The sequence below is a fragment of the Dermochelys coriacea genome, chromosome 2 (assembly GCF_009764565.3).
Source record: "Dermochelys coriacea isolate rDerCor1 chromosome 2, rDerCor1.pri.v4, whole genome shotgun sequence".
Taxonomy (NCBI): domain Eukaryota; kingdom Metazoa; phylum Chordata; order Testudines; family Dermochelyidae; genus Dermochelys; species Dermochelys coriacea.
Window position 1 is genome coordinate 97,633,839 of NC_050069.1, and position 121,896 is coordinate 97,755,734.

General features: G+C 39.6%; 1 protein-coding gene and 1 long non-coding RNA gene across 9 annotated transcripts; one reads left to right on the forward strand and one right to left on the reverse strand.

The window, feature by feature from the left end:
• Positions 1 to 48,595: 48,595 nt before the first annotated feature.
• Positions 48,596 to 109,208, reverse strand: TMX3 (thioredoxin related transmembrane protein 3). 8 transcript variants are annotated; one of them, XM_038390477.2, is made up of 16 exons: positions 108,824 to 109,208; positions 107,341 to 107,395; positions 102,800 to 102,839; positions 100,745 to 100,868; positions 94,746 to 94,791; positions 93,375 to 93,455; positions 89,874 to 89,973; positions 87,123 to 87,200; positions 84,428 to 84,494; positions 70,785 to 70,883; positions 68,186 to 68,243; positions 66,961 to 67,014; positions 65,354 to 65,410; positions 60,228 to 60,357; positions 58,938 to 59,006; positions 48,596 to 55,969 (listed from the first exon to the last, which is right to left on the reverse strand). In XM_038390477.2, the coding sequence occupies exons 1-16, from the start codon at positions 108,864 to 108,866 to the stop codon at positions 55,703 to 55,705; spliced, it is 1,368 nt and encodes a 455-aa protein (XP_038246405.1). In that variant the 5' UTR covers positions 108,867 to 109,208; the 3' UTR covers positions 48,596 to 55,702. The 8 variants fall into 8 exon arrangements, with proteins under 8 accessions (XP_038246405.1, XP_043364098.1, XP_038246409.1 ...); XM_043508163.1 differs by lacking the exon at positions 108,824 to 109,208 and adding an exon at positions 108,452 to 108,724; XM_038390479.2 differs by lacking the exons at positions 48,596 to 55,969; positions 58,938 to 59,006; positions 60,228 to 60,357; ... (2 more) ...; positions 68,186 to 68,243; positions 70,785 to 70,883 and adding exons at positions 76,943 to 77,071; positions 78,401 to 78,591 and having other exon boundaries at positions 108,824 to 108,962.
• On the forward strand, positions 73,071 to 77,646 carry LOC122458736. The gene is made up of 2 exons (XR_006278939.1): positions 73,071 to 73,222; positions 73,612 to 77,646. It is a non-coding gene; the product is annotated as an uncharacterized LOC122458736 (long non-coding RNA).
• Positions 109,209 to 121,896: the final 12,688 nt, after the last annotated feature.

Here is a 121,896-nt window from a genome sequence, read left to right on the forward strand (position 1 = left end):
CTGCCCACTGTCGGAGACAGTGGGATAGATGGATCATTGGTCTGATCCAGTATGGCTGTTCTTATGTTCTTGCATCCCTCCAAAAAATAGCATTTAGACTAGACTAGGATTTTAACAAAGCTGAAATATAAATAAGGAAATAAATGGAGATTAAAAAAGAGAGGATTATTCACCTAAAAATCCCTTCCTGGTTTAAAATTGGCTGACATCTCTCCTATGAGATGGGGTCAATCGTTATTAAATTCAAAATCAAATTCTCTGTTGGTAAAATGAAAAATAAAGAGAGTTCTGTTGCTTCAGAATTTTTCAGCGCTGCAACCACGCACAGTGATCTAGGAATAGCCTTGCGTGTGTGAGTGTGAGAAAGAGTTTCTTAGACCAATGGGTGTCCCTTGTGTATGTGGAGCAACTAAGGGATGTGCTTTACCTTAATATCAAGAGGAGGCTTGTTAATCACAATATCTCTGTTCACCATCAGGATTTCACCACCACATTCTGGTTCTGAGACAACTACCACTCTCATAATGTTGTAGTCAGAGAGGTGAGACCCATATTGGTTAAATGGTATGTGTAGTGGGATTGTTTTCACTGCAAAGTAAAATTATTGTAATCACTAATCTGTTTCTCTCAGCTGATATCTCCTGCCATTTCCATCCTGTAATTTGACTGGCACTAAACCGTACAGGTTATACAGTAGTTTGCTAAATGTCATGATATCCCATTGTCTTTGAGTGCGGACATGACATCTGCTAGTTCAAGGAGATGCATTACTATCTTTAGCACTGTGGCCAGTTTCAAGGATCTTTAAGTATATCATTGCATTCACCAAGAAGTTCCTCCTTAATTAAAACTTCAAAGCAAAAGATTTCATTGTTCTGTGTTTCCTAATCCTCAGTGATATCCCAATCTCGAGAATTTAAATTTAGTAAAAATGAATCCAAACACTAAGGAAGTGATGGCTTGATATTCATATGGTATATGGAGAGAGCTTGTTGTTTCTGTAAAGAAAAAATGTTATTAATCACAAGCTAAGTGTTTGTGATGTGACATCCCTCCTGTCTTCTTTATTCTGTGGCTTATCTGGTAGTAATGCTTGGAATTTTCAAGGCCTGGGATCCCATTTCACTTGAGAGATATCATAATCTCCTCTAGTCAAAGATATATACAGCTTTCCTCAAACCTTTGGCTGATATCACAGCTTTCAGAGAACTGTAGCTACATTAGTGTATTTAACATAAAACTGTTCCTTAGTTAAAACCCAGACCAGAAGATTTAATGGTAATGAACTTCTGTATGCTCACCAATATCCCTAACCTTTGGAATTTAGGCCTTGGTAAAATGAATCCAAATACCATGCAGGGCCTACGACCCACCTAGAAGCATACAAGTCACGCAGTGAATTTGCTGATTTTGGGAGGATCAATCCAAAAGCAATCCAACTGTCAATATAAAATGATGGAGAGCTCCATTAATTTAATCTCCTAGGGCTGTTAAAAGGCCTTGACTAATCCTGATCACAAGTATTAACCTATCTCCTGAGGATAGTGCTGACTTTGGACCAACAAGAGTGAATTAGATAGCTCCAATGTTTCTTACCTTCCCTTGGATCCAGAATGACATTCATATTGTCCTTCCAGAACTGATTCAATGGACATCCATTGCATGTCATCACCTGAGCACACAAGTTGAAATTCAGGTTCTTGGGCTCCTTATGTAAGTTTTCAAGCACCCATTGCAGACAGACATCTTGGCCATATACAGGACAATTAGCCATCTTAAGCTTCATAGCAATATCAGCATCACTCAGGAATGGGCTTTGGAGAGATGCTACCTCCCTGTCTATATCTGAATTGGGAGCATTACAGTATCCAGAATGAATTTTTCTATAAGCTCTGTAAAATGCTTCTTTGTCTTTCAGAGAACCTGTTGAAGAAAATATGGGACATTTAACCTGTTGGAGATGCAAGAGATCATAACTCCTTCAGTCCCAAAAGTGATTAAATTCCTTCTTCTTCTCTCCTCTCCTTAGAGCTAACCTGGTACAGTCAAGTGTAGAACCAGAACGTAAAGAAAATGCACCTCCTCTCCTGTTCAAGGAGAAAGGAATGCTGAAATGAAATCACTTGGAAAACATGCTTAGCTGCAGTTTGTTACCTTATTTTATATCTGTAGAGTAAATAAATAATAAAACAGGCATTTAGCATAAGTCTCGGAATCAGCTGTACAAGGACCCCAATGTGTACAATAGACCACATTACATATATCTGTCTAAACACTAGAGATATCCATATAAAGACACTCTCGTAAATGTCCAGCTTCTTAACCATGCTCCAGTTGTCCCTCAGGCATAGTTAGTCAGGGGTTTCATTTTTACAGTTAGTTCCAACCCATTTCACACTCCTGTAAGCATTGTGCTGTATAATCCCTTAACTAATTTTGGATGGTGAATGTATCCCAGTAGCAACTTACACTGACAAAAAACATTAATATGAGATACACTAGATATGTGAGGTGGCTAATTGATAAGTATGTGTCTTGACATCGCTGGTACACTAGGTGAGAATGAAGAGGTTGACTCCTGCTTGAAGAATGATTTAGAGCCTTTCAGAGGTCCTAGAAACCCCATCCTGATCTCTATTATCCCACTAAGGAACAGGCAGGGCCAGAATATAAATGAAAATAGTGGGAGTGAATGACTTGAAGCACAATCTTTAAAAAAATCAATTATATTTAGAAGCCTTTGGAATAATGTTTCTTTCCAAAAACTAGATCAGTCTGGAGAAGTTTTACTTTAAAACAGGGAACTTTCACAATGAACAGAATGTGTTTATTTAAATTTCTTATGATCAGCATTTCAAATTCCTGTGAATCCAGGTAATGACTTTGGTCCATACCTAGTTCATACTTGTAAGCTCTGGTGATATCCTCACGTAGATCACTACCAATACACTTGGTGCTGATGTGTTGCCCACAAGGCCAAATGTCATAGTATAGTTTTGTCTTTGAGACAGAGCCTTGGGAAAGCCAGCCAACACAGCCTGCATTCAGCCGAGAGAACATATGATGGCCATCATAGTCCAAGTCCAGATTTCCATCTTTGATGCTTCTGACCGAAGTAGGACCACAGCATATTGAACCTAATATAGATCAAGTCAACCATATTACTACATTATGTAACATAGCATGCTACTATACAACCTGAAGAATAGGACAGTAATGACTTCTACAGAACCACAGGGTTCATTTACCTCTACCAGTCTCCAGAGGTGTTGGATCCAGACACTGCCAATCACCACAGCATTGATTTAGATCTCTGCGGGCCATCCAAGATTCATTCCAGCAGCGGTAGCTCCTGTAGGATGTAAAAGTTCAGAGACTTTGTAAAGAACTCTCAGAGGCCAGTCTTTGGTATAAGTCAAAATTCTGGACCAATCAGAGTAGGAACAGGGGTAGGGTAGGAATATGAAAGCTAGCATTGGTGTGTGATAGTGATCTAGCTGGGTGCATGCTGTATTGGGGCCATACACTACAGCCATAGTGCTCTACACCAGTGATAAGGAGCCTCAAGAAGCCAGCTATCAAAGAAAAGATTATCAACTAAGTGATCATGATGGAAGATGATGGCCCTGATCCCTGATGGATTTGTGTTTCATGATGCAGTCAGTATTTTGGAGCCATTCCAAGATAGATGGCCTCATTTGCAGGTAGTATTAAGTACTTATGAGTTTGGTGAATGTTTTATGAGCATCTGATTCTTATGTAGATTCAGCAGTCAAGCAAGTACTACTAGTGTATAATTATATCTTGTAATATGTCATCACAAAACTGAATTATTGCAACAGTCTTGCAACACCAAAGCAATGGCCCATGATCAGGCTTATGTGAGTTCTTGTACATCAGTAATAGCATTCACTCATTGTTGATTTCGCACTTACCAAAGGCTGTCTTTGCCACGCAGGGTTTTGCCAGTACAGTCAAAAAGTTCATTGACAACAAGGGGGTTCTCAGCAGGTTGAGGAGAATAGAAGTTTGTCACAACACGGCTTGGGATTCCCAAACACCTCATCACTGTAAAGGAAAAAGTGCTCCAGAGTCCAGAACTCTTACTCAAAAGTCCCTATAAAGAATGCTTCCCTGGAATAAGTTAGCCAATTCCTTTCCTTCCTATTTTTCAAGTAATTTCTCCTATAATTGACAAATACCATGTAAATAATTTGAGCTAAAATCTCCAACAAAAAATACTGAGTGCACATAACACTAATGGTGCAAGGGGGACTTCTCTAGGGGACTTCATTTTGGTGTTGGGAAAGTAGCAAAGGGGGACCTAGAAGTAGGAAATAGGATGTTAGGCTTTCTTCCTGGATCCTTTAGGAAGATCAACAATAATAGTGTCTGACTAACAAAACATCAAGAGTCCTCCATAACGTTAATTGCAAACGAAGCATAGATTCAATTGCATTATGTTACAAAACATCCCCACCAACCAACTTAAAAACTGATTTACCTCAGTAAGTAATCACTTATAACAGTGGTTCTCAAACTAGGGCCACCACTTGTTCAGGGAAAGCCGCTGGTGGGCTAGGCTGGTTTGTTTACCTGCCGCGTCCACTGGTTCGGCTGATTGTGGCTCCCACTGGCTGCGGTTCACCGCTCCAGGCCAATGGGGGCTGCAGGAAGGGCGGCTAGCACATCCCTTGGCCCGTGCCGCTTCCCATAGCCCCCATTGGCCTGGAGCGGCGAACTGTGGCCAGTGGGAGCCAGGATCGGCCGAACCTGCAGATGCCACAGGTAAACAAACAGGCCTGGCCTGCCAGGGGCTTTCCCTGAACAAGCGGGGACCCTAGTTTGGGAACCACTGGGCTAGCTCACTAAAATATCCTCTCTTTTCATAGGAAAGGATAGTAGTTTGCAGCTCATTGCTTTGGCTCCCAGATTTTAGGAAGAGATACAATCAAGCATTTTATTGCAATTGTCACTGCTTGTTCTTCTGATTCATCATCCAAGCTCGTGCTAGAAGAATATACTACCACATACAGTACACTGTACTTATTCTGCCTTTTATCACTGGTGGAAATGCTCAGCAAACACTGAAGCATATAGTACTGACTGGAGTCAGAAGGGTGAGTACTGTTTTTCTTCCTGCTCTGATCACTGCTGAGACAAAGCTGGATCTCACCCTAGTCAACCTCTTTACAGTGAATTTATTTTGGTAACAAAAAATAGATCCACTTTTTTTTTCTGGTGACATGCAGATCATGTCAGCTGCTTGCTATAGGTTTGTATTCCTTGACAGGTGTGGATATATCATTCCCCACCAACTTTGGGGGAGGGCTAGCATACCTGTGCACATTACTGATGCAAGAGACGCAGAGTCTCCATATCTGACCGGCCGGCATTGGCCTTTATACCACTGCTGAAGGATGGGAATGCTTCCATTCCATGACAGTGGTTTAGCCCCCTGAAGGTAATCATTGTTTTGTGGGAGCTTCATGATGCTATTACTGCTATGGCCACAGATCTGGAAAACAGACAGCAATAAATATAAATACCTGATCACTTCTCTACATCCTAAGACTTTTCCAAGATACAAATTCTGTACTGAGCTATTGAAACTGTGGAAATTCTGATTTACATGGTTAGTCAAATTCCTCCCAGTTTAGCTCCATATGTGGTATATGTGTGTTTCACTCTTCTACAACATAGCTCACTGCTGCTGATGCATTCAGAGGTCATATGTGATTAACCATTCACTTACCATGTGGTTTACCACCATGCTGACATGCACAGGATCATTGCGCCAACTACTTTCTCGGTCAGAGTCATGATGGTAATTTGCACCCATATCCAGGAGTTTCAGGCAGATATCCAAAATGCCATCTTCAAACTATGTGCACAAGGAAAGACGGCTATTACAGACACTATGGAATGCTGGCTTTGATATGTTTCCTTTTGTTTTCCTTGTATGGCTGAGATCTCTTTATGCCTATGACCAGACCCCTTTTTCTAAAGGCCAGTGCCCATGACTTTGCATTGTATCTCATATCTACTGGCAGAAAGGACAGAATTCCTTTTAGAACACGCCAGGGTAACTCCTTGCTTGGCCAATGGAATCATTTCCACCTTTCATTCAGAGGCTTAATACAAGGTACCTCACCCTTTCTTCCAGGGAAGTCTCTACAGCCTTCCCAACCCCCTGTAGGGCCAAAGTGAAGTTAATTCACCTTTTTTCCCCAGAGATGAGTGTCTATTCTGTAGTCCTCACTAGGGCTGGTGAGAAGTGGTTTTCCCCTCCTGTGAAAACTTTTGAGATTTCAAAATGTTTCTGTTCTGTCGCAGGTTTAAACTGAGACCCTTCAAAATTTCCTTTTGAATTTGTTTTGTGAAAATCAGAGAGAGAGAGCCACCCACCCAGAGTAGCCAGATGGTTAGGGAATCGCACCTGGGATGTGAAAGGTTCAAATCCTTGATTCGAATGGTGCAAAGCAGTGACTAACTTGGATCTCCTAATGCATCCGATGAAGTGAGCTGTAGCTCATGAAAGCTTATGCTCAAATAAATTTGTTAGTCTCTAAGGTGCCACAAGTACTCCTTTTCTTTTTGCGAATACAGACTAACACGGCTGCTACTCTGAGACCTTGGAGTAATTTTCTCTCCCTGACCCAATGAATATTGATATAAAGTGAAACAGGTCAAATAGGAGAGATTGACTGTTTGACTATATAGCCCAGTGGTTAGGGCACTCCCTGTGATGTGGGAGACACAGGTTCTGAATCAGGCAGAGCCTGGGTTTCCTCGGTGAATGCCTGGCCCCTCACCACTGGGCTATCAGGTCTCTCTGCTCTAGTGATCTTATAGTGGATTTATTTTTTAACTGTATGTTAAAGTATTGAGACTGGAGCATGGTCGGGATTGGCACAAGAAAAACTCATACAATTCTGTAATATGCCAGATATTTATGTAAATCTTAGCTTGCATCAGTGTTACAGAAAGGCAAGATCAGTCTGGCTACGCTCTGCCAACATCATCTTTTGAATCATTGTTGGGTTCTACAAGTTCTGAACAAGTCTCACAGTGTGATATTTACCTGTCCAAAGTGCCACGGTCTAGAAGTAATGTGCTTGTGAACTCCCTGGTACAGCATTCCTTGTTCATTCAGGACATATTCTTTTCTGTGGGCCTCATTGTACATATACACAGGCTCATCTGGAAAAGAAGCAGAGACAGAACTATCAGTCTAATTTCTCTACCACTCACTTTCTCTTTCCCTTCTCCCTTTCTTTACAAATCTGCTTTTTTTCCTGTCTAACTTAAACTTGAGCAACATTTTTAAGTGTTAAGTCATCTCCTTGGAAACATTACTGGTGTTTTGGATAAATTGTTTAATAACTTACTGTATATTTAGAAGCTTGATTTTTGTCAAATTATTTTTCCCTTAACAGGTCTCACCCAACTTTATATATGTACAGCCTGAATTTCAGAGGTCCTGAGAACCTCAGACTTCCACTGACATTGTGGCTACTGAGCACATCTGAAATTCAAACAGTGTGTGTTTAAATTTGGCACCTAAAAACCTAGGCACCCAAAATTATAGACTGTTTTTTAATACTTGGCACTTACTTACTAATTTAAGGTCATACAGGGTAAGTCTACACAGCCTGGATGTGACTGGCCCGTGTCAGCTGACTTGGGCTCATGGGACTCGGGCTCATGGGGCTCAGGCTGTGGGGTTAAAAATTGCTGTGTTGTCATTTGGGCTCAGGTTGGACCGCAGGATCTAGGACCCTTCCCTCATCGGGGGGTCCCAGAGCTTGGGATCCAGTCTTGGGAGCCTGAAGTCTATACAGCAATTTTACAGCCCTGCATGGCCAAGCCTCAGGAGCCTGAGTCAACTGGCACGGGCTAGCCAGGGGTGTTTAACTGTTGTGTAGATGTATCCACAGAGTCAGTAGTAACATTCAGGAACCTACCGACTCCTGTCCTGTGCTCTATCCACTGGATAATAGTGCCTCCAGCTTAGGCTAATTTACTTCACAGTGGTATCATGATGCGCTTTAATATTCTGATGGAAATTGCTGTAGAAGTAGTGGGGGGGACATTAAAAACTAATAGCATTAAGTGACCAAATGAAAAAATGAGCTCCAAATGTGTCTGGATTTTGGAATCTTCAGAATCTAGATTGGGATATCCCAGCACTTGCAGGAGAGAAAATGAACGTGCAAAATCTGAACCTGAATTGCGCATCTCAAGTCCATCTCTTCTGAGAATATTTTTTTACTATCTGACCCAAACACCCTCTCCCTTGAGCCAACTGCTCCTTATAATTTTGTTAATTTCAAACTCCTTCTATAAGCAAAATAATAAATATCTCCAGCATTTCTCTAACCACAGATTTCCTATGGGTTTCTTACCAGCACACCAAGGATTAAAGAGGATGTAAAAGTCTCCTAGGCACCGGCCATATGTGCGATCACAAGATGTGACATGTATGTTGAGAATGTGGCGGCCAATACAGGCATTGGTTGGTGGAAACAGGGTGATGTTCATGCACCTTTTTTGATGAGGTTTGTAGCAAGCGCTCCAGCAGCTGTGATCTATACATTTGCCTAGAGAGAAGTTGCACTTTGTCCCATTTGACTCACAGGGTCTGATGCCTTTTCAGGAAAGGAAAAATACAAGTCTGAATAAAAATAGTCAAATCATATTCAACAGACACATACTTTGTCGAAATGCCATTTGCAATGTAAAGCTTCTAAGATATAAGGTCTCTAATTTATGTGCATAATGCACAGCACGGTTGGGAGGAGATTAAAACTCCATATGAAATACAAGGAGGCTTGGAGAAGATGTCTATCAGCACAGGTGGTGAATGGAGAAAGATTATTTATCAGGAGAGGACTCGGGGAAGACCACACATCTTCATGCAGCTTGGAAGTGATTACCTGTCTCCACAGTGAAGGAGATGGTGTCCCTGGCGTCATCCCATTCCCGGTTTTGGAAATTCACATAAAAGTTGAAGGCCTGGCCTCTCCTTACTATCTGTTTGTCAGTACCGAAGAAATGAGTGTTATGGTTTTTGCAGTTGTAAGGACAGTTCAGGTCGACATCTCCCATTGCAATAGCTGCAGGAAAAGAGAGGAATGAACCCAATGAGAAAAAATATATCATTGAGGACACATTATTTAACAGCTGTTGCCAAGGTTTCCTGCAACAGATGACAGACAAATAGGGAGCATAGAAATTAATCAAAGCAATATATTTTCATTCTGAAGAGCTAGTTAAAGAACAAGAAATATTTGAAGTCTTCAAAGGGTTGAGGAACTGGTCAGTAGAAGCAGATAGGGCATATGCCCATATGAAGTTAATTCCCTTTGCAGGCTACACAGAGCCTACCCCTGCTCCTAAAAGCATTACATGTTGAACTAAGAAAATGGCAGAACTGAACTCTATGGAAAGTCTTACAGTCTTACAGCTATTATCAACCCTAAGCATCTCTCAGTAAGAAAAGACTAGAGCTTCCTAGGGGTTGTAGATGAATCTGTAACTCATGGTGAGCAGAATCAAAGTCAACTTCATGTATCACCTGGAGGAGACTGACAACCTACACACAACCAGCAGATCTACACCACGTTGAGGCATAAGCCCAATTTAATTGGGGAGAAGGAAACCAGGGGAATCCAGATGCCATTTAAGCTGCCTCGCCAAAACCTTCTAAGTGAACTCCGTAAAAGTAGGTTATTCTAAACAGGGTAATAATTGGAGTTAATCAGCATAGCCAGATAGTATTTTTTGAGTAATCATCTAACAATTGCTTCTTTAAAGGAAGCTAGTATCTTGCTGTCAGCTAAGAGAGCCACTGATAATCAACTCTAATACCTCCCATTGGTTTTCTCCAGTCAATGGGACTTTAGCTCTAAATCACTGGGAACACAAAACATTATAAAATAAACTATATGTAAAGCGGAAAGTAAAAATAATTAATTTGCCTTTCATTACTCTCAGAAATGGCCATCACACCATCTCCTCATCATATTTCTCATCATTCTCTAGGTTTAAAAATAACTTTTGATATCTATAGGGTCTGAGCTGTTTTTTGTTGTTGTTTTTAAAGGGGGGGAAACTGAGTTCAAATGTAAAGTAATTATCACAGAAAATATTATCTTCTTATGACAAAATGATCTCTTGTCTTGAATTTCCACAGTAGGACGCATACATTTTGTCCACGTTTATGGCAGATTCATTAGTCTGCTCGCCTTGTCTGCCACCTCTGCTTTCAGATGTTAGTCACATGATAGCAAAGCTCCAAAGCACTCACCTTCCATTTTCCGTGCACACAGACCAGTTTCTTAAGTCCAAGTCCAATTACTCCTTAGCAAGTTTGATGCTATACCCCAATATCTGGTTGAGTTAATCTGTGACTGTAAACCTCATCTCCTGTCAGTAGTATTTATACTCAGAACTACAGTATGCTTATGCATATTGCATCAACAAAATGCCAATTAACTAGAACATGTTTAGGGTGAGGCCTCACCCACACATTCACAGATGCTCATAAACATCTCAGAGTAATTTTCACTTCAAGCATTACCAGAGTGAGTCCTGCTGAAGGCAGGGAGGAATTTTGGTTCTTTGCCAATAGCATAGATGTCTCCAGTGGCCCAGGTCTCTGGGATACTTCAGTGCAATGATGAATCTGAAAACCTCCTGAGCATAGAAAAGCATGTGGTGATATAAGTCACACAAGTTGAGAACACTTTGTGCCCACCTTTACTTATAACAAAGAATTTACTGGACAGAAATTGGAGTGAATCAGCATAGCCAGATAACATCAAGAATTTCCTGTGGAATGTAGTCACATGGAACAGCCTATTATGTGGCATTACTTGCCAGAGTGAAGGCTCAGAGTGCAATATACTCAAGTGGAAACTTTCTTATCATAAACCATAAATAACTGCTTTTGGAAATAAGAGTAAGTTTCTACCTGAAAACTACACTGTTCCTTCAAAGATGTCTCTCTGTGTGTGTGTGTATTTAAATTATGCATGTATAATTTAAAGAACTCAACCCTTCACTATTCAAATACAGAGAGCAAAAATTGAGAATATGTTAATATTAGGGCTTCACTTTGATATAGCTATATTTGAACTCAATACAATATTTAGATTTTCACAAAGCTCCAGAAGCGGTCTGGAGAATTATGGTTAGTACATATATTCAGCATCAGATTCACATATGTGACACTTAACACTTACATATATTTGTGATAAAATACATATATTCAACACTGAATATATATACATCTGAGCTGCTAGTGCCAAAGCTCCACCCTCCAAACCAGATATACTAGGGCTTTTGTCACATAGCAATAGGTGGAAGGTAAGGAAGTTAGGTGAGCACAAATTTGATCGCTCTCGTCAGATATTTTGCAATTGATACACAGACTTGTATTTGTTTGCATACTATACTCGTCAAATATCTTCAAACACTTAATAGATTCACTATTAAGGAAGCTGGTTTGTGAATGTTTCACAAATCTCCCACTTGCCCACCTGTGATATGATGCATTTAATATTTATGCAGTGTGACTCAACTAGGTCTAACAGATATTCTAGTGCCACTATTTAAAATAAAATGATTCCATATATCACTTTTTTTTGTAAAAGCTTATCTTAACAGAATAGTCATAATAAACCACATCAGTCTTGCAGTAGTCACATTACCTTTCTAACTAAATAATTTGCTAACTAAACATTTTGATTTTTTTTTTCCTCTTTGGACTATATCCTTAATTACATTTAAATTGTCAGTTACATGCTGATTTTTTTTTTTTACAAAATATGTTTAGTAATCATTTGCTGAGAACAAAAAAAAACCAACCTAAGATTCTTATAAAAAATGTTAATGAGACAAAAACAAAATCTGGTGTAAGCTACGGTAATCATCCACTGACACCCGTTTACACCCGTTTTTAATTGACTTTAAAGCATTATGTTTTTAATTTCTCAGAAAAGGAAAGAAGAAAGCCAATGAAGATTAGCACTGCCTAATCTAGGCAGGTTCTGTAGGCAATTCAACACCATCTCATGGTCAATGATATAAATGGCCGATGACTCATTTAATGCAAATTCAACATGCAATCCTAAATTTTGAACATAGTTTGGACCTTGTTGGATATATCAATATACTTTCTGTGCTATAACAGGATCTGGAAACAGACTGATAGCAGCTAAAAAAAAAAGCCCTCATATATACATTTAGCCCACCAGAATCTATTATAGAGCCTTCAGAAAAGAGGGATGCAATCATTGTTTCAACAAAGGCCTTATCACTGTTTGTCCTCCCACAGAGAGCGACAATTGTCATCTAACTTTGCTACAGTAATTCCCCACTAGCTCTCAACAATGCAAAGATCTTAGCCTCAGGTCCCCAGCAAATCTGTAGAAACTTAGTAAGGCCAAATCCAAGGCCCATTGAAATCAGTGGAAAGACACCAATTGACTTCAATGGGAATTGAATCAGATTTAATAATTTTATTAAGATGATGTTAAAATAAAAAGAAAATGGTTACTAAGGGTATGTCTATACTGCACAGAAAAACCCACAACATCAAGTCTCAGAGCCTAGTCAACTGACTCAGGCTCATAGGGGTTGGGCTGTGAGGCTAAAAATTAGCAGTGTAGCTGTTCACTGAAGAGACTGAAGAAAACTCGGCTAATCCTGCTCTGACACCCTTCTGTGTCAAACTGATCTAAATCTGATCAATCTTATCAGTGAACAACAAGTTCAGAACAAAGAGAAATACTCTGAGGAATATTGCTCCTGTTGTTGGCAATACTGAATGGAAGCAGCTTGTATTTAGCAGGCTGCTCAGTGCTCTTAACAGCTCTGCTAGTCCAGTTTTCATAGATTTTATGACAGACCAAAAGAAAGATTTCTTTATCTGCACCACAACTATGATTTAACACCAGTGTGTTTCAACAAGAACAGAGAAATTGAAAATTTCACAGGTGGAAGTGGATGTTATTTGTGGAGTAATATTTGTTGTTCACAAGCATTTGGATGGCTACTGGGTATCTGAATCCCAAATTTCAGAGTATTCGCAAAAAGGAAAAGGAGTACTTGTGGCACCTTAGAGACTAACAAATTTATTAGAGCATAAGCTTTTGTGAGCTACAGTTCACTTCATCGGATGCATCCGATGAAGTGAATTGTAGCTCACGAAAGTTTATGCTTTAATGAATCCCAAATGTTTCATTAATTGTAGCCTGAATGATCAGTCATCTGAAGACTCAGATGGATTTTGCAATGTAAGCTGTTTTGTATTTATTATTTGTCATTCTTCTGTTAAAATACTTGTAGTCATTCGACCAGAGGGCAGAAATAATATCATGTGAATTAGTTGGCCATTCAAACACCACAAAAAAGTGGCAATTAGTAAAGCGTCCAACTGTACAATTCACAGACAATCCAGAGGCTAATATCCCAGGTGGCTGACAAGCCATTTTTTTCTCTGCAAAAAAAAAAAAAATTCAGTGAAAAATCTGTTTGTAGTATTTTTTCTACTTTTGGAAATGAAACTAAATTGAAAATTTTAATCTCAATTTGATTTGAATATTTTTTTCATTTCAATTCAACTTTTTATTAGTTTTGAAAATCAAATAATTTTTGAAAAATTCAATTTTTTGTTTTTTTCCCCTTCCTCTTTTTGCAATAGAACAAAAAAAATTTACATTTCACCCTCAAACTTTCTCCTCTCTTTTTTTCATTTCCTTTGTACTATTCTATGATAGCTTGGGAAGTCTGTAATTATTTTTTTCTTTTGCTACTCCGTAACCATTCCAAATTTTGAGAACTTTGAAAAGTTAAAAGAAAAAAACCCACAAAAATTGAAAACAAAATACAAACAATCTAGGTATCCTTCATTAAGTTGAATTCAGCAGCAAAAAGGAACAATGAAAAGAGGAAGAGAGAAAAACAACAAAAATCTGAAATCTGAAATTTTGAATGTATAAAAAATTGGTTTTCAAAACACACACCAGAACTAAAATTCCCATTGTTTTGAAATTTCCTTTAAAAATAATAATAAAAATGCTTTATGATCTATGTTTTCCCACATAAGGTTTTGTTTCTGATGAAGTCCCATTTTTTGGTAGGAAAATATCTTTACCAAAAAATATTTCAATCACCTCTAGCTATATGCGGGTTCAGATAAATGATTCATTTAGTACTTAAAAATTATTAATTAAAAATGATGTAGTCACCAATTTAATTTAAAACCATTCAGTGAACAGGGGAAAAGAGGGCTACATTTACAATGGATGGCCAGACCAATGTAGGAACATTAAAATTGACTATTCATGCCATACTCAGATTCAAAGTAGCATGATTGATCAGGGCCTTCTACCAGCAAATCTGGAATTGGTGAGATTCTCCAGCAATTAAATGATAGCCAGACTCTTGTAAATAGATGGAAATATTCTGATCTGCAGAATCTGATCTGTTTTTTGTCACCACAGGATTAATAACTGAAGAGAACTATACAAAAATAGTACAGCTGTGTGCCGTCCTAAAGAACAGACTAATTAAAGTCCCCACAATACCTCTACTCACTTTCCTAAAAGATCTCAATAAATGAAAGCTTGTGACAAACAGAGGAAAATAAATAAGCACCAGGAAATGGCTGGACTGCTCAGGCTCGAAGAGTGTTTGTTATAACTGAAGAACGACAGTGAATTATCAGTCTGATCCTGTCAGGTGCAGAGCATCTCCAGCATGGATGTGAGTCACTGACTTCTGTTGGAACTGAGAGCACTGGAATCTATGTCCCAAAATAGTGAAAAGGCTTTATGGCTCGCCATTATTGCTATTAAAAATATTGTTGCCTAGGCAAAAAGACACATTCAGCCTACCTTTGCCCGTTAAAAGATATTTGTATAACAATTATTTTTGGCAAGTCCCAGGACTTTGATAATGTGGCATTTTAGACTGACCAATACAAACTGAGCCTTGGGTAAGTAAAGTGGTGTGCCTGCTAGAGTCCAGAAAACTTTCATAGCTCTCAATTGCCCATTACAACTGTAAGACGGGGTGAGAATTGAAGAATATTACAGTGCAATCACAGCAAGAATACCTGTGGAGTGCATTTAGGCAATTCCATAGTATCTCTAATGTATTCAGGAACAATAGAAAAGTCAGAGTAATCAAGAATTCAATGAAAGCCTTTCAAGAGAAAGAATACAAAATGACAGCTCAATGCGGGATATTAAAGGAGGCATTAGACTATACCTGGGTTGTGATTTTAATGTGTTTCATTGAAAGTGTCATCTAGTGGCTTGTTTCAGTAATTGCAACTGTTTGCACTTTGCCTGGCATTCTAGAAGCTGCAAGTTGTGTTGAGAGGTGCAGCATGGCTGTGACTTGGCCACAAAACATTTCACTTCCTTTAACACAACTACATAAATTCCATATCAAGAGGCTATATTGGAAGAAGTCATCAGCTGGCATCCCCCTCCACTCCCAATAGCCCAGTAGGATTCATGTGTAGCCATTAAAGGTTATAGAGCAAATATGAAAAGCTGTAGGGAAATCTAAGATTAGTGCAAATCTGCAGCAATTTACTTGATCTGAAACTCCATATATGCTGGGATGAGTATTCAGTGTTGTACATTCAGCTTTCCCTAATTACAGTAGTGAGTCATTGTGGACTGACTTACTTGAAAAACTGCTGCAGAATACACCCCAAAGTTTCTAATTAAAAAAATAATTTGCATTGACAGCCTCTTTCATCTGAGGAGCTGAAAGCACCATTACATTGGGAGTGGGCAAGTAATATTAAATCCAATTTACAGATAAATCAATGCAAAGAAACAGGTGTGCTCAAATAAGGGCTTAAACATTAAACAAAAATCAAATATATGTACTAAATAAGGGTGTGGGTAGATGGCTCTTACAGCCGTCTGAGTGAAAGCCTGTTTTTCCAGAAGCTGGAGAGAAACAGTAGAAAACTTGGAATAGGATCATTCTGTGAGGCTCCTCTTATGTTCTTTCTTTGGAGGCCCTTTCCTCCCTGTACCAAGGCTGTTAGACTCAGGGTGCCATGTTAATTTCTCTTGTTCCTGGCCACTCTTTAAAATCTCTACCTCTTGGCAATATGTGTCTTTAAGTGTCATAGAGAAAAAGGATTTAGACATGTTCTGGGACTCAACTGCCTTAGCACCTGATGCACTGGAGAGGCACAGTCTGATTTTTAACAAGTCTGTTTCCCATAGGCACCGACTCCACGCGTGCTCCAGACCTGGAGCATCCACACAAAAAAAATAGCAGGTGTTTAGCACCCACCAGCAGCCAAGTTCCCTCCCTCCCCTTGTGCCTCTCACCCACCAGCAGCCCCGCTGATCAACTCCTCGCCCTCCCTCCCAGCAGCTCCCGGAGTGGAGGACGGGACGTGCTCGGGGGAGGGGGCGGAAAGAGCCGGTGAAGAGACAGGACAGGAGTGGGGCAGGAGCAAGAAGAGGAGGGGCGGAGTGGAGACTTGGGGAAAGGGATGGAGTGGGGGTGGGGCAGCGGGGTGAAGCACCCCCTAGTAGAGAGGAAGTTGGCACTATACTGTGTTCTAGCATTTCATTTTTTTTTTTCAAATTATTTCTGGTTTATGAGCTAAGTTTCCATGTTTGCTACATTTTATTATATAAAATATATCATGACACCTCCTAAAAAAGACTTTATAAAAGCTGCTTAATACTTATTATCTCTACAGTAACCAGATGGGTGACAGTAAAGGGGTTCAGGTGCCTAAGTAGGCCTATTAACTCCATAGGCTGCACCTGGAGGAAGAGCCAGGTTCAGCTGTGCAGGAATAGGTGGGGCCTATAAAGCCAGGAAGCTGGCAACAGACAGGGACTGCTTGGGAAAGGGCAGTCACTCCCTGGGAAGAGGATTCGGAGCTCGTACACCCAAAGTAAGGAGGAGCCAGAAGCGTAGGAAGCAGGCCAGGGAAGGAACAGTGAGGGCTTGGAGAGGAAAGCCCAGAACTGCTAGGTGTAGGGTTCCCTGGACCGGAACCCAGAGTGGAGGGTGGGCCGGGGTTCCCCTACCAGCCACTGCAGGAGTGGCACTTGAGGCAGTGAAAGGGAAGACTGGCTAGAATTGCTGAAGAAAAGACTGTGAAATATGCTGGAAGGGGGAAAATGCTGAGTGACGTAACCAGAAAGCTGAGTCATGAAGAGGATGCTGCAGTTCCTGGGTTGAGAGAGGAGCTGCAGACCTGAGACAGTGTATGACTATGGGAAGGGGCATTAGCCTCGAGAGATAATCCCCAGAGTGACCAGGAGGAGGCGCCAGACAAGCGATGAATGGTGCACCAATAAGACAGAAAGAACACTACCTGTGTTTAACTCTAAGTAGAGTTTTTATTTGATATAAATAGCATATAGTTCAGTTCCATATATACAGTACAACTCAGTTTTGCCAAAAGGTTTCGGTTTAGCAATGGGATTTAAATTAGCCAGGAGAGGTTATTTCTGATTCATCATTGATTTTAGACAGAAGGCTTATAGATCACTGGGATGACAATCTATCCTGCTGACCAATATTGTCTCACTGTTTCCTTGTACTCCCTGTTTGTCTGTATCCATCTATTGTCTCTTGTCTTAGACTTGGATTGTCAGCTCTTTGGGGTAGGGACTGTCTTTTTTTTTTGTTCTGTGTTTGTACAGCATTTAACAGAATAGGGTCTGGTCCATGTCTGGGGCTCCAATATTATGGGCTAAACTGCAAAATCCTACTCATGCTGAGCAGTACCCTACTCCACAAGTTCTCCCATTGAAGTCCAGTGGGACTGCTTGTCATATAAGGTACTATTCAGTCTGAGTAAAGGTATTGCAACATGTTTAAATTTCAGTCCTACTTGAAAAGTGATTCTAAAAATGGCATCATGGGCAAAATGGCATCTAACTAGCATACCTCCTGTTAGCACTACAGAGGCAGCATGGTGTAATGCAAACTTTATTTGTCATTAAATAAGCAGGAAAGAATCTACCTTTACACAAAGAGCACATCTTTCATGTGTGTGGGTTCCAATTTTTTTCCAGATGCTTTTCTGACTAGAGCTACATTTTAAGACCACATAAAAGTGCAATGAGTACAGTTTTTTGTTTTCACTCTGTATAAAAGTTTGGGTGCTTTGTTTTTTTTTTAAAGAAACATTGTTAAATAAATTTATGTATAATCTTGGTTTTCTCTAAAAAAGTTATTTTAAATTGCATAACCTACTAATATTGTCTTTATTCAGGTTTTAGCTTGATCCTACTTTTGGATCAATTTAATTTTAAAACTGATTGTGCTGTGATCTTTCCAAAGCATGGCAGTTACACACCAGAATGTCTTGTAGACTTATAGAGGAATCATTGGAGTTCATTAGTGACCAAAGGGCAAAGCATCAAAAAGAGAGCTGCAAAGACTGTGAACCCAACAGCCCTGTGCACTACTTTGAAATTTTTCTAGCTTCTTTGGAGGAAAAAACCAAGACAACTTAGCTGCAATTTTTTCTCACCAGTGGTGATATTTGTATTAGAGCCACATTCCCTCACCATCTGCTCTTCCTTTATTGAGCTAGGCAATCATTGTGGTCTTCATATTGAATTATCACAGTATTTCTTAAGGTGAGGACTAGGGAGGTCAGACAACAACGTACACGAGTGGTGGCCAAGAGGCTACAACATTGATGCTCAAAGCAAGGTTTGGGAGCAACAAGTAACTCTTTAATAGGGCTCCTGCAGCTCTTTGTAGCACATATTAAAACAGTGTGATTTAATTACCACCAATCAGGATGCTTTTATTATGTTGTTAAGCAATTGTAGAATACTTGGTCAGTTATTTTGCTGTGAGAATAGCGTATACAAATAGTAAATGAAATAATGAATTCACATTACTGTGGCTCTTTTGGGTTATGGTAATCACTAATTTGGCTCCTGAACCACTGAGGTCTGCATATCACTGGACTATAACTTTATTTCAATAAAGGAAACACGACTTTGCACAAGTAGAATCATCCCCAAACTTCTCGCTGTCCATCCCAGACCACCTCCTTTCCATATTCAAATATTAGTCTATACAAACTGGCCACAGGCATAAATAAAACCACCTGCAACTTATTAATATTCAGTGGTAGTGGAACAGCAGAAGCAGCCATCCTGGCTGCCCTGTTGCCTACAGCTGTTTGAATGCAGCAAGGCCTTAGAAAACAAGCAACACAAGCATGAGTTACTTTATCTTTAATGCCCTGTTACCACAAGGGTGCCTGACTAGAGCTGTTGTCAGTGGCATTTTATTTGGAACACATACCCACAGTCTCTGATATACACTCACATTCAGGCACATGCCAGTGTGCTTAACTTTATGTGGGATTACTGGGACTACTCACATGTGTAAAGTTAATTATATGACATGGTGGGTTTATATATAGTCTCTAGTTACATCAAATACCCACACTGGCAAAATTCCAAGATCAAGTTTATAGTAGGACTTTTATGCAAAGAACATGCAAGAATCATGCCTAGTTAAGGACAACATTATATATTCCATGCTGGATCTCTGAATCACTCTTGTGTGATCGCTGTAGGATTATGGTAAACACATGATGATGTAAGTATTTTCTAGAGCTGATTGGAACATTTTATATTGAAACAACATTAATACAAAAAGGATGAAAAATTGAACACGTGTGTGAAAACCTTTTCCTCTTTTCCAGCTAGCTCTGTTATTTTCTCTTGCAGGTAATATTTGATCAGTGTATGAGATTTAACCTTTCAAACAGGGTTTCTTTTTAATCCAAATATTTTTTTCATGCAACAAAACACTTGAGTTTTTGCAGTCAACAGCCAGTATACCACATACACACCAGGGGCATGTTAAGACACAGAGCTACACATCAGACCTCACCACATGCATAGTGATGAGGCTGCACAGACGCCTGTGGAACGTATTGTTGCTTGTTTATAAAACTGACTAGAGACATTTCATTACTGTGACTGGCTGCTTCCCAAGCTGACAGGGTAAAGAGAGTTTTAATTTAAAGGAAGAATACCCCAAAGCAAAGCACTGAGAATCTGTGTTTACAAGTCATTTTTAGCTCTGCTATATTTCATTTCATACAAAATCTTATCATCAGGAAACATTACACAAGACTAAACTTACAACATGACAAGGCATGGATACAAGTTTTAGCAACACCTTAGAGTCACAATCAATTCCAAGTACAATAAACCGGTTAATAAAAGTGAGTTAACACAGAATATTTTGCCCCAGGAAAGTATATGATGTTTGAAATGCAAGAAATATGTAATTGTAGAGGAATTCCTATTTAGCAGGGCTGTCACCAGGGCAGGGCAAGAGGGGCAGCTGCCCAGGTGCAAAGCAGCTTGGTCGGGCCGGCCCTGCATGATGGAGATCGGGGAAGAAGCACCACCTTCACCCCTGACTCACCTCAGCCCGTCACCCAGCCTATCTGAGTTGGTGGGACACAACCAAAAAATCCAGAGAGGAGTGGGAGAGTCACGTAAACCCAGGGTGCCAGACCACGTTGCCTCTGGGTGGAAAAATGATGAAAAAATGATAGGGGGTGCAAATATGCTTGCTCACCCGGGGTGCTAAATGCCTAGTTATGGCTCTGTTATTTAGTTAAAGTAATAGAGACCACATGATAAACATAGGAAGAAGGCACTCTATCTTTAGAGTTATGCTTACGAAATATTGTGATTTAGAGATGCTCCCTTGTAATCCTAGAATATCAGGGTTGGAAGGAATCTTAGGAGGTCATCTAGTCCAACCCACTGCTCAAAGCAGGACCAATCCCCAACTAAATCATCCAATGGAACAGTATTATGACTGTGGGAATTTGGAGATGTGCCCTGGAGGTGGGGGTTGGGAACACTGCTTGGGTGTGCAGCAGCTCACTACAGAAGATCTCTAATTTGTTTTATTACAGTTTTATTCCTCTCTCATTCACTGGTTTGTTATTTAATGAAGCCCAAGATTGTTACACTATTGAGCACCTCAAAGGCATATCTAATTATCATTTGCTATTCGTTGTAATGGACAAATTAACCTTGCAAAACAGGTTTTCGATGAAATTCCATTGCTTTCATAGTAGTATTAGTGGAGTTTGCCACTTACTGAAGTAAAGCAATCTGGGACAACATTTTTAATATGACCTGCCAAGGAAAATATAAATCTCAAAATTGGTTGACCATCATGACAATATGTTTGAACCAATTTCTTTTTCTCCCCTGTGCCCAAAGTGATGATATAAATTGTGTTGTGTATGTTCTAATTAGATGGATACACACATATAGTTAATCTATTCTGACACTGATTGTATACATTTCTTTGTCCAATGTCTATTTATATGGGGGCGGGGGGATTGCTACAGAGAATGTTTTCCAATAAGTTTTCTTTGATGTCTGTTTACAATGATTTCTTTTTCTTTTCTTTTCTTTTTAATTCAAAGATCCTATGAGAAATAAGTCAATCACATCCACAAATTTTTGCCTTTACCTCCTGACCAAAATGTGGTAATCTTTCTACAATTCCAAACCCACATGCATAAAACCAAAGTTCCCTATATTATATTTATTACACAGCTGCAAAATAGAGTTATGCATCATGGTTTTTAGTTTTGCAGCCATTTATAAGCGCTACTGAAAATTAAATTAAATAATATGCTCTGGTGTTATAGTATTTATTCACACAAATTTAACCTGCTCATATATCAATCACTGATTAACCTCTGAATAATCTGTATTTAATTCTGCATTCCACCATTTTAATGACCTTTGAAAATATCCCTCATGACCACCAAGCAAAAAACGATATAAATTAGAAATGTTTAAATTTTGTTGGCATATTAATCATTTCACTTTCCAAAACACTCAGCTGAAGCTCTTTCAGTTCAGGTCTAAAAATGCATTCAGATATTCTCAAACTAATGAGAGTCAGTAAAATATGACTAGCTGGAATATGACAGAAAAAATATATGCCCTTACCTAATTATTTACCTTTTCTTTTTGGTCCCACAGTTTATACATGGAATACTTAAAAAGCTAAGCAATCTAGTTTATACCAGGACATGAAGCCTTCAGCCATTAAGAAAACCAATTAGTACAGAACACTGCTGTGCATTGCCACAGCAACACAGGCTACCACGAGCACATCAAACCTGTCATCTTCTCTCTATGTTGGCTTCCCATAGAATGTTAAGTCAAATTCAAGGGCTCAGTCCTTATCTTCAAAACACCCAGGGCTGAAGCCACAGAGCATCTAAGAGACCATCTAAAGCTCTGGGATGAGGTCGTGGTTGGCAACTATGCTCCTCAGGCACAATGGAACTGCATAGAATAACGGTAAAGCTCATCTGTGCAGCCAAAGAACTTTTTCAGTGGCCGGTTTGAGCATCGCCAACCTTACCGACTTTCGCTCCAAGTATATTTGTTGATCTGCCTTCTTTAACATAACGTGTATATTTAAAATCAAAGCAAACAAACAAAAAACCCTAACAAAACACTGGGAAGAGGAGGAGAGAACAGACAACATATAGAGACGTTAGTAACATTAGTAACTTTAGTACTGGAAGGTGCTCAGTGACAAGCATGTACATTAAAGTAGCTATATCAAATATATATAAGGAAGATCTATTTTGATTTATTTCTACATTACACTGATGTGAAATGAGATCAATATCATGTAAATGAAACTACAACCCTAATATGGCCCTAAACTATTTTGTTTCTAGTTCTCATTTATATTAAGGCCCCCTTTACAGTACTTTGGCTTTAAAACTGACAAATATACTTCCAGAGTAATATGGCCTTAGTGTAAACAAGAACCAGGTCACTTGTATTTAGAAAAAGGGATTGCCAAACCCAAAGGGGCTGCCAGAACCAGTCAAAAGTACCTTTTATATCAAAAAGTGCAGAAATACATTTTTTCAACTGATTGCAAAAAAAAATGCTTCCTCCAGGCAATGGCTTGGATCTTCTAGTGACTGGTGTGTCCAGCTTCTTTGTTCTTCAGATACTGACTTCAAAATACAGTGGCACTAATTTTGAATAGTAATGACAGCACTGCAGTGCTCCATCAAAGCATTGGTTTCAATCATTAGTGCAAAAAATGAAATAATAAGCCTTCTCTATGGAAACAGGCATCATAAACAGAAAAGTTAACAAATGCAAAAATGAAAAATTACTGCAGAGATTGTCATGGTATGTGGCTACCTTTTTACCAGTTCACAGAAAAAAATCATAACCAGACCATATAGTCAGACCACAGAAGTATATAACCTTTATATGTTATAAGCATGACACTTCTATATAAAAGATAAGCACTGAAGCATGATGTATGAATGGCATTCAACTACCTGAACAAATCAGATTTTTGGCTATCTTGATGTGTGACCTTCCTTTTTTGTATTGAATCTTTAGCTCAAACCCATCCTATGATGGATGTATTGTACTGAATCCTGTGAAAAGGAAATATAAAGCTACCGTTAGAAAAAGGGGCAAAATATCACAAGTGAAACATTCCTTTTAATAATGTACATGTCAATTATAATTGAAAGATTTAGTCCCAGATACCATTTTAGTAGAAAAAAACTGAGTAATGACTGAGTTTACAGAAGTCTCAAATCATCAAATGAAAATCATTTGACAGTTCACATAAGAACAACCATACTGGGTCGGCCCAAAAGTCCATCCAGCCCAATATCCTGTCTACCGACAGTGGCCAATGCCAGGTGCCCCAGAGGGAGTGAACATAACAGGTAATGATCAAGTGATCTCTCTCCTGCCATCTATCTCCACCCTCTGACAAACAGAGCCTAGGGACACCATTCCTTACCCATCCTGGCTAATAGCCATTAATGGACTTAACCTCCATGAATTTATCTAGTTCTCTTTTAAACCCTGTTATAGTCCTAGCCTTCACAACCTCCTCAGGCAAGGAGTTCCACAGGTTGACTGCACACTGAGTGAAGAAGAACTTATTTGTTTTAAACCTGCTGCCCATTAATTTCATTTGTTGGCCCCTAGTTCTTATATTATGGGAACAAGTAAATAACTTTTCCTTATTCACTTTCTCCACACCACTCATGATCTAATATACCTCTATCATATCCCCCCCTTAGTCTCCTCTTTTCCAAGCTGAAAAGTCCTAGCCTCTTTAATCTATCCTCATATGGGATCCATTCCAAACCCCTAATCATTTTAGTTGCCCTTTTCTGAACCTTTTCTAATGCCAGTATATCTTTTTTGAGATGAGGGGACCACATCTGTACGCAGTATTCAAGATGTGGCGTACCATGGATTTATACAAGGGCAATAAGAAATTCTCTGTCTTATTCTCTATCCCTTTTTTAATGATTCCTAACATCCCATTTACTTTTTTGACTGCCGCTGCACACTGCGTGGACATCTTCAGAGAACTATCCACAATGACTCCAAGGTCTTTCTCCCGATTAGCTGTAGCTAAATTAGCCCCCATCATATTGTATGTATAATTGGGGTTATTTTTTCCAATGTGCATTATTTTACATTTATCCACATTAAAATTCATTTGCCATTTTGTTGCCCAATCACTTAGTTTTGTTAGATCTTTTTGAAGTTCTTCACAGTCTGCTTTGGTCTTAACTATCTTGAGCATTTTAGTATCATCTGCAAACTTTGCCTCCTCACTGTTTACCCCTTTCTCCAGATCATTTATGAATAAATTGAATAGGATTGGTCCTTGGGGAACACCACTAGTTACCCCTCCATTCTGAAAATTTACCATTTATTCCTACCCTTTGTTCCCTGTCTTTCAACCAGTTCTCAATCCATGAAAGGATCTTCCCTCTTATCCCATGACAACTTAATTTACGTAAGAGCCTTTGGTGTGGGACCTTGTCAAAGGCTTTCTGGAAATCTAAGTACACTATGTCCACTGGATTCCCCCATAGTCCACACGTCCCCCGCAAAGAATTCTAATAGAGTAGTAAGACATGATTTCCCTTTACAGAAGCCATGTTGACTTTTGCGCAAGAATTTATGTTCTTCGATGTGTCTGACAATTTTATTTTTTCCTATTGTTTCAACTAATTTGCCCGATACTGACGTTAGACATCGTAATTGCCAGGATCACCTCTAGAGCCCTTTTTAAATATTGGCGTTACATTAGCTATCTTCCAGTCACTGGGTACAGAAGCAGATTTAAAGGACATGTTACAAACCATAGTTAATAGTTCCACAACTTCTCATTTGAGTTCTTTCAGAACTCTTGGGTGAATGTCATCTGGTCCCAATGACTTGTTACTGTTAAGTTTCTCAATTAATTCCAAAACCTCCTCTAGTGTTAGTTCAATCTGTGACAATTCCTCAGATTTGTCACCTACAAAAGATGGCTCAGGTTTGGAAATCTCCCTAACATCCTCAGCCATGAAGACTGAAGCAAAGAATTCATTTAGTTTCTCCACAATGACATTTGCCTAGTATTGGAATTTAAGACAAATATGTATTGACATTAAAGATGCACATTCCCCACTCTGCTATGCTGTGCAAATGGGAGATGCCATATGAATTATTTCATGTAGCTCATTACTTGGAAGTGTATCATCCTTTGTACTCTGTGATTGCCCCTCTGTGCAGCCAGTGACCCAACAACCAAAGCCAATATGGCCAGGAAGATGAGGACAATCACACTACACAACCTGCCAAAGATCTGCAGGGTTTGGCTCAGGATTTCCTGCAGAATCTTGGGAATCTTTTTGGTCATATTTCTTTCCTGAGCACCTAGTTTAGCAAGCACACACAAATAGCTGCAGAGTTTTTGAATGACATTAGAACCATGCATGCATGTTTTTGTACAAGTGGAAATGTGCCCCCAACCTATTTAGAAGCCAAGATTATAGGATATCTAGTTATGTCACTCCATTAAACTTTTTTTCTTAGTTTATTGAGTACTCCTGGAGAATTCTGGATTGACAGTCCTGAAGACCAACATTCTGTGTGTGTCCATACAATAGGCACACCACTGATAACAAGAATGCAAGCTTCCTCACAATGGCTCCATTCAAGAAAAACACTTAAGCACATGCTGAAATTCAAGCATTAGTAGTCCCCACTGACTTCAGTGGGACTACTCACCTGCTTAGAGTTAAAAAAATACTTAAGATCTTTCCTGTATTATGCCCTATGTTAATTTATAGAGCCCTGAACGGATACAAAATTTATATCCGTAGTATATCCATGGAGCTGGACAGCTACCGGGAACCACAGTGGAAAGAGCAGCTGCCCACTAGGCAGCCACTCCCAGGAGTGAGTGTCCCATGCTGGCAGCTCTTATGGCACACTGTATCACCCCCAGCCCCACCTACTGCACTAGTGTAACCAGGGACAGCTGCCAGTGAGCCTTGTGCCTGCCCTAGTGGTTGGGGAGAGGGGTGGTACAGTCATGGTGGAGGAGCTGCCAGTGCGGGGCGCTGGCTCCTAGGAGCGGCAGCCCGCTGGGCTGCTGCTTTCACTGCTGCGGTTCCCAGTAGAGCCCTGCAGCTCTGCAGATGCCAGTTCACATCTGCGGATATAAATTTTGTATCCACATAGGGCTCTATTAATTTAATGTTCTTAATCTCTGAGTTAACACTGTGAAAGTAGAAAAAGTTATTCAGTTTTCAGGTCCATTCAACCTTAGGACATTCTGCTGAGGCTGCCACCAAAGTACCAGTTGCAGTGGTGAGGTTTTGCTCTGGACACGTATGAACTTGACTGAACAGCAAACTCATTGCAGAAGAGAAAACATGCACAACATCAATAGAGATGGGCCAAAAGAGGAAACTTCTCTGAATCTCCTGAAAAGTAATGGTTCATATAAAATGTAACATGGATTTAAAGCCCAGATAGTTTTGAAAAACAAAGCCTCCTTGGTACTTCAGTAAACTGCAATAATATAATACTAGGCTTGGCTGAATTTGGACTGACAAATCAATGAAGAAAGTCTAAATATTTCCCTTTGCCAATCTCCCCAAACAACATTAATGAAAAGAGAAGAGGTTACCAAACATTGATTATCCTCAACGTTAAGACTTTGGTCTCTAAACTTTTGCCATCCATAAGAAATAAGGGAATGTAACTAAATTATCTGAGCCAATTCACTATTTTAAAGCCTAATTCATTATTTGCATACTTGTGGTATGATAATACTGTTCTGGATTTCTTAAAGGTAATCAAGGAGGATAGCTGTTCTGAGACTAGGTTCAAAAATGTGTTACACATTGCTCAGTTCTAATGAGAAACATGAATTCACAGCAAATAGGGCTTAATTCTCTTCTGACTCCAGTGTTACACCAGTGTAACTCTGACTTCATTGGAGTTGCACATGGTATGAACCAATGTACCTGAAAGGAGAACCAGGCCCATAATTTACCCAACCAGTGTAACCTCTTTTGGGGCTCTTGTAATAGTTGATATAAGATTGCTTTTCCCTCAAATCTGTTATGCAAAATTATTTTAATTTTTAAAACAATTTACAGCTCAATAATTTTCAAATATTATAAATTGAAATGGTTCGATGCTATTGGTCAGAGAAGTCATATGGTATTGTTACTGTTTGCTTCTTGAACGATCACAAGCATTTCTGTGAAATTTGTTTTCTGTGAATATTTCCCATAGAACATGCTGGCTAGAATATTTGCAGAAAGTGATCACAAAGGGAGCATGGTGTAGGGGCAAGGTTGCAGAAGATTGGCAAGGAGCTAAGTGGTGGACTGAGTACATGACTGGATGTAAGCGGAGGATGCAGGCAGTTTCAATGAACTTTGTCCGACAGACCCTGCCAAAAGATACTGTAGCCTAGCTCAGCATATTTTTGCCTGTAAACAAGTCAGTTTATATAACAAGCATAAATTATACACGTAAGAATGTAACCAGCTGTTGACCCTATGTAACCGAGATAAGCGCGGAGAATATAACACCGCAGAGCACTCCCACCTGGTGGAGTCCTGCCTGGTCAGCTGTCCCAAACAACCAGAGTCCCCTGCAGCCCCCCCACCACGCGCATCCTAGGGGCTCCCCAAGCAGGTTGGAGTGTAAGTCCTTCCTTCCTTAAAGCGTAGTTTACTATTCTTAGGCCTGAGTATCATCCTTTCATTGGTATCTTCTTGCTGCCCTTGCGGGCACACATGGCTAAAGTACATTCATTAAAAACAATTCAAGCACTATCTGCCCAGCTTTAGTGTTTAGTATGAAATTTTAGAATATTCTATTTGGTGAGAACTCAGGGCTGGCCTTACCATGAGGCAAACTGAGGCGGCTGCCTCAGGTGCCAGACTGTCGGGGGGCGCCACTAGGACACAGAGTGTAGAAAATTGTGTCTGCTGCTGGTGCATATGTATTCTCTCTGTGCATCTAGAGCAGAGATGGTGGAGTGCTGTGCTGGAGGAAGGAGGGCACAAGAGACATAACAGGGAGGCACGAGAAAAGATGAGAGAGAATAACAGAAAGCAGCAGGAGCTGCAGGAAGAGAGAGGAGGAGGAGGAGCCTCTTATGTACCTTTCTAGCACCCCCAGGAGCCTGGACTGATTAACACAAGCTTCTGAGGGAGCTTCCTGTTTCCTGCTGCTTCCCTGAACCCACTTGAGGAAAACAGGCAGTCAACTGAAGTAGTAAGAGCCAGTTACGCCCTTAAGATGCTGATATCTTCCCTCACTCAGGCCCTGTTACCAGCCTGCTTATTTGTCCCCTTCAATTGAATGTTGAAAGCCACTATAGCTGGCACAGGACAGCAGTCATGAGTGAAAGAAGAAAATGCCCCTCTGGGGCAGCATTCAGAAAAAGAAAGCAAGCAAAGGAAGCTTTTCTATCTAAGCAGGAAGGAGCTCTCCTGAGATACATAGACACAAATGTTCACAGTGAGCCTTTCTGGCCCCAGTGAGGATGTGAGTGGTGAGGAGATGCCTGATCTTCCAGTTAGTCAGAAGTGACCTAACAACTACTTCAGCATCCATATCTTCATCACAAATGGATTAACCATGCACATTCCTGAAGAAAAGTGTACATCAGAGAAGAGTGTGGTGGAGGCACAAGAAATAGTTGCTGCTGAGTTTAGTTCCTTAAGTCTAGATGATCCAGGATTGTGGACCCACTTGAGCAGCAGCCTGAGGGACTTCCTTTAACTGCAGGGGCCACAGCAAGTGAAAAAACTTCATATTCCCCAAAGACAATGAAAATAGAAGTTTCCATCCAACACATTACTGGTGTGAAATCCCCAATGGTGACAAAGTGGAGAGGCCATGGCTTAGATACTCAAAAACCCAGAATGCTGCATACTGTTTTTGTTGCAAACTCTTCCAGTCTAATGTTCCAGCCACTTTGGGTTCTATAAGAACAAAGGACTGGAAAAATCTGGCTAGAAATCCGGCATGCCATGAGAAGGCTGCAAATCACCAGAGAGCATTCCCTAGGTGGAAAGAGCTTGAGATGAGACTAATGTTAAAGGCCACCATAGATGATCAGCATCAAGAGAAGATTGCATCAGAGTTTCTTTACTGGCAAAATGTTCTGAAAAGGCTCATTGCCATTGTGAGAATACTTGCTGCCCAAAACCTAGCACTGCATGGCACTTCAGATCAGCTGTATGTGCCAACCAATGGAAACTTCCTTAAAATTGTGGAGCTGATGGCTGAGTTTGATGCTGTACTCCAGGAGCATCTAAGAAGAGTCACCACCCACGAAATGTACACACACCACTACCTTGGAAAAACAATTCAAAATGAGATCATACAGTTACTGGCAACAAAAGTCAAACAGAAGATTATGGCAGATCTGAAGTCAACAAGATATTACTCTGTTGTTCTGGACTGCATACCTGACATCAGCCATATGGAACAAATGACTTTAATGGTGCATTTTGTAACAACAACAGAACCTAGTGAAAATGTCCCTGCAACGGTGACTGTCAGAGAGCATTTTCTACAATTTATTGGCATTGATGATGCTGGATGATGGAGCTGGTATGACAAATGTGCTTCTTAAAAACCTGGAAGATAAAGGAATTGTGATTGCTGACATGAGAGGTCAGGGCTACGATAATGGTGCCAACATGAGAGGAAAGAACAGAGGAGTTCAGATACGGATCCGAGAGTTAAACCCTCAAGCTTTTTTTGTCCCATGCAGTTCTCATTCATTGAACTTGGTGGTCAGTGACGCAGCATCAGCTTCTAGTGAGTTCTAGGCTGAATTTTGTAATGTAATTCAAAGCATCTATGTATTTTTCTCTGCACCAACTCATCAATGCCAAATTTTGAAGCAACATCTGGGAACATCCTCTCTGACACTGAAACCATTGAGTGCCACACGATGGGAAAGTTGAGTGGAGGCAATAAAGCCTATCAAACACCAAATTGGAAAGATAGATGATGCCATAGTTGCCATTGTGGAGGATAATGCTATGAGATAAACTGTTCATGGGAGAACAGTGGCAGAGGGAAATAGAATTACCAGAAACGTACATAACTTCAAATTTCTGTGTGGCTTAGTGTTGTGGCATGACATACTGTTTGAAATAAATGTTGTAAGCAAGAGTCTCTAAGGTGTTGACCTTGAAATATCTGGAGCAATGGAACAACAGGACAAAGCAAAGTCATATCTACAGTCTTACCGGTCAAATGAAGGATTTCAAAACGTTCTGAAGAGTGCACAGAAGTTGGCAGAGGAACTTCACACTGAAGCTATTTTCCCACCTATTCAAGAATACAAGAGTCACCGAAGAAGATGACATTTTGATTACAAGGCATGGGATAATCCCATAAAAGACCCCAAACAACAATTCAAAGTTGAATTCTTTAACCAGGTGCTAGATTGTGCAATACTGTCAGTTGAAGAACGTTTTATGCAGCTCAAGGAACACAGCAGTATATTTGGGATGTTGTATGATATTCCAAAACTCCTCACTATACCTGAAGAAGACCTACACCAGCAATGCAGGGCATTAGAGACAGTGTTGACACATGACGACATGCGTGATATTGATGCGACTGATTTAGGTGATGAACTGAAAGCCCTTTCAAGATACATTTCAGCAGGATCAACTCCAAAGGCTGTCCTGGAATATATATGCACAAATAAGATGACCACCCTCTTTCCAAATGCTTTTGTTGTTCTGCGCATATTTCTAACCCTTCCTGTAACAGTTGCCAGTGGAGAAGGCAACTTCTCCAAGCTGAAGTTAGTAAAAACACATCTACGCTCCACAGTGACACAGGAGAGGCTGGTCAGCCTTGCAACCATCTCAGTAGAGCATAAGCTGGCCCAGACTATGGATCTTCAGGAAGCAGTTCAAATCGTTGCAACCAAGAAGGCACGGAAAGCACCACTTTGGTTATTCAAACAGATAAAAATGCCAGTGTTTACTATGCAGACAAGAAAAGTTACATTTGCTGTTCAGGCGTTTGAAAGTTAAGCGTTGCTTAAAAATTTTGAACAAGGCATTTTAAGTTGTTAGTTCTCCTTTATTGGAGTAGGTAGCAGAGCAGTACCATGAGAGGAGTAGAAAAGGAAGAAGGCAGAATTGAGACCTTTCAAAGTTTTGGCCTAAGTGAAGGGACATGGGGGCATCGTTTGAGCTCCCCGCCTCAGGTGCCAAAATGTTGTGGGCCGACCCTGTGAGAACTTATCAACCAAATTTAAAAGTTAATTATGAGAGGGAAGGATTTTGTTGCCAAGAAAACAAATCCACAGCCTATTGCACTATGATTCTGGTAAAAGCAGATGCCAGGATTTGCCAAGTCGGTCAACTGAGCAACAACAAGTTCATAGCTGGAAACCAAACCAGCTCACCTATATGTTTATATTGCTCTGGATAGGTGGTGAATTTGTAGGAATGTTTTTAGACTCTATAAAAATGCTTGTAAATTGCTGCATGCATTAATCTTACTTGTAATGTCTATATCCCATGCTGTAAGTTTTGCTTTATAATTGTAAAAATGCCTGCTCTGAACTTGTGAACATAGGCACCAAAAGTTGTTTCCCTGTCTATCCAGAAGAACTAGCAAGACAAAATGGGCCATTATGGGATATCACAACACAAAGGCTGGTTTAATGGGCCTCTTACACCCTTGAAAGTGCTACATGTAAGAAATCACATCCCATCAGCTTGAATTTGGGAAGAGGAAAATAAGGATACTTAACATGAAGATATTTCATCTCTTTGCTGTTTGGACTCTTACAAAGGCTGGAGCTAAGAAACAAAAAGCAGAGGTCCCAAGGGTCAACCTGGGTAAGCCTTAAAAAGACAGATTTCTACATCCCTGTCACTTTTTGGAGCCATAGACTGAACTCATTTGTATACATATGTTGCCTGTTTTAACTTGTAAATAACTTTTATTTTTTCTAGTTAATAAATCCTTAATTAGTGCATTATATGATTGGTTACCAGTGTTGTCTTTGGTGTGACATCTAAGGCACAAATTGATCTGGGATAAGAGACTGATCTCTTGGGGCTAGGAGAAACCTGAATATTTTGTGATTTTTGGTGCAAGTGTACACTTATCACTAAGTCCAGCTCGCCTGGGTGGCAAGATAGACTGGAGTGCCCAAGGGGACTGTCTGTGATTCCATGGTCAGATTGTTACAGCGATCCAGGAGTTCACATTTGTTACTGGGTTGGTGAAACTTAATTATAGAACATACCACCAATTTGGGGTGTCTGCCCTGCTTCTAGAGTAGCAGCCGTGTTAGTCTGTATTCGCAAAAAGAAAAGGAGTACTTGTGGCACCTTAGAGACTAACAAATTTATTTGAGCATAAGCTTTCATAAACTGTAGCTCATGAAAGCTTATGCTCAAATAAATTTGCCACAAGTACTCCTTTTCTTTTTGCCCTGCTTTTGACAGTCTGCTTCGAGGTTGGAGCTCATGGTCGTGAACCACTCCAGATAGCAATACAGTCAGTATATTCAGTTTTTGATTATTCTAAAAAAAAAATTCATGTTCCTTCTCCAGGGGCTCATTTCTAAATAAGTAATTCTGTTATACAACCCCTCTAGACAAGGCTATTAAGACAGGCTAACACTAACACTAGAGGGTCCTTACTCCAAATTTTGAATGGTTCAGAGACTTCAGAATTTAATGTCATTGTCATCTGTAGACTGGAACAAAAGGGTTAAACTCCATAGATAGCCTCACCCAGGAACTTTCCAGGAAGATTTTAGTTCCCATTTTAACATGCACACAGTTGCTTCCCAATACGTTTTTATTTTCTTGTGGCTCTATAGAGTATTACATTTTCAATAAAATAAAATCAGACTCCACTGTATTAGGAGTATTGTATGAGGAGAAAAAAAACCCAAAACAGACCACCTGTGGTATTGTAATTATATTTCCCAGTCAGTAAAATGAATTTACATTTTCCCCTATCCTATCCCCCATCTCAGGAACTGAGTTTCAGACCTGTCAAAAATCTATTTGCTTGTTTTGTTGGAGAAAGAGGTCAAATTAAACTATTTGGAATGAATCTTAAAGAATGATGCAAACTATGGACAATAATTTTAACTTGTATTTTCTCTTTATTTACCATCTGTCGAGGTTACTATTTTTATCTCTTATCAGACAACTTAAAGAAAGGGTAGATGCAAACCTTTTAAATTAATATTAATAGCTTTTCAGTTTCATACATTCATGCATTGAAGACAATATTAAGGAAGCATACTTAGCATAGAAGTTTAATAGCAAAACTTATGTTTTATTCATGTGATCTAGACATTAAATTTCCCATTATTAACTACAAGAAATGATTTTAACTTTTAGCCCTGGTGTCTCATCAGGCTTCTCAATCACAGAAACAGTTCAGTAGGTTCTATATTTACACACTTTACATTTAAAGAACTCGGCGCTGCCTGTGAAGCTGATGAGCAGCATCTATAAAATTAGCTGTAGATTGATTACTATCACTAAGGGCTTGTTCCTGCAAGCTGCTGAGCAATAATGGAAAGGTGCTGAACAGCCTCAATTAACACTGATACTGAAGTTGTGGCAGCTCAGCATCTCCTAGGAGAATTGAGCATTTAGCAGGAGTGAGCCCAAGGAGAAATAAAGTTACCTGAGATTTCTGTGTTGATTATAGCTCACTTTTATGCTGCAAACCTTTATAATAGAGGCTTTATAACAGAGGTTATTTTGATCTGAACATGGCTCTTGCTGAATTGAAACCTATTGTAGAGAGGTGGCTCAGTGGGTTATTACATTGACTTTTCATTTCTGGAGACCAGAGTCCAAATATTCAAATTCACCATAATCAGGAAAATCTGTACTGCAGAAGTCCAGGACTAGGAGAGCAAGTTTGGGTTTTTTTCCACCATCAAAACAGAGATTCATTGTCAGAGCTCCATGATGAAGCATTCACAGTATCTATGACATTTCATCAGCAAATATGATATTAATAGATTATCTCCATCCACTGGTATTCACTACACAAAATCCCCTCCGGAACTGGTACTCTGGCAGGTAGTCTCAGTGCAAATGCCAAGGCTTGTATAATCATGAGGACTGAACTACCTTCTCACTTCTAAAAAATGTCCCTCTATGCTGGGGTTGAATCACATTAACCTGGGCAGCTGGGGAAGCTTGCAAAGGTATCAACTTTCCCGTTCCATGAATAAGAGAGGATTTCAGCACTGCCACAATTGGAAAGTCGTCAATCTAGTGGCATTCACAAGCAGGCACCTCACAGAAAAAATTAAGCAATAAAGCTGCTTTAGAATGTGTTATAGTGTGAAGACTTTTGCTGCATCATTGTCATAGATACTAAGGTCAGAAGGGACCATTCTGATCATCTAGTCCGACCTCCTGCACAGCAAGTATTAGTGTCTTAGATCAATGTTTATTTTTTTGTTTGATTATATTTTCACATCACATTTCTAACCTGGGATTATCACTTGTCCATATTACACAAACATCTTTAACAGTAAATGGGAATTTGTTTGTTTACACCTCAAACTACAAAATGAAATATTTTCATAATGAAAATTGTCCATCTTGCCCGATATTTGCACAAGGGCTCTCCTAGCTAATATCATTTTCTGTTGATATTCTCATTGACACTGGTCAGAGGAAGAGAGAGGGTTTTTTTCCCTAAGAATAAATCTTAGCAGTTTGACAATAATACAGCAACTTGGCATTCTGGGTAAGTGTTGGAAAGTAACAAGAGCACTGGTTGTATTCAGTTAATTTTTTTTTGCCAAAGGCAAGAATATAAACTGCACATTGCATGGGACTATTATGTTTTCCACTCACAGATGAGTTAAATAGTATCCCACCCTACCACTGCAACAAAGTGACTTGCTTCCATATCTTATTAACATTTGCTGTGTCTAGGCTTCACCCAAAACTAAAGAGGAAAACCAGTGTAAGAGGGCAAAAAAGAAAAAGAAAAACACCTTAAAAGAATCACTGCTTTACCTCTCTGAAAACTATATGCTTTGCATATATGTTTTAATTAACTAGATAACAACGGAAGACCTAAAGATTGTATGTATGATCAGCATGAGTGGCAAAGGATAAATCTGTCTACAATATTTTAATCAGCTAAATTAACAATTGGCTAGAGGGAAAGAAGTAATTTGCTATAATGTGTTTATCATGTAAGGTCAAGACAAAATTAATCAGCAATTGCTTATCAGCATGGTCTGCATCAAAAGGAGGTCTTAATGAATTCTTCATTAACTGGAGCACAGATTCTAAAAGGCAAATCTATAATTCCTCTGTAAATTCAAGGTTTTTTTCAATATGGAAGAGTGGAATATGACAACACCCCAGAGTAAGGCTCAAAAAGAAGCCATTACAAGTACTGCATATAAATATTTTGAATCCTTCAGCTGATCATTTAAATAACCTTGAATAACTTCCCATCCTCCCTCTTTTAATATGAAAATATCCTATCAGTTTCATTTCAGCCATCCAGACTAATAAATAAACCTCTGAAGGACAGTAGAAGAGTCAGTGCATCCATCACCAGATTGGGTCACTAAGGAAACAGTACCATTAAGTGAAGCCTGATACGTAGGGCAGATTGTACCTGAATGCAGCATTTTTGAAGGGGATGATCTTTCACCATCCTCACATATTTCTGTGCATTTTAAAATTAAGGGCATGTCTACACTTACTTCCAGAGTGATTGATCCAGCAGGGTTGATTTATCGTGTCTAGTGAAGATGCGATAAATCGACTGCTGAGTCTCTCCCGTTGACTCCGGTACTCCACCGGAGCACGAGGCGCAGGCAGAGTCGACAGGGGAGTGTCAGCAGTCAACTTACCACAGTGAAAATACCATAAGTAGATCTAAGTATGTCGACTTCAGCTATGTTATTCATGTAGCTGAAGTTGCATAACTTAGATCGATCCTCCCCCAAGCGTAGACCAGGCCTAAGATGACTAATTCTAATCAAAATACATTTTGGTTAACAAAATGTAGGCTCCGTATACTAGAGGGCCCTCTGAATTTTATTGGGAATGTTCCAGTTGGGAAGATCCTGTGTACTGCAATCTAGCCTTAGTGACCACAACTCCCATGATGCCTTGGGGAAAGAGTGAGAGAATGAGGAGCTTGTATAGAGCTCTATACCAGGAGTTGCTGCAAACTGCTCCTAGGAAACCAGAGGCTGCTGCTGGGAGCCTCAGAGGTGGTTGGTGGCTTCACTGGGCCAAGGAAGAGACTATTGCTGTCCCTAGAGTTGACTGAGGTGGGCCTGCATTGAAGGAACTGAGAGTAATCCCTATCCCTATTTGGGAAAAGTATTCACAAGAGAAGAGGCATAGCAAAAGAGATGCTAAGAGGTTGTCTGAGGAGAGGCAAAGTGGTCTTCTGATCAAACCAGAACCCAGGGTTGTTGACATTTGGTTCAGTCTTCAGCAGGGTTATGCAGCTTGTTGACTGATGCACAGAACCAGCGGAGTGCTGTCTCCAGCTTCAGATCTTTAAGTGCACCCATGCAAGTGTCTAGAACTCTGAAATCCCAAGAAGTGTACATTGCAGGGTGGGATAAATGGTGGCAGTGTAAATGCCAATTAGATAAATTTCATTTATTGCTGTATACTATGTTTGTTAATTGATTTTATTCTACTGTCCCCTGTGGATTTAAATTACTAGTGACATTTAATCTTCATCTGTTATACTCTGTTTCTAAAGTAAAAGGTGTGTTAACTCTAATTTAAGTATATTGGATGTATATTATTTATAATTTTTGAGTTAGACCCATGCCACATATGATGCTTATTATTATAATAGGTTTATTACTGAAGGTTTCCAAGGCACACCACTGATTGTGTACAGGGGCCAGCCAGGTGGAGGCACCACCAATTTTAAATTTCTTTAGGAGTATAGGAACTGCAGCAGAGGATTCCCACCTATCCAACATAACCACTGGGACACTGAGGATCGCATTTGCTGTCAACGACATCAGGTGCCCAGGCACACAGGTAAGTGTTGCCTGCTCCCAAGTAGCCCAGGAAGGAAAGGGGGGGGGCAGGGGTTACAAAAATATTCCTGTAGTTCATTTTGGTGAACACAGGAACATAGAAATTACCATAGCACATCTGAGCAGTGGTCCATCTAATCCAGTATTCTGATGGCAGCTCTACCTGGCATTGCTTTTTTGCATGCTGGTATGAACCTTGCAATGAATGCTGTGTGTGTAGTAATATAACATTGAAAATTCGTCTATTACTACTATCTGTGAAGGATATCAGCCCCAGCCAGTAAATGTTGTGAACTAATAAAGATGAATTAAGTTTCCAAAAATAGACTTATTCCTTACCCAGGTGAACAGACATTTATAACTTAATAAAAAACTTAATAAATAAAGGTGAAAACGTTTGAAAGGGAAAGAACAGTCATTTCCATTTCACAAACACATACACCAACCGTTTCTAAAGCAAATACTCACCAGCAACCACACACCACACAACAGAACCACTAACCCAGGAACCTATCCTTGCAACAAAGCCTGTTGCCAACTCTGTCCACATATCTATTCAGGGAACACCATCATAGGGCCTAATCACATCAGCCACATTATCGGAGGCTCGTTCACCTGCGTATCTACCAGTGTGATATATGCCATCATGTGCCAGCAATGCCCCTCTGCCATGTACATTGGTCAAACTGGACAGTCTCTACATAAAAGAATAAATGGACACAAATCAAACGTCAAGAATTATAACATTCAAAAACCAGTTGGAGAACACTTCAATCTCTCTGGTCACTCAATTACAGACCTAAGAGTGGCTATTCTTCAACAAAAAAAAATTCAAAAACAGACTCCAACAGAGACTGCTGAATTGGAATTAATTTGCAATTAATTTAATCCACATATCCAAATGACATTCTGTGCTGCTTGCTCTTGCTATGCCTGCAATGGCTCTGGGCAGAGCTTTCCTGTATTATCATCTAAAATCCAGGGCTGTGTTTAATGCATTTAGATGATATTTTGCAGGGTGTGAATCCTTTGGCGGATGCTGACATACATGCAATCTTCTCCAGCAACGTGAAGGCAATGGATCTGGCTGCCAAGGAATATGCCTAACATAGGGGGAATTCCCCTAGCAACAAAAAGCTGATATAATGGCTTTTTGACATCATCCTCTCAGACACCCCATGGGTGGGTGGAGCATGACTGCAGTACAGCTTTCTCAAAAAGCTCTTCGAGATCATAGACAGCCAACTGTGAGTTGCAGCAGCAGCTGCCTTGAGGCTATTTTCTTAGACTGGATACTAGGCAGGCCCCCCAAGCAGCTCCCATCGTAGAGGAAAAGGAAAGATGGCTTAAGTACAATCGGGCCTTGCTTCTTGATTGGGGTTCCTAGGCGCTATCATAATACAAATAATGATAAAGACTTTGCCTCCTTCCTGTGTGGAGCACAGTTCACCAGGAACAGTGAATCCATGCCTCTGTTTGTCCAGAAGAAGAGCTCTCTGTAAACTTGAAAACTCGTTTCTCTCACCAACAGAAGTTGGTCCAATAAAATAAAGTGACTCACCCACTTTGTTTCTCTCTGAGTGGCTATTTGGAATGTGCCAGCCTTTTACTAATTAAATGGCAACCTTCTCCTGTGGCAGATGGTAGTTGTTCGCAGAGTGTGCTTTCAGGACATGGCTCCGTCATGTAAGTTAATTAGATTCATAGATATTAAGGTCAGAAGGGACCATTATGATCTTCTAGTTTGACCTCCCGCACAATGCAGGCCACCGACTCTCACCCACCCACTCCTGTGATAAACTTCTCACCTATGTCAGAGCTACTGAAGTCCTCAAATCATGGTTCAAAGACCTCAAGGAGAACAGAATCCTCCAGCAAGTGACCTGTGCCCCATGCTACAGAGGAAGGCGAAAAACCTCCAGGGCCTCTTCTAATCTGCCCTGGAGGAAAATTCCTTCCCGACCCCAAATATGGCGATCAGCTGAACCCTGAGCATATGGATAAGATTCACCAGCCAGATACTACAGAGAATTCTTTCCTGGGTAATTAATTAAAATCAATGTTGTAAAAACCCAAATGCCATCATGGGTAGCAGGGACCCACTGGTGTGCAAGGAGACAATCATGTAAACGGTTCTGATTTCTACTGATTCAGAAGACATGCCCCATCTTTGAGCAGCCTCTGAACTTCTGCTGGGCCCAAGAGATGGTCTGCTGATCCTTTCCGTAAATCAAGCAGAGTAGCCAATCAGACAGAACTTATTATAGACCAGCTGCGCTTGTTAGGTTGCCTTGAGACTGGCTCTGCTGTTTGACAATAAAGAACTTTAATTTTGAGATCAAAGTCCTTCCACCACATCCCACCCCCATAAAAAAGACCAACCAACAAACCAATACCCCGAAACAGTCATTCATATTCTGTTACTGGAAGGCAGAGTGTACAGGCAGATCTTATTTTTCTTGACACAAACTCATATATGAATCCTCCCTAAGCTAATTCATTTTTTCTTCTACCTCTATTTATGGTTTATTTGCCCTGGTCTACACTACGAGTTGAGGTCAAATTTAGCAGCGTTAAATCGATTTAACCCTGCACCCATCCACACGATGAAGCCCTTTTTTCCCCGACTTAAAGGCTCTTAAAATCGATTTCCTTACTCCACCCCCGACAAGGGGATTAGCGCTTAAATCAGCCTTGCCGGGGTACTGGGTTTGGGGTACTGTGGATGCAAGCTGATGGTATTGGCCTCCGGGAGCTATCCCAGAGTGCTCCATTGTGACCACTCTGGACAGCACTCTCAACTCAGATGTACTAGCCAAGTAGACAGGAAAAGGCCCGCAAACTTTTGAATTTCATTTCCTGTTTGGCCAGCGTGGCAAGCTGCAGGTGAGTGCAGAGCTCATCAGCAGAAGTGACCATGCAGAGCTCATCAGCATACGTGACCATGGTGGAGTCCCAGAATCACAAAAGAGCTCCAGCATGGACCAAATGGGAGGTACGGGATCTATTTGCTGTATGGGGAGAGGAATCCGTGCTATCAGAACTCCGTTCCAGTTTTTGAAATGCCAAAACATTTGTCAAAATCTCCCAGGGCATGAAGGACAGAGGCCATAACAGGGACTCGAAGCATTGCCGTGTGAAAATTGAGGAGCTGAGGCAAGCCTACCAGAAAACCAGAGAGGCAAACGGCTGCTCTGGGTTAGAGTCCCAAACATGCTGCTTCTATGATGAGCTGCATGCCATTTTAGGGGGTTCAGCAACCACTACCCCAACCATGTTGTTTGACTCCTTCAATGGAGATGGAGGCAACACGGAAGCAAGTTTTGGGGACGAGGAAGATGATGATGAGGTTGTAGATAGCTCACAGCAAGCAAGTGGAGAAACCAGTTTTCCTGACAGCCAGGAATTGTTTCTCACCCTGGACCTGGAGCCAACCAAGGCTGCCTCCCAGACCTACCAGGCAGAGAAGGGACCTCTGGTGAGTGTACCTTTTTAAATAGTACACATGGTTTAAAGTGTGTTTAGTGATTAATTTGCCCTGTCATTCGTGGCTTTCTTGGATGTACTCCCAGAGCCTTTGCAAAGGTTTCTGGGGAGGGCAGCCTTATTCCACTCCAGGCTAGTAGCATGAAGTTGGGAATGATTGTAGAACAAAGCATTGTAGTGTATGTTTGCTGGCGTTCAAACAACATCCGTTCTTTATCTCTCTGTGTTATCCTCAGGAGAGTAATATCATTCATGGTCACCTGGTTGAAATAGGGTTCTTTTCTTACGGATACATTCAGAGGTGCTTGTTCTTGCTGGGCTGTTTGCCTGTGGCTGAACAGAAATGTTCCCCACTGTTAGCCACAGGGAGGAGGTAGGGGGTAGGGGCTAGCCACGTGGGGGGGAGGCAAAATGCGACCTTGGAACGAAAGCACATGTGCTATGTATGTAATGTTAACAGCAAGGTTTACCGTGACAGAGCGTACCCATTGTTCTATAAAATGTGTCTTTTTAAATACCACTGTCCCTTTTTTTTTTCTCTCCACCAGCTGCATGTGTTTCAAGGATCACAGGATCTTCTCCTTTCCAGAGGCTAGTGAAGATTAGAAGGTGAAAAAATGCACTCGCGATGAAATGTTCTCTGAGCTTATGCGGTCTTCCCACACTGACAGAGCACAGATGAATGCGTGGAGGCAGACAATGTCAGAGTGCAGGAAAGCACAAAATGACCGGGAGCAGAGGTGGTGGGCTGAAGAGAGGGCTGAAGCTGAAAGGTGGCAGCAGCATGATGAGAGGAGGCAGGATTCAATGCTGAGTCTGCTGGAGGATCAAACTAATATGCTCCAGCGTATGGCTGAGCTGCAAGAAAGGCAGCAGGAGAACAGACTGCAACTACAGCCCCTGTGTAATCAACCGCCCTCCTCCCCAAGTTCCATAGCCTCCTCACCCAGATGCTCAAGAACATGGTCGGGGGGGCCTCCGGCCATCCAGCCACTCCACCCCAGAGGATTGCCCAAGCAACAGAAGGCTGGCATTCAATAAGTTTTAAACTTCTAAAGAGCTGTGTGGCCTTGTCCTTCCCTCCTCCACCTCCCCTCCCGGGCTACCTTGGCAGTTATCCCCCTATTTGTGTATTGAATTAATAAAGAATGCATGAATATGAAGCAACAATGACTTTATTGACTCTGCAAGTGGTGATCGAAGGGAGGAGAGGAGGGTGGTTAGCTTACAGGGAAGTAGAGTGAACCAAGGGCGGGTGAGGCGGTTTCATCAAGGAGAAACAAACAGAACTGTCATACCATAGGCTGGCCAGTCATGAAATTGGTTTTCAAAGTTTCTCTGATGCGCACCACGCCCTCCTGTGCTCTTCTAACTGCCCTGGTGTCTGGCTGCATGTAACCAGAAGCCAGGCGATTTTCCTCAACTTTCTACCCCGCCATAAACGTCTCTCCCTTCCTCTCACAGATATTGTGGAGACACATCAAGCAGTAATAACAGTGGGAATATTGGTTTCGCTGAGGTCTAACAGAGTCAGTAAACTGCGCTAGCATGCTTTTAAATGTCCAAATGCACATTCTACCACCATTCTGCATTTGCTCAGTCTGTAGTTGAACAGCTCCTGACTACTGTCCAGGCTGCCTGTGTATGGCTTCATGAGCCATGGCATTAAAGGGTAGGCTGGGTCACCAAGGATAACTATAGGCATTTCAACATCCTCAATGGTTATTTTCTGGTCTAGGAATAAAGTCCCTTCCTGCAGCTTTTGAAACAGACCAGAGTTTCTAAAGATGTGAGCATCAGGTACCTTTCCCGGCCATCCCACGTTGATGTTGGTGAAATGTCCGGTGCTTGCAGCACTATTGAAAAGTACCCCTTGCGGTTTATGTACTCGCTGGCTTGGTGCTCCGGTGCCAAGATAGGGATATGGGTTCCGTCTATGGCCCCACCACAGTTAGGGAATCCCATTGCAGCAAAGCCATCCACTATGACCTGCACTTTCTCAGGGTCACTATCCTTGATATCAGCAGATCTTTGATTCCGTTGGCTACTTGCATCACAGCAGCCTCCACAGTAGATTTGCCGACTCCAAATTGATTTCCAACTGACCGATAGCTGTCTGGCGTTGCGAGCTTCCACAGGGCTATTGCCACTCGCTTCTGAACTGTGAGGGCTGCTCTCATCTTGGTATTCTTGCACCTCAGGGCAGGGGAAAGCAAGTCACAAAGTTCTATGAAAGTGCCTTTACACATGCAAAAGTTTCGCAGCCAATGGGAATCGTCCCAGACCTGCAACACTATGCGATCCCACCAGTCTGTACTTGTTTCCCAGGCCCAGAATCTGCGTTCCACTGCATGAACCTCCTCCATTAGCACCATGATGCCCACATTGCCAAGGCCCGGGCTTTGAGAGAATTCTGTGTCCATGTCCTCATCACTCTCGTCACCGCCCTGACGTCGCCTACTCACCCGGTTTCACTTTGCCAGGTTCTGGTGCATATACTGCTGGATAACGCGTGTGGTGTTTAATGTGCTCCTAATTGCCAAAGTGATCTGAGCAGGCTCCATGCTTGCTGTGGTATGGCGTCTGCACAGAAAAAAGGCGCTCAACAATTGTCTGCCATTGCTTCGACGGAGGGAGGGGCGATTGACGACATGGCTTACAGGGTTGGCTTACAGGGAATTAAAAATCAACAAAGGGGGTGGCTTTACATCAAGGAGAAAGAAAACCAAGTGTCACACAGAATGGCCCCCTCAAGGATTGAACTTAAAACTCTGGGTTTAGTAGGCCAATGCTCAACCCACTGAGCTATCTTTCCCCCAGTATTTCAGGCAGGACTGAATCTCCATTAAATTTTTCAAGGTGCCCCTGGCAGACCTCACTGAAACGATTGCCGGCCGTTGATTTCATGGAGGGAGGGACGGGGGAACAAATGAATATAAAACATATCTGGTGTATTTCTTGTTTTGATCCACTCCATCTATCTTTTACATCTTTGGCTGGCAGCAGACGGTGCAGTAAGACTGCTAGGCATCCACATCTCCTGCCTGCTCGCCATAAGATGGTACAATAGGACTGCCGGCAGGACTAAAGAGAATGACCTGGTTGAGTCACTCTTAATTTAGTCCCTGCACCCATATCTGCCAAGGCGCTCCTGACCGACCTTACCGAGGTGGTCAGGAGCACCTCGGACATGATGACGATGGTTATCAGGCCTATTGCACCATCTGCCGCCACAAGGCAATGGGTTGCTGCTGCTGTGTAGCAATGCAGTACTATGTCTGCCAGCACCCAGGAGACATAGGGTGACAGTGAGCTGAGCGGGCTCCATGCTTGCCGTGGTATGGCGTCTGCACAGGTAACTCAGGAAAAAAGGCGCAAAACAATTGTCTACCCTTGCTTTCATGGTGGGAGGCAGGGCGGGCCTGACGACATGTACCCAGAACCACCCGCGACAATGTTTTTTGCCTCATCAGGCATTGGGATCCCAACCCAGAATTCCAATGGGTGGTGGAGACTGCGGGAACTGTGGGATAGTTACCCACAGTGCAACATTCCGTAAGTCAACGCTAGCCTCAGTACTATGGAAGCACTCTGCCGAGTTAATACACTTAATGCACTTAGAGCATTTTGTGTGGGGACACACACAATCGACTATATAAAAACAATTTCTAAAAAACCGGCTTCTATAAATTCGACCTAATTTCATACCCTTAGTCTTATGTTTTGCCTGCTTACATTTAAGATCTAATTTACCATCTAGATAATAAAAGAAAAAAATATGGGAATTGTTGTCACTGGTGTCATCCTTCAAAACAGAAGGAAAATATTTTTTCCAGGTAGGTAGGTGGATATTGTAAAGTACTCCATCATGCTTTGAATATACTGGTGTGTAAAACGTATTCAGGAGAGAAAATGAATAGTGTTGCTTAGAGGTGGGCACAGTACAGGGAGAAAACAGAGTTTGCTTTCATATACAAGTTTACTAAAAAGTAGCTCAGGTGGATCACTCCCACACCATGTGCTGAAGCTGGCAGCGGAGAAATTTGTAGGCAACAGGAAACCTAGGAACTAGAACCAAAATGGTGCTCCAGAATTCTAAGAGTGAAAATAAAGAAAAGTAGCAGTAAAATTAAAATTAAAAAGTGAAAAAAAAAAAAGAAGCAGCAAAGAATAAGAACTTGTGGGTGGAACAGAGAAGAGACAAGTAAGAGAAAGAAGGACAAATGTGGAGACACACACAAATGGCTTTTTGTTACAGAACTAGAAGGAAAAGGAATAATATTTGTGCTCTGCTGGTACACATCACCTCTCCCCGCCATGAGAATTTCATTGGTTTCAACACCAGGAGGAACTATCACAAATTCAACATTTTGGTAATTCGCTAGCCTATCATGCAAGAAATTGCTTCACCTCAGATGGCCAAAGAAATGTTTTGACATGAAGGCAACAAAACATTTTCAACAAAGGGAAATTCATAAAGTTAGTGCCTGAGTCTTAGATGGAAGGTGCTAAAGAAGAGCAAAAGATTATTCTCTTTTACCCAGTGTACTTTGTGCTTGGAAAACCCCAACCCTAGCAGTTTCACCATTTTGGAATGTCTATACTGCCCAATAGACCATATTAGGAACTTCGGATTTGGAAAACACTTAAGAATGTAACGAAGTTCCACAGGCCTGACAAAAGCCCACTGTAGACAAGGTTTTGGATTTCAATCAGTATGTACAACCACATTTAAAAAGATTATCCAATGTAATAGATATCAATTAATCACAGTTAACTCACGCGATTAACTCAAAAAAATTAATCATGATTAAAAAAATTAATCAGTTTTAATCACATTGTTCAGCAATAGAATACCAACTGAAATTTATTAAATATTTAGATTTTTTTTACGTTTCCAAATGTATTGATTTTAATTACAGCACAGAATGCTAAGTGTATACTGCTCCCTTTATATTTTTTATTTTAAATATTTGCATTGTAAAATGATAAACAAAAAATATTTTTTTCAATTCAGCTCATACAAGTACTGCAATGCAATCTCTTTATTGTAAAAGTGCAACTTACAAATGTAGATTTTTTTTGTTACATAACTGTGCTCAAAAAACAAAACAATGCAAAACTTTAGAGCCCACCAGTCGACTCAGTCCCACTTCTCGTTCAGCCAATCAGTAAGACAAACAAGTTTGTTTACCCTTACAGGAGATAAGGCTGCCCACTTATTTACAATGTCATCAGAAAGCAAGAACAGGCGTTCGCATGGGACTTTTATAGTCGGCATTGCAAGGTATTTACATGCCAAATATGCTAAACATTCTTATGCTCCTTCATGTTTTGGCCACCATTCCAGAGGACATGCTGATTACACGTGTTAAAAAAAAATTGCAGTATTTAAATTTGTGACTGAACTCCTTAGGGTGGGGGAAATTGTATGTCTCTGGCTCTATTTTACCTGCATTCTGCCATATATTTCATGTTATAATCGTCTTGGATGATAACTCAGCACATGTTCATTTTAAGAACACTTTCGCTGAAGATTTGACAAAACGCAATGAGGGTACCAATGTGAGATTTCTAAAGATAGCTACAGCACTCAACCCAAGATTTAAGAATCTGAAGTGCCTTCCAAAATCTGAGAGGGATGAGGTGTGGAGCATGCTTTTAGAAGTCTTAAAGGACCAAAATTCCAATGCAGAAGCTACAGAACCTGAACCACCAAAAAAAAAAAAAAAAAAAAAAAGATCAACCTTCTGCTGCTGGCTTCTGACTCAGATGATGAAAATTAACATGCGTTGGTCCGCACTGCTTTGGATTAAGAAAAGGAGTACTTGTGGCACCTTAGAGACTAACAAATGTATTAGAGCATAAGCTTTATTAGATGCATCCGATGAAGTGAGCTGTAGCTCACGAAAGCTTATGCTCTAATAAATTTGTTAGTCTCTAAGGTGCCACAAGTACTCCTTTTCTTTTTGCGAATACAGACTAACACGGCTGCTACTCTGAAAACTGCTTTGGATTGTTATCGAGCAGAACCTGTCACTAGCACGGACGAATGTCCTTTGGAATGGTGGTTGAAGCAATAAAGGGACATATGAATCTTTAGCACATATGGCATGTAAATACCTTGCAACACCGGCTACAATAGTGCCATGAGAATACCTGTTCTCAGTTTCAGGTGACATGAACAAGAAGCGGGCAGCATTATCCCCTGCAAATGTAAACAAACTTGTTTGTCTGAGTAATTGGCTGAACAAGAAATAGGACTGAGTGGACTTGTAGGCTCTAACATTTTACATTGTTTTATTTTTGAATGCAGTTATTTATTGTACATAATTCTACATTTGTAAGTTCAACTTTCATGATAAAGAGATTTCACTACAGTACTCGTATTAGGTGAATTGAAAAATACTATCTTTTTTACAGAGCAAAAATTTGTAACAAAAATAAATATAGTGAGCACTGTACACTTTGTATTCTGTGTTATAACTGAAATCAATATATTTGAAAATGTAGAAAACATCCAAAAGTATTTAAATAAATGGTATTCTATTACTGTTTAACAGTGCGATTAATCACAATTAATTTTTTAATTGCTTGACAGCCCTATAATAGATATACAAAAGATAGTTACTGCCTGATGTGCTTTAAAATGTTGGGAGAATCTGTGGTTAGACATAAGACTGCAAAGATTTCTATGTTGTATCATTGGACTTGGGAGCCATATGATCTATAGTCAGTTTTTTGTACTGCTATGCATCCCTGAAATATGCATAAACTTTTTATATTTAAAACTCTTTGGGAAAGGGATCTTATGTTTGTACAGCTACAATGAAGTTTCAATCCTGCCTGGGGCTTCTAGGTGCAACTTCAATATAAATACCAATCAGCTACTACCAGTAAGGTATTGGACTTAATCAAAGAAAGAGAAAAAAGCAACCAAACAGAGCAAGTTAAACTTTTCTACCCTATTTACAAAGGTAAGCAATTTTATGTCACTCATACAAATGGATGAATTTTTGACTTAAAGTATGGAAAGCAATACTTTAAACATTTAATTTTGAACACTAACGTTTTAGTAAGTGGGCACCCCTGTTTGGCGAATACATCTCTAAACAGATATTGAACCAGTAAAGGAGCTTTTGTGTAAGTGTTGTTCGATAATAATTAGTACACGAAAAACATGGGATGTATAACTTCTTTCAGAACTGCCTTTAGAAAAAGGTTTCAAAATATTGTTTAAAAAGGGTGTATAAACTAACGCACTTCTGCTTCCTTTGGCTGAAGAAACACCTGTATGAGCTTGAGAAAACCCGGGGGACCACCATTTTTAAAATTTCATTTCCTAAGTGCATTTTTATACCGTTAGTTATACTGAATAATTCAAGAAGAGGAATAGGAAAGATGTCTATGGAAAGAATTTAATGAGGAAGTTCAAAATGCATGAAGTAAAGTATCAGATTGGATGAAGACAGTGTTCTTTTTGAGAGCTACCATGTAGACTTCCAGAACAAGATAAGCACATTTTAGGCACAGAATAAGGAATGTTATAGGAAATGCTGGCCCTTCAAAAAATAAGTTGTCCAACTATATACAATGCAGCATGATCAAAAAAATAAAAGGCAGCAAAATCTTTTCAATTTCTTTATTGTAGAAAAACAAAGGCTTACACTTGACTTTCAAAGCAGCAGCATTATTTCATTCACTCAAGAAATTAGTATATTAAGTTATCTTCAGAAACCTTTAGAGAATGCATCCATCCAAGATAAAATAGAAAACCTGTTCCACCTCTCAGTGTACTAAATTCTTTACATGATCAAATGAAAATCCTTTCATTTTACACCACAAGCCTGTCTTTGCCCATGTTTCAAGCTAAAGGGGAATTTTAAATATAATCAAGTTCTGTCTGATTTCCCCATCCTAGGCAGACACAGATGGGAGCACAGCTTGATGAAAATGGCAGTACATTTAAAGCTTGGATTTTTGTAGGTTAGTACACATCTCGTTATCCTGACAATTCATAAAGTGACTGACAGACATGTGCCCTTCTATTAAGTCTAACTGATCAAACCACCAGAAATTTCGCAGCTTAATGTTCCATACCAGGCACTAGTGAGTCCTGTCTTTCCTGGTGCATGTAGATATCTCCAGTTCCATTTCCCACTAGACCATTTCTCAACAAAGTGTTTGGCTACTATTGTAGCAACAGAAACTACTGACAAAATAAGACTATGGAAAATTAAGTCGTATGGGGTGGTGGTTAAAACTGAATTCTATGCAACAGAATTCTGGGGGGGGGGGGGAAGATTTAAAAAAAAAAATCTAGATTTTTTCTAAACACAACACAATGAGCAGAGAAGTCCCAAAAAAGCCACTTTGACTTTTGACCTTGTACAAAATTATATATTCAGACTCCGATAACTAACTGAAAAGACAGGTATCTTAACTGAAATCTCCACAGCGGAATAAAAAAGGCAGAATCACAGATAACGGATAAAGCAGCAAGATATTCCTCACTGCTCAGACTCACATTCTGATTATTTAGCACTGAGTTGTGCCAACACTGAAAGTTACTGGAAACTCAAGTGGCCTGCTATTAAGTGAAGTGTTTTGTAACATAATACAACTGTACCTGCACCATGTTTAAAGAAGTTTTGAAACAAAATATAAAATAACTACAAGCTTCTCACTCTTCAAATGTAAGACAACAAAGACTAAAAGGTCTGGAAAGTCTTCCACAGCTTAAAAAAATGTTTAATAAGATAACTCAATTTTCTATTTACAACTAAAGTTAAAATATGTATTTCTATTTATTATAAATGAAAAGAGGAAATTCATATGGGGGGAGAGAGGAGGCAAAAGAGCCATACTACACACCTGCAATTTTTATATTTGCTAAGTAAAAGTACTCATGTACTCTCTTCTACAGGAAGATAGTCGTTTCAAGGGACAGTAGGAGAATCTCTTTCCTAAAGAAAATGAAAATGCAGGATTCCAAATTTGTCAGTTACCACAGCTCAAAGAAAATGAGCTTTCTGAAAATAAGTTCAGAAAAATAAGTTTCTGAAAATAAGTTCTTAATCTCTATGATGTACTCATCTGCCACCCTTTCACTGCAAAGTCTCTCAAGTCATGCATTTAGTTTATTGTGTTCTGCTCTGCTGCTTCTGCACAAAGCCAGATGTTACTAAACTATTTTAAAATAAACAACTTTCTTCTACAGGGAAAAGAATGCTGCAGTTGTCTCAAATTCAATTTACCTGTAGATTAATACCAACACAAAATCTTCTATTTAAAATTATCCATATTTTTATTTAGAACTATTTCTGTTAATTCAGTGTTATAGCATGTAATATATTAAGTGATTAAGCTGCCTTATACAGAAGACATTACTATATATATATATATTATATTGTAATATGTAATTATATTGTAATATGTCCTTTAAAAACATCAAAGCTGGAAAAACTCCTGGCTCATTATCCAACTGAATCTTATATAGCTTCAGTACTGAGAGAAAGAGGAGCATAAGTTTGTTTGCTATGGAAATCTCCATGGCATCAATGCCAACCAAAGAACCACAGGTTATCCCTTGAGATCTCAACTCTGGAGAAAATTTAGTCCTGTTCAGTGTCATCGGGTTGTATTAAAAATGACTTTCATGATTAAATAGCTAACGAAAATGCATTCCACTGACAAATATTCCTCTTTCTATCAGTGCTAACAATGGCTCCATTAACTTTCCTTCCACATCTACAACTTGTAGTCTCAAATGCAAGTATCAACACCAACCCTTGCTCAAAAATTTGTGTTTAAATAAAATGTTTTTCTCTTTAAAAATAAGTCACAATCTGCACTTAAGGTCTGGTCTACACTGGCAAGTTTTTTCATCCAAAGGATGCTTTTGGTGACAAAACAGCAGAGGTGTACGTGTTGCAAAGCCACTTTTGCGCTGAAAATCCTCAGTTGCAGTGCTGTAATAAAACCACCCCATGAGAGTTATTGGGCTTTTGCACCGAGACTTTGGCCCCTTAGTGCCAGTGTAGACACCGTGCTTGATTTTAGCATTGCTATTGGCTTCCGGACGGTCATCTTGACCACTCTGGTCAACAGTTTCAACTCTGCTGACCTGATGCCAGGTAAACAACATTCTGCCACTCCCCCTTTAAAGCCAAGGGAATTTTGAAATTCTACTTCCTGTTTGCTCAGCGTGCAGAGCTCACATCACATTTTCTCAGCTGACCATGGAGGCTCCATGCAGCAAACCATTTCCCGCTTGGACCACTGCAGAGCTACTGGATCTGATAAGTGTTTGGGGAGAGGAGGCTGTCCAACCTCTGCTGGGCTTCAGCTGTAGGAATTTTGATACCTACGGCCAGATTGTGCGCAGCTTGCACAAAAAAGGATATAACCAGGACACGCTGCAGGACAGAGCAAAGGTGAAGGAGCTGAGGAACGCATACCACAAGACGAGGGAAGCAAATTGTCTCTCCAGTACTGTGCCCCAGACCTGTTATTTTTATAAGGAGTTGGACGCTATCCTAGGTGGCGACCCCACCTCCACTGCAAAGAGCACTGTCGATACTTCGGCAGGTCTGGAGCCAGTGGGAAGTGGACCTAACCCAGAGGAAGTCATTGATGAAGATGTGGAGCCCGAAGAAGATGTGGAGCCCAGTCAAGAGCTGTCCTCCACTCCAGTTTCTGAAATTGCTCTCTGGAGAGCCAGAAGCAGGAGAGGAGACCCTTGGTAAGTGGTCTTGCTTTGGGAATTTCTGAAGCGGGTTGAGGGCAGAGAAATGTAGAAGGCTGGCTTTGTTTCTGTGTGCTGGGCATTTCCCTGCACAGTTAGCTGGAACAGGCAGTTGATGCATGCCAAGATTTCGTGGGAATCCTCCAGAGAGATCTCTAGGAAACTTTCCTGGAAGTACTCAGCAATCCTCTGCCGGAGGTACCTTGGCAGAGCTGCTTTTGTTCCTTCCCCGATTGAGAGACACTTTACCACATCACTCTGCAATTACTTGGGCATGGAGCACACAGGCAAGCAACATAGGGACTGGGTAGAAGCTGCAAGCATGTAGCAGATCCACCCTTGCTTCCCTGTTTACCCTCAGGAGTGAGATCTTCCATAGTGACCATCACCCGTGAAATATAGTGGGAAAATTTAGAGTGTTGCTCCCTATAAGTGTCCCACGACCTTTTCAGACTGCTTTTCTGCAATAAACAAGGCCTCTGCTCCTGGCTTCACTCACCATTCATGGGGTCTTCTGCTTCATGTGTGCTTCCTAGGATCACCAAAAGAGCGATAGATATGTTACCAGCAGTGTATTAATGTTACTGTTTCAATGATCCGTGTGTAGTTGACAACAGTGCTTCTGTTTATTGTTAATTATGCCTATCCAGACTTGATCTTGAGAACCAACCCTCCAACAGCAACAGAGCATCTGCACAAGATAATAAGACAGCCGAGATGGACTAAGGAAGATATGTTTCAGGTGGTGCTGCAGCAGTCAGAGGCAGAAAACACTGAATGCAAGAAGTGGAGGGAAAGCAAAAAACAGAAAAAACGAGAAGGATTCTTACAATTGGGATGCCACAGAGAGGCTGGAGTGCTGGAGCATCAAACAAACATGCTCCAGACTCTTGTTACACTGCAGACTGAGCAGATGTGTGCCCGCCCTCCCCTTCAGCACATGCAGAACTCTTTCTCGTGCACTCCCCAAACTCTCCCTACAGTCCTTTCTGGAACTTGGTGCTTTCCTCAACACTTTATCCTCGCAGACAGCTTTTCAAATGAAAGCTGGACCTATAATCAGCTATGAAAATCATCCCCCCGTCTGTACCTTCTCCCCCCACCAAAAGTGTGTCTGTGTGTATGTGTCCATGTGGTGTTGTGGTTTATTTGGCAACAAAAGCCAAGTTTTTTGAATTATAAGCACTCTTTATTTGTTTCCATGCAAGGTGTGATAGACACCTCATGGCACCTGGAAGTTAACAGGCACTTTTATTAGTTCCTTACATTGAATCCTAGGTCTTAACAATCGCAACTGCTTCCTAGCATACCAAATGTAATTAATCATTGCAGTCCCAAGCCTAGCAACAAACATTAGTGGTTTTCAACTTCGAAGTGTTGCCTCATGGCATCCCTGATTGTTGTTGAACCCCTCTAATAGCCCTGGTATCTGGCTGCTCAAAATCAGCAGCCAGGCATTCTGCCTCGGCAGTGCACCTCTGAGTAAACCATTCGCCCTTCCCTTCACAAATCTTATGAAACATACAGCATGCAACTATAACCATGGAAATATTTTCCTCATTCAGGTTTAACCTGCCATTTAGGCATCACCAGTGTGCCCTGAATTGGCCAAACACACATTCAACGGTCACTCCACTCTACTCAGCCTGTTGTTGAACAGCTCCTTACTGCTATCTAGGTTTCCAGTGTATGGTTTCATGAGCCATGGCATTAAGGGGTATGCAGAGTCTCCTAGAATCACTATGGGCATTTGGACTTTCCCTACGGTGATCTTCTGGTCTGGAAAGAACATCCCTGCTTGCAGCTTTCTGTACAGGCCAGTGTTTTTAAATATACATGCGTCATGCACCTTTCCAGACCACCCCACGTTAATGTCAGCGAAATGCCCACTGTAATCCACAAGTGCCTGAAAAAACATGGAGAAGTATCCCTTCCGACTGATCGCAAAGTGGTCCGGTGCCAGAATTGGAATATGCATGCCATTTATCTTCCCTCCGCAGTTAGGGAAACCTATTACTGCAACATCATCCACAATTTCACGCACATTGCCAAGAGTCACGGTCTTTTGCAGCAGGATGCACACTTGCGTTAACACAGGCACAACAGTCAACTTCCCCACTCCAAACTAGTTTGTGAGTAGCCAATTTCCACACTGCGATTGTCACATGCTTCTCTATCGAGAGGGCAGATCTCATTTGGGAGTACTTGCGCGGCAGGGCTGGGGCGAGCTCAGCACACAGTTCCAGGGCATCTGAAAGTTCTGCAGCCACCGCTTGTCATCCCAGACTTGCATAACAATGCAATCCCACCACTCTGTGTTCTAGTTTCCCGAGTCCAAAAGCGACGTTCCTCTGTGTTCAGTTCCTCTGTGAATGTCAAAAGCAATCTAATGTTGCTGCTTTGCATGTCGGACACCGCGTCAGGCAATTGTAACTGCTGCTGCCTTTGTAACTTCAAGAATAACTCCACTGCCACTTGCAATGTGCTAGTGAGAACTAGCAGAGCAGTGGAGAGCAGTGCAGGATCCATTCCTGCAGATAGATGTGGCAGGGAAAGCAGAAAACAAGGGACGTTGAAAAATGCTGCCAACTGAAGACGGAAGCACATGGAATGCTGGGACGGAAAGCAGTGCATCATCGGTCACTGAAGCTTCATCTGCTGCGATCCCCTCCACCTTCCTACAAAACCTAGTGGCAGAAGGGAGAGAGCTGCACCGTGATATAGCTACCCACGGTGCACTGCTCTCATTGGCGATGCAAGTGCCGCAAGTGTGAGCATGCTATCCCGCCAGTGGAAGACAATGTGAACACACAACAGCAGTTTTCTTTAAGCTCTTGGCGAAAAAACTTTGCCAGTGTAGACATAGCCTAAGATTAATAAAAAGAAAAGGAGTACTTGTGGCACCTTAGAGACTAACAAACTTATTAGAGCATAAGCTTTCGTGAGTTACAGCTCACTTCATCTCACGAAAGCTTATGCTCAAATAAATTTGTTAGTCTCTAAGGTGCCACAAGTACTCCTTTTCTTTTTGCGAATACAGACTAACACGGCTGCTACTCTGAAACCTAAGATTAATGTGAATCAAACCATTCAAAAAAAGTTTTGAAAATGTATTTGGTTAAAGTTCCTTGCAGAACTGTATGAGAGGATTAACCGACTGAGGATGCTTCTATTTATTCTTCCACTATCAAGCTGCACCCAGATTTTTCAGAATATGTAAATAATTTACACTCGGAAAAAAAAATTAATAAGTTTTACTTGTAAAGCCCAAACAAGGACTAGCATTCTCATGACAAAACTTCTTTACAATGCAGTCCCCAAACAATTTTTACTTGTTTAGGAACTATTTTAATAAAAAACTCTTTCTTGGGTCTTGCATTTAACACAACTTCTGTGGAAAACTGCCAGTAACTGATTTTAGTACTGTCATATAACAAAGCACTTCTGTAATTAATAACAAATTATCTTTAACTTTAAAACGTACAAAAGGTATTTCTTTCAAAACAACGTGCAGTAACTAAAATAAGAATGTCTATATGGAAAGCTCAAGCCATCTTTAGACATCAGAATTTCGAAGGGTCTGTAAGATTTACGTATTTCATTCTAAGCTTTCCTGCAACTTTTCCACTTCTATTCACATAAAAAGATGATCCTGATATATGTCAGACACAACGTTACTAGATTATCACATGTAGAAAGGGGTATAGAATATTTTACCTGATTGTTGCCTGTGAACAAACAGTTTAGGAACATTAATCTTCAGAGACAGTAGTCAGAATAATAAAATGTTAATCAAAAATAATTAAGAAAGCATTTGGGTCCCCAACCTTCCCCCAACCGTATTTGATAAGAAGATTTGAATACATGCAAGTCAAAACTAGCAAAATACAGACAAAAGGTCCTCTTCTGTGAAGATCATCATTAAATGACTCACTTCAATAAATAAGGCTATTTGGAAATTCTACACAATTTTTTAAACTAGGCAACTTAGTCTTTTTTCTTATCAAATATATGTTTCTGTCCATGTTCTCCGCCTGAAAGTTCTGCAGATTTTTCTTTGTTTTCCTGCTCTTGTTCTTCCTCACTGCCTTCATCTGTAAGTTCCCTATCTCCAGTTTCCTTTTTAGATGTCTCATTTTCCTCTATACCTCCATCGGTATCAGCTGTGCAGATTCCATAACACATGACGCTAATGACACCCAGTGGCAGACCAAAGAGAAAGCAGCCCAGAAGTGGAGAACTCTTGAATACAGACTGTTGAAATATAATTGAAACCAAAAGCACTTTAGGGGATATTTAAGATACCTTACAGCATTTCTTACAAGTTTCACTATATTTATTTCTAAACACCCTAATAGATGAAATCAGTTTTCTTGGAAAAGGTGTAAGAGCCATTATGCCAATTCTGTTTTTAACTTATGAAAAACTTTGAACCTGAAGAGAAATGGTTTCACTGGGAAGCTGAAAAGTAGTATGACAACTATGTATTTTGTAATTTGAAAAGAGGCATGAGAAACTGTTGAGTTTCATATTGAGACTTTAAAAACACACTGAAGTTTGGAATGTGCCAGCATAGAACCTAATACTAAAGTTGCCTGACACTTCCCATTAAATGACCCTGTCTTTATTTACTTTGCCAAACTAACTGTTTGGGGCTGAAATTTTCAAAGCCAGGTTTAGGCTGGCTTTAGGCTGTTTTTATATTACTTACTTACACACACTTGAAAATATATACATCATATATAAAGAGAGATATAGATATATAAATTTTATCCAAAACAGTTCAGACATTTCTGAGAATGGGTTTCTAGGGAAAGTAACATTTTTATATGTTAAAGAATTCTGGCAATCTTTTCTTTGGAAAGCTCTAGTGCCCCAGGCTTTATAGCCTTTGTGCAGAGATGGCCTTTTAACATCCCCAGGAAAATCTGTCCGCATTTGGCTAAGTTATATGCCTACCTCAGTTAGTACAAGCTCAGTAGAGACTTGCTAGAGTTTAACAACTAAAATCTCTAAGATTCCATCCTCACTAAGCATGCTTGAGTATGCTCCCACTTTGTTTTTCCAATGTTGGAAGTTATGCAGTAAATGAGGCAGGGGACAGAAGGAAGAAAAAGGATGGTCTCATGGTTTAGACCGTTGAATGTTGCTTTTGAAAACTGGATTCTATCCCTGCCTCTGACACAGACTTCCTATTTTATGCTAGGCAAGTAATTTAAACCAACCTTTTATGGGTGGGCACTAATTGAGCATTTCTAATTGTAGGGATATCTGATTTGAGATGTTTGGTATGATTTGAAGAAGTGCGGAGCACTCTCAGCTGCAACTGAACTTGGTGGGAGCCGTATTCTGAACATATGAAGTGCTATATAATTTTAAATACTCTGAAAATCAGGTCCCAGATGTCTTAAATAAGGCACTCTAACCTAGTGGATAGTTTTGACCTTAATCTCTCTGTGCCTCAGCCCCCCATCTGTAAAATGGTGAGAGGAGTTATTTAAGTTAAGAGCCAATGTGGGAACAAGAACAAATGGATATAAAATGGCCAACAAGTTTAGGCTTGAAATTAGATGAAGGTTTCTAACCATCAGAGAAGTGAAGTTCTGGAACAGCATCCAAAGGGGAGCAGGGGAGGGGGCAAAAAACCTAACTGGCTTCAAGACTGAGCTTTATAAGTTTATGGACAGATTTGTATGATGAGACTGCCTACAATAAAAAGTGGCCCATCTGAGGCTGTTAGTAAATATGTCCAACGGCCAGACATGGGACACTAATGGAGGGCTCTGAATTACTACCAAGAATTCTTTCACAGGTGTCTGGCTGGTGGATCTTGCTGTCATGCTCAGGGTTTAACTGATTACCATATTTGGGGTCGGGAAGGAATCCTCCCCTCCCCCCAGGTCAGATTGGCAGAGACCCTGTGGGGTTTTTGCTTTCGTCTGCAGCATGGAGCAAAGATCACTAGAGTAAATGGTGGATTCTCTGTAATTTGAAGTCTTTAAATAGTGATTTAAAGACATCAATAACTCAGCAGTTATGGTCTATTACAGCAGTGGGTGGCTGAGTCAGATGATGTACAGGAAGTCAGACAATGATCATGATCTTTCCTTCTCGTCTTAAAGTCTGAGAGTATCTCACGGGGTGTTGTGAAGACAGAGTAACTAAAGTTTGTGAAGTCACTCAAACTGTAGTGATGAGAACCACATAAAAGCCTATACAAAAATTAATAATTTGTCTTCAGAGCAGGGTGCAAATAATATGCAGTAAATATGGCTCGGGGGGGGGCACATTAAACAGGAAAAAAACAAAATACTGAATAACTGCTAATTAAATGAGCACAGTCCATGCAGTACACTGAATGAGGGTTCCTCTGGAAAAAAAATAGTATGTGATCATGTTATTAAAGACAGTATCCTGAGGTGTACGCATAAGGGGAATGAATTAATGTCTCACAGGCAACTTTAAAACAGGCATTTCCTAACTTTTGAGGGCTTGACTTTGCAACCTTTACATATTCTTTTAATGTAGTTTTTTTGTGTGTAATTTATTATAAAGATTTTCTTGCTTGTCTGCAGTGGGGGGGGGGGGGAAATGGTTTTATCCAAATCTTTCCACCAAGGTCTTAACCTTAATTGACTCATAAAAAGAAGGGAAACCTCTCCCAACATCCATACATTTACACAACAGATACTCAGTACCACATCTGGACTTTCTGTAAGCAAAAAATTAGACTAGTAACCTAAAATACCCCTTTAAAACTTCACTAAGTATAGTATTATACCTTAACTGAATGGACTGACAGTAACATTTTTCAGTGTAGGTAGGTTCCATAACTGTCAGTAAATGGGTTCCAGAAATGTCAGAAACAAAGCTTTTGGATAGCTTTTGAATCCTCCTGTGATGTGTCTTTAAACTTGACCTTATTCATTTTAATTGACAAGAAATAAAAAGGAAACTGTCCATCATATTTCTGACACCAAAAATTCAACATTTCAGTACTCTGTAAAATATATTTCAAAACAATTTGTAAAATTTTCTTCAATCATTTGAAGGTATTTTTTTTTTAAATTCAGCATGTGTGTAATTACTGGGAATACATTCAGTGACTTTTGAGTAAAGACATTTTTTAATCTTTTTTTGAAAAGATATGCAAGTCTTTTTGACCTTGATAATATGATGCTATTTTACTTTGTATTCCAACTGCATGTTGGGTTTTACTTACCACTATAGTAGACTTGGCATCATAAATTATTCTCTTGATTCGTTGCAGAAATCCATCACCACCTTGTGCCTGAAATTTCAAAAGGAAACAGGTATCAAAATAATAAGTGATGTTCAGTTAAATTTTACAATAAATTCACATTTTATGTTTCATTTGCCTCCCTAATTTATGCAGCCTTTAGTCACTCCAGAAGGCTTTACCAGTACCTATTTTTCCCTTGGAAAAGAATAGCTATTAGAGGTAGACATTCATGTACCTCATGATGCTCAGTCATTTTTCAAGTTCTTCTCTTGAAAAACTGACACTTTTCACTCACAAGATCATTTTGCTTCAACTGAACAAGGTCAACTGCTGCAGCAGTACTGGTATTCTTCACCATCTCCTCTACCACATACTGATATTGATTACTTACCAGTTCAACTAGCTTATCAATACAGAGCCTGTTCATTTGCCCTCTGGAAGACTGATCATCGTTCATGCTTATAGGCCATATGCATGCTTCCTCTAGGATTTAAACCTTGAGTATAATGTTATAAGAAGTTGTGATGCCCAGACTCTACCCCCTGGTTCCTTCCACTATCTCAGTTCGCAAAAGAAACTCTGAAGTGGAAAGGAAGGTAGAGAGCATGAATCTATGTGTAGCAGTCTAAGAAGCAACCTCTTTTTCCTCTGAGTATTGTCAGTGAATTTCACAAGACCGGAGACTAACATTAACAATCATTGAACAAGTTGCGTCCGATGACAGCTATTTAAATAGAGATTGACAGTCTACTCTCCTGAACTCAACATCTGATAGCCACCAAGATAGGGCTTGTAATTAGAGCTGGTCAGAAATTTTCTGTTGGAATGATTTTCTCATGGAAAATACAGTTTCCACAAAATTGAAATTTTTCATGGGAGTGGAATCTAAGAATAACACATTCCAAAATAGGAAACATTAAACTACAATTCTAAGTAAATACAACACAGGAAAGCAAGGATGACCTAGAGAGGAGTAGTGGCCACAGCTTATTCAATAAACATATGCCTAAAGTTCAGATCTGGGGGGGAATTATGTAAATCCAACAGTAACTGCTTTTTCAGAGGTATCCAAAGCAGTGCCAAGGACACATGCACAATTTAGGAATATGGATATATACTGAGAATACACTAAAGAGAACCAGACAGATAATGCACACTTATCTATATTACAATTAAAAGTGGCCAAATGAAGTTTTCCACTTTTAACTGTCCAGGGAATAAAAGCTAACAGCTGATTTAAAAAAATGCAGAACGAAGTGGGAGACTTACTTCGGCTGTACCATCTAAGATGTTATTAATGAACTGAACCAGGTCTTCAGGACTCTCAATGCGTTTATCTGGTAGAAAATATTGTTGGTTGGAAGTGTTCAATACGACAACAGTGGGGATTGTTAAGTCACTGAAAATGTTAAGTCAAACAGATAAGAAACTCAAAGAAACAATATAAACTAAGGATTTTCAGAGCATTTATCATGAAGTGCAATATTAAATGTTCTGCTAAAAAACAATACAGACAAAAGGAAAGTGAATTTTATGTGCCCATCTTGAGATGCCCACCTCAAATCATTCAAACAAAAACAAAAAAACAAAAAAACAACCCCACTATCTTTATGTACAGGTGAAAGGAGTTCTTTCACTGACCCAATTTAAAAATAACATACTCCTTAGCATCAACATTTTGATGAGGCTATTGAAGGCTGTGCTATTCTACGTGTGTTCTTATGCTGCGCGCATAACCTGACTCAGTGAATGCCATACTGGAAAAGTCAGATTTTTGAAGCAAAATACATACAATATAAACAAAAGGGGGAAAATGCTTACTTTTAATTCCACAGACCTGATGTTTGTTTCAGTACTTATGTACCTCATGAGTTTAGGACATACTTGTGTACATGCAACCTCCAGTTAAGCAGTAGATATTCTGCCAAATGCTACAGACATAATCAATTAGTTGAGTTCTCATATAGTAGACAGCCTTGTGTTTCAAGAGCATTACGGCCCCAATTCAAAAAGACACTTAACTATATGCATGACTAAGTGTTCTCTAACTGGGGCACACAATTTAAGCCCAATACATGAGCTTTTGCTTGACCGGGAGAGTAGGAGCTGTGTTAAACTTCTTAAAATGTCACTTATCAACAATGTAATTATAGTTAATCTAGACACAAGAGGTGAGCTACAGATGTTAAAGGCTTCAAACTATTCATGTTTCTTTGTCATTATGATTTAACAAATACACAGAACCTTTAATTAGAGACATTTACAGTTAAATCAAAACACACCTCAACTCAAAACTTGAAAAGCAAAAAACAAGTGAAGGAAAAAGTCTCCTGCTTCCTTGTCACTTTTACACCGACTATAAACACTGTCAGTAACATTCTCTCATGTTATAAGGCTTTCACGCCGACCTCCAAAAGACTCTGAAAAGCAATACATATTCCGATTTCATCAAACTCATGCTGTAGCACAAAATATTAATGGCTACCTCAGATGCTCCTTGTATCAACAGGCTGGCATAGCTGACTGTCACACATTCCACACACTTGGGGCATATTCTGCTTTAACAATGATGAGGTCAACCTTCACTATGGAGTTGTAATTAGTGACTCTACAATTAGACTAAAAAATTAGTTAAAAGAAAATGCTAATTCAATAATTTCCTTTAAAAAAACTAGGAAGGAAGCAATTATAATTTATCTCCAATATTCCCTGAAATTTATATATTTATAAATTTACATTTTGACATATGACTGTTTTGGGCATGATAGTAGAAAAAATATAAAATTTTGGAGGTTAATCAAAAATGTTAATTAGAAGTTAAAAAGTTCAACCTTAAAACAGTGGAATTTTCTGGATGGCAAGCAAACTGAATGCCACAGAAGGCATATGGCATATGTCCATGCCCTTCCAACTTTCAAGTGTAAAGCGTTGCGATATGCTAAAAAGCTAAAACCTGTTACAAAAATGCAAATGAAGAAGACATATATAGCAGGAATTTGAAGTAATTCAACTCTTGGAGAGCTCTGCTGCTTGCAGCACATGATAATTTCTAAATATGGCTTTCCCCAGAGATTCCTGTTAACAAACAAAGAGAGTACCCAGTGGATAAGTGTAGCAAGAGGTGCATGCAACAGGAGCCAAGCAACAAAATATAGTGTAGTTAGTTGTGTAGGGTGCCAAATTGCAAATTATCCCCACATAAAGAATTGTGAAGAAAAAAACAAACAGAAAAAAAACAAGAAAATCCATTTTCTACTAGCTCAACTGTTACACTGAAGTTTAAAATTGTACTTTAGTCTAGGAACATTAAATTTTCCATTTAACTTGATTTATTTTACCAGCATTCCCCTTTATTTTGTCTTTTGAAAAACTACAAAAGTCTGTCCCGATCAGGAAAATAAGCTGGAAGAAAAACCCAATATTCTTATCCCCACCCACTCCCCTCCCCCCACCTTTTTGGAGGGGGGAGGGAAGGAGAACATTTTTTTTTAAAGAGTTATCTATTGCTCCCCTGCTCCATCAGGTTTTTAAGACCTCCTAATAAACCCTTTCCAATTTTTTCCTTGCTTTAGTACTTCTCTATTCCAGAACCTGATGCATCAAACAACATGTTGGCAGAAGAACTGGATTACACTTCCTTTAAATCATGACATTGTTGTTAGTTAGCCAGGGTGTGGGAAAGCAATTAATATTAAGCAATTTCAGTGTAGTAGTATAGGACTGATTGAGATACCTCTACAGCATATAAGCAGTCTAGGGACTAAAAATATAAAAAACTACATTTTATATTATATAAAAGTATACAAATATATAAATAACCAAATAGGCTCCCATTTTGCCAAAAGCCGAGCAATTAAAAAATAAAAGATACTCTAAAAGACGTTTTGACTTTCACTGTTGAGCACTTAGAGCTCCCACTGAAATGAATGGAAACTCTCAGAGGTGTTGAACACCCACAATCAGCACAGTAAGAATTATTCTTCCTACTAAAAAAAAAAGATTGTCCCAAGTTGGTAAGATTCTGACAAAAATCAATCTATCCATCTTTTAAAGGAGACAGACTACTAAACAGTATAACTCCCTGAATATCATAGTGCAATTCCAGTTGATACACTTAATCCTAACATCAAGCATAAAAATACTATAACAATCTCTTACCCCACCAGAAAAAAAAGTTATTGTTTAAGTGTGATACTAAAATACTATCCTTTGTGAAGAATGTAAAGATGTTTCTACAGCAGGTTACTTGTACCAGAAAGTAGTATCTTACATTTTTACATGGTTCTACTGACTTTCAGTTGCTGCCATCTGGTGGAAAACAGATTGAACTAAAAGTAAAAAAGTAAAGTACCCTGGTGCAAGTTTTTAAAGTGTCAATATATACAAAACAAATATTCTATCTCTATCACTTATATAATGTAGAAAAACACTGTCGTTTATGGTGGAGAGTCACAACTTTGAAATACACATTTTGGTGTAAATAAAATCTCAAACATAGTTTGGTCATAACTTTCCATACACTGGAACTTATACAAATAGGACACTTTTACAGGACAGTTGCAATTAACTTCCCCCATCCTCAACTGCAAAAAAGAGGGCCTTGATTAATTACCCATTATTAGAGTAACAAAAAAGTGCTGGTTATTTTTAGTGTCATGGGGGTAGAGGGAGGGAAAGGTGCACTAAAGATCATGGGGGGGCAGGTCCACAAACAAAGTGAAAACTGGGAAGGAGAGCCTGCAGGACACACAATAGACAGCAGCAAAGGGTGGGCATCAGAAAGTAGTGTGGTGACTGCCACTATGGGTTGAGGGAGCCCTGTCATGGTTTTCCACAGCTAGTGGAAGTCAGAGGACATCCCTAAATTCTGCATTAACATGGGTCATGACATGTACCTGCTACTCCCTCCCCTGGAAATACCTAGGAAGGAAGAAAGATCAGATGTTCCTAGAGATTGGCAGGCACAATTACACATGAACCTGTCTCAGGACAGACACTAACACTCAAGCAAATAATACAGATACTTGAAAAGAACATTCAGGGGAGCAGAGAGAGGTTGATAGTTGCTGAAGCCGACTGATCTTACTTCTCCTTCATACACTTGGGAGGGAACACTCCCAAGAAGAAGTGTGTGATGTAGTCAGTTTATGCTTGCCCAGCACAACAGCCTCTCCTGCCCCTGACACCCCATGTTAATCCCTCCCGACGTAATATTCTTTTACCCCAATAATAAATAAATAAATCAGGACCACAGTAAGGAGAGTTGTAAGGGTTGACAGCAGAAAAACTGCATTAATTTTAATTCCTGTATTCAAATAGTGAACTCAATATTTATTATATCCCACTAATTGAAGCCTGCTACGTAATATTTCATTTTATCTCAGTCACTAACTCCTATAATGCTGGTTGTTATTTAAATTCAGTTTTACGTCTCTTGCCCCACACCACTGACATGGGTTTTTTTTTTTTTTTTTAAAGCAGCTGTAGTCCGAATTATGTAAAAGACATAATTTATCAGAACTGTGCCAAATTCACCCAGGGTCTACCTTGGCTGAGGTTCTTGAGGTTGATGGACTCTTCACCAGGATACCAACATGCCTTGACGCAAAGCAGCTGTAATCTCCACTGGGGCTCCACTGAGAATTAAGGGTGCTCCAACTCCATAATCTTAAATTAGCCTTAAGTCTAAAAATGGAGCATTGGGAGCCTTGGCTAACCATATGTCCCACATTTCAGGCAATGATATACAATCATTTTATTTTGCTAGTCACTTCTTTTCCAGAAGAAAGACAAACATGAAATTCAAGTCACCCAAAGAAAGCAACCACCATAAAAAGTGCATCAGCGCAGAGAAAAAAATCCATAAATTCACACTCATATATATACCTTCTAATGAAATGACCAATGAACATAAATAAATCATGTCAATTTAGCTATCTTTCTTGTCAATGACTTGAATTATTTCTATTATTTTACTGTTTCTTTTAAACCACATAACATTTGGGAAATATGTTAACTTCTAATAAAATTTGTAGTAGTACAACAAAACGATTTTTAAAAAGTAAACCTCACCAGGCAGCACTGTCCTAATGATATATTTGCTACTTAAATATCTATAGTAAACTAAAATCTTATGTATTTGTAGTACAACAGACAGAAAAGGACTTAGAATTCAAGACTAGAAGTTGGCCAAGAGAAAAATGTTGATGCTTCTCTTCTAGTAAGTAAAGTTATAAATACATGGGAAAAAAATAAATTTCTTCAAATCTTTCTAGTCTGATAGTTTGAGTGACTAAGGAGCGCAGAAGCAGCATCAACAGAGCGCTTCTTCAAACCAATAGCACAATTAGTACAAGCACAGATAAGGGAAGATATTCAAGTCAGAATTTACTTACTCCATTAGTAAGCTATTAATATAGTCGTTACCGTCCATATGGCCAAATTGGAAGTTCCTACGGAAGATACAAAGAAACAAGAAGTAAAGCCAATCAATTGTACATTAAAGAAATGAAAATTATAGACTACAACCGTCAAAAATATTCTTCCTACAATATTTCTCTAATAAACACTGAAAAACTACGTAGGGCAGCAGCAACTGCTACAGTCTTCACATTCATGTATTACTATAAAGATGTAAACGTATGGATTGGCTGCCATAGGAGAAGAGATTAATAAGACTGGGACTTTTCAGCTTGGAAAAAAGATGACTAAGGAGGAGGGAATATGACAGAGGTCTATAAAATCATAACTGATGTGGTGACAGTAAATAAACAAGTGTTATTTACTCCTTCTCAAAGCACAAGAACCTAGGGATCACCAAATTAAATTAATAGGCAGCAGGTTTAAAACAAACAAAAGGAAGTATTTTTTCACTCAACGCACAGTCAACCTGTGGAACTCCTTGCCAGAGGGCGTTGTGAAGGCCAAGACTATAACACGGTTCAAAAAACTAGATACATTCATGGAGGATAGGCCTATCAATGGCTATTAGCCAAAGTGAGCAGGGACGGCGTCCCTAGCTTCTGTTTGCCAGAAGCTGGGAACGGGCTACAGGGAATGGATCACTTGATGATTACCTGTTCTGTTCATTCCCTCTGGGACACCTGGCATTGGCAACTGTCAGAAGACAGGATACTGGGCTGAACCTTTGGTCTGATCCAGTATGGTCGTTCTTATGACTAACCTCCAAACTTACAAAACAGCCCACGCACATCACCATTCTCAGCCACTACTCTTTGTACCTTATTTTTTGGTCTGATACGCTTACAACATGTTCACCTGGCTTAAAAAAAAATTTAAGTCTGCCAATGGGAGAAAAGAACAGAATAGAAGTGAACAAGTACATTCTTTGTTTCTGGATTACATAGACACCCCTGGAACGCAGCAGGAAGATCAGACAGGGAGAAAAAGTGTAGCAATCAAATTCAGTAACTAAAAAATAATTTATTTATAAATAAATGTTTGCAAGGAGGTCTTTTTATTTCTTAAGGATTTTTTTAAAAAAATCTCAAACTTTAAGTTTCAGTTGACTGACAACAAGAGTCATACTTCATTTTGGCAAACTAATAGGATAATTACGGTGAAAGTATTGCCAGGAAAACATTACAGTTCGTAACAGTTATGTTGCACAGTTTGCACTCCTGAAATGAGAATGCAATGATGAACAATCCATTAAATCAGTATTTCTCAAACAGGGGGTTGCAAAATGCAATTAGGGAAATTACAATCTAAAGCAAAGAAAATCGCACTCCCCTACACCTCACACACCTTTATTTTTCAAGGTAAAGTATTCTGTCAAACTCTCAAAGACCCAAACAAATACATTACACAGGCTTATCCTTGTTATCATTGATACTTTTATTGTAAATGTAAGATTATACATTTTTTTTTTTACTTCAAATAAGGGACTGCCAACCTCAAAAGATGAGAAATGTTACATTAAATGACAGGCATATAGGGCAGGGAATAAAAGCTATGCTACCATAGTACCACATACACATACCTGTGAAAATGATCTCTGTAATCTTTAGCGACTTCTTGAATAATAGACTTTAACCTATTTTAAAAAAACACTGTTACAACTATAATAGAATCAACTTTGGATTTATAAGGTTCAAATAAGTAATCATTTGGCTCTTTGAATAAGGAGTGAATGCTATCTACTCAGCAATAGAAAACAGTGATTCCCCTTTCTCAGTAAGAAAACTCACCTTCCTCACAAAATGAATCAAGTACCTGATAAAAAGCTATCTTCATTGGACCAGACATAAATAAATTATCTCTACTGCCACCAGCAAATATACCATACCAATCTCCAAGAAAATCCCAATAAATGGTACAAATTAGCACAAAAAGAACTTAAGAACATAATCATTTTTAATAAATGAGTGACTCCTGCAAAAGTCATGGTTGCCTAGAGAGTTATGTGTCCTCAATTTCCTTAGCAAATTATTATGCACACGAATAAAAGGCATTACTTCAAATGGATACCCAACACTTTATTTTAATGGTACAAATGACTAAACTTACTGATGTCTTTTTAAATATGTGACTGACAGTACAGAGTTGAAGATCAATCTTTAACAACATTTTTTTAAAATCAAAAGTAACCTCATAATTGGCTGACCTCTAGCTTTCTTTTCTAACTTTTAAATATTTTAAAAAAAATTAATTTAATTTAATTTAATTTAACTTAATACAGTGATCTTAAAAGCTACACATCTTAGTTGCAGGAAGATCACAGGATCCTGGACTCTGACTGGCCCTACCTATAGTTACGCAATAATAATCACTGTTCTGTCAAGATACTTCTTATAAAAGGCCCAATTTTCACCTGCAATTGCACCTGAAAAATCTTACATTTGCATTTCAAATCTGTGTAAATGAACGCACAATTAATTTTAATTGCCTGTGCACAACTGGGAAGGATTATAGTATTTCCTGTAGCCCTTAATCATCAAGTAGTCATATATGCCTTAGTGGGGGCCACTCATTGAGTAAGGTCGACAGAATCAGGTTTTCGGTAAGTCTAGCACTCTCAGAAAATGTGCAAATATCAGTGCTTTTCAATTCAACTCTCACTTTGTGAACATTTAAAACAGCTTTAAGAATTCGAATATTCCTTTCCAATATGAGATAAACTAGTAAAGGTAAATCTTGATGCCATTCTAATATCCAAACCAGCACAAATTCTTTACTTTTCACCGTGAAAGTCAATAATACTGTACCTGGTATGCTCAGCTGAAGAGTTTTTGTCATCAATAATTGCAATCGCCACAAGTTTTCCTAAAATACGGAATAAGAGACCTAAATTCACCATATTGCTCTTGCAAGGGAATCTTATTATTGTGTCTGGAAAATTGAGATCACTACCACCTCACATTCTCCAACTCTCAGATCATAGAACCATTCAGTTTTGAAAACAATTACCCAAATCTTGGGGTGTACAAAGATCCCTTCTCAACTGTCCCAAAGAAGCTATACAAACATCTGATTACATACATCAGTTTGTACTAATCTACTGAAAATAAATGAAATGTGACTGAATGCCAGATTAGCATGACAACTGGAAAAAATAAAGAGGGGAAATTAAGTTTGTTCCAGTCTCTCTGTTCACAACCACCAGAGCTCTGCTGTTTTAAAAGTTCAAAACGTTATTTGTATCAATTCATTAATCACTGTTGTGACTTGATTTGTTTAATTAAAAACTTTGAGTATTATTCTTTACAACTAACATGAAGAAATGTTAGAATTTTATTTGAATTCTTGGCTGTGCCACCGGGTCAGAAAAATAGCTTCTTATATGGTTCGTAGTCCACTGTTAGAAGAACTTCACTTTCAAATGACTCTGTGCACAGATTTATTGAATAACCATGTAGAATGTAATGGAGACCAAATTTCTGAATTTACTGGTCTTTACTTTGTTTAGTTCGTGGAAGTTTTGAAGCACCTTTCAATTGTTTATATTTAGGTCAAATTATCTGCTATGTCGGGCAAACTCAGCATAGGGAGTAAGAAATGCCTCAAGTTTTGACTGATTTTTTTTCAAATCACTCCTCTCCCTGTGTTAGGAAAGTTGAGTTTTCCCACAGTGGAATGAGCAGTGAATTGGCCACCTAAAATCTCAAGATCTAGACAAACAACATAGTGCTGCTTATCATCCCCAGCCTCAAAGGCTCCAATACCTCCCTACTGATTGCTGCTGCTCCTGAACTGCACCCCAGGTAAGGAGATTCACATAGAGGGAGAACACACATAAGATGGATAATATTGACAATGTCAATATTCTCCTGTTCAGGGAATCCTTGAAGGGTTCAAGAATGAGGAAAGAGATAATGCAACTTCCACAGCTCCTCCCCATTCCACTTCTCCATGATGCAGTTGCACAGGGATTTCTTTGAGGCTGGGAGAAGGACTAAAAATGTGATGGGGACTTTCTCCCATCACCTTCCATGTCCCACCGCAAACCCACTTGTCCTTGTTCCCTTTAGACCTTAACATATTAACATCTCAATGCCTCTTTATTAGAGAACACTTCTCTCAAATGCTTTTGAGATTTCTAGAGAAACGTGGATGAATTTACAAGTCTCATTGTGGGCAAGATATTCCTTCATAATGATATTGGATACCACTTGTAGAATACACAATATGTATTCTTTATCACATTGACAAAGTCAACTAATGTCTTTTGCTATTTCCCAAAATAATCACTGTTATAACCAATAGGATTTGCTAATAATGATGATGGAACTGAAACTATAATTTATAGATGTTCCAGCACTTTTATACATTTGTATTTATAATACAGAAACTGCTATACACATTCATAATGATCTAAATTAGTGGACATTTTACTTTCTTGAATTTGAAAAAAGTCAGTGTTTTGGTGTATAAAGACCTAAATTTTCAGAGGTAGATAGCAATTTTGGATATCCAACTCGATAGATCTTAAAAATGGGCTGGTTTTCAGAGGGTGACTAAGCACTTTCCAAAAATCAGGCTCTTTCAAGCCATCTTAAGTTTGGTATCTAGTTATCTCTGAAAATTTACACCGTAGATGTTAAACCACACTCATATCTATTTTAAACACTAGCTGCAATCCTGTACCTCTCAGGTGTATACGATAACAGATTATTCTTCTCAACTGAAATTCCACAAACCAAATAAATTTTGATTTGAAAGTACCACCTCCGTGAATATCCATTATTTTTTCTCCTATCCAACCCCCAAACAATTCAACACAATTGAGTCAAACTAGGTTTGTAATGCTTCTTAAACATACATCACAAAACTCACATACATGTTCACAAGGGTCTTGGAGGATAATCTACACAACACCAAAGAAACATAGTTTAGTCTAATCTCAAACTTGTAGTCTATTCAGTTTCGCTGAACAGTACACAATTGGCAACACTGTACTGTGTGTATGTTGGAGCTAAAAATAAGGGCTTCATCCAAAGTCTATTAAAGACAAAGGAAAGACTTACACTGACTTCAAAGGGTTTGGATCAGTCCCTAAATGCAGCAGGTTTTCCTAAAATAAAGAGCAACATATCCAGTTTTCCTGCAGAGTTTAGTCAAGAATCATGCATGCTTTCTTTGATCTTTCTAGAAGGATGGAATTTGATTTAACTCAGCCCAGTTGTGATTAGGTATTAAAGTATGCGTACTGAGGTCCACGTGAGATTTTTAGTATACTAAGAATCAACTGGTAAGTATGAGCCTTAAATCTGTAATTTCTTTTTGAGGCTTAAAAATAATTTTTATTCCATTTTGTTGGTGGCTTCAGTAAATATTGTAAATAACTTGAAGGTGGGAGCATCTTACCTGTATCTCCAAGTTCATAGAGTGTAAACCCATCTACATTAAGATACGCTTGGAATCTCTCTCGGTTTATCCAAGATGATAGATCACCATCTTCATATTCTACAAAATGGAAAAACTGAGAATATTAACACCAACAATGCAGGTAAGAAAACTGCTAAATGGTTAGGATGGACAGTAAAAGCAGAAATATATGGCTGTATAAGGTAATACTCTACCTTCCACTTCTGAAGATATGGGTTAAAATCTTAAGTGGAAAAAAAAGTTTGGTGATTTCATACATTCCTCAAATGTTTCGAAAGGGCATGACTAACAGCCTTTTCTTCAGAAAAGCCCAGAGGAAGAGTAAAAGGAAAGCAACGTGGTTCTAGCAAAAGGCATACCACTGATTATGTGTATTAAATTGTAAATATGGAATTTTCTTCACTGTAATGTTTTAAGTACTTTAACTGCAAATAAAACTGGTAATTTTTGGTGACTTTTAAAGATTTTTCTCAAACCACAAAATCTATTTTTGATATATCCACGATACTGTTGATTGCAAAATGCAATTATGATGCAGCAAGTTGGCAAAAAGGAACGGTTAACATCCTCTAAAATTTAGAAATGAAATTACAGAATAAAGCAGTAAGGGCACAAAAAGAAACAAAGCTGTTGACCTAATATGGACTTAAAATACAATAAAATGCCCTGTATGCCGGCAGGTGCAACCACCACCACCACCACATGTTGAGCTGAACAATAGATATTTGGACACAATCACATAGAATGAGTCATATTGGGTAACTCTAACGTCGACTATTAAGAGGTTAACGCTTCCGGATATGACTAATCAAACATTTGTTATGGCGTGAAGGGTACAGCTAACTTGAGATTTTAAAAATAAACCATTCTTGAGTTAACGAAGCACCCTTCATTTCCTATACCAACTCTCAAAAGTTCTTTATGCTGAAATATCCTTCCCTCCTTTCTTGTTTGTTCAGATAACAAAACAATGATCTGATCTGGCCCTGGTCCCAATTAGATTATTTATAAACAGATTTCTGCTGTACTTTGTGAGTGTTTCTCCTCTCATCTTTGTCACCTCTATTTAGATTATGAGCTCTTTGGGGGCAGGGACTATTTCTTAATATGTTTGTATAATACCTAGCACTGGTACCCTGATCTGAGCTGAGGTCTATAGGTGTAAATGTAATAAAAATAAATCATAATAATTAATAATGTAGGCACATTTATAAAACAATAAATCATTTAAATGAAGTGACAGTCCTATTGCACAACTTTCTGGCCTCTATATTAAAACTGCTTTTATTATATCAATGTATTTTCTTTAAGAAACATGAGACATCATAGCTTGAGTAAAATTTACTAAGACTAAAATTTAAAAAGACTGCCAGCAGTGACAGGAGCTCCATGCAGCTGGACTCTAGCACCTGTGCAGAGACCCACTGATGTTTGGCACAGATATCTGCATGGAACTGCTCGAACAGTTGGGTTTAACTGTAGACATTAAGTAAATAGTACTTCTTGGCTTTGCTTTTATTTCTATTTTTGTTAATACTAAAGTTTTTCTTTTGCTTTGTGGCAAAGGTACACCAGAGCCTATTTTTAACTAAATGGGACAAGGAAGAAAAACATTTTATAAATAGGTCCCTACAACAAATGATGTTTTAGTTACACTAGATTAAGGTAAAATATAGCCTAATAGGGAGGGCATTTTAGGAATATTTTGCTTGTATTCCTATCTTGTTATTCTGTGAGGTAGGAGGACTCAAAGAATTGCATAGGGAATTGAAGAAAATCTAATCCCGGATACTTACTGTTTAGATATCTTTGAGAATATCTACTGGATAATGAAAAAAGACCCTCTAAAGCAGATATGGATGCATATGTTGCTAACCTATCTAGAGTTATTCTATAATGAGAATTTATTGTAAAGTAATTAAAAGTAAATTTGTCAAATGAAAGACAGAAATTACTTTTTGAAGAAGTTGATTTTGGATTTCTTTAACCATTCACAGTTTTGTCTAAACATTCTTTTGATACAAATCAGTGGTTGATTTTGAAAATATTTCACTGCTATATTTCTATGTGGCCACTCATCTGGTCTACACTGTTCTGGTGCTTTATCAACACAAATTGAAAAAAGGCATCTTAATACTAAAATTATACTTTTCAACAATTTTTTATTTCTGTTCTGACAGCAGCAATTGATAAAATTAACCCAGTGCAGTTTAAACTTGTAAAGTTTCAGTTTTGGTTTCCATTCTCAAACAGGCTTTTGGAAATCCAACCTCCAAGTCTAAGATAATAAAACAAGCATACATAGACAGACTATTTCATTTTGGAGGAAAGCACAAAGAGGTAAAGCATTAAGGCAAGCAAAGATTTTCATTATCCTCATCAGAAATGTCTCATTCCAGTCTATTATTAAACTTATGGTAAGTGAATTTTTAAATTTATACTTTGCCAATATGAGATAGTGAAATAAAAAAAAAAGATATAATTTTATGTTTCTTATTTCTGATTAAAATAAAAAAAAAGATAAGTGTGCTCCTTTCTATGTGTCAGTCTAGATATCTAACTTTAAAAAATGTAGGTAATATTTTTCCATTGAAAATTTCAAAATTAAGTGATTGTTGTCAAGACCATCTGCTAAAAACAATTAACACATTTTAAACACATTTAAGCTGAGTAACGAAAAATGTTTTGAGTTGTGTTTGTTTGATTTAAATAAACCCGAGCACTATTAGGAAAAAATGTCAGGTTAAGTGGATGCACAAATGTCAGACAATCCACTAGTTCTATTAATAAATTTATGCTTTTTTAGGCTAACTTCTCAATTGCATTACAGAAAAAGCATGGATATAACTATTAAATTCAAGCTACCGAGTCAAATAATGGAAATACAGCTCAAGAGTGAAGATTAACAATTAATAGGCACTTTGAAGAGGATTCACTTTAGTCTTCCTTGTGGTATCCAACAAAGGGAGACCACAGTCACTGATAGAAGACTGCTGTCTTGTATGTTTTTAAATCAACAGAATGACTAGAGTGGATATATGGACATCTGCTCATTTAATCAAAAGAATTTTCCTGTAGATATCAGAGGCATTATGTTCTTCCACCACTGGAAACAAATCTATGAAACAAACCATGATTAACCACCAAACTAAGCCATGCACCTATCAAAAAGTGATAAAATACAGTGGCAAGAAAAGTAGTGAAATAAAAACATAGGGTACTGAAAATGGGGCAAATGTGCAAATAAATTTTGGGGAGTTAAACTAGTTATCACATACCCTTTCCAAAATTCAGACAACCCTAGTTAATACCATTGAGGATGGCAACAACTTTATCTAGAACAATCTGGAGAAGCATTCATGGAAACTAGCAGTGGCAATGTCTCTTGAATAAAAGCCTAAAGAATTCTGAATAAAATCTGTGCACACACCCTCAAGTTATCTCACGTATATTATAAAACACTTACCATTTCATAGCACTTCTACTCCTCCTCATTGTTTTCATGTAAATAAGTGACATTATTTTGCAATGTGAAATTTCTAACTTTTTTCCAATGTTTACAAAAATAAATCTTTTTTTAAAAATATAGCTCAAGAGTGTAAATCTGTTCTTTTTCCTGAATATTATTGATTTATTAAAGAAAGGTTACCATACCAGTTGTTTTGCAACACAAGTGATTTCTCGGCTGAAAACTACTTTTCACAACCCTCCCTCCCCACACACACATACTTGTAGAATATGTTATTAAGTCTAGCGGATTGTCACAATAAGTTATAGAGGTCAGTCTGGCCATAGTGGGGGAGCAGGGAGACTAATGTATTTTAGAAAGACATTCCAAGTTACTGTTTAACACCATTCAACATGTACAGAAAAAGGTTAATACTGATAAAAATAGTATTATAATTTATTCTTCTAATTATAGGTTATCACAAACAATCATTTGATTTTACTGAATTTACAAAGATAAAATTATTTTCACATATACGATACTAGTGGAATATGAGCTCACATGCTTTCTTTTGATTAGTTATTTAATTAAATGAAAATTTCAAGCTAATTAAGGAAATTCCTAAGAAATCTCTTTTTGTGAACCAGTGACATCTTTTAAAACATAGTAAACAAGGGAGATATGGCCAGCTTGGCACTGCTACAAAGGCAGTTTGATGTGGACATTTTAATTTCAGGGCATACACAACAAATTTGAGGCATTTGAGCAAGTTATTCCAACTTGTTCTTTGATAGAATGTTTGATAGGAGTCTTTAATTACAAACATATACAAATGGAAGGTGGTAAATCTAGAAACCGTGTCATTTCAAAGACCAGAACACCTCCCCCCTGTGCAAGTACAGACATGACTGTTATCTCAAGAAAATACACTTTTTAAGATGTTTATATTTTAGAGAGAGACTGGTTGTGTAAAAGAATGTGGGCATGTTCTTTATTTAGGATACTCAAAAGAGGAGAGATCCTTAGGATGTGTTTTCAGAGCTATAACCTAAATCACCCCCCTCCTTTGCAAAGAAAAATCTTTATTTTAAACCCACACAAAGAATTTTAGAAATATCCTTGTTGAAACTGATTTATTTAATAAACATTCTGAAGTCTTCATTCTTCAAAAGTTAAGGAAAACATTTATTGATGGGAAGTATTTTGCAGAATATATTGGTTCCTTCAACACACAAATGAAAGCTTTTGTTTTCCCTCAAATGCTTCAAATGGTAAAAGCTTCTTCTGAGATGTATATCTGTGAATATTTTATACCTACAGTAGAATCTCAGAGTTATGGAAATGAGAGTTACAAACTGACCAGTCAACCATACAACTCATTTGGAACTGGAGGTATACAATCAAGCAGCAAAGCAAAGCAAAAGCAAAAGGAAAAAGCAAATACTGTACAGTACAGTACTATGTTAAATGTAAACTACTAAGGAAAAGTTGAAAAAAATATTTGACAAGGTAAGGAAACCATTACTGTACTTGTTTCATTTAAATTAAGATGGTTAAAATCAGCATTTTCTTCTGCACAGTAAAGTTTCAAAGCTGTATTAAGTATTATGTCAATGTTCAGTTGTAAATTTTTGAAACCATAAGGTTTGTTCTCAGTTACAAACATTTCAGAGCGATGAACAATCTCCATTCCTGAAGTGTTTGTAACCCTGGGGTTCTACTGCAAATGCAAGTCTTCATATAATAACACTCTGATATCAGTATCTGAATATTAATATACTTTATGAACATAGGAAGCTTGTTTGATGTTATAACTCAATAATAATGTAAGAAGCCATGTGAACATGAAATACATATATGAATTGGAGAATTAACTAGTTATCTGGCAACTTTTAAGCAACTTCTTTACCAAACTCAGGAAGAGAAGAAAATCCTCCCCTCCCCCAAGATTAGATTGATAAGAAGAGAACACATTCTCTGATGACAAGTTAAGTTTAAAGACGCTCTTTAAGGATAACTTATATTTAAACAGACCATTTTAAGAGCTGAAAGATCTTTTTATAGGACATAGGAGCATTTGGGCTCACTTGAATTTCAACTCACATTACACCCTAAAAGAACCAAAGGGATCTCTCAGAAAATAAACTGAACAGAGTAAAAACTCCATCTTCAAAGATGTTCTAAGGAATTCCCACCAAAAAGACAAAGGCAATATAATCCTAAAGTTGAAGAATTACAATCCTGATGCATATGCATTAGGAGATTGCATATTCATAAGCTGAAGATGCCACCAAGATCATCTCCTGAAGCAGTCAAACAAATGAAAGGTGACAGAAGCTGGTATATTAATTTACTGGACCTCTTGAAATGTGTGTCTTTCTCCTTCAGTGAGACTGTGGAATAAGTATATATTCCTCTCAATTGAGACATGCACTCCTATGCTTATATGTTTTTATTTTCTAATCCCTAATCGTATTATATTTACACATACTGCTTATAAAGTCACACACTCTTACACACACTTAAACTCTCAGCACTCATCTTGGCACACCCTGTTCATCTCATCACATCTTTAAAACAAACCCTCGATAAGCAAGCAAACAGCAGCAACAAGACAGAAAGAAAGAAGCCAGTACATTGAATCAACACCACCTTCCAAACCCAGCACTTCTTCACCATGACTCCATTACTGAAACTTCAGCATCACTTGCGAGAGGAAGTTTGCAAAAGCACTGCCTAGAGATTAGATTTAATATTTCTTGTTAATTTTAATGGAATACTGAAGTGCTACTGTAATTTAAGGTATTCCCAGCTTCTCCTGTAAAAAAAAAACAGATTATTTAGACTATGTACTCCTGGGGAGGAGACATGCTAATCTTGGTAAACAAATGAATAGTGGGATTTAATTTGAAGGTAAAATTCTTAATATTTAATTTGCGTGCCTCAAGACTGGTCCTTAAATGGCTTCTTTTCAGTAAGAATTAAAACCTTCTTCAGTTTAATAGAATTTAGTTAAAATCACTTACATTTGCCCATTTATAAACTGTTTAAATTATCCATACTAAACCAAATAAGATTCACCAACCTTTCAAACAAAGTTTCATTGCCCAACTATAACATGTTTTATTTATTAATGATCAATTAATACAGGACTCTGCTGATCTTGGGAATAATGTACTTTGCTCTTATCTCAACTAGAGAAGATAGTGCCCACCAGAGCAGATCTTCTCTTGAGGTGTAATCTCTGTTGAAAGATCTCCACAGAGAGACATACAGAAGAGCCTGTAGTGGAAGTAACCATTGTTTATTGCTTGTGTTCTGTTTTTGTTTCATTTTGTTCAATTATTGTCTTCCTTTCTTTCTCTTTCTTTATAATAAAATAGTCACAGTCTGTGCTTGTCTTTAATTGTGGTGTCCCTTATTTTTACCTTATGGTAAAAAACTAAAATAGTATGAGTCACATCCCTGAACTGGCATTGAGACCATTATTAATATTTGGCCTAACATTTCTCGTTTCTCCAGACCTTAAGTTTTAGTAATTTGGGGGATAAAATTACGTGGCATTCAACACCTTAAAACATCCTTTTCTAGCTATCACAGCTTACAGTTTTTTGTATTACAACTGGTATCCCCATGACTGCCTATTTCAACCAGCAGAAACAGGAGGGCAGAAAGGTGGGTGGGAGATAGCTATTATATCTTCTGTGTCGATTTCTAGTCTCATCCTCTACAAATACAGTAGCAGGAGCAGTAATGCTGTCCAGATACTTCCACACCATCTATATATGCCATCCCCATGACAAACTACTACTCTACTTATGCAGATTTCTAAGGGAATCAACTTCTGTAAAAGTTTTAAGCCTGATGCACCACACACATTTTTTGGGAACAAGAAAAGTTTTAAATTAAATTTCTGAACTCAGATCATACAAAAAAATTACATTTTACATGAAGTCAATTACATTGAAACCTGAAAAGGGACAACATATAGTCAGCCAAATTTTAGCCTTGTTGATAGTAAGCTATTGAGGTTTCAAAAGAGAAACTGATGTCCCCATATGTACAGTGATTTCAGTACAAGGATTTTAACGAACAAATCTTTGCTGTTTCAGACTGCCTAGGAATAACAAACAGTTACAGTACCTACCTTTCTGTGACTGTTGTACTTCCAGATGTGTTGTACATGTCCACTCCACTTCAGGCGTGTGCACAACTCAGGCACAGCTGTTGGAGATTTTTCCCTCAGCAGTACTCGCTGGGGCAGCGCAAGTGCCCTCCGGTGACTTGCACTACTAAAAGCAGCCATGCTGCCCCGTCCCCTACCCACTCCGTTCCTTCCTACCAGAAAGAGGGGAAGAAGGATGGGTCATGGAATGGACAAGTGCAATACTTCTAAAAGAACAAGAGTTATAAAAAGGAAAATAACCATTTTTTTACTCTTTGAGGGATTGCACATGTCCATTCCATTGTAGCTGACTCACAAGCAGTTCAAACTGGAGGTGGGCTCTGACTCTAATTGAACAGGGACTGTAGGACCACTCATCGAAATCTGGCATCATTTCTAGATTAATAAGAGATGTCCTTGTGAAACACAAACATATAGTCTGATGACCAGGCTGCCACCTTACAAATGTCAAAATGTCAGGAGCCAGAAAGGCTGCAGAAATTACCTGTGACCTGCTTGAGTGAGCCACTGCTTTACCTGGCAGTGCAATATTAGCCAATCAGTAGCATCAACAAATAGAGATCCAAGTAAAAAGCCAAAGCTCTAACATTTGTAGTATGGAGCTTCTCTTCCCCTTTACTGGAATGTGGCTTTGGAAAGAAAGCTGATAAATAAATTGTTTAATTAATGTGAAGATTGGAACCTATGTCATTGAATTTTGGGCGAGGGTGAAGGAAAACCTTGTCCCTTAAAAAAACAACTGTACAGAGAGGCTCTGATCCTAAGGCTCACTGCTCCCCTAGTCTTCTGACTGAGGTTATAGCAACCAAGACAACCACCTTCATAGACAGGTGTACCAGCAAACAAATCGCTAGCGGCTCAAAGGAGAGATCCACCAACTTTGCAAGCACTAAATTTAAACTCCACTGTAGAACCAACTTGTGAACCTGTGGGTATAATCTGAGCAAACCCTTTAGAAACCTGATGGACATGGAATTTGAAAAAAACTCATTGGTTATCCATGGGAAGATGGAAAGCTGAGATAGCCGCCAAATGGACTCTGATGGAACTAAAAGCTTACCCCTGTTTTTTTCAGAAATATAGGATAGCCCAAGACATGGCAAATTGGTGCTTGAGCTGAGGGGAATACCTCTATGTATGGACCAAATGGGAAATCTCTTCCGTTTAGCAAAAAAGTAAACCTAGCTGAAGGCTTCCTACTATTTAGCAGAACTTCCTGCATCCCCTTAGAGCAAACTCATTCAGAGTTTGTCAGCTATGAAACATTCAACCTGTCAAGTGGAGGGCCTGAAGATTGGGATGAAGGAGGTGGCCGTGGTCCTGAGAGATCACATCCACATCTTGAGAGGCAGCATATGTCTGATGGACAGGACTAATAGACTCAAAATCAGGACCACACTGAGGCTATTGGAAAAAGGTGAGCAGAATCATACTTGACTTTGGACAGGAACAGAACTTGAAGGAAAGCATACAGCAGGCATTTTGAACAGGGTAGGAGAAAAGCATCTGTCAGTGAACCCAGGCTGTGATCACTCAGGAACAAAAAATGAAGACATTTTTTGTTTGGTCTTGTTGCAAACAGGTCCAATTTGGGGAGTTTCCCACCACTGGAAAATGGACAGGGACACATCTAGGTGAAGAGACGACTTGTGGTGACTTGAGAATGACCTGCTCATGTGGTCTGTCAGTGTGTTTTGAACTCCTGGAAAGTAAGCAGCTCTCAGGCTAATAGAACTGGCGATGCAAAAATTCCAAAGGAGAATCGCCTACTGCCATAAGTTTTCAGAACTCCGTTCCCCCGACTCCACCACACTTGTTTACCCAGAAGGTGGCTGCTGTGTTGTCTGTGAGTTTCAACAAATTTCGCCATTTAATATTCATAAGGAACGCCAAGCAAACTAAACGGATGCCCGAAGTTCCCTGAAATTTATATGGAGACTTGTATCCTGAAAAGACAAAAGGCTCTGAGAGCTTCCCAATGAGCTCCCCAATTTAGACCTCATGCATCTGTGACCAGAATGAGTGACTCCTGTCATAGGGCAAAGAGAACACTCTTGCAAATATTTGCAGATTCTACCCACCAGTCAAAGAGGACAAGACCTGAGCAGGTATTAGAACTACCATGTCCACATGATGATGGGTCAGTGAGTACACTGAGGCTAGCCAATCCTGTAGTTCTCTGAGGTGTAGCCTGGCATGCTGCACCAAGTTTGAGGCAACTTTGAACCACAGTGAGAGGATGCACCTTTAGATCTAGAACAATGACCCACATTGTTTGGAATCTCTGAATCAGCAGGAAACCCCTAATCTTTGTAGAATCTAGGACTGCCAAAATAGATTTTATTCTTTGAACAGGTATCAGGATAGATTTCTCTGTATTGATTAGGAGCCAAAGAGCGTCTAAAGTAGACTAAATAGTGGCTAAGCTGGAGAGTAACTGAGACCCGGACTGGCCTTTCACCACCCAGTCATCCAGGTAGGGGAACACTTGGACTCATGACCTTCACAAGAATGCTACTACTACAGCCATGCATTTTGTGAATATGAGGAGCTGCTACCGGGCCAAAAGGCAGTACTCCAAATTGGTAGTAGACCCACTGACCATGAATCTGAGAAACTTTTTGTGGCTCTGGTGAATCATATGAAAATAAGCATCCTTTAAGTCAAGGGCAGCACTCCAGTCCCTAGGATGTAAGGAAGGGATTATAGATGCTAGAGCAGGGATCGGCAACCTTTGGCATGTGGCCCCTCAGGGAAATCCGTTGGCAGGCCAGGATGGCTTGTTTACCTGCAGCGTTTGCAGGTTCGGCCAATTGCAGCTCCAAATGGCTGTGGTTCACCATTCCAGGCCAATGGGGGCTGCAGGAAGCAGGGGCCAGCACATCCCTCAGCCCACACCACTTCCCACAGCCTGGAACAGCGAACGGCGGCCAGTGGGAGCTGCGATCGGCCGAACCCGTGGACACTGCAGGTAAACAAACCGTTCCAGTCTGCCAGCGGATTTCCCTGATGGGCCGCTTGCCAAAGGTTGCCGATCCCTGTGCTAGAGTAACCCTCCAGAATTTTGGTTTTTTTAGGAACTTGTTCAGCTGCTTTGGATTTAAACTAGGTCTGAGACCTCCACCTTTGCCTTCAGTATTAGAAAGTAACAGGAATAAAATCTCTTCCCTCTGAATGTTATGGGAACTTCTTTTATGGCTCCCTGTGGATCTCCTGAAGTAGCATGCTCTCAAGAGCACAGTCCGTGAAAAGGGATGTGGAATGGGCAGGGGGAGAGAAATAAATTGAAGAGTGTAACCCATCTCAACCAAACTTAAGATCCACTGATCCATGGTGATGAGAGTCCAATGCTTAGGAAGTGGGATAGATGGTTGGCAAAAATTGGTGTGGGGAAAGATGGTACTCTGATAAGTGGCAGACTGCTCTCGATCAACAGGTCAAAATGATTGTTTAGAGGACCCAGTTTGCCTAGAAGAACTGGCAACTTCAGAAGAGGGAGGAAGAGATGCCTCTTGTAATTTCTGCTCCTCTTTTGGACAGGTCCTGGGTGCTAGGCAAGCTGGGCTGGAACTGCTGTGGGTGGCACAGTTTTCTTTTAGCCACAGGTATATAGATCTTCAGAAACTTTAGGGTCATTGTTGAATCTTTTAAGGCTATGAAGTTGCTCATCTGACTTATCGGAAAAGAGCAAGGGGCCTTCAAATGGGAGGTCTTGAACCGTCTGTTGAATCTCTGGAGAAAGACCAGATGGCTACAGCCAAGATCTATGCTGCATAGTGATGGAGGAAACCTTTCTTCGAGCTGCAACCAAGTTCACCTGCAATGCATTGTAGCAACCAATTTGTTCTTCCACCATAACAGTGAACTCCTGTTTTGCCTCATCAGGAAGCTTCTCTTTCAACTTCAGGACTTTATTCCTACAGGCTGAAACAACCCAGCAGAGCCTGCTGGTTCACGATCCTAAGCTGTAACCTGTGGAATATAGCTTCCTGCTGAATAGGACTACCTTTTTTCCTTTTAGGGTACAGGTCTGGTGTCCCAGTCTCTCTTTTTCATTAGCAGCAGTGACTACCAGGGATCTTGGAGGATGGTGGTTATAAGAAAGCTCAAATCCTTGTGAAGAGACATAATATCTTCTCTCCACCCTTTTAGCAGTGGGAGGCAAGGAAGATGGGGGTTGACAGGTTCCAGGATAGTCTCATTAACTGGGAAAGCTACCCTGGAGGGCCTTGCAAAGGCTAAAATGTCCACAAGCCTGTGAGACCTTTCTGGCACCTCTTGTAGATGGCTATACAGAGCTGCAACCAATCTTCTCAATAAGTCTTGATGAGCACTGAAACCATCAGGGGGGAGAGAAGTAGATTCAGTCACTACTGCCTCACTGGTTGACATAACACCCCGCTATATGCAGGCCACTGATCCTTAGAGTGCTAAGTCTTGTGGCAGGTACTACAGTGGGCAGGAACCCCACTGGGCTGCTGGGCATGCTCAGGTAGAGACATGAATGATCTGACCTTGGAGTCTGATGAGGAGTCCACTTCCTCAGACCACGGTGACTCCTTCAGCTCCAGAGACCTGTTTTGAATCTGGAGATCAGGGTTCTGGCGGGATTACTGCTGAACCCTACAGAAAGGAAACACAACTGTAAAAGTCACCGGTACTGAACAATGTTCTGGGGCTGAAGTTGGGACTGTGGGAGCGTGCTCTTCCAATCCCGGTACTATGAGAGATTTCTGAACAGCAGGGGAAGCCAGCACCAATAGTTAAGCAACTCTCTGGCTTCCTCAAAAGCTTCAGATATGGATGGCACTGGAAAGGGCTCCTGAGTCTGTGATACCAAAAGGTGCACCAGTCCTTCGGGAATTAACCTTCATGGGCTCCAGATTCAGCAGTCCATCTTGGCTTATGGACTGTGCCTGGGTGAACTTCTTTGAGCATGCCGCCAAGTTCTTGCCTCTGCTTGGTGCCTTCACTGTAGACTTTGAAGGCCCCAGTACTGAGGCTTCAGAAGACTTAAGTTGTTTCTTCTTAGGTACCGGTGACAAGGATTTGCCTCTGGACTCAGTCAGAACATGGAAGCACTCCTAACAGACTCAGATGTGCTAGATACTGTAGCCCATAGGACTGGCTTGCTAGCTTAGCCTTCATTATATTCAGCTGTAACACAAGAAACCTGCAGACCTGTATCCTGTAAGACATTAGCTTAAGCCAGTTAGCATAAGCATGTTTCAGCAGGCCTGTAAGCTTTGGCATAGATAGATGTTCTAACAGTTATCCTCAGAATTTGGGGAACTCAGACTAGCTTACTCAATGGTAGAAGCTGGAGCTTAAGGATAAATACCTTCAGAAACATGGAAACAATAATCGTAAACTGGCTTAAGCAAGAAGTGATGGTATGATAATGAGTTAAAGTAGTATTAATAGGTTGACCTCAGGATAAGTACACCTCAATATTATGTGAGTGAAAAGAATAAATTTGGGTATGGAGGAATGAGTAATAGCATAAATATTCAATATGGTGCTCAGGTCCTATAATATGGCATACCACCATGTGGAGAGGAGTTATTTAGCATTTGGCGGCTTTCCTTCATTCAACCCCCCAGCTACTATCAATCTTGGGTAGTGAGTAACCAGAACCATTGGATTCATTTGGCATGCCAGTACTCTACCTGTAACATGCAAGAGTACATTCAAGCAAAAAATGCATAGTCAAATTTCAGTTGCTTCCATCTTTACTACATTTATCGCAGCTGAACAAAATTCTCACTCCAGTGCTTTATTTGTTCCGTTAAAAAAATCAGACTTACATAACAGAGATACAAACAGCAATTCTCCCTTTCTCTCCTTCATAAAGAAAAGATTATCCAATATAAACCTGGTCAATCTTTTTTAAAATTTCTCCTTCAAAAAGAATGCCTGTGTTTTGATTTCCCTCAAATATACTTTGAGTACTTTGCCTGTAGGTGAACAGTACACACTTGTACTTACCATCATATACAAAGTAAGTTCCATCTTTGAAGACCACAACAGCAGGCAATTCAGGCAGTGTCACATACTAAAAGAGTGAGAGATGACTTTTAATCATCCTATGGATGATTAAGACAGGCATTTTAACTGCATAAACCTTAAAAACTAACCAGTCTGAAGTAAAAAACCCCTCAAATAATTAAACAGGACACTTACATATTCTCTCAGCTTTGTTTATAACATAGAAGCTTGGAAACATACTCTCTCGCTTCCCCTTTTAACAATTTTATCTTTTTTTACATTCCAACTTTTTAAAAAATCTAATTTTATGTGGAAATTACATTTTTGTTTAGATTTCCAATTTCCTAATTTATATTAGTACTTTCTCCAGCACTAGGAACTATATTTCTGACTCAAATGCTGATGCGTTCAGTGAAGAGAAAACAAAAGTCTTTTGTACATCCCATTAAAAAATGTTTTAGGAGGAGGAGGTTAGTTTCTTGACAAAGTTGTGGATTTTTAACAAGACAAGTATTTTAAATTTCTCTCTCTCCCACAAACAGGTGGCAATTTTAACACAAAAAACATTTTCAAAATAAAAATGATGACATTCTTCTATCATACCTGAGAAAGTTAGAAACCCAGTTCTTTTTTGGTTTGTTTTACACTTCTTGGCCCCATTCTCTGTCCCCCAGGAAGCTCCACAAAGGGCAGAGGTGACTAAGGCTGTCTGGGGGCTGGTTTGGTCCCTGGCGTAAATTACATCAGACTCATAAATCGGAGTTAGCAGCTTTATCTCTACCTTCACTACTCTGCTCTAGAGCAGAGATGGGAGTCGTGAAATAAAATAGCATACAATAATGAATTAGTGCAAGTAGGCAGGGTTAAAGTTTGTGAGAGCACCTTAAGTGAGAATTACATAAAATTTACACTCACCTGTTTTACAATTTGCTTATTTTCCCGTAGGATATTTAAAAACAAAAACAAAAAAAACAAAAAAAAACCCAACTATATCTACTTGGCTCTTCTGCATTATATTTGTGATCAAAATATCTCACAGGGCTTGGCTTTACAAATGTTAAACCTCAAAGCACTTGTGACTATATTATAAAGTACATACAACTACAGCAAAAGAAGGTTAGGCTCTTAACCAAGTAACCTAATTTTCAGAAGTGCCATCCACCAATAAATTCCCCTGAGGCTGCTCAGCATCTCCAAAAATCAAGCCATAGATAAATAAATATAGATTTAGAAACCTAACTTTAAAGAACTTTTTTGAAAATCTTGGACAAGTGACTTATCAAAGTTGTTACAGCGAGTCAGTGGAACAGCCGATAATACAGCTACAGTCTCCGAACTCTGACCTCTAGACAACTCTTGCCTTATAACATCAGGAAAATAGCGATGTAATGTGGTTTTCTAGCATTTTGTATTTACAACCAATTTTATTGTACCAATAGGCTCAGTAGGTTTTAAATAGCTATTTTATGAAAAATAATGCATTTATTAAAGTTACAGGATTTTTCAAGTCATGCAATCTCAAGTCATTTAGCATTGCAGACATAACCCCTTGACAAAACCACACCATATGTTTTTTATACACTTCTCTATGTTAGTAAAGTAGTATAACATTCAAATCCCATTCCCTAGTATCAAGCACATAAAACTGCCCTTTCCCAGGTACAAATGCACGAGACTTCCCACGTCTCAACCCCTGCTTGGAAAATCTGATTAGTACAGTTTGGCTTCCTCGGAGTTTGTCACTGGGACTCAGACAGCTCAGTTAATGAGGGACAACTAAGTATGAGAACTGGGCTTTTGCACCTGTTTCTTGGGTGGTACTTTGAAGCATCTTGGGAACCCATTTCTAGGCTGCAGTTTGGGGTGAGAGTTCCTCCTGTCCTTTCCATTCCAGGGACCATTTTTCCTCCCAAAAATATGCTATATATTCCCACTAAATGAGAAAGCATGCACAGATAATTTTCAGCATACTACATTTTGAGGTTCTGAATTTATTTCTTCAATTTTGTCAAAAGCTACTAGTCCTCATCAAGGATTCAGTGAATGGCAACTCTGATTTTGTTTTCAAAAAATCATTAGTTACTAGCATAAAAATACAGTTCTTAAAAAAAATGTATTTCAGAAATGGTTATATGTAAAGTCTGGAATAACTCAGTTTTGGGTCCAAAATCAGTTTTGATAAATTAGATGATCTTGAAACTAAGATTATAACAAACTGTGTCCTGCAATCCTACTTATTCTATTTAAGTTCCTATTGCACCTCAATGCCTTCACCGAAAAAGTCATGTGGTCAGTGCAAAACAGGACTGCCTGATCAACCTAACAAATACTACAATAACAAAAAAGTTTGTAAAACTTTTCAACTGAATTTCAAGCTATTATAATGAATCCTATTTGATAGGATTTTTCCCTCTTTTAAAGACAGAGGTTTTTATATTGCTGATGATCAATATGCTAACACGTTTATAGAAGGTAACAGAGTATTCCGTAACTGTAACTCAATTCCAAATCCATGTTTTCTCTATTAGATTCTTTATTTAGAAACAGTTATTCATTAGAGTGATTATTATTACTAACCAGTTTTCTGTAGTATTTGATGTCAGAAACAGCAAGAATTAAAAGGCTATGGTTGTGCTAAATACAACTTAAATAAGAAGAGGAAGTAGAGTTGAAGTATCTGATAAAGTGAATTTACCTCAGGTAGCACCTCTTCTGAGGCAGAAAAAAAGTATGTATAGACAATTAGTTCTGAAGCAACTTCTATGTACTTCTCCTGCAAAAATACAAACAGACATTTTTCAAAAATTTCTCAAACCTTGGTACAAACATTAACTGAAAAAAGTCTATCAAAACACAAACATTTTCTTCTACCTTTTTAAAAGTAAAATATAAAAAGACAACGTAACAAAATTAGAATAGAAAGCTTACCTGCAGCCCACCTGCACTGCATGGCTAAACATGCCAGTGTAAAATAATGTAGCTATGTTAGGGGCATCCCTTTTATAAGTTACATCCACATTGGGTGTAGAACAAAAGCTAGGCGAGTAATACTGTTCCGTACCGTGGCTTAGTGCCCGCATTGTTCCATTCAAACTAAGAAAAAAACTTGACAGACCTCAACGAATCTAACTGGCTTATTTGGAGTTGTATTACAGGAGTATTTTTAGACAAAGAAAGTTTGAATTCTCTGTATTATGTTCATTTTATTTTGGCAGTACATGGATCTTAAACCACAAATAATGTCTACTAATAAATAGGGCTGTCAATTAATCAAAGTTAATTCACGCGATTAACTAAAAAAAATTAACTGTGATTAAAAAAATTAATCGTGATTAATCACACTGTTAAACAATAGAATACCAAATGAAAGTTAATAAATATTTTTGGACGTTTTTCTACATTTTCAAATATATTGATTTCTATTACAACACAGAATACAAAGAATGCACTTCTCACTTTATATTATTTTTATTACAAATATTTGCACTGTAAAAATGCTAAAGAAATAGAATTTTTCAATTCACCTGATAAAAGCACTGAGTGCAATCGCTTTATTATGAAAGTGTAACTTACAAATGTAGTTTTTTTTTTTGCATATAACCGCACTCAAAAACAAAACAATGTAAAATTTCAGAGCCTACAAGTCCACTCAGTCCTACATCTTATTCAGCCAATCGCTAAGACAAACAAGTCTGTTTTCATTTACGGGAGATACTGCTGACTGCTTCTTATTTACAGCGTCACCTGAAAGTGAGAACAGTCGTTCGCATGGTACTTTTGTAGCTGGCATTGCAAGGTATTTACGTGCCAGATATGCTAAACATTCATATGTCCCTTCATGCTTCGGCCACCGTTCCAGTTGACATACTTCCATAATGATGCTTGTTAAAAAAAAAAATATGTTAATTAAATTTGTGACTGAACTCCTTGGGGGAGAATTGTATCTAGCATTAGAAATCTAACATTGGTACCTGTTGGTCTCCTATTCTGTTTTACCCGCATTCTGGCATACATTTCATGTTATTGCAGTCTCGGATAATGACTTAAGACATGTTTGTTTTAAGAACACTTTTACTGCAGATTTCACAAAACGCAAAGAAGGTACCAATGTGAGATTTCTAAGGATAGATACAGCACTCGACGCAAGGACATGGACACATGCCTTCTGGAATGATTGTAGAAGCATGAAGGGACATACGAATTTTCAGGGCATCTGGCACATAAATATCTTGCAATGTTGGCTACAACAGTGCCATGTGAATGCCTGTTTTCACTTTTAGGTGACATTGTAAACAAGATGTGGGCAACATTACCTCCTGCAAATTGTAACCGAACTTGTTTGTCTGAGCGATTGGCTGAAGTAGGACTGAGTGGACTTGTAGGTTTTAAAGTTTTACACTGTTTTATTTCTGAATGCATTTATTTTTTGTACATAATTCTACATTTGTAAGTTCAACTTCCATTACAAAGAGATTACACTACAGTACTGGTATGAGGTGAATTGAAAAATTCTATTTATTTTGTTTTTTTCAGTGCAAATAATTGTAATAAAAAATATAAAGTGAGTACTGTACACTTTGCATTCTGTGTTGCAGTTGAAATCAATATATTTGAAAATGTAGAAAACATCCAAAAATATTTAAATAAATGGTATTCTCTTACTGTTTAACATGCGTTTAATCGGGTGATTAATTTTTTTTAATCATGCAATTATTTTTTTTAACCTCTTGACAGCCCTACTAATAAGTATTAGAGTAAAAAGGACACACACCATAAAGGTACGCATGCACATTATGTCAACATAATGGAAGTGATACAGTCAACAACAGTAAGAGTTTTAGAAATTTTCTGAGGATTTTGTTAAAACGAAGACCAAATACACAGTTTCTTTCCACCTAACTAAAGTGAAACTTACTAAGATGTAGCATAGAACTTCAGTATAAAAAAAAAAAACCCATAAAACCTATCAAATTAACAAAAAAATTCTCCCTTCAGTATAACTGTGCCACACAGTAAATACTACATTAAATAACTTTTAAGTTTAACTATTTTTGAATGCGTGCCTTATGCCTCAAAACAACAAAAACATTTGGCATATCTAAGGTTACGTATAATTTTAAAATACTGTTTTACATTATTAGGACTTCAGAGTCCCACTACATGATTACAAGATGAGAGACAGCACTCAGATCCTAGGGATTACCAGCATCGTTGGTAAATGTCTATAAACACATACATTAAGATAAAAAAAAGTGTATATATTATGCCATTATCAAAGTAGTTCTAAAATTAGAACATATTCAGCTTCTTACCTACAACTATAATCTCTTTAAAATCTACAATTACTTTCTCACTTTTTTTAGGAGAGATATGCATAAGTCACTTTTAGACTGCCTCTATAAAGATAAAAAAAAACCAACCAAATGAATTTAATGAAGTTTCAAACCTTTAAAGGAGATTCCCCACCAACATACAAAAAAAGTACGCGATGCCTCTTGTGCACATGTTCAAACATTTGCTGGCTAGGAAGTGGCCGGATAAGAGGCCTGGGGAAAAGGGAAATATGAAGAAACATTCAGGGTTGTTGTTTTTTTTAAATTCAAAGAAAACATATATGCTCATCTAAATTGTACAATTCTGACTGTCCATTCCACAAGTCTAAACTTGAAAATGCTAGAACTCTATATTTAAGACTAGCAGATAGTGACTGGTGCTACAGTGCAATGTAATTTACCAATTATATCAATTCTTAGTAAGAAGCATTAAACAGTAATCCTGACACTACATACAAGCCATCTGATGTATAGTGTAGTTATTTCTGAAAGAGGCATAGCAACTCAGGAATATGGGTTTTGTAAGTGATTCTAGTTTGGAGATTACCGGTATTCATAGACTACTGGAAAGTACAGAAAAGCAGTTTAAGTCCATGTCCCTATTTTTATGCTCTAAACCCCAGGTATGTGAGAAGAGAGGAAATTTGAACAGTCCCAAACAGAGAAACTGTTCTCTGGAAGAATCTGAGCTCGTGTGCCAAGGTTGCAATTATCTGTATGGGGGAAATCCATGTTGACAATTTTTTTGGGGAAAAAAAAAGCCACAATTATTTTCTTTGCTAGATTGCTAATTGTCCCAAAAAACTTCATATAAAATCCCCCTCCCTCCACTTTTTGTGCGTGTGTGTGTGTGTGGGGGGGGGTGTAAATGGTGAAATCCTTGTTAATGACATATTAAATTTTAGAATACAGCCTGTGCATTACTTAATAATTTATACAACCCACAGAATTAATTTGCCACTATTTCTCCATCTTCCTGTAAGTAATAGGATAGATAAATACTGCATCATCCCAGGAGAGCTGATGAGAAAAAATAATTTTCTCAATAGCTCAGTTTAACACTAGTGACTCTTACACTATTCAAAAACATTTTCATTTTCATTTTATAATTAAAAAATAAAACTGAATGGCAGAAAATGAGCTTCTAGCTGGTATAGCCCATATGATTAGATATAGTGAAAGACTACTAATATCTTAACTAAACATACTTTTTCACAACTGCAGAGGTAAATCTGCAAACTGTATATGGTGGGGCATTCTTAAATCTTTCTCTGACACCTTAAGCAGTATCTGTTTCAAAAAAACAAGTGCAGTCTCAAGGATCTATTACAGACATTGCATCATTCTGCCTAATGTAACTTGTTCAGTAATTAATTGCTAATGTTGCATCATTACTGAAATCAATGTCGAAACACATTACAAAAAGTATCTAAGGAGTTTAAGAGCAATTGCATCAAAAAAAACTCATGTTACATATTATCACTCTATAAAATCTCTTACAACCAGGTCAGCATAGCCAAAGCATAAATGAAAATAACTAAAAATGTATTCCCGTCTTATCACACTTAATTGTTTGAGAAATAATCACCCCAACTCCTCGCTTAACGTTGTAGTTATGTTCCTGAAAAATGCTACTTTAAGCAAAACAATGTTAAGCGGATCTGATTTCCCCGTAAGAATTAATGTAAATAGGATTAGGTTCCAGGGAATTTTTTTTTACCGGACAAAAGACTATATTTTAGGGTTTTAATTTAATTTAATTTAATACTGTACACAGCAATGATGATTGTGAAGCTTGGTTGAGGTGGTGGAGTCAGAGGGTGGGATATTTCCCAGGGAATGCCTTACTGCTAAATAATGAACTAGCATTCGGCTGAGCCCTCAAGGGTTAACACATTTTTGTTAATGTAATCTCACACTCTACAAGGGAGCACAAATGGAGGGAGGAGACACAGCATGGCAGAGAGAGAGAGACACATACACTGTGTGTGCATATGAGAGAGAGAGAGAGGAGAAACAGAGATACACACCACGTGTGTGAGAGAGACACGTGCATTGCCCCTTTAAGTACACTGCCTTTTTAAGTAGATCAGCAAGTTGAGACAGCAGCTGCTGCCAGCAAGCTTCCTCCGTCCTGAGCCCTGAGTCATGTCCTCACCTGCTCTGTGGAGATGGGGTACAGGAGCGGGGTGAGGGGGACACTGACATTAGATCCCTCTGCCCCCCGTCCTCTCCCAGCAAGCAGGAGGCTCCCAGGAGAAGCTCCAAGGCAGAGGGCAGGAGCAGCACACGGCAGTGAGAGGGAGGGACAGCCTAACTGCCCAGCAATTGATAGCCTGCTGGGCAGCTGCCTCACAGGGAACTTAGGGGGGGACTATCGGTCCACCCTGGTCCAAGTCCCCACCAGCTAGCTCCATGGGGCTGCTCTTTCTGCAAGCAGTGGACAAAGCAGGTGACTACCAAACAATGTTATAAAGGAGCACTGCGCAACTTTAAACAAGCATGTTCTCCTATTGATCAGCAGTGTAACAACTAAACAACATTAACCAGGATGACGTTAAGTGAGGAGTTACTGTATTTTAAACAAAAGGAAGTATTTCTTCACATAACACATAGTCAACCTGTGGAACTCCTTGCCAGAGGATGTTGTGCAGGCCAAGACCATAACAGGGTTCAAAAAAGAACTAGATAAATGCATGGAGGATAGATCCATCAATGACTATTAGCCAGGATGGTCAGGGATGGTGTCCCTAGTCTCTGTTTGGAAGAAGCTGGGAACGGGTGACAGGGGATGGATCACTTGATGATTACCTGTTCTGTTCATTCCCTGTGGGGCACCTGGCATTGGCCACTGTTGGAAGACAGGATACTAGGCTAGATGGACCTTTGGTCTGACCCAGTATGGCCATTCTTATACATTAAGACTTCCACTACGGAAAATTATAGATGGGAACTTAGATGGCTTGCACTTAACACTTTCTCCTGTCCTCCAAACCTGACTTACACAAACACTTGCATTAGCCTAAAAAACAACACATAAATGAGAAACCCTGCACTAGACTATGCCAAAGACTTCCCTTCACTGAAATAAATGATATTAAATCAGATGGGGTAAAGATTATGTTACCTCTTTTAAAGGTAAATTAGAAAGTAAACTTGATCATTTTAAACCCAATAGGTTCTAAATGTCTCCACTAACCAGGCTGTTGGAAGCAGCCAATACAAAAAAGTTTTGCAGAAAGATTGTCTTTGCAGTAAAGACAGACTACTACCATCTTTACTGAGGAGTCCACTCACTGTTTACTACATATTCTATTACTGAATGACCCCCTACTCACCTCCCAGCATGGTTAGTGGAGGTATTTAATCTATTTCTGGGCTTAACTCAATTTTCTTTACAGTTCACATCTAATTCAAACAATAATAAATTAACAAGATGGATGCCACTGATTCTTGCAAAGTAATTGTAAGAATAAAAGACTACATTAACAGGTCAAGGATATTTCTGTCAAAGAAGCCCAGCTTTTGGCTCTCCTTTGAAAAAATCAGATGGGGCAAACTCAATAAAACTATGTACATCACTGGTATCTTCAAAGAAGATTATAAATACTTACCCTGCTACTCTGTTAGCAAATTCAATTATATCATCTTTGGTTCTAGGTCCTCTATAGTTGTATGCCATGTCACCTTTTAAGCTAGAGAGAAAAAAACCAAAATCCTGAGGAATTGTTTCATTATCTTTGTTCATAACTAAAATAAATCAGTTAGCTGCATATGCAAAATCACAGCATCCCCATATTTCTAATATTCAATTATTAGTAAGTGCTGAGCAACTTTATTTTTCAACACATAAGAAAAAAGAATCAATCTTTAAATAGAAAAAGTATAGCTCAGTGGAACAGTACAATATAATTAGAATGAGGGAGGAAAAAAAATCACACCACACTGCCTTCTGAAAATAAGTTCTGCTGTACATGCTGGCTATCATGTGCTTTCTAATGATAATATATTAGAACTAAAAAAAACTAGAGAAGATTTGCTCTCAGACTATGAAAAAGAATTCAGCATTTAGACCCTACAAAGAGGTATTAAAAATTTCCATTTATTACTCCTTATCAAAAAAAGCCTTAGATACCCTTTTACTATTTGAAAAAAGCAAACTAGAAAGGGCAAATGAAAATGGGTATTTTGTTGTGATAATATGCAAACCTGAACACTCAGTTAATCCTCCCTCCCAAATGTGCCAAAGCTATAAAAGGGGTGGAAAAGAAGGAGGCTTCCAGTTATGAGAAAACCCCTAGTTTCCACCTAAGATGTTTGCTGCAACTAACAAAGACTGTACCAGGGAAGAGGATTGGGCCCAGACTAGGAAGAAGTCTAGTCTGTGAAAGAAGCTTATTGCAACATCTCTGAGTGTGAGATTTTACCTGTAAACAGTTTTTTAATGTATTAGTCTTAGACTTGCATGTTTTTGCTTTATTTTGCTTGGTGACTTATTTTGTTCTATCTGTTATCACTTGAAACCACTTAAATCCTACTTTTTGTACTTAATAAAATCACTTTTGTTTATTAGTAAACCCAAAGTAAGTGATTAATACCTGGGGGGAGCAAACATCTCTCTCTATCAGTGAGCGTTATGGAGGGCAGACAATTTATGAGTTTACCCTATATAAGCTTTATACAGAATAAAACAGATTTATTTGGGGTTTGGATCCCATTGGGAACTGGGTGTCTGGAGATAGGTGACCTGCTGAGCAGTTTTTGATTAAAGTCTGCAGCTTTGGGGGCTTGGACCAGACCTGGGTCTGTGTTGCAGCAGGCTAGTGTGTCTGGCTCAACAAGGCAGAGTTCTGGAGTCCTAAACTGGCAGGGAAAATGGGCTCAGAAGTTATCTCAGCACGTCACGTAACAGTCCCAAGGGGGTCTCTGTGACCGAACCCATCACAGTGATATATAAAAATATAATACAGGAAAGATTAACTTACAGTTTAATTGTTGGATAACCTCTAACTCCATATTCAGAGGCAATACCTGAAAGACACATTTGGTTAGATTTCTGTTTTCCTCTTATGTATGCAAAAGAGGAATTACATGGTTTGTATAAGAAATGCTGTTTAAACAAAAACATGCATGTTATTTTTCTTACCTCAAAATCAATTAATTTTCAATCATCATTGGAATTAAATTAGTCATTATATTCATTAAGTGGAGACATGTTACAGACTCAATGTCATGAAAATGTATCATACATGCACACTAGTAGTATGTATACGTCAGCTAACACACATAAAATATATATTTTAAAAAGCCTTATAAAAATATCCAGATCCTTTTATCTTATTATCAGTCTTAGCAGACAGATAATAAAGGCTTCTATTCCTTGGTGATCAGAATAGTAAAGGAACACAGACAGGTACAGCATTATACTATGACTTTTACTGGAAAGTCACTCCCTGAACCTGCATTGCATAGGGAGATGGGAGTAATGAGAAGAGTGGGCCACAGCCATTATTCTATACAGTGTAGAAACAGCTGTAGTCAAGCTGAGTGGACATGCTGTTTAGTTGCAGCAAAGAATTGTTTCTCAACCCGATGACATTTTTCAACTAAAAAAAAGTTAAATGTTATATTTCCTGCTTAAGGTGACACCTCTCTCATAACCTTAAGTCCATTTCTTTCAAGGTGCTAGTATCTTGTCATATTATTTTGGAAGTTGGGAATACTTGTAACCTGTGTAAAGTTCATGAAATCAAATGTGCTGTAAACATCCTAACTGAAACCATGCTGATGAAGAATAGTTATTTATTTCTTATTTCTATTGTAATCTCTATAAACCAACAGCAACTAGTTAGTGATACACAGTCCAACACAAATGCCATGTAGTATGCTGTTGGGACTCAATGAACAGTGGTCCTGATTTGGATTTCTGGCAGACTGAGAAAGTGGTAGATTTTTTTTTAGGAAGGGGAAGGTCTGATGTTCTCTGGGCAACCTTGTGGAGACAGATTTAAGGTTGTGTGTTTATTTTGTGAAGCAAGTGTCACCTTAACTCAGCATTTCCTATTTTTTGTACTGCCTGTGTCATTTTTGTCACAAATGAGAAGTTAAATGCACAGCCACATAAATGTGACTAAATTTATGTACACAGTGTACAGGGCAATTAAGTAGCAGTACTACTAGTATCAGTAGTGGTTCAAGTCCTCAAAATTGATGTGATCATTGCACAGCTGTGTGCAAGCAGCATAATCTTATTTGGGACAGTGTCAGCTACAGCAGAAGGAAGAGAACAGACAAGTTCTTCTTGACCCTGAGAGAGGCTCTGAGCCTGGAGCACTGGTAGCCACCAACATCAACACATCTGGAACACAGCTGCCCAGAATGTATGACACTCTGCAACACGTTTCCGCATGTGCTCAACTAGGTCCCCCCCGCCCCTCAAAGCATTATAGTATTGCCAATGTTGTGCACTCAAAAAATCATGAGTTTTGCATAAACCATAAATCATGAGGTTTTTAAAAATATGTATATTCCCATTCTTTTTATTTGCTTATTTGGTTCTAAGCCTTTAGAGTGCACATTTTTATGCTTCTCTCTGCAAGTCTGGGGGCTAGCAACTTATTTCTTTTTAAATGAAAGCTAGGATTCTCACATAATTACAGGACTCTACAAACCAGAGCTTAATTTAAAATACACCAAATAAACTGGCAACACTAGCATTGTACATGCTTTTTGCTCTAGTGTCCATACTTTAGTGGCTTTTTTGTACTACATTTTATGAGATTGGTTAAAGCCTAGGAGAAGAGGGTATCACTGAATGTGACCTATTAAGGAAGCCAGATCTCCACCCCCACCCCTTCGTCTCACCGTTTTAAATTAGGACTAATTCAGTAGTAGTGAGATTTAGGGATGTAAACACCATTTAAGAAGTTAACCGTTTAAAAGATTAAAAATATGTCGTTTAAACTGTTAACTGATTAAGTGGCTGGGGCCGATACACTGGCGCAACTGGGGCTGTGCCACTCTGGCCACTCAGTGCAGCTGGGGCTGCTCCACCTGGTGCAGGGCCACTGGAGATGGCCGCTTGGCGTGGGGTTAACAGGCAATGCTTACTGGTTGGGAGTTGACCAGTTAACTTTTACATTCCTAATGAGCTTTAGTGCTCCCTAAGTTTTTTATGCATCTTTCAGGACATGGAAGTTTGCAATACTACTCTGCCATGAAAAGGTAGTTAAAATGCCATTTTTCCAGGTCTACTTTATTGTCAACATGGCTATTGTGTATTAATAAAAATGACTTGCAATCAACAATATGCTGGCATACTTATTTCTGAAGCTCTTAGCTTGACCTCAAACAATCTGAGCTGCTTCATGTACTTCTTAATAGCTCACTGAGTTTTAGTGAATGCCATATCTGTCACTACTACCTAATTCCAGGATATTTCCCCAAATCTAAATGGCCATACCTCCAGTCTGCTCATTTTGTATGGGATTTTACTCTAAACGATGCTTGCCACAACCTATTATGATAACCAATAGTGTGTTATTGTTTCCTTGTACTCCCCCATACGTCTGCACCTGTTGGGTCCTGTCTCGTACTTTAAACTCTTTGGAGTAGGGTCTGTCATTTGTTTGTACAACAACACACACAACACAGGTCCTGACTGATAACAGAGGCTCCTAGAAACTACGATAATGCAAGTATCTGCTGACTCACATGGGACAGGGGCACCACGATTTTCCATCCAAAAAATGTTACCTCAAGAAATTAGCAAATCAGCAGCAAAAATATCATCATCAAAAGTGCCAGTGTTAACTCAGCTCCTAAGTCCCATTTTCAAAAGAGATTTAGGCCCTAAGGAACAGATTTTCCATGGTATCTAGACACCTAAAGATGCATGCTACAAAGGAAGGATCTGAGCTGGGGGAAAAATTCCTTCCCAAGCTCACACAGGGCAATAAGTTAGACCCTGAGCATGTGTGCAAGAACTAGTCAACCAAGCACCTGAGGGAGAGAATGCTCGGTGCCACCTCAGAGCCCTGGCCCTCCCACCCTCATCAGCCCAGTTAATTGCTTAGGCACACTTGAAAATCCAGCTTGGTGCCTATCTGCATCTTCAGGCATCTAAATATCTTGGTAAATCCTGACATTACAGTCTGAACTTCCTTTGAAAACAGGATTTAGGAGATTAAGGCACATAGGCGCTCTTGAAAAATCTTACCTCAAATCCCTATTCATCTGTGAAATTACTGCAGCTGGCAAACCCAGAAGTCTTTCAGAATCTAAATAGAGGTTTACATCATTCTAGGACAGCCAGAGATGATCCCTGCAAAGGATCTGGTGTGTTTGCTTGTGGTAGGGCTGTTATTTTAAGACCTTTTGCACCATAAGGATAACGAGTTGTTGAGAGGTGAAGCTGAAAATTGTAGTCCTCTGTCCCTTTACCCCAACTGTAAAACCTGCAAAATGAACTGTGGTTCTACATGCAAGGTAGAATAGTATTGCAAATTCAAAGTTTTGAGATACTGGTTGTAAGGAGTGTTTTGTTTAAGTGTCCATAGCAGTTAATTTGTGTAACATTCTATGCTGCTGGAGTGCTTACCAAAACTGCATTAACTGATCAAGAGCAATATACTTGTAAAATGAATGAATAAACCCAGAAGCTCTTGAGTAGGTTTCTCGCTAGTTTTCAGCTGATCTCCTATCCCCCTCTCCCCGCAAGATTGATTTTCAATTTCTACATGCCATGGTGGAGACATACAGCAATGCTAAAAGATTTTCCACATCCCTATTGACTGTGGACTCATTGTGATGCACTAACATCCCTTTCTCCATTGTGGAAAAAGAGCCCTATCCCCTATTTGACCTAGTCTTAGTATGCCAATGTACAAATGGCGTTATAGCCAGCCCCATACATGCAGGCAGCCATGCATGATGTGTGAGGGAGTTTTATTTGACATATGCTAAAGGGGACTTCGCAGTCAGAATCCTATTAAGACTCATGGCAACTGATCCAAGAGTCTGTGTATTTAGCCATTAAACCCCTATGTTGTACAATTGAGTGTGACAGAAGCTTTCTGCTCAGTACAAGCTAAACCCTATATACACCTTAACACAAGTTGCTGCTTATGTTTTCTTCTTGTGAGGACATATCTGATGTTCTCTCTCCTCCAATGCTGCATCATTTCCCTCTATTCACTGGCTTGTGCACAGCCATGTACTTCTAAAAAACTACCCAAGCTTCCTGTGAGCCAGACTACCCCCTTCATCTGTATAGCTTAGAATGGCTTGCAACATCAGTCATTACCAAGAAGATCCCCAATTATCTTCTTTCCTAGAAAAGAGATTCTCCTAAAAACAATTTAGGACATTGGTGAACTTCACTGATGTGTTTCATGTCTGTACAATGTCCACTTTAAGCAACCAAAGAAGTTACCAATTTTCAAACTAAGCCTTGGCAAGATTTTGAGGCATTAACTCCGAATGCCACACCTGTTTGACTAAGAATGGGAACTGAACTGCAACCTTGCTGGCGCTGGACAAAGATTCCGATGTCCCCCTTCAGAAATGGTCTGGAAACACCTCTCCTACAGGTATAATAAATTAAAATGCAGTGAAAACAACAGAACTGAACAATGAAAGAACTGCTTAAGCCCCAATCCTACACTGGACTCCTAACAGGCATATGCACTTCAGGATGGGAACTCTTATTCAGGTGGCCTAGTGGGCAGAGCACTTGACTGGGAATCAAGAGAGCTGTGTTACATTCCCAACTGCCTCTAGCCAACTGGGTGACCTTGATCAAGGCACTTCACCTCTCTGTGCCTCCATTTCCCTCTCTATAAAACAGGGATAACGATGCTTTCTTCCTTTATAATGTGCTGTAAGAATATTGATCAGTATGATATGGTCATACATGGTCTAGCATAATCAGAATCATGACTGGGACTCTTGGGAATTATCACAGTACAAAACCAACCAACAATACATTTTCAACTTAAAAACAGTCACATTTCCATTTGAAAACGTACAATAATCCAGGGTTAGAAAAAAACATTTTTGTTCATTTGGTTACACTCTGCATTTGATGGCACTTTGCACAGTTTCAATTTTCATCATCTTCTGCACTATCATCTTCATGCACAGCCCTAGGGAAGCTCTCCTGCACACTCTTCCATAGGCCTTGCAAGAGTATATTCAAAATAAGTGTACCAGCATAGCTAAAAGTGAAATCAAATAGGCAAGTGTGTGCACAGAGAGGAAGGAGAGCCCTAGGACATCTGGTGCTATTACCATCTGGCACGCTCAAAATGACACTTTTAAATATAGCAGGAAAACAAGATACAAATATTTTTCTTAACGGCTTTTTAAAATCAAAACATGGATTTTTTTAAGTTAATCAATTTCAAATATTGAAGATGACAGTGTCTTTTTAAGAGAAGGCTTAATGAGAAGGTGGACAAATATCTGCTGTCCAGTGAAGCAATGATTTCAACAAGATGTGTATAATAGCTTAAGGATTGACCATGCGAAAGCACTTTACAATTCTGAAAGCGCAAGTAAATCTATTTGGTCTAGTAACAGTAAAGTAAGGAACCTAAAACAGACAAGTTGTATCTTATTATGGTGGGTGCTGTAAATCAGATCAAGCACCTTAAAAAGAAATTAAAGAAACTTATACCAAAGATAGCACTTTTCAGGGCCCTATCTTCTATGAGGTTATTCCTCTCTTCTTATTTGTTTTAAGTGTATAAGGACCTGAGGTTTTGGTTGAAGAGGTAAATCATAGCAGCATGAGTTGAAAAGTCATTAACAGTGGGATACGATACATTCACATGTCTTCGTTACTTATTGCTACACTTAGCCAGCAGATCCTTCAAGACAAATCCATTTGTTTATACGATATCTTTTTTTAATAGTAATCGTTCTGGTTGTTTCATTTTCAAAACTAGTTGACAATGAAACTATGCCAACACAACACACTTACTAGAATAGGAAGTCGCATCCATCTTCCCAACTTTTACTGGAGACCCACTGCTTCTTATCTCTATACCAACTTCATTCCACACAGGTTCCAATTTCTTGCAATGGCCACACCAAGGTGCATAGAACTGAGAACAAGTCAGAAGGGTGGCATTAAACAGAATCAATGAACTCTATATAAACATGGAACTCTCAAGCCACACATTTGGAAAATCAACAAAAGTTGCCAAACAGATAATCCTCTCTCGGTTTATTTATTTTATTTATTTATTTTTAGGAAAAACCTATTAGTAATTTATATTTCTCTTCAATGCAGTGCTCTTGTCTATTAAAAGTCACAGGACAGAAGCAGACTACGCAATCTTATCTTCTAAAAAAGTGTACCTGGAGGGGGAAAAAATGCATCAGCTTGATATAGTATTTGATGGGGAACTAGATTGATATCTGTATAAAGGAATTTAAGCTTATATAAGGTAAGTTTAATTTATTTGCCATCTTTATCGCCTGTCAGAGAAGCCTGTTTGGTGGAAGTTTCAAAACAAGAAGGAGATTACCATGACTTCAGATTTCGAAAGGAAGCAGGGTGTTGAACACAAGTGAGCAAATATCCTGTAATCATAAACATTTATGTTATAATATTTGCATTTAGTAGTGTGAAATAGTTGCACAATCACTAACAGCACTACCAAATGGTTAGGCGGGAATTTGGCAGAGCACCTGCCCTTTGAAAGCACAGTCCAGTTCTTCTGTGTCCCTGCCCCAAGGGTTTCCAGTCCTTCCCTTTAGCACAGAAACTTTGTTGAGGTTGGGTCCTTGAAAAGTCAAGGCCTTTTCCAGACGGTGTCTCATCTAGTGAAGACTCCTGGGATGGTAATGTCCTTTCGGAATGGGTAGGGGAGCCAGGTCCATCTCTCCACTGGGTTGTTCCAGGGCATAGTGGTAGGCACTTACACTTGACATCTCAGGATGCTAAGCCGCTGCCCTCCCCTGGACCACTTCCTACCCAGTCTACTTTTGTTTCCTGAATAACTCACTATAATCAAGTCTCTGGCCTGCAATCTCAGTCACCTGCCTCTCCTCCACGAGTTTGCACAGGCCTGTGTTACCAGATCCCAGGGAATGAGCTCCTGGGCATTATTTTCCCTTCAGACCAGCCCTCTGCTTCCTCCCTCTGAACTGATCTGCTCTCCTTTTTAGAGTACTGCCTCCAGCTTTTACAAGCTTTGCAGGTGTGACTGGGCGGGACTGCCTGGACCCAGAGCTGTTTCTTAACACCTTGGCTCTCTAGTTTGTATATCCCGTCACATAGTGCAAACCAACTCCTATTTCCTTCAGAGCCAGGATGCAGCTGGACGAATTCCTTCCATCCTCCTATGTACCAAGGACTTAATCCTATACTCACTGAAGTCAGTGATGAAGGATCATGGGCCCAGGAAATTGATTTCCTGAGAAGGGGGTTGGTTTTGCCTTTGTGGAAGTTTCTGATTCAGAAGATACTATATATAATTTGTCATTTATTTCTCAACAAATATGGTTAATATGAGCTATTTGGCAACTGTATTCAGTTGCACAAACCTTACTTTGAATTCAATTTTCTGTTCTATACCTAGTCTTAGAACTAGAGAATACTGAACATAACACTTTCCAAGTATATTAGATAGTAAAATAAATTATTTTGAATAATGAACACGATACAAGAGCTAAAATTGGAAGTACACACATTAACATATACAGCTCTGGGTTAGTTTTCCTCTTAAAAAAATTCCTCCAATATCAAATTACTTTATAAATGCAAGGCAAAGCAGTAAGTGCTTAATGCAAGCAGACCAATTCTTGGACCATCCTGTACACAGCAGACAAACAGCTTATCCATCCTACCAGCAGCTGGAACACAACAAATCGTTTTTCACCACGATACAGAAAAACTCTGATTTCCAATTACTGAGCAGCTTTATAACATTGTGTAGTATATACTGGTTCTTTTATTTTTCAAATGAAACTAATGGAAAGCTGTTAAGTTTCAACAAAGTGTGAATCTTAATACTTCTCACATACTCACATCTACAAGCCAAATGTCATCTTTACGATTGTCTTTAAACCTAGAAAAGAAAAGCACAACTTGTGACATGTCTATATACAAGGACACAAATACACTACTTGTTTCTGAAGGAGGGGGATATTGGGACCTGGTTAAAAAAAAAGGAAGAGAAGATCAAAGCAAAAATATGGCAGGTATATTAAGCCCATCAGCATTTTACTATTAAACTTCCTTGTATATTTCACACTGCAGTGTATTGTATTAGTCCAGCAACACCCATTGCCACCAATTAAAAAAAAAAAAAAATCCAGAACTACTGAAGTAAGGGCAAATGACAATAGGAAAAAATGGTTAAGATAGTGAACAATATTAATCTATATTTTCTGGCTTTATTTAATGTTAGAGTAATGACTGACAAGATAAACTGACTAGTTTTAACAGTATTGTAGAGTTTGCATTAAGTTGAATGTGAACTGGAAATCTATGACATGGCTACCAGGGAAGTCCTTATGAAATACACATTATAATATGTTTAAAAGAAGTACCTAACAAGATGAATTTTGTATGTATTTATGAGTCTATTTTGCTTGTCATTGCAATTAGATGACAATGAGAGCACTTACTGGAAAGTTATTTGTGAACAGACTACAGTTTATGATAGTGAGGACCTAATAGCAATCAGATTCAAAGGTAACATTCATGCACTGCATAGGCTTCCTTACTGAAGCCTGCCAACACATTTCAGTTTTGGTTAGCAATGCCCTTGCTACCAAAGCGCCAAGCTTCTCCCAAGGAAAGATCACTAAATGCATCTAGTTGTGTAAAACACATTTGTTCTATTGCTTGTGTTAGGTAGAAGGTCAGACAAGATGAGTAAAATCTGAGTCATAACGATCATTCTAAAGGACAAATCACAGGCCTGGAAACGACACATTTAGGACCTAGCTGGTGCAAGAAAACCAGGGATGAACTTGGTTAAATGCAAGTAAGTTGAGATTTTCAAGTGGCTGTAGGCAAGCAATATGAGACCACCACAGTCACATATGACCTAGAACATGGTTTTATCTCATACAGAAGGAGGCTGAGCTACCTAACTCACTATACCACTTAGATTTCCCTCCTTTCACCTTTTAGTTTTAAATAATCAAAAGAAACCTTAAAAGCAAGTTTTAAGAAGCTAACTAAATGCGTGGAGGGGAAAAGAAAAGATTTACCATTTACTTGCTGAAGTGTTAACAATACAAGTACTATCTTTTAACTATATTTTGTCACAGCTATAATGTTACGGCTGAAATGCTTTATTTAGCCCACTGCTCCGAGGTACTGAAGCAAATGCATGCTCAAATGTCTGGAGGGCACTGGGGGAATTTAATACAACCTGTTCAAACAGTTTGTTGAAAGAACCAAACATGAAACAAAGATGATGACGATGACTGTGGAAAGATTATTTGAAATACCTGATTATGTTAAAGAAACCATACAAAATGTTTGCAGGGTTTTTTATCCACACATGCCTTATCTACTTATTTTACTGAAAATCAGTTTTACTGTTGTTTGCACTGTAAAGCTAATGAAAGATTTAAGTGGGTTCTATTGTCCCTTGTGCATTAAATATATGTTGACAAACTCTAAGTATGAAATCTTAAACATTGGTGCTGATGCAAGAAGCAGAAATCAACAGTTTCAAATCCCAGGTTCCGTTTGCAGTTAGAATATATCCTCTGCAATTTGTAATCCGAGAATATGACAAAGAACCTACACCTGCCCCCTCCAAAGCAACTACAGACATTTTTCATATATATGTTATTTATGCAACCAAAGCATTCTGCTTCTAGCTCATATGGAATAGTAAGGCACACAGTCAAAGATGTGAATAAAAACCAGCGGATGGCAGGGCACAAAAATCAAGAAAGTGGACAGGAACAGGATGCAATGCAATAAGCAAGTTTAATTTCCCGTTCAGACCTTCGACTGCTACCCTCACACATTTTTTTTCCTTTTTTAAGTACCGAATAACATCTTCACATGAGGCTAAAGAGGCAAGAAATTTCAAAAATATAGTATAAATCATTTTAACCTATGTTACTATTCGCACTATTTATGCCATATTACTTTTTTCATTTCTCTCAGGTTGACCTGAAAAGAGCTCTGTGTAAGCTCGAAACCGAGTCTCTCTCTCACCAACAGAAGCTGGTCCGAAAAAGGTATTGCGTCACCCACCTCCTCACTCTATAAAGGAAGTCAAGTCAGTTTCTCACTCAAGCTCTTAATGCTACATTACCTGAAGGGATGTGTTTGTTGAGAAACAATTGATACCAATGGAATTTAAACCAGTATGTCAAATCAAGGTTCTATAAAGCTTGTTTACACAAAATTTAAATTTTAAACCGAATTTAAGTGCCCTTTTTTTTAACTAAGAGATGGACTGGCAAAAATAAAAGAGCTGAAGACTTATATTTTGATATTCTTATCTTTGTCGGTTTTACATTATTTAAACTTAATTTAGTTTAAATTTCTAAGAAAGAATCACATTATATAAACTCCCCTTTGCCATTATATAAACTCACCTTTCAGAAATGTGTATGAAATTTGAAAATGCATTTTATGGAGTCCTTGGTAGAAATTATGGTCGATATTTTTAATTCATATTGTCACTTGTGTTAGACTAAATTCCTGTGAGTTAGTGCACATTCTCTGTACCAGGTTTTCATGTTTTCAACATTAGTATTATTGACTGTTACTTCCAACATTAAACCTTATAAATCCCTAGTAAATACTATTATAAGCAGTCAATGCCTGAATTAGGCAAAAGCAAAATATTATTTTAACCCAATGTAAAAAGTATTTCAGACTTTTTAAAAAGCCTTAATTACAAGGCATCTACATATATGTGTTCCTGACCTGACAGATAATAAACCAAATTTGAGCCCAGAAAGACTTTTTACAACCAAATTATAATACTGTATTTTTAGGACCATGTAAATATCAACATAGCATTATATAGGGTCATGAATAACTCCATAATACCCAATTAAAGTTGTCATAGGACAGATGGCTGGATGTAAATCAAGCAGCAAAAGCAGCATGTGCTACAGCCTGGTAATTTATTAAACTACAGCAGGGTTGGACAAACTTTTTGGCCTGAGGGCCACACCAAGTATGGAAATTGTATGACGGGCCATGAATGCATATGAAATTGGGGGCTGGGGTGTGGGAGGGGGTGAGGGTTCCGGCTAGGAGTGCGAGCTCTGGGGTGAGGCCAGAAATAAGGCACTCCAGGGCCGGATTAAAAGGTCTGACATGCAGAATGCGGCCCCCAGGCTGTAATTTGCCCATCCCTGATCTACAGACATCCGATAAATGTGTATGATAGAGAATCTAATATAGATAACAGGGATTGGGGAAATGGAGGTTACTGACATGCACATTTACAGAACTTCCTACAGATGCTGTTTTTAGGCCACATGTTTTTGAATACAAAATTCTTCCACCTTCAGCTAAGTAGTTTATCAGCAGATACCGCTTTTTAAGGAAACTAGTACACTGAAGCAGAGTGATCTAATAGACTAAGAGTCTAGAGACCTAGTTTCTATTCCCACCTCTGCCACTGGCCTGCTGTGTCATTTCACCTGTTTCCCCTACCATCCTTTTTCTCTCTCATATAATTAAGTTGTAAGCTCTTTGGGATAACAACCTATTATTACCATGTGTTTGTATAATGCCTGGCTACCAAAATGGGAACCAATATAATTCAAATCAATAAAAACAATGCAAAGCTTTCACCCATATTCTATTTTCATAAATCTTTGCTGTATATGCACTAGTACCTGCTGCTGGACTTTTGACATAAACTGAAAATGTTCAACCTTCATCCTTCCAGTTATTTATAAGCAGATATGACACAGATTTGTGGCCCTATACCAGCACTTGTTTGATAAAGAACCACAACATACACATTTGGACAACTCAAGCTTATTAAATTAAGTTTCCAAGGGCAATGAACTAGAAGTTGTCAACACTTTCAAATACAGATATTTGCACAATTCACTAAAGGCTTGCAGATACTGTAAGAAACTTCTACTAAAAACATAGAAACCAAGCAGTGCTTTCCTTTAAGAGATGTTTTACAAAAATTCTCTAGCTATGAAAATGTGCTTCTTCCTCACTACAACCCTTGACCAGATTTGAACGTACTGCCATAGTTAGAAACATGGGAGGAAAAAAGCATGTTTATTACTGTGTCTAAAATTCTCTTATTCTTCAGTCTTCCAAAATGGTGATCCCTATTCATAGCCTCTTAAAACAACACGCAGCCTTTGCAAAACTAAGCCATGCTCACTGTGCTTCAACTTACTAGTTATGAGGTAATATTTATACAAACTAAATCCTTTTCTTTCATGCATTTCACGGTTGCTGCTAGAGAAAGAAACAAGACTTATTCAGCATTTTCAGCGGAGTAATACCACAGAGCACCAAAGCAAGAAAGGAGCAGAACCTCCAGGAAAACAAACAAAGAAATACCTAAGCAACATTTCACGTGACAATAAAATAGGAGTACTTACGAGTCATCTAAGTCTTCCACAAAAGCTGCATCTAAAGTCAAGACAAGTGCAGCAGCTACCAGAAAAAAGGGGAGGGGGCAGGAAAAGTAGTAAGTAGGTTACAGGACAGAGTAATGGCATTTACTCTAATTCATTGTCACTACTGTCCCCTCCAATCGATTCCTTCACCTCTTACACTTTATCATAGGGACACACTGCAGGCACCTCTAATGTGCCCCATACTTATGAAAATAATCTAGTGAAGTTTTCAAAGTTTGGGTCATGACCCAGTACAGGGTCGCGGAATATAAAGCACTGGGTCGCTTTGCTCAGCATTCAAGGACACTAGCTGCTGTGATCTGCAACGCCCACCAGGACATTAAAAGTCCTGTTGGCGGTGCTGTCCAGCTAAGGAAGGCTATTGCCTACCTGTTCCAACACCACGTTGCACCCTGGAAGTGGCTAGTAGCGGGTCCAGATTCTAGGCAGGGTGGCCACGGGCTCCACAAGTGGCTCTGCACAGCTCTCGACTGCCCTGAGCACCGGCTCCATGCTGCCATTCGCCTGCAGATGAGAGCCGTGCAGAACCGCTTGCATAACCTCTGCCTAGGAGCAGGACCTGCTGCTGGCTGCTTCCAGGGTACAGTGTGATCTGCAGTGCCAGGACAGGCAAGAAGTCTGCCTCTGCACCCCAACTTTGCTGCTGACTGGGAGTCATCAGAGGCAAACCTGCGCCCCAGCCCTGAGCCCCCCCCCACCCGGAAACCCTCCCTGCACCCTGGCCCCATCCCAGAGTCTGCACCCCAAGGCCAGAGCCCTGAGCCCTGCCACATCCTAACTCCCTGCCCCATCCCTCAGCCTCCTCCAAACCTGGAGCCCTTCCTGCACCCCAAATCCCTCATCCCGGCCCCTGCCCAGAGCCCCCTCCCACACTCTGAACCCCTCATTCCCAGCCCCACCCCGCAGCTCTCACCCCAATCCCTATAAGGAAATCAGAAATAACCAAGTAGCCTCCCACACCCCAAACCCCTCATCCCCAGCTCCACTGGGTCGGGGACGTCAACAATTCTCTTCAGCTGGGTCCCCAAGGGAAAAAAAAAAAGGTTGAAAACCACTGAGCTCGTGAATTTACCCCGTCCGCTTTGCATCACGCTTGGTCCGACCACTTTTATTTGGAGGGTCTTTGCCCCGTCTCGTTCCCCTCCCCGCAACAGACCCACAACCCGATTCTCTCCCCTTTCATCCCTCAGCCTTCCCGCCTGCAAGGAGCTTTGGGTCAATGACTCCTACCCCCAAACCTCTTCCTCCCCGCCAAACAATCCTCCCCCCCCCCTCTCCTCCCCCACGCCGCCGCCGCCTTCCTAACATCCGCTCCTGCAAAGACCCCCCCCCCCGGTCCAGCCACGCCACGAGCTCCCCGCGCGCGCGCGCGCGCATACCCCGTCCCCGTCCCTCCCCCCGCTGGCGGGCCGCGGAGCAGGGAATGACGCGCCCCCGGGTTTACCTGCTGCCCAGATGAGCCGGCGCCGCCCGCTCGCCGCGGCCATGTTGACAGGAAGACTCGAGAAGGCAGCGCAACTTCCGGCCGGCAGGGGCAACCAAAGCGCACGCGGCGCCCCCGGCAGATGCCCCCCGCGCAAGCGCAGAGAGGGCGCCGCTGGGGGGGTCAGGGAAAGAGAGGCGGCGGTCAGGAGCTCAGGCCACGCCCCCGCAGAGACCGTTCCACTCCGAACGCCCGGCGCGCGCCGGTTCTGCGGGCCGCTGCGCTCTTCTCGCTGCGCGGGCTCCCCGTCAGCCGGCTCGGGGGGGGGAGGGGGGCAGAGCCGAGACGAGACTCCCCCGCCCCCACCCAGCGTTGGGACCGCCTAATGGCCGTGGGCGCCAGTCCCCAAAACCCCGCGCACGCCGCTAACGTGAGGCCCGTCTGCGGCAATGCATGCAGCTGAGAGCGGACTCCTCGCCCCTCGGCGCTCCGGCTCAGCAAAAACTAAACCATCCCTTCCCCGTACTGCTGCCCTTGAGCGCTCTGCAGTGTCCGCGTTGCGCCGCTGTTGGGACTCAGGTTCACGGGCGCTCTGGGTTCTCACTGCACCCCCGATTGTACAAATTGTTCCGGCTGCACCCCTGCTCGCTGCTGGGCCGGTTTGGTTTTAGACACCACAGGGGAGTTCGTGTTAGTTAAAAAATCCACTTTTCACGGAGACTTCTTTGAGAAGAAAAGTCAGAACCCATGATGGGCAGGCCAGTCCGAGATGAAACATTTCTGTCCGACAGAGCAAGGGTGCCCAACTTTACAGGGCAAAGTGGACTCCAGAAAAAAGGGGAAGCTGCTGCACAGCAATTCTCCAGCTGTGGGTGTTGAGACCCCGTTTTACTATGGGTCACCAGGGCCGCTGACAGAGTCGCTGGGGCCCAGGGCTGAAGCCACCCCCAAGTGACATAAGTTACTCCCACGTATGCACCCGTGTGGAGAGCTTCTCCCACCGACATAGCTGTGGCTGCTTGCTTGGGGTGGTTTAATTAAGTAAAGGAGAGAGCACTCTCCCATCTGCTTAGAGTGGCTACAATAGAGAGCAGACAACGGCGCAGCCACATCTGAGCACCTGCGCTGCGGTAAGCTCTCTAGAGGGTGGACTTACTGTGGTAAGTATCTGTGCTACAGCTGCAGGGCTGCAACTGTACTGCTGCAGCATGAATATGAGAGCGGCCATACTGGGTCAGCCCAAAGGTCCATCTAGCCCAGTATCCTGTCTTCCAACAGCGGCCAATGCCAGATGCCCCAGAGGGAATGAACAGAACAAGTAGTCATCGACAGGTTTCAGAGCAGCAGCCGTGTTAGTCTGTATTCGCAAAAAGAAAAGGAGTACTTGTGGCACCTTAGAGACTAACAAATTTATTAGAGCATAAGCTTTCGTGAGCTACAGCTCACTTCACCGGATGCATTTGGTGGAAAAAACAGAGGAGAGATTTATATACACACACAGAGAGAACATGAAACAATGGGTTTATCATACACACTGTAAGGAGAGTGATCACTTAAGATAAGCCATCACCAGCAGCAGGGTGGGGAAAGGAGGAAAACCTTTCATGGTGACAAGCAAGTAGTCATCGAGTGATCCATCTTCTGTCGCCCATTCCCAGATTCTGGCAAAAGCCTAAGTCTTGGTAGTTCTGGGCCTTGTTTAACAATTCCAACAACAATTCACAAACCAAAGAAAAATATATCTTACTCTCTTATTTATCCTGGAACATTAACAGGAGTAAAAAGCAGGAAACTTATTGCCATTACACAGAGAACAGCATATGCTGTGCTAGATATAAATTCGGCTCAAGTTACTTCCTCTCTAGATTGCCTCCAGGGTTCCTGTCCGACAGCATAACAACACATTGTCCCTTTTCAGGGCAGATATAATCCTGATCTAGCTCTAATGTGCATGAGGATTAGAGTATGGATAAACCATTGGTGATCTGCTTGTTATGCGAATCATCACCTCATTGCTAATTTGTACTCTTCCCCTCACTGCCTTTTTCTAAGCAGCTGCTGTGTCATCTTTTACTGAGTTTGTAAGCTTTTTGAGTGAGGGACCATCTTTTCACTGTGTATATGTTCAGAGTTCCAATCACAATAGGGTCCTCTTCCCTGATTGGGGCTTCTAGGTGATAAATAATCATATTTCCCTACAGAATCATTTTTGACCCTAACTCTGTTTTACAATTAGTCCCCTTCTGAATACAAGTAATAACTTCTGTTCCTGTTTTCTTTGTAAAATATAAACATTATCATATTATTATTCATGAAAGTTTCCCATAAATTGTTCAATCACACCACATTGATTGTGTTCATTTCTAATTTAAGGATTATTAACTAAGATATGAGCTGGGTTCTTTTCTTTTCATGCATAACCATCAGTAATAAAGGGCCAAATAAACCATCAGTGATACTTGTTCAACCCTCATTGTCTTTAATGGATTTCCACAGATATAACCAAATGGAACTTAATAAACAGGGCCTGAAGACCACTTTTCTGGAGGCCTAATTTAATAACTACTGTCCATCTCTCCGAAAAGCAACTTTTGTCCTCTCCCCTGAGGTTCAGAGTGCCACAGTCTGTGACCTGCGGTTCAAGTCCTAGGCTCACTAGCCTGCAACCTCATTAAGTCTAGGGTTTCAAAGCCCAGCTGGGGACTGCATCCTGAAAGACTCCTTCTTCTCAGGGAGTTCTCAAAAGTAGATATGTAACTTGGAACACACAAGCATACAAGATGTACCATGTGCCTTCCTTCATCCTAATGAGTCAAGCTCAAATCCAAAATGTAATTCAAACATGGGGGGAGTTGTTTGTTTATGCATTTATTTCTTAGTTAAACAAACAGATCTTTTGCAACAAAAAAGTTGGTAAAATCCTTACAAACAATTTACAAACAGACAGAATTCAAGTGTGGCGTAGTTTTGGGTAAAACATTTAACTCAGATATAGGAGACAGATTAAGACCTGAATTTTCTAAGCACTAATTATGAATGCCTTGGTTTGGAGGGTCCAACTTGGGATGTCTTGGGCCTGATTTTCAGGGGTACTGAGCATCTGAATCTGTCATTAACTTCAACTGGAGTTGTTGGGTGCTCATAACTTCTGAAGTGTGGCAAGATGGACACTCAAAATTAGGGTTGCCAACTTTCTAATTGTAGACAACCAGACCCCCATGCCCCGCCCCCTGCCCCACTTCTCCCACTGGAGGCCCTAGCCCTAGCCTCTTCTGTGAGGCCCTGCCCCTTGTGCTGCCTCTTCCCCCAAGGCCCCATCCCCGTTCACTCCTCTCCCCCTGTCCCCATCCTCCACTCACTGCTCTCTCCCCTCCATCTTCCTCGTAGCTGGCTCCTATCCACCTCCCTCTCAACACCCACACTGGGCTCCTTCTGCCCCGGAGCTGTGGCCTGATGCGGAACCTGCCTGCCCACTAGATGCAGGTAGGAGGTGGCCCAGACTGTGCAGACTGGACACTGACAGGTCCCCTTTTTGACCAGACTTTATGTTTGAAAACTGGGCACCTGGCAACTCTACTCAAAATTATTAGCCACCTCTGAAAATATAGGCCTAAGCAACTTGTTCAAGACCAAGGGATGGCAGTATCAGAATAGACATTAGAACTCAAGAGTTCCTGACTCTCAGACTATGTTTCTCATTCCAAGTTTGATTTAAATATTAAACAGCACAACACAACAGATCTTTTGTCATGATGACAACCTTTCATAAACACAATTTTATGTGTTTATCTTTAAACATAAAACTAGCCAATTAATATTTACTAACCAGTGACTGTATGAGAGAGCTTATTATTCACTAAATATGCAGAAAAAGGCCTTCAATTTCCTTTTTCTATAGCCTTTAGCCGAGCAACATCAGTGCATGCCTGGCACTATCAGAACTGACCTTTGTTTTGATCCTGTGATGGCCAATTTCTAGATTGAGACAATGAAAAGAATTTACCTCATCAGTCCCTGAGCGGAAAACCCATACAGAAGAAACTGGGAATGGACAAATAGTTACTGAATTAATGTAACAGTGGTCCTTTTAGACAGACCAGGTTCCGTTTTGTTTACATTATATTTAAAGTGAAAGCAACATATTTTATGCCTTGATATAGATTTGGTCAAAAAACTTTTTGCACATTACTGAAGCTGCAGAAATCTTATTCTTCCAGTTTTAATGTTATTGTTGCATTTTACATTCAGAGCCAAATTCTGCTTCTGCAGTCATGTACATCTTGGTCTTCTTTCAACACAAGGGGCTTGTCAAGGTTCCTTCCCCACTCTGAACTCTAGGGTACAGATGTGGGGACTTGCATGAAAGACCTCCTAAGCTTATTCGTACCAGCTTAGGTTAAAAACTTCCCCAAGGTACAAACTTTGCCTTGCCCTTGAACCGTATGCTGCCATCACCAAGTGTCTTACACAAAGACCAGGGAGAGAGCCCACTTGGAGACATCTTTCCCCCAAAATATCCCCCCAAGCCCTACACCCACTTTCCTGGGAAAGGCTTGATAAGAATCCTCCCCAATTTGTACAGGTGAACACAGACCCAAACCCTTGGGTCTTAACAACAATGAAAAAGCAATCAGGTTCTTAAAAGAAGAATTTTAATTAAAGAAAAGGTAAAAGAATCACCTCTGTAAAATCAGGATGGTAAATACCTTACAGGGTAATCAGATTCAAAACATAGAGAATCCCTCTAGGCAAAACCTTAAGTTACAAAAGACAAAGAAACAGGAATATACATTCCATCCAGCACAGCTTATTTTACCAGCCATTAAACAAAAGGAAATCTAATGCATTTCTAGATAGATTACTTACTAACTTAACAGGAGATGTAAGGCTGCATTCCTGATCTGTTCCTGGCAAAAGCATCACACAGACAGACAAACCTTTTGTTTACCCCCTCCAGATTTGAAAGTATCTTGTCCCTTTATTGGTCATTTTGGGTCATGTGCCAGCGAGGTTATCTTAGCTTCTTAACCCTTTACAGGTGAAAGGCTTTTGCCTCTGGCCAGGAGGGATTTTATAGCACTGTATACAGAAAGGTGGTTACCCTTCCCTTTATATTTATGACAGGGCTAGATTAGATAACCTCTTGAGGTTAGATACCCTTCCAGCCCTATATTTGTATGATTGTATGCTCTTTGGCAAATGAAAAAAGTTTTTTTTTAATCAAAACTATATACAATACAATTTAAGGGTCTGAAATCACACAAGCCAGGATGGCAAAGCCTTTTGTGAATGATTCTGTGAAAGATGAATTAGGAGGTTTTTTTTAAGACCTGTTAGTCACATTGTCGTTTTCCAATGTGTGTATATAGGGAAGCACCTTCAAGCACAGTCCCATTTGGTATGACATGGGTTTGTAGGTCACAGACCCTCTTTCTTTCCCACTTGTGGTCTTCCAATGATTTACTCAGATCCAGGAACTGAGAACAAGATGCCTCCTGTACAGGGTCTCACTTACACTTTTTTGGAGCATATAGAAAACTCCTCCTTGTAAGCTCCTCGAGGCCAGCCCTTATTCTGTCCCTGGGTTAAAGATGATAAGCATGCTTTCCCAAGTACAGGAGTCCCTAGTCTTCCTTCCAGAGCTAGCTTTTCATTAAAATATTTCACTCTCCTTAAACCAGCAGCCCCCTAGGTCTCCTCTTGGAGCAGAGTTGTTCAAAGAGTCTCACTCTCCTTTAACCAGGAATCCCCTTACTCTCCTCCTGAAGTGGAGTTATGTTTTAGGCCAGCTGTAGCCCTCTGTCAGCCTTTCCCCTGTCATCTTGGAGATGTTCATGGTCCTTCTTTCTAGAGTCTCAACGAACTCCTAAATCTATGAATACCTCCTGCAACTGAGTCTCGATGACCTTTTATCAGGCCATAACCGTTACCGTAACCATAACTGGTGCTTATTATTCAGTTAACTGCCTAGATGGACTTGTTCCCTTTTAAATGTGCTCCACATAGTTGGTCTTAAAGCAGTGAGAGACCTAGTGACAATATATTTTTAAAGAATGCTGTAATTGACTCGTTGCCATTGGTACTGTAAATATAAAACTGAAACATCATTTGTATTATTTCTCTACAAGAAGACAGGGAGTGGAAAACATTTCCCAAAGAGGGGTATAAAGTTGATTAAAAATTGTACAAAAACTGACAAAAAGTAACCTGGCATGTTCATGTCTTAAATTAGGAATATGCATATTTAAATCTAGTATTAAGCAAAAGATTAAATTGTTATTTAGGTTGACTGTGTTCTAGATTAAGCAAATAAAGGGAATCAGAGCTATGTATTTGGTACAGCCGACAAACTATTTCTGCAGTGGTAGTATCCAATGAAACATGACTCAAAATCAACATTGCATACTTCTGTCAATTGAAATTACAACACTATCTAATAAATGGGAAAACTCAAGGGGATTAATTTTCAAAACAATACTCTACAGTTGTGACAATTAAACTATGTGATATTGCTTAAGGGGTTTTTGAGTTTCTTTCCTGAGGAATGTTTAGACTGAAGTAATCTTCCAGTGGAGCTGTCTGAATCAGATCAGTGGTAATTAAATGTTGTAAGGGAACTGTCAAGGTTCCTTCCCCACTCTGAACTCTAGGGTACAGATGTGGAGACCCACATGAAAGACCCCCCAAGCTTATTCTTACTAGCTTAGGTGAAAACTTCCCCAAGGCACAGATTTCTTTCTTGCTTTGGGAACCAGCTTAGGTTAAAAACCTGGTACGCTGCCACCACCAAGCGATTTAATAAAAAATCCGGGAAGAGACCACTTGGAGACGTCTTCCCCCAAAATATCCCCCCAAACCCTTACACCCCCTTTCCTGGGGAGGCTTGAGAATAAACAAGATGAGCACAAACCGCTTGGATTTTTAAGACCCAAAAACCCAGTCAGATTCTTAAAAATCAGAACTTTATTAGAAGAACAAAACAGATAAGAGAACAACTCTGTAAGATCAGAATGAAAGACAATCTTACAGGCAGTCAGATTCAAAACATAGAGAATCCCTCTTGGCAAAACCTTAAGTTACAAAAAGACACAAAAACAGGAATACACATTTCCTCCAGCACAGGATTTGACTTCCAATTTTTAAAGGATGCCTTTTTGCCTCTAACTGCCTCTTTGTCTTTGTTGGTTAAACATGGTGGCATTTTTTGGTCCTCTTGATATTTGTTTATTTATTTGGAGTATACATTTAATTTGAGCCTCTAAGGTGTTTTTAAAAAGTTTCTATGCAGCTTGAAGGCTTTTACTCTTGTGACTGTTCCTTTTAATTTCCATTTAACTAGCTTCCTTTTTTTTGTATAGTTCCCCTTTCTGAAGTTTTGTGGTGGGCTTCTTTGGTATTTTCCCCTGCACAAGGATGTTAAATTTAATGACATTATGGTTTCTATTACCAAGTGATTCAGTTATATTCACCATTTGGACCAGATCTTGTGCACCACTTAGAACTATATCAAGAATTGTCTCTACGCTTTTGTAGGTTACAGGACTAGCTGCTTCAAGAAGCAATCATTAATGGTGTCTAAGAATTTTGTGTCTGCATCCAATCCCAAGGTGATACGTACCCAGTCCATATGGAGATAGTTGAAATCCTTCATTATTATTGAATTTTCTGTGTTTATAGTCTCTTTAATCTCCTGGAGCATTTCATAATCACCATCACCATCCTGGTTAGGTGGCTGGTAATATATTCCTACTGCTATACTCTTATTATTCAAGTATGGAATTTCTATCCATAGAGATTCTTTGGTACAGTTTCTAGTATTGTAACTGAGAGCAGAATCTGGTCCATTTTCTCTTCTGTTGACATTTTATCTCTCTTTATAACATAAACATTTAAGCAGTTTTAATTTGCAAGCCTTTTTATATTACTTCTTCATTCCTTATACTAAAGGGACATCTTGTGGCCATTGGGTATATTTACAAAATGTCATTTTCCTTTTTCCTTCTGTGTTTCCATTGTTAAAGATTCCTTTACTATTGATAAGGTATCACTCACGTTTTATGCTCTCAAAAATATACTCTATAGTACTTGAAACTTGTATGCAGAGTCTTTTGATACAAACAAGCATGCAATGGATATTGATGCTCTTACTTTTGTTCATGAGTTAAATGTTTTCTCTCTCTTCCTTTCTCCTCAAAAAGAAAAAAAAAAAGAAAAGAAAGAAAGGAAGAGAGGTGGACATTTTTAGAACTGGCTAAATATAGTGAAAATAGTTTTTCAAAATGTCATGCAACATTTGTCATTAGTTTGTTTGCATGTATTTTTACATCTCCAAGTTTCTGATTTTTCTTAAGTTTAATAGAACTGGAAATCATTTGTAGTGACCAAAAGAAAACCCAGTTTTGTACACATATCCACACACATGAAATGCCAAAAGATCAAGATTTGCACTTGGTAATTTTTTAAAGGAAAAGGGTGTCAAACTTGCTAAAGCTCACTTTGCCTACACAAATAAGCACAAAGTTAGGGGACAAAAAGTCCTGCTTTATTTTCACTGCTACCATAAAAGGGCTTCAATAACAAAGTACACTTATTTAGCCCTTTATAAGCATTATTTAATTATACCTTACAAATACCCTAGGAAGTAAGTAAATTTAATTGCAGAAAAATTGGAGAGAGATGTTAAATGTCATGCTCAAAGACACACAGCAACCCAGTGTCAAAACCAGGATTGGAACCAAAGTCTCCTAGCTCTTAGTTTAATAGTTAATTGACCAGATTACAAGGTCAGGCACGTAGGTAATTTAGCTTTTCTGTACCTCAGGTTTTCCAGGTGTAAAATGTGCCATTGCTATTTACCAGAGAAGCTCCGAAAATATACTGATTTAGATGCCTGGAGCAGTATGTTGGTAAGTATAATCCCTAACTCAGTAAGGTGAAGTGAGAGGCCAAGGCAGTCAGCAACCAGCACTACAAAGTTAGGTTGATGCAAAGCAGTTTTTGTCAAACTAGTTGTGTAAATTTGACTCCTGCCAATGTAAGTATCCTGTTACACAGACTTGGTAACACCACTTCCCTAAGCCTCATAGAGCCAAGGTCAATGTACTTAGATTGATGCAGTGTGAGTGTAGACACAGCATTACTTACATCAACCGCAACTGTCCTCCAGAGGCTGTCCCACAGTGCCCCACACTGACCACTCTGGTCACCATTGTGAACTTCGCTGCCCAAGGATGATGGAGACTGGAAGCATTCTCCTCTCCTAAAAAGCCCTGCAAATTTTTGAAATTCCTTTTACTGATTGCCTGTCTTGGCGAGCACACCTAGCAGCTCTCCATTGTTCGGTGCAACTGCCGAGCTGAGTATGCTGGCTACACGCTCCAGGCATGCTTGTGCCTGGAGTAGACGGGAGATATTGGATCTCCTGGGCCTGTGGGGAGAAAAGGCTGTGCAGGCACAGCTCTGAACCAGCTGTAGAAAGATGTATCTAGTAGCAGATTGCTCGGGGAAAGTAGGAGAAGGACTATAACAGGTACCAACAGGTATACAACTATAACTGGCCCCACTTCTTCCCCTGAGTACACCACGTTCCTGCTCTTCCCCGCTCCCTCCCGGAGCTTGCTATGATGCCCAACATCTGTTTGGCAGCAGCAAGCTGTTTGGCAGCAGCAAGGTAGGTGGAGGAGCAGGGATGTGGCGTGCTCAGGGGAGGAGGCGGAGCAGGAGGTGAGGCGGGGAGGGGAGCTTGGCTGCCAGTGGGTGCAGAGCACCCACTAATTTTTCCCCATGGGTGTTCCAGCCCTGGAGCACCCATGGAGTCAGTGCCTATACTACTAGAATCATGCAACTGAGCTAATCATGCAACTGAGCTATTCCCTCCTTCTTTCCCCAACCCACAACGAGACACATTCACCATGGCTGGTGTTCCGACTAGCACCGTGCACAAGCACTCCTAAGCAGAAGTGGGAATGTAGTGCTTAAAACTTCTGGGGAGCAATGGGAGTGAATTCAGCATCTTAAGTTTTGCTTTCCAGAGTGAATACACTGACAAAGGTACCTCTGTTTGTTGTATCTTCAGCTACTACTATTGTGGCGTTCCCTCTACACTCATGGAATGCCTGAGCAAGATAAGGAGTTGAAAGAAGAGGACTCAGGATGACATGTTCCAGGAGATCCTGCCAGCCAGTGCTGCATTGGACAGTGAGCAGCAAAGTAGCCCTTTCTCTTGATGTACTCAGTCTGGTGACGAAATAGAGATGTGTGTGCCATTTGTCACTCCACCGCAGTTTGGGAACCCCATGGCTACAAATGACAGGTTTCAGAGTAGCAACCGTGTTAGTCTGTATTTGCAAAAAGAAAAGGAGTACTTGTGGCACCTTAGAGACTAACAAATTTATTTGAGCATAAGCTTTCGTGAGCTACAGCTCACTTCATCGGATGCATTCCGATGCTACAAAGTTATTCATTATGTCCTACACATTTCTGAGAGTCACAGTCCTGCATAGAAGGAAGCGATTAATGGCACTACACACTTGCATGACAATGGCCCCGGTGGTGGATTTCCTGACTCCAAATTGATTCCCAGCTGACTGGTAGCAATCTGGTATTGCAAGTTTCCACAGTGCAATCACCACTTGCTTCTCCACTGTCATTGCAGCTCTTTTTTTGGTGTCCCTGCACTGGAAGGCTGAAGCAAGTTCAGCACACAGATCCAGGAATGTTGCTTGCACATCTGAAAGTTCTGCAGCCACTCCTTGCCATACCAAAGCTGTATTATGATGCAATCTCACCAGTCAGTGCTTGTTTCTTGGGCCCAGAAGCAGCGCACCTCATCTTCAGTTGCTCCGTGAATGCCACCAACAACCTTGAATTGGTTCTTGCTATGTTCCACAGCAATCTGTGCTCCAAGGAATTGTCATATTCCCCACATCTGTTCCTGTGGCTCTGCAAATACTGCAGGATTGTGGGCCCTGTACTTGCAATGCTCATGACAGTAGTGCAGAGCTGTTCCAGCTCCATGTTTCTGTTAGAGATGCTTCTGACAGGAAGGAGTGCCGTGTAGATTTTTCGGATTTTGAAAAAAAAAAAAAGGCAACAAAATTATGGGATACAGATGACATTATGAGATGCAGACAGTTGCAAACCAGAAAGTTGACCCCATACTCTCAGTTCCTGCGTGACTTGTTTCAGCCCCACCATGCATTGCCAAAACTTCCCAAAAGATGGTGGGTAGTTGCACAGTGGGATATCTATCCATGGTGCACTGCACTCTGTATCAATACAAGCGCTCCTGGGGAGTACACACACTGCAACACAAGGAGCCAAGAATTCACACGCACAAGCAATTTACAGGTTTCAGAGTAGCAGCCGTGTTAGTCTGTATTCGCAAAAAGAAAAGGAGTACTTGTGGCACCTTAGAGACTAACAAATTTATTAGAGCATAAGCTTTCGTGAGCTACAGCTCACTTCATCGGATGCATTTGGTGGAAAAAACAGAGGAGAGATTTATATACACACACAGAGAGAACATGAAACAATGGGTTTATCATACACACTGTAAGGAGAGTGATCACTTAAGATAAGCCATCACCAGCAGCAGGGTGGGGAAAGGAGGAAAACCTTTCATGGTGACAAGCAAGTAGTCATCGAGTGATCCATCTTCTGTCGCCCATTCCCAGATTCTGGCAAAAGCCTAAGTCTTGGTAGTTCTGGGCCTTGTTTAACAATTCCAACAACAATTCACAAACCAAAGAAAAATATATCTTACTCTCTTATTTATCCTGGAACATTAACAGGAGTAAAAAGCAGGAAACTTATTGCCATTACACAGAGAACAGCATATGCTGTGCTAGATATAAATTCGGCTCAAGTTACTTCCTCTCTAGATTGCCTCCAGGGTTCCTGTCCGACAGCATAACAACACATTGTCCCTTTTCAGGGCAGATATAATCCTGATCTAGCTCTAATGTGCATGAGGATTAGAGTATGGATAAACCATTGGTGATCTGCTTGTTATGCGAATCATCACCTCATTGCTAATTTGTACTCTTCCCCTCACTGCCTTTTTCTAAGCAGCTGCTGTGTCATCTTTTACTGAGTTTGTAAGCTTTTTGAGTGAGGGACCATCTTTTCACTGTGTATATGTTCAGAGTTCCAATCACAATAGGGTCCTCTTCCCTGATTGGGGCTTCTAGGTGATAAATAATCATATTTCCCTACAGAATCATTTTTGACCCTAACTCTGTTTTACAATTAGTCCCCTTCTGAATACAAGTAATAACTTCTGTTCCTGTTTTCTTTGTAAAATATAAACATTATCATATTATTATTCATGAAAGTTTCCCATAAATGCATCCGATGAAGTGAGCTGTAGCTCACGAAAGCTTATGCTCTAATAAATTTGTTAGTCTCTAAGGTGCCACAAGTACTCCTTTTCTTTCTACAAGCAATTTACTGACTGCAGCGGGTGTATGCTGATATAACTTGAGTCAACATAACTTTGTAGTATAGACGTGGCCTCTGGTTACAGTCAGTGCACAGCCAAGATTTAGCCTGTTCTCAGGGCACAGCCAAAATTTTATATGCTCTCACCAACTTACCCCACTCAAAAGGGAGATAGGCACATTCTACATTTCTGGGTGGCCCTCAAAGGTATGTCCATGTAGCTTGCAGCTCTCTACAGTAGTGCAACCTAGAGATTGAATACTGGAGCAAAGTATATCAATGCTATAAAAACTTCAAAAATTATCAGAATACTTGTGTTCTACACTGGTGTGTCAACTTATGTCTTTGATTTTATTTAAACTTCTCTTTTAATTTTAGTGGGATAAATCATTCTTCACTTCTTGTCCTGAGTTCTTATGTATTTTGCTGGCACTGGAATAATTATTCATCATTTCATATGCACGGCCCACATGGCTGAGCATTAGTGGTAGGCAAAATGACACTTCTGCACCGTACTATAAACCTTCAATTAAAAACTTGAATGCATTATTCTTTTTGAGAATTTGAACACACGTCATGGCAATCAAAGTTAGGGGGACCAATACTTATTTCATTTATACTTGGATCAATGAAATTATCAGTGTAGTTAGCCA

What these genes read in the sequence shown, in the direction of transcription:
- TMX3 (XM_038390477.2), bottom strand. Translation starts at nt 108,866, where the DNA reads ATGGCCGCGGCGAGCGGGCGGCGCCGGCTCATCTGGGCAGCAG. An exon ending in GTGGAAGACTTAGATGACTC is followed by an intron (nt 102,840 to 107,340) that starts GTAAGTACTCCT and finishes TTTCTTTTCTAG; the next exon opens with GTTTAAAGACAATCGTAAAG. An exon ending in CTATGAACTTGGAGATACAG is followed by an intron (nt 68,244 to 70,784) that starts GTAAGATGCTCC and finishes TCCGTATTTTAG; the next exon opens with GAAAACTTGTGGCGATTGCA.